The 118442-nt window shown below is 34.2% G+C and overlaps 3 protein-coding genes across 4 annotated transcripts; 1 reads left to right on the forward strand and 2 right to left on the reverse strand.

Moving 5' to 3' along the window:
* Positions 1-24222: 24222 nt before the first annotated feature.
* Positions 24223-53978, reverse strand: LOC124362236 (phosphatidylinositol 4-kinase beta). 2 transcript variants are annotated; one of them, XM_046816572.1, is made up of 16 exons: positions 53519-53978; positions 47739-47914; positions 46193-46414; positions 45900-46108; positions 43555-43672; positions 43263-43397; positions 41743-41918; positions 41465-41598; positions 38442-38669; positions 38078-38284; positions 34130-34315; positions 33541-33734; positions 32495-32713; positions 30347-30600; positions 29051-29239; positions 24223-28361 (listed from the first exon to the last, which is right to left on the reverse strand). In XM_046816572.1, exons 2-15 carry the CDS (start codon positions 47873-47875, stop codon positions 29055-29057), a joined length of 2604 nt encoding a protein of 867 aa, XP_046672528.1. In that variant the 5' UTR covers positions 47876-47914; positions 53519-53978; the 3' UTR covers positions 24223-28361; positions 29051-29054. The 2 variants fall into 2 exon arrangements, with proteins under 2 accessions (XP_046672528.1, XP_046672527.1); XM_046816571.1 differs by having other exon boundaries at positions 41465-41601.
* Positions 53979-60047: 6069 nt separating this feature from the next.
* Positions 60048-75490, forward strand: LOC124362237 (RCC1-like G exchanging factor-like protein). Its single transcript, XM_046816574.1, has 8 exons — positions 60048-60548; positions 64856-65019; positions 69241-69343; positions 69471-69756; positions 71453-71625; positions 71871-72032; positions 73731-73990; positions 75330-75490. Exons 1-8 carry the CDS (start codon positions 60422-60424, stop codon positions 75405-75407), a joined length of 1353 nt encoding a protein of 450 aa, XP_046672530.1. The 5' UTR covers positions 60048-60421; the 3' UTR covers positions 75408-75490.
* A 5084-nt stretch (positions 75491-80574) lies between these two features.
* LOC124362238 (arginine kinase) lies at positions 80575-106485 on the reverse strand. The gene is made up of 7 exons (XM_046816575.1): positions 106332-106485; positions 86310-86485; positions 85432-85610; positions 84596-84835; positions 83069-83203; positions 81659-81856; positions 80575-81279 (listed from the first exon to the last, which is right to left on the reverse strand). Exons 2-7 carry the CDS (start codon positions 86476-86478, stop codon positions 81130-81132), a joined length of 1071 nt encoding a protein of 356 aa, XP_046672531.1. The 5' UTR covers positions 86479-86485; positions 106332-106485; the 3' UTR covers positions 80575-81129.
* Positions 106486-118442: the final 11957 nt, after the last annotated feature.

Here is a 118442-nt window from a genome sequence, read left to right on the forward strand (position 1 = left end):
AGTTAAACGTTCCCCCAGTCCCTCCTTCCAGAGCCAAGTGAATTTCTAGGAACACTGTATTTCCAGCTGACCAAAGACTTCATTCAGATGTCAGAAGTTCACTACCAGGTGGTTCAGAGCCGGTTAGCTTTAAAACTCAAAATACTATGTACTACAACGGAAATGTATCAATCCTGAGGCCGGTGAGCCAAAATCTCGTATATACTGCTTTGTATTTCATAATGCAGATCCTATAATATGGTAATAGTAGAATAACATCGTTTGATTCTTTGTTAATCCTTTGAAAAACTATGAAAACACGCTGGTAAAAATAAATGTTTCTATTTTAGTAGTTTTAAACTATCCATTCAAGTCACTATTAAAAAGATTAAAATGTGTATATTTATAGCCATTGTAAAACAAAAAATTACAATAATCTTTTTATAGGTTAGTATCACGAACGTTAATATTAAACGGCAAATTTGCTCTCGTCAATTCAAAAGGAAATCGTAAATTATTTTATATTTCCCATATCGACAACGAAACAGTAAAAAAAAACACGTGTTCTGTTGAACCCATTTTAATGAGGCCAAGATGAAAGGCCGGCCATTAAAACGGAAACGTTAAAATGCGTGCACTGTCTTCTGTCTTTGACAGGTCTTCAAACAAACAACCCGTAATTAATCATTCGGCGGAAACAGTTGACACTGGTGAGCACGGTTATTGCAGTAGTTGCGAGGAAAGCGCCATAAAATAAAGTGAGAGGCAAGGCAGAGGCGGCCATGTTGTCCAAGATGGCGGCTCCGTACAAAGCAGCTGATTTATAGCTCGGGATCAAAGCCTGTCACTCGTTAATCACGACTATTGTAAACTGACTGATTTATAATTTGCTCGTCAGCCATGCAATGACTCCATCTCTGTCTGGTCGAGGCCCCCGCTACCACCTCTGCGCAGCGTCTTCCCTGTCTACTCTCGACTCTTAACCAAGTGATTATTTAATAAGTCGACTTTTTAAAATCCTTTTGTGTTAATTGAACAACAAGTAGTACTGTTGTTAAATCAATTTCAAGCATAAGGTTTTAAAGTACTTAATCATTATCACTCTTATTTTAGTCTAGCGATGTTTACAAAGGATTTGAAGTTTGCTTACATTAAAGTGCCTAAAATTTCTTAACACACACTTTGAACCAGTGGCGTAATTAATGGGGGCGATGAGGGGACAATTCCCCCCCCCCCTAAAATCCTAAAAGGATATATGTACTTATAACAGCAATCCAACTTTAAATACATCAGTTAAATGTTTTACTTTGAATTAGGTCTATCTAATTTATTTTATTTTGATTTATTCCAAACTATCCTTTGGGGTGTGCTCTTCAATAAAATTCATGCTCCTCAATGCCACGTCCTAGTTACTCTTCTGCTTGGAACAAAAAACTATTGTTCGGTTCTGTAAGTAGAGACTAAGGACGGTTAATACAATGTTAATATACTTTTACTGGTCTTAGTGATACAAGGTAAGAGTACGCCACACCACGTGTCACGTGACAGGTTTCCCTAAGGTCGTATGCAATATTACTTGTCTATTTTTCAATTAATTCTCGGCATGTCTTGCTAGCAGATAAGACAATCGTACTGAAAAAAGAAATTGGCTTAAAAATTACGCTTAGCCAAATGTAAGGGTTGGACATGCGCAATCATAGAACTTAGTATGGCTTATATAGAAATGAAGCTTCGTGCAAAATTTCAAGTCTGTATGACATTCCGTTTCCAATATATCCTGCGACAGACAGACAGACAGTACAGAAATAGTTTTTTCAACCTATCGAGTGATAGGCTTCGCTAAAGCTCAGCCAATAAATACAATTTTAAAAAAGAGTTAGAAGGGTGTCGTAAAGTTCCCCGTCAGAAGTGCAAACAGCGAGTTGTGTTCTATTCGGACTGGTGAAAAACACAAGTAAAAACAGCGGAAGGTCTTAACAATCTGTAAATTTACGATCTGGTAGTGCGGTGTCGTGCAAGCGAGGACAGGCAAATCGCAGCCATTCGTCTTCCGACCGTATCACCCCTCCACCCTCCAGCAGATGAAAATCACAGATAAATCACCGGCCCACCCCCGGCTGCCTTCACTAAAGATAGATTGCACTTACATTTTCTAATTCTTTATTCAGGGCCGGGTGATGTATTAGTCCGGATTTAATATCGGAGTGCCACGGTCGACCAGGTGCCGCATTCATCACTCATTGACGTTCATTATTGGATCAATTGTCTTCCTGGCTGCCGGAAGCGATTCTTTAAACTCGCCGGATTATCAATAACCTGCGCTGCGGGCGGACATCCGTCAAGCGGATCGCCTTCTCCCTGTCTCAGATGTGGGCAGAAACCTTGATACTCGCTTTAAACGTACGTGCTAAAATCTATGTGGCTTTGTATCTACAAGGATTATCAAGAAATATCGATAGCTCTTACATATTCAATTTAATACTGGTGTTTCCTAACATATAATCTAGCTGTAATTTCACTCCATACTCCACGAGAAATTTATGTATAAATAAAAGTACGGTCTGGTGTGTGCGTTATGTTTATGCAGATATGTTGCAAGATACTGTATTTTACGTATTCATGTAGTTATTAAGAAAATTGTAAAGGACGTTAAGCCGCATGATGAATATTATCAGTAGATCAGTATTAGGTATATTAATGAACTCTGCCGAGCAGTTAATTAACTTTTGAAACAAGCCTGTTCAGCATTGAATGTACTGTATAACTGTTATTATTCTTATCGAATATTGGATAATGCTATTAAAGGTTGTTTACGAACAAACAATAGCAGACAGTACATATTGCACAATGCACAAACTATTGTATTACTGTTAATACTACAAATTTAAATTGTGCCTTATCCTCACAGATCTCTTTTATAACCACTTTACGACTTCAAGTATATCGCTTTCTAGAAAGTATAAATATTTATGACAGGCTTTGTTACGATGTCAGCCAGTACAGCGTATAATACACTGATAACAATTAAGACAATAGAGCCAGCCGCATAGAGACTGCGGAGTGGGGGGTTGTCACAGTATATCAGCAGAGAGATGACACAAACGACCGCCGCCGACCTAAACGAGTGCAGATCAAGCCATTTGAAGTCGGCACAAGTAGAACAGCAATTAACTCTAATTAAGATAGTATAAGTTGGCAGTGCGCGCTCGTTTGCTGACAAATATATGCAATGGGAGCGGCCGTATACACATTTTATAGCTTTATATAGTGTGTGATGAAGTGTTGTTCTTGTACCTCCGTGTCCTGACAGCCCAGCAGGACTTTATGCGAGTCACAATGCAGTAAACATTTGAACTGTGTGGCATGTCCGGATAATAGTTATGGCCGTGTAATATCTTTATGTGTCAATTGCTTGTAAATTAGAGTGATACCATCATCGTCTACTGTGGCTCGCAGTCAATGTTAATGTTATTCTGTATAGAAGCTCTGAGAGAGGTCGTTACACTCTTACATTACAACTGTGAAGGTGTTTCTGTGTTATATAATACGTTTCGCAACTCCAAAGCGTTAACGTGATCCGGACGAAATCCCAAAGACACAAGTCGATAAGTCATATTTGACTAAAATATACTCATATGACTCGATAACCTAGACTGGGCTCCAAACATTCTCGCACAAGTCGATAAACCATACTGAGCTCCAAATATACTCGTACAAGTTGATAAGCTGATGCTAGGGTCCAAACTGACTCGTACACGTCGATAAGCTATACTGGGCTCCAAACATACTCGCACAAATCGATAAACCATACTGAGCTCCAAATATACTCGTACAAGTTGATAAACCATAAGTTGATGAGCCCCAAACATACTCGCACAAGTCGATAAACCATACTAGGGTCCAAATATACTCGTACAAGTCGATAAACCATACTGGGCTCCAAATATACTCGCACAAGTCGATAAACCATACTGAGCTCCAAATATACTCGTACAAATTGATAAACCATGCTGAGGCTCCAAACTGACTCGTACAAGTGGATAAACCATACTGGGTTCCAAACATACTCGCACAAGTCGATAAACCATACTGAGATCCAAACATACTCGTACAAGTCGATAAACCATACTGAGCTCCAAATATACTCGTACAAGTCGATAAACCATACTGGGCTCCAAACATTCTCGCACAAGTCGATAAACCATACTGAGGTCCAAATATACTCGTACAAGTCGATAAACTGTACTGGACTCCAAACTGACTCGTACACGTCGATAAGCTATACTGGGCTCCAAACATTCTCGCACAAGTCGATAAACCATACTGAGATCCAAACATACTCCTACAAGTTGATAAACTGTACTGGACTCCACACTGACTCGTACACGTCGATAAGCTATACTAGGTTCCAAACATTCTCGTACAACTTGATAAACTGTATTGGACTCCACACTGACTCGTACACGTCGATAAGCTATACTAGGTTCCAAACATTCTCGTACAACTTGATAAACTGTATTGGACTCCACACTGACTCGTACACGTCGATAAGCTATACTAGGTTCCAAACATTCTCGTACAACTTGATAAACTGTATTGGACTCCACACTGACTCGTACACGTCGATAAGCTATACTAGGTTCCAAACATTCTCGTACAACTTGATAAACTGTATTGGACTCCACACTGACTCGTACACGTCGATAAGCTATACTAGGTTCCAAACATTCTCGCACAAGTCGATAAACCATACTGAGATCCAAACATACTCCTACAAGTTGATAAACTGTACTGGACTCCACACTGACTCGTACACGTCGATAAGCTATACTAGGTTCCAAACATTCTCGTACAACTTGATAAACTGTATTGGACTCCACACTGACTCGTACACGTCGATAAGCTATACTAGGTTCCAAACATTCTCGTACAACTTGATAAACTGTATTGGACTCCACACTGACTCGTACACGTCGATAAGCTATACTAGGTTCCAAACATTCTCGTACAACTTGATAAACTGTATTGGACTCCACACTGACTCGTACACGTCGATAAGCTATACTAGGTTCCAAACATTCTCGTACAACTTGATAAACTGTATTGGACTCCACACTGACTCGTACACGTCGATAAGCTATACTAGGTTCCAAACAATCTCGCACAAGTCGATAAACCATACTGAGATCCAAATATACTCGTACAAGTCGATAAACTGTACTGGACTCCAAACTGACTCGTACACGTCGATAACCTATACTGAGATCCAAACATTACTCGTACAACTTGATAAACTGTATTGGACTCCACACTGACTCGTACACGTCGATAAGCTATACTAGGTTCCAAACATTCTCGTACAACTTGATAAACTGTATTGGACTCCACACTGACTCGTACACGTCGATAAGCTATACTAGGTTCCAAACAATCTCGTACAACTTGATAAACTGTATTGGACTCCACACTGACTCGTACACGTCGATAAGCTATACTAGGTTCCAAACATTCTCGTACAACTTGATAAACTGTATTGGACTCCACACTGACTCGTACACGTCGATAAGCTATACTAGGTTCCAAACATTCTCGTACAACTTGATAAACTGTATTGGACTCCACACTGACTCGTACACGTCGATAAGCTACGACTACAACTAGGTTCCAAACAATCTCGCACAAGTCGATAAACCATACTGAGATCCAAATATACTCGTACAAGTTGATAAACTGTACTGGACTCCACACTGACTCGTACACGTCGATAAGCTATACTAGGTTCCAAACATTCTCGTACAACTTGATAAACTGTATTGGACTCCACACTGACTCGTACACGTCGATAGGCTATACTAGGTTCCAAACATTCTCGTACAACTTGATAAACTGTATTGGACTCCACACTGACTCGTACACGTCGATAAGCTATACTAGGTTCCAAACAATCTCGTACAACTTGATAAACTGTATTGGACTCCACACTGACTCGTACACGTCGATAAGCTACACTAGGTTCCAAACATTCTCGTACAACTTGATAAACTGTATTGGACTCCACACTGACTCGTACACGTCGATAAGCTATACTAGGTTCCAAACAATCTCGCACAAGTCGATAAACCATACTGAGCTCCAAATATACTCGTACAAGTTGATAAACTGTACTGGACTCCACAGTGACTCGTACACGTCGATAAGCTATACTAGGTTCCAAACATACTCGCACAAGACGATAAACCATACTGAGCTCCAAATATATACTCGTACAAGTCGATAAACCATACTAGGCTCCAAACTGATTCACACACGTCGATAAACAATACTGAGATCCAAACATTCTCGCACAAGTCGTTAAACAATACTGAGATCCAAACATACTCGTACAAATTGATAAACTGTACTGGACTCCACACTGATTCGTACACGTTAATAAGGCTACATTGGGTTCCAAACACACTAGCACAAGCCGTAAACATGGAACTCACAGCAAATTTTTTGCCATATATGATTCAGCTATTATTTACTTCAGGCATAATTTGTGGTTACATGATTTTCAGAAATTTTTAATTTTTTCTTTTTCACGATATGAATCGATCTTAAGTGCTGAAGCAACACTATAATTTCCATTACCGAAGGTTTCCATTTTTCCATTTTCTAACTTAATTTCACCGGTAAGGTGATGCCATCGGTTTTCTGTTTGATCAATTTTTGTTTACTTTTTATTTAAATTTTATAACCACTTCTACAGAAAACGTAACTTTTGGCAATTCCACAAGGAATTAACTGAACCCTTCAGCTAGGCTCACAGATAAACGGCCGAATCTTAAGGATATGAGTGTTTACAGTAGGCTCCAATTATGAAGTATGCCTGTTGATGTATAAAATATGCGACTTTCTTAAAATATATGTCATTAATAATGTAATTTTTAATGTTCTATTCCGCTTTAAAAATTTTATTTATTACATCACATTTCATTGAAAAAAGATAGCATTCCTCAAAGTAAGGTTTAATTATATTGAAAATAGTAATATCCTTATACTCGGCTGTTTTCATTTTGTTTCATCAAGAGAAAATGTTTAAAAAAATGACTACTTTATGATTAATATTCAAATAAGTGTCAAAAAGGTTTGGGCCAAAAATCAAGATCACCCCCAGTACATCTGGCTGACAATAGATCGCAATTATGCATTTCCTTCTGGGAATTTTCTGAAAATGTTCCAAACTAATGCTGAACACGTTTAATTTTCATCGTGAAGCGACCTGAAACGTAAAGTAATGATTGTTTCTTTGAAGACGTTCAGTTGATCTCTCTGAGACTGTTTGAACTGGTAAACAGGGCGCTGAGGGCAGAGTAGAGCAATGAGAACAGTTTCGACATAAAGAGATGCAATAAAGCAGTCAATACAAGGCTTAGTCAGCAAAGCAATAACAAACTTGGCAGAGAACTTGTCACTGCCACAATCAGTCCTCTTTTCAACTATTTGTATTGCAAATGCTACACTTCAATTTCGTTTGCTGAGAAGTAAACCACAAAGCTCTGTCTGCAAATACCTCCCAGCCAATAATACGTTCCCGCTCCCGGAGGGACTGACTCCACCGTTAAAGGTTTATCGCGCATTAACATGACTGAATTAAATATTTGCTATCGCCAATAACAATCTGTTCTCAATTGATTTGCAACTGTTTCAATTCCTTTATCCTAATGATTTCTCTCTGTGAGGGATATTGATGTAGCCCTTGTGGAACACTTCATTGAGTTCAGTTAAGTTTTATGTCAGGAAGCGTGTCAGTGACATATAATACATTTAAATCAAGAATATTTCGCATTTTAAGAACGAAGAACGCAACAATTTTTTTGTTATTTATTTTATCCCATTCCAAACCTTGAAAAGTTATATGCACGAAACCGTCACAGCGTAATCGGTTTTATATTTTGAGAAAGTATAATTTATCTTGTTTTACAAAAAATGTGGTTGGATAACGTTTTTATCTTATCTACTAATGCCTTCAGCCATCAGTGCGGAGTACAGCAGCACCTTCAGTGTTTTCCCGCACTGATGCCAACGAAATTAAAAGAAAACATCCTATTAAATAGTGTCTATCGTGTAACATACCAAAATTCTAGAGGGTCTGATCCCAAATGCCTGAAAGAGTAAGAAAATATCAGAATGTATTCCGGCCTATAGAAAAGTTTGAGTCGTTTGATGTGACCTAGCAAAAATACCCTTACTTTTCCACACGTTACTGTTTTAAGCAACCTCCAATATATTTCTTAAATTTTCGATACCCTCAAAATAAATTATAAGTGAAGGTGGGGTGGAAGGTTTTGTGTGTCAAACTTACCTCGTGGGGTGACAAAGGATACTGTCCTCCTGTTCATAGACAATAGCTATTTGTGTATCAAAGGAGGAAAGCTTACTTTGTTTCTCAGAGTTGCGTTACTCCCTAGTAGCAAAGTAATTAGATACTTGTAGGGAATAAATAGTTAATTTACATAGCAGTAGGGGGAGAATGCTGTTGAGTGAAGAGATTGCTAATGTTGTTCAGTAAAGGTTTTGTTAATTTTGTTTCTCGCTTGTGGGAGAACAAGTTTGTTTGTAGATCTGGCATTGATCTTCGGCGGTATTCAAGATAAAAAAAGCACAAATACACATACGCTACTGTAGTTGAAAATATTGTAGCCTATATTTCGTTCACTTCTATGTATGAATGTTAGGCCAAGTGCAGTCATTCACCATAGGGTTTTCGTAACTATAAAAATTACAACTCAAGACTTCTATCTCCGTAATATTGTTGAAATCGTAGTTTGCGGTTAAGGCTACTATTCTCTAACCGAAGGAAACGATTTAGATTACCATTGAAGTCAAAAAAAATAGTGGGTTAGGACCATTTTCCAAAAAAACTTACTTAAAAAATATTGTAGTATTTTTTAATTTAAAATTCCATCGGTATAGAAAGATCTCCCGATAAAAAAAACTTGTAACTTTTAACCAGTTTTTAGAATCATGAAAACTTGAAAATTATAGTGATAAATATTTACATTGTTACACTAAGACATTTTTTAAAAAAACCTACGTGTAATATGAGCTTACCGAATTGCTTACCTTTACTCTGAGTGTGCTTTTACTCTAGTTTACACCATAAACAAAGTCATACTGGATTCGTAGGAAACAAGTCAATGTTATAGCTTAAGTATAAATTCAATTACATTAACAGAACCAAAGGCGTAGAAATAAATTACTCTGATAATCGTCTTAACTGTCAATAATGATCTACGGTGTTAACCCAAAGTTTGTTGTTTATTTTTAATTTGGCTAGTTACTGAAATTCTTATAGGTCTTACACAGTCAAACAAAATAAAGAGCGTAAGGTTTTAGTAAAATTACTGTTTAACATCGTGAAAAATAAATTACACTAAGTTTGGATAGTAAATATAAGTAGCAATTGCAACAAGCTTAATAGCCTATTAGTGAATTCGAACAATAAAAATCACAAAATGCTAAGAAACTCGTTTAAGTAGATCAAACTCTATGTACATATAATATAGTTAATCTGGCTGTAACTTACAGAACAATACTAAAAGTTCCAAAAATAATCACAGAGGAACATTTTAAAAGTAAGAGATAGTGACAATTGTTTACTGTCATCATTTTTAATCACCCCAATGTTTTAAACATCCCTATAAACAAGACACAGCTACACGCTTCCTACTGTACTCTGCCTGTACCTTATCTTTCCTGCATGTATAAAGTTAACATTATTTTACTTTCAAAACCTCAGCTATCTGTTTGTTATATAATAAATAAGTGGTAACTATAGATGAACCGTCTTGTAAAATTCGTACCGAAATCTGAATTCAACAAACTATCGTAGTGTTTGTGGGATGCTAATGCACCACTCTAGGGGAGCACATATCATGTCCTTAATGATCTGCCAGATGGTGTCCATGATTCAGTTAGCACAGATGATAATTAGAGCCAATCAGCCATGATATAGCACACGTGATAAATTACAGTGGTGGGGGAGGGGGAGGGGAAGGGCTGGAGTTGCCTGGCAATACCACCTGTTCCGTCCTTACACGGCTTTGTAGACGCCTCACTTGCTGCACAATGATGATCAAGTAAATAAGCAATCTTGACCAACAGTTGTGTTGCCCCTAGTCTCAACAAATCCCACATTCCTTATTTAAAATTCGCTTTTGAGAATGGTTAAATTGTGACGGTGACAGGATTTTTCGGACATTTTCCATCATTTGGTGATACAAGAATTTAGCAATTTACCAACGCAATGCCATTATATACGACAAGTAAATCTAAATATAATAGACAGAGAAGACTTAACTAAAATAACAATAACATTATAACAATGGGATAAATAATAAAACGTCCAGTAACCTAACTTTAAACTGCGTTTGTGTTATCAAGTAATAACACGTTTCTAGATCTGCAATAAGATGTCTTCCTCAGGTGGATAACTAACCTGAAACTTGTACAATCTATGTTAAAATAAATAAATTAACACAAAAGCGCTGTGACACGCATACGTCAGGAAACACGACAAACACGTTGAGTGCCAACTATCTCTAAGATACAAAATAAACACTACTGTAATGATTAAAAATTTAGCTAGAGAATAAAGCTTACGACAGGTCTACACGCAATGACCAACCACCGAGAACTGTCTGATAGCGAATAGTAAACGGCGATCGATACGGCAGAAGATCAATAAACGGCGCTAGGCCTTTTTATTGATTTATTCCCAAGTTCATAATACACACGTCACAGAGAAATATTCCCTCAAAAAACAAATATCAGCCCCCAGGTCACCTTAACTTCCACGTTCTGGGACGGCAAATACCGCATCGAACGATTTTTGTGATACGAAATAACATTATTTTCTTTGGAATTGTACCCCTGAGGCAGAATCAATCTCTTGACTTGATCACTTTCGTAGCATGTAAAACCAGTCACTGCAGTATTTTCTTTGCCATTGCACCTTTGTGACGGAATCAATCTAATAATATGATCACTTTCGTTGTGTTCAAACCAACCATCGCAGTATTTTCCTTGTCACTGTATCCCGGAGATAGAACCAATCTTGAGGTTTGATCACTTTCGTTGCGTTCAAACCAATCATCACAGAATTTTGCTTGCCACTGTATCCCGAGATAGAATCAATCTTGTGATTTGATCACTTTCGTTGCGTTCAAACTTATCATCTCAGTATTTTCCTTGGCATTGTACATCTGTGACAGAATCGGTCTCACGATTTCGTCACTTTCACAGCGTGAAAACTAATCATCACAGGGCCTACACAGGGCCTCTTGGCGCGTAATTGTCAAAAGTATATCAAGACCATAAATATAATTAAAATATTTTACTAATATCGTGGTGGATTCATCATCGTTTTCTTTTATTTAACTGATGTTTTGACCTTTTAAGTCGTATAAATTCACGAGTGCCATTAAAAAGAGGCATACACAGGATTGGTTCAACACTGCTTTGTGTCGCTCTGTGTAGGAACAGGAGCAGAGCAGGTAGGGAGAAGTTGTCTGCTCGACGGGAACATATTGGCAAACTGTCGTCTGCAGTTCCACAAGTTGACACCTTAAAGTGGCAATGAGCTTGTGTTAAGTACACCATTAACACGGAGCAGCCGACGCCACATTAGAGGTCGCCGAGTAACATGCAGATAAGGATTACATTAACCTCTACTAATTTCCTCTCAACTCCTCGTCTTACTTTACCAGTTATGCCTCCCAAGTTGTGGCTAAAATATACTCTAGACTACACAGTTAGGCTCTCCTTCCTTAGCAACTTTGTATCTTTCCTACTATCCTACGTGTAAATTGCACTGTAAACTACATTTTGTTGTTTAACCACAGTGTATATACAACTAGTATGTAATGTGTGAGGGAGAGGATTAAACAACAGGTATAATTTATAATTGATACTTCCTAACAACTTAAACTTCCATCAAATTTTAAATTTTTATAATGAGTTGATTAGATTTTGAAACAAACTAGAAATCATAAAATTCAATAGAATATACAGAGTGTTACAAAACTCTATACACAAACTTATTGTTCCTTGGGTGAAACGTAGCAGAATCCAATTACAACCCATTATCATCGGTTACTGTTTACCGTGTCTGTTTTCGAATTTTTTTAATCACATTTTAAAAATTAGTCGGCTAACTTTAGTAAATTCTTTCTTTATGTTGACAAAATTTATCAGTAAAAATATTTTCTCAAATTTGCAAATCAAATGGAGGACAGTAATTTAAAGTTTCCTTAGTAAATAAATTAACAAATACGAAATAATTTGTTGTTTCTTATTTATTCTGTTGTCTTAGTGTGAAGAAACATGCATGTGATTATTAAACTTTGAAGTTATTTTTAATCCGATTCCAACATTTAAAATGTAATTGGATTTTTTTTTATTTTTTACAAAAAGGTCATATGTAAAAATTCCTTGTAAAATTAGTACTTTTGAGATATTCCATTTTAAACAATTGGGGCCTTTAATATGAAGAAATAAAAACATCTAAAATGTGTAGTCTATTATATTATTAATGTAGACATTCTACAATATTTATAGAATTATTTTTTTTTATTTAAAAATGTATATAAAACAGTACGAGAACAACCAACTGATTAGTGGTGACACTGCGAATTAAGCTTAAATCTAAATATCCAAACAGGACCTTTAGGGCCTTACACTAAATCTCTACATCACCCAGAGCTGAAGTTCCATATATCTTAAACCCAGAACGATAAAACATTGAAAAATAAAAGTAAGAACGATGGAAGGCAGAGAGTGTCACAATTATGTAGTTCCATAAATACAAATCTTGACCTTTTTTCCTTTCGATCAAGGAACGACTGATATAACTGAATATATGTCAAAGAGCCATATCAAAACTGTGTTCTAGCCAGCTAAAATATTGAACAATTGTTTGAGGCTAGTGAGACTAGTGAAGGACTCAATTACACTGTGAACACATGAGGTCTACAACATTCATATAGTTAGGAGTCCGTCTATATTTGGGAAACAAACACTTGATATCCAAACGAGTTAGTGAAGATGTTACCCTACCCGATCAAAAAATTAGAAATATACAGGTCTCGGAAATCTAATTAACTCAAAATGTGTTTTATTTCCAGTTTCATATTTGAGTTTGCCTTGTTGGCCGGTGAAGAAAATATACACACATATTCAACCTTTTTTTTTAAAAAAAATTTTCAAACAATATTTATTGCACTAATCTAAAAAATAATCAAAAGATTACAAAATCTATTAATCCGAGATACATAGTAATAATTATTTTTATACATCGTATCAAGAACAAGAACACAAAATCTGTTGCAGGTTCTTAAGGAAGATCATGCACACATCGACGTGTGCTTTCAAACGTAGCAACTGAACACTGACTGAAGCCAATGAAAGACTAACTATCACATGACTTATCTAACTAACTAACACCTTATCACTTAGAATGTCATGTACAAGAGATCATTTTGTTAAGCTCCATAAGTGTTAGCCCTTTTCATCACAATTTCAAGAGGACTGGTTTTTAAGTTTTTCTCTTTTCCACGATTGAATAAAATTCATTCTTTCAATTCAGGAGCTGGCTGTAACATGTCCTCTGAAAGAGGTTGTCTGCTAAAAGGGTCAGTAGAAGAGTTGAGCAGATGTCTTATATACACATATACACTCGTATAGGACTGATAAGCCTTCCTGGCCTAGGAGAAAATCCTACCTACTTCTGGTCTAAGGGGAAAATCTTTATAAAGATTATGCAACGTTCCAAAATAATTGTTTAGGTTTTGAGTTATAGAACTCAATTGTTATGAATGGAGCTGAGGCATGTTAGTCTTGATTGTTCTGTTTCTACATGAACTACTAAAATGTCATATCACAATGGCAAGGAAGCCCACGAGTATGGAGTACCTTGTGTGAAAAAATTCACAGCTGTGATCATTAACGTTGGTTTTATAAGTGTTAAAATATTATTTACAATGCATTGAATTATTTAAATTCATCACTGGCAGAATCTGGAGTAAAATTTACAAAGTAACTTTTTATTTGCTATCTGCATTACACTACTGACCCTATACACACACTGATCACTGTATACTTAATCCTAATACTACTATAAATGCAAAAGTGATTTGTTTATTTCTATTCAAACTATTCAACCAATTGTACTAAAATTTCACAGAGACATTCTTATGGTCCCTGGTATATAAGGACATTATTACGAAAATTTCCTGCTATGCCCCACTGGTCTCTCGAGTTGCAAAATATTAATTGAAAGAGCCTGTTAAATGTAATTAACTATTCTGTGTAAACATTATCTTATGAAATCAAACCCATTTTTAATTAATTTAATAACAATTTTCAATTTTTTGTTTGAAGGTTATTTTTGAGAAGGAAACAGGATTTTTCCGGACATTTGCCATCGTTCAGTGAAACAAGAAATCAGTAACACTACGTTTCGAGATCTGCGATCTGATCTCTTCTTCAGGTAAAGAACTAACCTAATACATAATTACAAACTAGGTTAAAATAAACAAATCTTACCAAAGCGTTGTGGCACGCCTAGGTCAGGAATCACAACCACCATGTTGTTTGTCAACTTCACTAACTCTATAACCATGCACTTAATAAAAAACTATACAAAACACTAATCATTATAACTGAATTACGGAATACAGGTCACAATACGTCTTCATTCGTCTACTGACCACTTACGACTCAACAAATTTTCAATTTGTTTACATTTACAATTTGAAAGCATAGAGTAAGCTTGATAGCAACATTTCTTATTTCAATCTTTTCTGTTACCGCTGTACTCGAATAAGAAAATATTCAGATAATATTTTTATCAAATATTAAGTATTAGATATGAAATACAAAGTTACTATCCATCACTATAAATTTAAAGACCGTTATAAAAGCCATCTTAGTTGTCTTTTGACAGAAGTAAGCTTTTCAGTCCTGTGTATTTATGTAGGCTATATTTTCTTGATCGTGGCGACAAGGCAAATTCAACATTAAATTTGTGTAAGATATATAATTCATTCGAACCAGAAGTGCGCATACACATACAGCCTACAAAATTGCATGTGAAGCTGCAGGTAACTGCTAGTATTTTAAACTTAAAAGTAAACAGTGAATGAGTTTTACAAAAAGAATTAACTGAATTGGTCCAACCGTTTCCAAGATTAACGCTTAGAAACACATTTTGCGACTCATTTTTATTTATAAGATTAACAAGAAGCTGTTTTGTTTATGGAATCAATCCCTTTTAATCATTTCTCAAAGTTTTTGTTTTCATTTTCAAACATCATTAATACAAAAAAAGATGAGGTCTGTCTATCCCCCTTTCCTCCCAATAAAACATTAATTGACAGGTTTGTACTCCCCATAAACATCCTGTAAACACCACTGACTGAAGAATCGTGCACTCATGACGTATTGTGTATTCCACCAACTTCTGTCTCCTTATAATTAGGAGATTTCAGGTGCATCTCTCTCCACTTTCAATATAAATTAGACAAGTCTTAATGTCTTGGTTTTCTAGGATTCGTTTCGATCTCAGACATCATAATGATCGTAGCATGACATGATCAAGTTGTCAATGCAAACAAACCACTTTTTTAAGGTTAGGCCCACTTCAAAAATTAGTTCAGTTTCCTCGATCACTGAGTTATTAATTTTTAGACAATTGACAATGAACCAGTGAGAATCACTGAAATGTTGCATATTATAAGACACAATTATTAGTGATATCTCTACACTATTACTGGCTCCCTCAGAGCAGATGGGAAGGTAGAAAGTTATCAACACAAGGACATTACTACCATTGATAATTTTTGATGCCACACAAGAGGTTGATGTCAACTGTTGCATAATAAACACTTATAAATGTACAATGGTACATATGAATATGTTTACTGACTTGGAGTTTGTTAGCTAGTAAGATAGCAGGTGGAGTGTCAAATTAATATCAAGTATGGAAAAGCCAAGAATTGGTATTACAGTGACAGGCAATTTTCATTCAATCACAGTCAAAAACTGTTATCTTGAGGGAGAGGGGGATCAAACTAATTTGTTGTGGAACAATAATCGAAAGAAGTTTCAGCCTTATACGCATTTATACTCCGGGCCGGCAGGCTTTGTGACGTCACAAACGGTGGCTGAGAAACAGAACTAAAAAAGCATTGCGAGGACACGCACTCGCGCTCTATTTCTGGTATAGTTCAATACCTATTACTCAAAATATATTTACCAACTATATAATTTTGATCTGCATTAATGAGGGAAAAAAGATATCAATTATAATTATGATGAAGTAACTCATTAATAATGAGAAATTTGTGTGGCAACAAAGTTTATGTATGAAATTTCTTTCACATATTATCTTGCAAAAACGTTTATAGCTTTTCTCTTGTATATTTTCTAATCATGTAGTATACCTTTAATATTCTTTGATAATTGTGAAGCAGTATGTTGCAAAATACAGACACACACATTTTAACTAAAATCAAATGAGATATTTTGCATTAAACAAGTGTAGTAAAATATAAAGTCTAACATTCTTGAAACTATTCTAATTAAACTACTGTATGTACAATAATTTTCTTTGAGTTTTCTTTTTGACGAAAAATTCTTAGTATACTTCTTTCTATAAATACACTTAAATACTTTTAAATTTCCATGAACATCACACAATTTCAGGTTTAGGTTTTTCAGTCTACCTAAAAAATATTGGTTTGCATCCTTAATTAGTGTTTCTTCCTTAATAGTTGATTCTTCATAATAATAATAATGTATCTATAAGCTGACCACTTACTTGATTTTACTGTCTTTTTCTGTGAAACTGGCTATATAGATAGATATATGTATATATATCACTCATTTTCAAATTTTCAGATGTGTTAATTCTTGACTTCATCTAGCACAATATGTACATTGGCAAATATAAAGTCATCAGTTTAAATCTCAAATCTTTAATAGAAAAATTCCGACTTTTGAAGACTTTTATTTGAGCAAAGAAGCGACTATCAAGTTTTTTTCCAATTCTAATAGCTCTGTTATGCCAATGAGATCGTTTCTGTCACTCATTTAGAGCCAAACCTTGATTCAATGTCATTATTTTGAAACTTTGTGTTTTAGTTCTAAGAGCGTTTTTGTTATTTACCGTGCTCTGAAAGGTTTTCATTATCGATTGCCACATTTCCAAATAAGATTTATATTGAAACTAAACGCTTTCTGAGCTGCAAATCTACAATCTAGAGAGATATTTTTAATATTTCACGTAATACTGACCATGACTTAGACGTAAAATCACTTTTATTGCTTTACCAAGCTAAACCCATTGTTTGTAATGTCAACATCCTTCAAATAAATATTAACTTGCAAAAGTGTATTAACGTAAACTGACAAACTTATTTTAGGAGGCCTCTTTATAAAAGTGTTGATTTTTCAAAAGGCTATACAATATTCATTATTAGAATATAATCAAGCTTCTAACTATAAAAATTATCAAGAGTCTTAAAATTAAAAACCTATTTTTTTATCCTGTTTGATCTCTTCACATCCTTTTATATGTAGAGTCAATTTCTGAATGCCTTTCTTCATACATTTTCTATTTTTTTATAAAGTTAGTGAAATGAAAATGGGTTAATTTTTACACAATGTAAGAAAAGAACCATTTCTCATTTTTTTTATCTGCGATTTTATAGTTAGTAACGGTTCCATCTGTTCTTTTTACACAATCTTCTTTGACTACACCACATGAAGAAAATGATCTTCACAAACTACATAACTGTTATTAGGTTCAACATTGTCCTGATAGATAAATCTAATCCATATTTGCCTTAAATTATTATTCAATGGAAATCTAAATACCGACCTTAGTTCTGTTCGGTCATAATGAGAATTACATCCTGGAACACAACAATTTCATAGCATATTTAATGGAAACTCGTATTGCATCCACATGGTATTGCGTATTTTACAGGTACGTCACTGTAAAATAACTAATTGCTTCTATGTTAGAAAACTAATAACCATTGGTTTACTCATTCAGTAACTAATTAAACAACATATTACTAAAGCTAATGCACTGTTATGTTGTGATTTGTGAATACACAAGCAAACATGGTGATTATGGTTGTTGCAGTAAGTCAGCCACCGTTTGTGACAGCATTGGTGGTGGGGAACAGCCTGCTTGCCCGGAGTTTACGCTGGTTCCGGTTTCAGAGGCCAGGCTTATGTACTGGGCAGGCAGTGTTTACACTATTGTCTCTCTGACTCTGAGCTCTTCTCAAACCTATTGAGCTATTAATTAATTAATTTTACGCCTGGATTCTCATGTTCTTCTGAAGATATCAATGAAAATTTGGGGACAAAGAAGCTCAAAATGAACTCTTTACATCGTTTCGACATTAGAGACACGTATTCTACGAAATATAGTGTGATTACAAATGATGATTACTTCTCATTGTCCCATCAGGTGCACAATTCAGCGCACTACTATGTCACAACGCAATTTCTAAGCATGGCAGAACAACTGAGTTTCCTACACATAATGTGGCTCTTCTTCGTTGCTGACATTTTTTAGATCTTTTCTGACAAATATGACTCCAGATTCCAGGAGTCAAGTCTGTGACAGCATCAGATTCCAGACGCTGCACCAAGAGCAAGGTGAACTGGAGCTAAACTCACCATTCACATTGAATCAACCCTTCCCAACGTAGTAATATTTTGTCAATAACTGGGACTGTTACGATTTAGCCTCTCTTAAGATTAAGATTACTAACTACCAACAACACTATACAAGGTGAAAGTATTGGCAGAACAAGATTTATGTGTTTTATTGTAAAGAGTACATACCTTTTTATTACAATATTAAGTTCTGATAGAATCAAAATTAGAAAAAAATTTAGGGAGACAATGAATTACATCACGCATATTCAAAAAGTAGCAATTCATGCAAGTATTATACAGTGTGTTATCATACAAGATGGCCCGTTTTCAGTCTTACAAATGCACAATTTTATAGAAAAATCTCTATTCTAAACTTGAGACGGAATATTTATATCTATTCTAAGTTGGACAGTATACATTAACTTAAACCAGCTAGCCATTATTAGGTAAGTTTTCTTCAGCTGACCCATGTAGTCTAACTGATTGTACTAACTTTATATAAATTGCTTTACTAATGTCTTCTTTAAATTTTTATTTTTAACATAAAATCATTGAAACAAAGCTTCACAATGGTGAGAATCAAACAAGTTTCTATGTTATCTATGTTTAACAAATTCGTTATTGCATCAACCTGTCACAATAACATTGATGCTTCAAAGTGCTTTGAAAATAAATATACTTTTAATTTATTACAGTCTAATTTTGTAACATTTGCTCAATTAAACTTGATAAACCGTTTCCAGACAGCTTTTTTCCAACCTTAAAATGAACATAAGTTAAATACATTACACATTGAATAATAAAGGATAACTAAATAGTTTATGGTATCATATGGATGTATACCAAGTTTACTATTGCAAATTTTACAAAACACTTATGAAACAGAAGTTTCAATTCATATTAATTGTTAAATCAACAAATAAGAATTTAAAAAATGATGGATTAAATATTTTTGGTACAACTAACAATATCTAGGAATAGTGTCTTACTTTTTTGAAATAACGTATACTTTACTACAAATACAGATATGGACCCCTAATATACAAAATTTATACATTATACTTTATATAGCATGTTGTAACGTGTAATATTTTAAAGGAGATTTTTTTAATGTATAAAAATAACATCCTGATATAATTCTTTAACAAAACAATCAAGATAAAATGCTAGATAGCCCTTAAATTTCAGAAACTTAATTTATCTTTATTACAACACATTTTGGATTATATTAACCTTCCCCACCTCCAGTTTATATATAGTTACTTCTCCATCCAAACCGGCATGTATTAATGATTTAGTCAATAGATATTTAGTTTTATTCATATACTTAAATGATTTAAAGTATTTTTCCAATTTATAACCAGCCTTGCTAGCAATGTTTTTATGTATAATGTTACACATTATTGATAATATTGTTTCATTAACCCCATAAAATATTAATGAGTTGAATTACAATTCAATCCAGAACTCACAAGTATTCCCTCTATCAATTCCGAATGAAAATCCATATCAATTTATAAAAATTTAAAAAGCTTATTACTATATTAAACTAAGAACTTTTGGTGTAATTTAAAATGTGCTTTAATGAACTAATATGCCTGCTAACAACTTCATATCCCCAACAATTTTCAGTTAAACCACCTCACCTTTCCCTGCTTTCATGCTCTCCCCTCATCATTTCTGCCAACAAAATTTAATTATGACCAAAATATTTGCAATTTTTAAAATTCAAATGAATAGCTCCAACAAGCAATATGTTTTGTGAAATTGAGTTTTTAAGAAAACAATGTAGCAAATCACATTCTACTTTGTGTGGACTGTTTCGTCTTCAAAAAAATTGAGGTTGTCAGTTCTGACAGCTTAGTTAATGAGTGACAAGCTAGTCAGCACGGCCAGTTACAAGATTCGGATGACAAAAAAGTTGAATGGTATAGGAAACAAAATGTTGTCTGAATGGAAAGAAAAAGACATGCATCTTAAAATCCTCATGTATCAAAAAGAAAATTCTAACTTCCACCTGAATCAGCAAGAACAATGTTGCAACAGATGGAAAAAAACATCTTACTTTAGTAGGCCAACACTAGCAAAATGAGGGAACTGTTCCATAGTACTTACATACACAGAGAACACTATTATAAAACTTTATATTTACCCTGATTTTTTCAATAGTGGCCTAACATTAGTTTTAGTCTACCTTTGTCAGACACATGAGATCATAGTGACATTCAGCTCATTGTTGAGGAGCAAAGAAAGAAAATAAGAGCAAAATAGATCATGTGTGGACTACTTCCTGCCGAATCACCAGCACAATAACATATTTTATCAAAGGCAGATGACCAGGAAACTCTGTATAACATTTTTTGAGGAGTGAGACAACTAACAGGTAAATGAGGTGCTGCAGATGTACCATGTATCCTAAAAAACTTTGAAAAGTTTAAACTTTATCACAAAGGAATTCTCAAACACTGATCCGACAAATTCAAAAGCTGTGCTGCACCTAATACTAAACAAGTTTGGAGAAAAGATCTATGACGACTGAACGCAGCAGTTTCCCTCCGTGTGATAAGAATTTATTGAACAGGTTAAAGAATGAGTAGAGGTCATCATCGCTAATACCATTTGTGTCAAGTGCACAGGCACTGCTTTACTCATATGAAACAATATCACTAACTGTATCACCTGTGGTATTGGATATCCGCAAAGCTCACACGAAGACAATCACACATAGTTGTAAAGACTTGGTAAACAAAAGTCGCTATCTATACATTTATCTAACATGGGACACCCTCCCCCCCCCCCCATTGTTTAAGTTCATGATTTCCATTGGACAGATGATGCACTGCTGGTCAAAATGGCAAGGATGGCTACAACCCAATACACCCCTCAAGAGCATTGCATTCTATGAAAACATTGTAAAATATTTAACCCTTCGCGCGCTGTTGACAAATATAACTGCCAATATTTACTTTGCTCAAAACGCTGTTGACAAATATATTCGCTTTTAAACATTGAGGTTATTATTGGGAGTAAGTAGTTCCCAGTTTTGCCGGTGGAGTGCAGCAACTGCTGGAGCATATATCCCTCAATAGAAAAACACAGTAATAGTGTTGTCCCCGCCTCCCGGTTTTTCTCCAAGCTGCAAAATGGCGGCGCACTACCCATGCCACTGCCTGTTTTGCCAGACACAAGCGCTACTGACGAACTAACTCGCCGGTTTACTTCGTTCGCGGACTGCGAGTGAAACTGTTGTGTTTACGTTGTCAAATTGGTTTTTGACATATTGGGAAGATGTGTTGTGTGTACACGCAACGGTTTACGCAAGGAGACCATTTACGTGTGCGAGACATGCACCGCCTGGCCGAACCTGCACCCGGATACGTGTTTCAAGACGTACCACACGTTGACGTTATCTTGAACACCGTAATGGCTAATTTTAGATCTTTTTATACCCATTGATGTTTTATTTTAATTGTATAATATACATACTATACATATAATATACTATAATATAATATTATACACGATAGTAAAATTTCGTTCAACATTTCATTAAATTTGGCGTATTTATATTGTTTTATAATTTAAATAAACGTATTAAATAAAATTATACTTTTTTCGTTCCCAAAAGTCTTTTTATATGGTAACAAACTCAAATACAACATTAGCGTTGACTTTGGAAAAAAATTTTTTGAGGTATATGTAGCGTTTAGGTATGGTGCGTCCCAAATTGCCGTAGCGCGGGAAAGGTTAAGATTTGTTCCTGTTAACCTTTTTTTTAACTGCACATTAATGAAAAATTAATTAACGGCCTGCAATTTTTACAATATTTTGTTATTTGTTAATAAATTGTTGTATTTTAAAACTGAAGTACATTATTGCACCTACCCTTTGTAGTCAGTTTTCTACTCCAAAAAGTACTTGCAATATTTTTTAAATACCTGCATGTGATTGTTTAACCTCTTAACGGCTTTTGTTGCATTAATTCGTCACCGACTTATGACTAAAAATCTGATGAGTTAATCCCATTCTGATTGGCTTACATTGAGATCTGTAATGTGCTCGAAGCATAACCTATGCCGAGAAACCATGTTGTTACCAATGCAGTGATTGCGATGTAGGTTTGTGAGTGCCTTCTGCTTCAAGGTTTCCCGTACCATAACAAAACTACTAAAACCAGCATCCACAAATGAGTGTGTGTTTTTGTAAACAATATGTATAGTATGGGAGTGTGTTTTAACTCAATTTTATTAATTTTAAAGACTTATGTCAAATTCAACATAAATCACTCTAAAGGTGATTTTTGCACATCTTTAGCTTAAAAAATAATCATTTTGCTTTTTTTGTATTTCACATTGACTTAAAATCTGTAATTTAAAAAACTTTTAAGTTTTTTGTCATTTTTTAATAAGCCGTTAAGGGGTCAATTCAATATCCCAGTTTATAATTTAATAAAATTTTTACTTATTCCACATCTTAATTTTTTAAATAAAAACCACGAATTAAAAAAAGTCTATCATCTGCTGAATTTGTTGTTATGTATCACTTACAACATTGTTTGGTGGAGCAATTCAATTATAATTTTATTAGTTGTATAACTTTACAAAATTTAGAAAAATCGTTTTAATACATTGATTTTTTAACGTACTAAATAAGGTGAAATGGCACTCTTATTTAAGCATACTATATTTTATGTACAAGCATAAATTATAAAATACAATATAACAACATTAATCAAACTGATAAGCCATAATACAAATTTTACAGATGCAACAACAACAGTAATACAAGAATAAAGCGCACTATTTAACTTTGAACTTTTCATAAATGTTTTTACTTTCAAAATTGAAAATCCCTAAATAACAGTTAATAAACAACACGCTTACTGAAGTGTTAAATATAACACAACAAGTACAAAAAAATCTTCCCATGTAACTATTTGTCATGTTTTTTATAACCTCTTCATAGGACTACATACAATCAGAAGTGAAATAAATTTCTCAGAATGTGTAACTAATGAGTACAATAACTGATATTGTTACAATCAGAAGCCAAATATTTTATATCTTTGAGAAGTTAGAATGGATGTCATTCTGTATTTAAAATATTCGTCTTATCGAATTTATTTCATTTCTTCCAAACTTGTAGAATTTTTTAGACATTGAAATTGTAATATTAAAAGTGTGATTTAATTCTACAACAACAAAAGTTAAATAAATGTTCAACAACACTAAGCAAAAACATTAATAATACTTTAAAAACTGATGTAAGAATGGGCAGGTAAAGGCAGGTCTCTGCCTGCACAGGAACCATAATTCAATCCCAAGAAACAAGCCTGACAGCTTATTAAGGGAAAAAATACACAGTTCAGGTACATTACCAGTTTTAGGTACAAATGCTTCTGTGTATCCAAGTTGATACTCCAGTAATACGTGTCGTAGCAAAAACTTGTACTCATCACTTCTTAACCAAACACTTCTACAGTCAAATGGGAATAGTATTAAAACTTTTAAACGATAAACCAGATTTTAGTACATTATAAACATACAAATATTTATTATAAAATAGAAGCATTTATTTTACATTATAATTACATAAGACTTATTTTGATACAGCACAGTAAAATTACGTAGAACTCTGCTTAAAGTAAATCTCTTATTTACATTTTAACTAAACAATATATTAAATAAGGTCTTCCAAAATGCAAAGTAGAATCTCATATTAAAATTAAACATTAATAATATGATGCATTAATATTAAATTTATTAATAAGAGGCTTAAATAGTATTAAGTCAAACCATCTCTAAGACTACTTAACTTCAAAGATCCTTTTTTAAGAAAGACGAAAATCATACTATATCGATTTAACATAAGGCTTGTATGCCATACACAAGTATTAACACGCAATAAAATAAACTAATGAGTTATCAATCGACAAATAAATAAATTTTTAGGACTTTTATTAAAATAGAACAAACGAATATTTCACTTTTTTTATCACTTCAGTTAGTTAAAAACCACACATTTTATTTAGGAACATAAAGAGAATTAGTTATTGTTATTGATTTTCTTTGGTACAATGCAACATGGAGTAACACTAACAAATTATCACATTCAAATTTAATAGACATTTTAGGAGGTTTTAATAACTGTAATAATAATTGAGCTACTTAACAAAACAAAAGTTAACTTTCAACGAATACTGTTAAGTATTACTCATCAAATGCAATACACTTACAAAAACATTCTCAAACTACGCATCTGACAGACTTTTTGCGGATAAGCTTATGCAAGAGTTTAAGATGAGATTTTTAATGAGAATAAAAATACCATAAATATTGTTCAAATATATTTTTACCCACATTATATATTTTTTTGTTTTTTTTTCTACGTAAATTCTTCAGATTAATGGGCTGAAATCAAAATTTTACTGACTCATGAAATTTCTCATTGAGCACGAATATACACAAATTTTTAATCCATAACTTTTCAAAAAACAGTATGCCACAAAAATCATAAACACAAAATTTTATATTTATTAATAATGTTACATTAACTGATTACATTTCAGAATTAAAATATAGAGGTTTTGAAAAGAAGTAACAATTTTTTAGAATGAGCGCATCTACAAGTTTTATAATGCAAATTGGAATGATAGAAACATTTTAAAAATTTAAAATTATTAAACGTATTAAATGCAACCTCAAATGCAGAATATAAACAAATATAAAAAAACTTAAAGTAAATATTTTTTATTTATGTTAAAAATTAATTTTGGGTTTCGTAGATGGAGATCTTGTAAAAAAAAACACAATCATTCAATAATTTAAATCTTAATCCACAAGGACTTTCAACATCAGGTGTGAATTGTTCAAGTTGATTAATCTTGGCTGTTGAAAGGCCTTGTGGATTAAATTTAAAATTATTGATTAATTGTGTATTTTTTTTTTTTTTTTTTTTTTTTGCTACAATAACTTTGGTTGTAACATATTTTACAAATAACTATATTGTAAATTTAAATATGTCAATAAATAGTTCTTTAATTAATCTTATATAATTTCTTAGAGCATAAAAAACCATTTTTGTTAGCAAAAATATTTAACTTAAATATGTTATGACATGTATTTTTGTTTTCAGACAGCAAATTTAATATGAATATGAAAACTGGTCAATTCTTTACCTTTTTTTGCATTTACTAATTTATTTATTTTGATATGAAATGAGAATAAACCTATCGCTAGGCAAGTAAGATTTGGATGGGGTGGTTACAAGAGTTCTGGATGTACTAAACTTAAGCCTGCAAAGAGGATATGATAGTTTACGACATTTTGATTCAGATGTAGGTAAAGTTCCACCTTCCTTAGTTATAATGAAATAAGTAAATCAAGAGAAAAGTAAAAGAATTAGAATGAACTAAAATAATGCGATAAATGTTTGAAACCAGTAGTCAGTATGAAAAGTGCATTGGATCATTAAATGGCAACAGTAACAACCCATTTTAGTTTGTCCCCATTTGCTAGATGCCAAAATGGTAGAATCTGAGGAGTGATAAGCAAAGCAAGTTGCTAAGAGCATATTCGTCGTATTGCCGTTAGAGCCAAGAAGATGTACACATTTCAGTAGATGGTCATGTACAATTTATAGCAAAGATTGTGTAAAGAGGCCATGGTAACAGTTGAGTGTATCTCGGTGGAAAGGGTCGTGTTAGTCATAGCCACGAGAACGTGCTTAGAGGTTATTGTGTCACATGCAGAGCACCTATCTGGTGAGAGGTCACATTAAAATCATAGCTTAAGACTGTATATGAAGGATATAGAACAAATTTCAGGGGGAAATGGTTCTATTAAATCTTAACCTAAGGAGCTTAAAGAAAATCATGGAGTTAATTGTGAAGTAAAATTCGGAAAAGATGGTCGTATTAAAATCGAAGACAAGGGAACGGTAAAAAGGTCATCTTTAAGAAATTGTTCCATTAAGTCTTAGCCAAAAGAAACTGTAAGGAAATCATGAAGTCCGTTGTGGACTGCATCTGAGGTGAGACGATCATATTAAAATTGCAGGCAAGAGAAAATGTGCAGAAGTCATGTAACCAGATGAAGGAAATCGTGAAGTCAGATGAAGTAAATCTTAGGGGAGATGGTCATATTAAAATTGCAGCCAAAAGAACATGAGAAGAAGTTGTCTTAGACAGCTGTGAACCATATCTCAGGAGAGACAGTCATGTTGGATGCAATTCATAACAGATTTTGTAGTTCTTGATTTTAAATAACAAATTTACATTTTTGTTTGCGTTGATCACCTTATTAATGTAACTGAATTTGTAGTATCTAATGGTTTCATAATGAAGTACACGTTTTTGACAAGACTATTAAAAATAACATGTGATAATTTTTTATGGTTACTCCTAAAAGTAAAATATGTTGTATGTATTAAAATTTAAGAAATATCAATCTAACACTAACATTTTAAAGTATAAATTAGATTCTATTACAATTGGAATATAGAATGTCACAAACATTGCTCACTATATTCTAGACTTGTAATGTTATAAGCTGCAGCATTGGTGGAATTCTACAGAAGTGTATCTCTTTGTAAATAAAAGATTGTTTATTACACAGCATCAATGATGTACAAATATTTAACATTTAAATAGATACATATTTTTTAATTTTAAATATTAAAAACATATTTTTTTATAAATCGCTATACAAAAAATATCTACCTGTATAGATTCAATAATTAACGTTGGGAAAACAGTCTTTACACTTCCAATATCAGTATCTTTGCAGTTTTGACACAAGCTCAAAAATCTAAATCAACATTTTAACTATTGTACAATGCTTTAATATCATACACAAAATTACAATAAATAGAATACAGAAATTATTAACTCTATTATTACAGTAATATCAAACAACATGAACATAGTATCAGTAAATAACAGATAATAAATGACTTATAAATTAAAATTAAAAACAACTATTTTTACATCTTGTAAAAATTGATAAAAAAACAGTGGAAATAACAAAAAAAAACCTAAAGTGGAAATTAACACCAAAACCAGACATAGTTTAAGTACTATTGACAACATAACCTATTACATATACAATGAAATAATATTATACTCTCTATGTAAGTTGTAGAAATAATTTCTAAGTTCACTATCAAGAAAAATATCACCCTGAGCAGGCACTTAGCTCCTCAACTTATGGGCAGTTTAAGGAATGAAAAACAAATACTTAGTTACAAAGAGTATCCTTTAAAGGATTAAAAACAATGTTTATACTGCATAACAACTAAATAAAAACACTATAAAATGTATTCTATACAGATGCCACTCATTATCTAACAGTATTTTGGTGTTTTAAATAATAATAATAAGCACTTACGTTGAGCTTTGCAAACTAAGCACTGGGAGAACCTAAGCACAGTTTGAGCACTCACAGGAATGACTTATTGCTTACCCTAAAATCTACTTCAAGGCAGTTGAGATTTCTTGTTAGAACGGAAATTGGATTGCTGGGATCAAGAAAAGTAACAGTTAATATTGCTTCTGTGGAGGTGAAATAAACTAAACTTAAGACTAGGGATGTCCTGTACGTGAGCTGGTGTGACAAGGCACTTCCTAGCAACACTAAAGAGCTGAACTGCTTGGCCTGCTGCACCTGTAACACCCACAGTTATCATGCAGGAGCTGAACTACACCTGTGATGTGCACAGTAGAGACTGGCAGTCACCATACACTTCCATACTACTACAATTTGTTCCAATTAGGCAGTTCAAGTTATGTAACTACTATCAATCTGTCAATTATAAACTGTCAAATGTAACAAAAACTCAACTAATTTTGTATTAGAATTGGTTTTTTTAATTTATCGGGAGGAAGCCTAAGCTCACGGGAACAATGACTGCACTCTATCAAACAATGGTTCAACCAGAGTGGTTTGTCGATCAATAAGAGCAAGACAAAACATATGGCTATCTCACCGCATGCTGCAGGTGACACAGTACACCTAACATTAAGAATGCATACATGGCAACTGGTGACGGAATGTCATTGTGGTGCTATCGAAAGGTGGTGCACTTTAAGTATTTAGGGGTCATGTTAGACTGCAGACTTGCTTAGAAGGCCCATGTCCAATTTTTAAAATTGTATGTTTTCTGTTCATTCATAAGTGTGTTCATTGCGTTAGTTACACATTATATATTTCGCCTACGTTCAATAAGTTATTCAATTCAGTATTATCGCATGGGGTGGAGTGTTTAAGTCAATAATGTATCTATTACTTGTAACCACTCAAAAATCAGTTTCAAGAGCAGCCCTGAAAAAGTTGTATGGAAGTGAAATACTGACCTGACTAGAGTATACCATTGGTGAAGTACTGGAACCCGTCATAGAGCTTGGTGCTGAGTGAGTGGATGCTGGACTCGACGAGCCCGTCCACCAACAGCTGTAGTTGCTCCTCAGTCAGGTTCAGGTGGAACCGGTTCTTCAGCCCCTGGACTGTGGCCGCCCCCGACTTGAAACATGGCAGCTGCGATCCTGACACAATCATTGCAAGGAAAATTAGTCACCCTACTCTAGGAGGACATCTAGCTCCGAGATCCTAGATCTTTTCTGTCATATGTGAATTTAAAATACTCCTTGAAAAGATTTCTAAGTTATACTTGTAATATTTAGTTTGAATTTAATCAGACAGGTCTATGGTATTAAAGGTTTGAGGTCAATAAAATTTGATCCAGTAGAAAGCTTAATTCCTTAATTATCAGTAATAACAGTTATTATTAAAAATTTGCATAATTTATTACTATTACAATACAAGGTTAAACACATGCCAGACTTCAGATCAGTGTGGGAGGCTCCGTTTCACAACGGACATAATATCGTGGCCCGCAGAGTGACTCCCAACAGGCTGATGTTCATCATATTGAATTCCGATACAGAGGTAGAAGAGATGAATTTTTACAATAATTTCAACACTGTAAAAGAAACTATTTGCAAGTCATTGTTTATACAACACAATAACTATATTGTGTATTGAGACACGCACAGACAAAATTCTGTTGTCATAAACTGATGGGAAATATTTTGCTAAACCCTTAATTCATTTAGGTGAGAAAGTCTAGTAACTTAGTTTAGCTCATCTAACACTTGCATCATCTGCAAATATATATTATCATGAGAAAACCCATTCAGCAACCTACAAAATTCCTTTACACAGCATAAGAACGAAATGTGCCCCAGAATAGATCCCTGTGGAACACCAATCTGAATCTCCACCAAAGGAGAGAAACATTTTGTTAATCCATTGTTTACTACATATACTATTTCAACAAACTGCTTACTTTTGGTAAGGTAGGAACTATGACTTAAAATATTTTTATTTGTACCGAAAGAACGTAATTTTTCCAAAAACAATTTATGTGAATACACTATCAAAGGCTCTACTTAGATCCAAAAACACATCTAAAGTTTTTTTTCATTAATTTTTTAAGATTAACATTAATGTATAGAATGAATGAATTCTGCTTTAATTACTGATTATCCTGGTATGGATCCATGCTGATCAGAATCAAGTAAATTATTTACTTCTAAATTAGGTACAAATTACTTTTTCAAAAATTAAAAACCTTGAAATACACAGTTTACCTAATCTCATTATTTCCACAAGGGTGAGTATTTTGTCCATGTGTTTTCGAGCTGCTACCATGCCTTGCAGAATCAAGATCTTGAAGTACTCAAACATGTCTGAACCTATACCTCCCATCACTTCCACAAATTCTGGAGTCAACTTGAACGGTGATGTTTCAAACCCGAGGTTGCGAGGCGATGTCGAAAGAATGAAACCAAAATCTATGTGAATTAGATGTCCTTCACTGTCCAAGAGAATGTTTCCATTGTGCCTGGTTAAGAAAACAATAAATTCTCATTAAAATTGGAAACACAAAGGATACTCTTGACATGTGCACTTTCAGTAAGAAACTAATATACAAGGGGTAGCTAGAAAAAACCTGACTGAAGCTAAACATATTTTACATACAAACGTTTAGAATTTCATAATGTACTCTCCTCCTTGGTCTACACTGTTCTGTGTGAATTTTCCACTGTGCTTAACAATACTACAGGTAATTTTCTGCAATCCCGTTCATGACTTCCGCCACTTTTTCTTTTACTGCTTCAACACTCAAATCTCATTCCTTTTAAAGCAGACTTCATGTAGAAACTTTCATGAAGAATCTGCCTAACACTTTCCTTGTCAATTCCTGTTAACTCAGACATTGCTCTGATAACTAGTTACATGGTGACCTTCTCAAACAAGATTACCAATTTTTTTCAATGTTAGTATCACTGTTCACTGACAATGGTCTGTCAGTACGTGTGTCTTTGCGGCCATATTTAATTCGTTTAAATCTCTCAGACACTTGTGTTTGTGATAAACAATCATCACCACATCACCATACACTTGTAACATTTGAAATGTTAAGGACACTCAACATTTTTCTGACAGAGCCAAAAAACATGAATATAATTGGCACTATGGGCAGAATGAGTGCGGCTGCAACAATACTAATCCGGTTTCTTTCTAGTCACACCTCATATATTTTATTTTTACTATAACAAAATAAAGCATCTGTATTTATTCGAATTTGATCAGCTGTGGCTCAGCCAAACACAAAACTACAACATAACAGTGCAACATCACACAACCAACAAAGTCACAGTTCTGGTTATCATAAAGAAAGGACGAGCTACTACAAGATGTATTTGGAAAATACTAATATAAGGACCCAATAAAATATTTTAAATTGTATTTATCATGAAAACAATAATAAGAAATTGTATTTAAACTCTTCACCTACTTAAGGTCAATATATTTTTTGTGTACTTGGGAATAACCATCTTACATTTAAGTAATCTCTCACTATCCCATGCAACCAAGTGTTTAAATACAGTACAGTCTCTATAATCTGGCCGTTCAGTACTCCGGCACGTCCAGTAATCAGGCACTGTGATGGTGCCAATGAATCACTGGTAAGTTTTCAAGTCTCTCAAGCCTGTCTGTATAACGTTATGCACATAGCAACAGTGATGCGTTGTCGTCTGTTATCGGTAGTTGCACACAGTGAGTCTGCCAAGGGTGAGCTTAGTGAGTACGGTCAAGTGAAGTGCCGTGTCGCAAAAACGCAAGCATGTCACACTTACATTAGATAAAAAGTATGCCATTTTAAAATGTTTGGAAAAAGGTGAGAAGTTGGTTCATTTGTCTAAGGAATACAGTGTTGACCATGCAACAATACATGAGATAAAGAAGAAAAAGGAGCAAATTGAATCATTCTTCAAGAGTGGTAATGAACCTTCTTCCAGCATATGTTCATAAGTGGAAGCTAGTCACTAGCCCCGGGTAAAAAATTGGCAAAAGATAGAATAACATTTATGCCATGCTCTAATATTAATGCCACTCATAAGTTGGAAATGTGAATAATCCCACGACATTCAAGAATGTGAATTTACCGCACATTACGTGATGGATGACAAAAACTCATTTTTGGAATGATTTCATAAAACATTTGTCAGGTTTTTGAATGCTCAAATAGCCCTTTTGTTGCTTGACAATTGTTGCTTCTACATATCGCAGCAACAATGTGGGGCTATTAAATAGATGAAATATTCTGAACTACAACAAACTACCGTCAGATAATATGTCATAATTTATTGCTGTTTATGAAAATAATTGTTATGTGATGCCAATGTTATGAAGTGCAATGACTGTCACTTAGTGCTAGGAATGATGCTTACCTGTCTTTGACTTGGACCAAGTAACAAACAAGGCAATAAGCTGCACAAGACTGAACAAAGTTGCGTTGGGCAGTCAGGAACGACTCGGAGTTGCTCTCCCCAAATTCTTGAGCAAAGTATTCTCCCAGGCTTAACTGACAATGTTTCTTGATTTGATGCAGAGACACGGTGTTCAGAATGGGTTCTATCAGTCCTGAATCGTCAGACAATACAAGTATCCTGTGAAAAAAACCCAGTTAAGACATGCCTAGATGACAACTCATCAAATATATTTTAATAATGTTTTTTGATTCTATATCAGTCAGTAGAATTTGTTGTATGGCCCATTATATTTCAGTGTTAAATTCAATATTTATAGATTTTTGATAGATGCAAAGGAAGTGTTATTGTAAAAATTGTTTTAAAATCTCATAAAGATCATACATTATTCAAAACATGTATTTGATTTCCAAATCAAATTAAGTGGAAGTAATAACAAGAAATTTCTGCATTTCAGAGAATCCCAAGTTCCAGTGTTTACGAGTCATTTCTTATAGTAAAAAGCAACAGCCTGTGTGAGCTTTTAACAGGATTTAATAAAAAAATATCAGCCAGTTCTAATGACAGGGTTCACATTAATCAAGAATGTGATGAATCATTGGTCACAACAGGGAACACTTTAGAAATTCACTTAAACATTACATAAAACACTATGTTTTATCTTACTGCAAGAAATTAATCTTTTGTAGTAAAACAATATAATTAATTACTAAAACTAGCAAACACTAAAATTACAATTACAATATTAGAATAAAAAAGTACAAAATGTTTCTCAAAATTTCTCTTAAATGTAATACTACTTTTAAAGTATTGATTACAACACTAACTGAGGAATAGCCAGCGAGTAAAGCAGTGAGTAAAGGGACAATGATGTTAATTACAAGATAGCATGACCCAACAGCTGTGTAGTTTTAGCTTACAGAAAGGAGTAAGACTAAAAAGGACTCCAGCGCTCTTTTATTGTAATAAGAGATTTTTTTCTCCAAACGTTTGATTGAAGAATGTACCTGTAAGGATGGACCCACAGTGGTACCCTCTCTGCCTCCCAGATCCTCTGCAGCATGATGAGTAGTTGTGAGGCCAGCAACTCTTGCCTCAAGTCATCGCCACACTTGACTATCACAGAGAGCAGTTGCCATGACGACAGGTAGCCATAAGGTGATGACTCCTTGATTCGCCTCTGCTTCTCCTCCCATGGTTCCTGTTATAGTTGAATTATTACTTGAATGGAATTGACTAAACACATTACTTTCAAACTGTGTAATGAATTGTGTATAAAATTAATATTCACAAAAATTCAAGAACTATCAGCACAAAACATCTTATATGTCCTCCTGTTTCATTACTGAATAGTATATATAGTATACTGAATAGTAAAAAAGTATGATTTTTTGCAAATCAAAGATAAGTCATAGAGTAAGGCTAGGTGGCTCTTAACATATTCTAAAAGTAGGTTAAGCTAGGCCCTCAAGCTACATGAGCCCAAACAAACCACAGAAGTTGACCAATTACGTTTTTTTATGGACAACAAAGACACTTGTTCATGTTGGTGAAGACCACTTCAAAGTTTATTATCGTACTATGTCACTAACTGACCTTTAGGGCTGCAGCAGATGGGTCCTCAGGATCGTAAGTAAATGGTCTAATGTCATGAAACGATTCTGATAATCTCCTCCTTATATCTCCGGCAGCAAACATCGGTGGTTCTCTCGAGTCTGAGGATTCCTGGGAGAGCTGTGAAATCGTATCTCGGTCCACCACAGGCTTCCTCAGCTGCAAGTACTACACAAAAAAAACAAATTGATGTATTAAAAAAGATCTTTTATACTATCTTCAGATTGGAAACTCTTTTCACTGATTCTTTTTCAATGCGAGTATTACTAAACAGTGTTTATAATAGTGATGTGTTGAAGCTAAATCCCGAATCTCGAATGCATCAAATCTTCAACAAAGATTTGGATTCAAGAATTAATTTGCTAGGATTCGACACTCGAATCTGCAGAGTTCCGCCAAGTCATTAAATACTGGCTGATAGGCAGTACACAAATGACCAATCGCTAAAACTTTTTTCTTTACTTTATGTTTTAAAAACTGTAATTATGGATACCATAACCTAATTGAGAAATGATCGTACCTTTGTGAATAGCATTTTGCCTGCTGTTAGTATTTTCTATATATACGTTCATGCAGCAAGGCAAACCTGCGCCATATACACGTTCAAGCACCACAGAAAACCTGCTGCGTTTATTTGCAGATGACAGTATGCGATAATATGCAAATTACCGATAGCTAAAAAGTATTTTCGTCATACTTTGTGTTTGAAAAACTGTATATTAACCTTATTAACAAATTATTTTACTTTAGTTAGTATTTTCTGTATTATGTTTGTGCATAGGCGCAAACTTGTTACGTCTATTCATGGACAACTGCTGATCAGCAGTACGCAAATTACCGATCGCTAATAAGTGATTTTGTTATACTTTGTGTTTGAAAAACCATTTTTTATTTTTTTTTTTTTATTTAATATCTTTATTTATATTTTGCACATGAGTACAATAAATAGCGTCACTAAAAATAAGTTACTATAATAGTTATGAGTAAAATCATAATATTGTATAAAATTCTGCAAATGAATAAAATGCCTTTTGAATTAAATACTTTTTTAACATTGATTTGAACTTCTTTATGTCTCGAACACTTGATATTATTTTTGGAATTGATTTTAAAAATTTTATTCCAGCATAAGAAGTTTTTTTTTTATAATACTCCAAATTATGCTTAGGTAATACTAATCCTTCTTATTTCTAGTGTTATATGTATGATTTTCACAGTGACTCTTGAAACTGGACTGATGAGTCTTAACATACATCACACATTCTAAAATGTAAAGGCTATGCACTGTTAAAATATTTAGTTCAGTGAAATGATTTTTAACTGATTCTTCCTTATCAATTTTTAACATTATTCGCAGCGCTTTTTTTTTTGCAAGATAAGAATTTTATTAAAATTTTGATTTGTGGTTCCTCCATACACACCTATTCCATATGCAATATGGGATTGAATGTGGGCATGAAAGACCATCTTTAAAGCTTGATAAGCTGCATAAGTAAGACAGTCTTTTAATTAGCATATATATTCCAGAATTGATACGATTTATCACCTGTTCAATATGCAAATCCCAGCTAAGGTTGTTGTCTATGATTAGTCCTAGAAATTTTGTATTGCGAACTTGACCCAAACAGGAATCATTTAATAAGATATTGGGACTTGAGTGTTTTCTGCTTTGTTTGGTTACTGAAAGAAATAAAGTTAGTTTTTCTCCGTATTTAGAACTAATTTGTTTGTCAATGAAAAAATGTTTGTAATTTTGAAAGTTCCAAATACACAGTTATTTCTAATTCAGCTTCTGTTTTTGGCAGAAATGATTAAGTTTGAGTCATCTGCAAATAAACAGAGCTGGTTTTTGTTATTTTCAAGAATACTAAGGCACTTTGGCATTTCCTTATATAAACAAATAAATAATAAAGGACCCAAAATAGATCCTTGAGGTACTCCATTTCTTACTATTTGGATGTTAGATTGAAATTTTTGTAATTTGTTATTTTCTATGTGAGATATCTCAACATACTGTTTTCTATTGGAAAGATATGTTTCAAACCATCTTAGATGGATGTTATTGATTCCTAAATTTTTCAATTTCTCGAGTAAAATGTCATGAGATATGCTATCAAAAGCTTTTGACAGATCCATGAATATTCCTGTTACATTTTCGTTTTTGTCAACTGATTCTATTATAGATTCAGTGAACTCTACCAATGCTGTTATAGTAGATTTATTTTTTCGAAATCCATGTTGTGCCTTGCCTTGTCATAAAGATCATTTACCTCTAGATGTTTGACTAACCTATGATTACATGGTTCTTTCAAAAAATTTTTGAGATTGATGGTAAAATTGAAATTGGACGATAATTTTGAATATCTGTTGCTGAGCCTTTTTTGAAGACTGGGGATAACTTTGAAACTTTTAATTTGTCAGGAAAATATGCCTGTAATGAGAGAAGAATTTATTAAATGCAATAATGGTTTACTTAAAGGAATGTTTGACAAATTTTATCAATTTCACTGGAACTCCATCATATCCACTAGACGATTTATTTTTTGGAGAGAGTCAAAAATTTGTATCAATTCTCTGTTTCAGTCAAGGGCGGGCATTGAAATTTTAATAAAGTGTTACCAGGTTTTTGTGATTGTCACATTTGTCATATTTTGACTGTACTGAAGATAGATCCTTTAACAGTGCATCTGTCACATTTATAAAATAATCATTAAAGGAGATTGCAATAAGAGATGGATCACTAATAGATGATTCTTTAGTTTTTAGTACAAGGATTGCCTTCACATTTACTTTTATTCTTTTTTGTTTCTTTATTTATAATTTGCCATGTTGTTTTACTAATATTTTCTGTGTTTTTGATTTTGGTATCAAAATAATTTTTCTTACATTTAGTTAGTTTTGAATTGTATTGTTTAACTTTATTCTTAAACTTCATTTTTTAAATTATCAGATTTTGTAAGCCTTGACAATTTACTAAGACAAATTATTTCATTTTTTTCATCTTTAAATCTTGTGTAAATCCAAGTGTGCTTTTTATTTTCTTTTTTAATTTGTGTAAGTGGAAAACAAAGATTAAAATAGTATCTGAAGATACTGTCAAAACAATCATATTTTTCATTGACTGTTGAGTAAAAGACTGGGAGCCAATCTTCTTTTTCCAATAAAGATTTAAAAAGTACCATATTATTTAATGAAAATTGTCTTCCAACAAAAGTTAATGTTTTCCCAGTTTTTTATTTGGGTTTGCAGAAGTTCGAGCATTTGTGCATCATGGTCAGATAAGGCTGTTATAATTCCTGAGACTTTAACTTCATTTCTATTAATATTTGTCAAAAAATTATCTATACAGGATTTACATGTTGGTGTCACTCTAGTAGGAAAATCAATTAAGAAAACTCATTCCATGGCGATTTAAAAATGTTCTTAAGTTCCTTTGTCTCTTTAGATTCATTTAACATGTTAATGTTAAAATCTCCTGTAATGATTAAATATTTGTCTTTTGCTACAAGAAATTCTATAAGAGAGTCTAATCTATCTAAAAATTCGCTATTGTTAAATTGATACCATATTAATAGATCATCATAATTTTGTAAATAATATTTTACATTCAATTAGTATTTTCTATATTTACATTCATGCAGCACCGCAAACCGGCTATGTTTATTCATGGACAACAGCTGATCCATGATACCCTTTCATACCTTAAATCCATTATACATTTTTTATGGTTTTTGAAAAGCTTAGAAATGTTGCTAAATCAAAGTCACACCTCAAGGAAAGTACGATAGGTGATTATCATTGATACAGCTGGATGTGTTCTTAAATATAAAACTGGAATGCTTCCCTCAGCTACTTCTGCTGGAACACAATAAAACAATTTCTGGAGGGCCGTTTGTTTACTTAATACGATACAACAGCTTAACTATTTACCTGCTGTGAAATGTCATCATCTTCCTGTGACCAGTTGTCTGTGGCCTCATCCCCCTCAACATGGTTACCGTTACTGTAGTTGTTTATTGAGGATATCAAGTTTTCTTCACTTCTTGTATGCCTCAATGAGTTCATCGCTCTAGCCACCACTGGGGAACTTTGAATGTCTTCTACTTCTACTACTTCAACATAAATGATGTATGGTGCCTGAAAACAGTACAAACTCAATATACTGTATAATGCACCAGTATTCTAATTAGGTACAATGACAGTATAAATTAAATTTTCAAATATTTAGAAAATATTTATTTAACTATATACAGTACATCAATGCCAACATTATGTAGTGAAACTTATAGCATACCTTGTCTTTGGAGTTGAGGACGGCTGCTGCTTGAGGTGGGATACGCACGATGTGGTGAGGTTTGTTGTGTAGAGGCAGCCACACTCGGGCAGGTAGGTTAAGGTTTAGAGAGCCTAGTTCTACTAGTAGTCTTGTCGTCTTTGCTTCTTTAGTGCTGAGAGAACTCAACACCTTGCCGATTGAATTCAGACTTTTAATCAGCTCTAATTCTGGTGCAAGTCTTGGAGCCTGCAAATTAACAAGATAATTAATACAAAAATTACACTCTAACCTTCCATTGTATAATATAGTTATATACTAGTATATTACACCACTTCTAAAATCAAAAAAGCATTTTGAAGATACATTTTGAGAGTTGGCACACCCCACTTTTATGTAAATGACAAATTTCTCACCCTTTAAGGACCTCTTTAATTCTTCATCATTTTTTCAGTAGTGTACTATCGACGTAAAAAATAAATATTAATTTGCTAAAACTCATATGTACATTAACCCTCCGGCTGGCAACGTCGTAAATTACGACTCATTTTTTCCCGCCGTGAACTGGCAGAGTAATAATATACGACTCATTAAACATCGTCTACTAATTACGTCATAGTTCCGATAATTACCGCTCGAATCGCATAAAAGTTATATCACTTTAATCACAAGATCCCAAGCCTTCTAATAATGTATTCACTTTTATATATATATGAATATTTGTTATTTTACTGGCCGCTAAAAGCTCCCGACTACTTCCGCGTGACGCAACTCGGCAACTGTTAGTGCTTGTATATAGTCTTGTTTTTTTCAATTGTAATTTCATTTGTAAATAAAAGTGTTTATAACTATGTATTTTCTTTTTGTGCATAAGTAAGTGAACATTATGCATACTTTAGATTTTTAAATAAAATTAATTTTGAGTTTTTTTTAATGGCTTAATATAAAAAAGTGTTTTTTGAAAAAAAAAAGTTTTGAGTTCTGACCATCAAACATCCACCATTATTTAGGCAAGTCAAATTATAATTATGTTTATATTGTACAACATATTCTGCAGAGTAATTTGATGTATAAAGAATTTTTGTTTTCTCCAATAATTAATTGTACAGGATAAAAAATTTAAAACTCTGCACGAAGCTTCAAAACAGGGTGCCAGTCAAGGCTCAAATGCGCGCCAGCCGGAGGGTTAAGATGCCTGAAATGATTATAGAAAAATTAGCTGGTTTTTTAAATACGAGTTGAGTATACATATTGTCACAAAAATTATCAATACTTTAACAACAATTTAGTGTTAAAAATTAAATTAAATTAAAAATGTACAATATTTACTAATCAAACATAATATATTATCACTGCTGAAGATATGAAGATTTTTTTAGTGTAAACACCCGAAACACTATGAAATGACATTAAATTACAGACAACTATCAGAATTTTACTATGGGGAATCAGGTGGAAACAATTAAGTCAATAAAAACTAATTATATGATCAATTGGTGGATAAAATTATTTACTTATAATGTCAGTAAGTAAGTATTAAATGATAATTGGATAATTGGAACTATTTTGAGTCATTTTTGTTTTGGGTCAGGAATTCCAAGGAATGAATCTTGATCAAAGATACACCACAACTAAAAATATTTATTGAGCTTTGATAAGATAGTATAAAAACACAATGTGATGAGAAGTCCAGTTAATACTATGAATCATTCAAACATTGGCCTATCAGTATTTGTGTTTGGAATTGGATATTTGTTCAACTTAAATCAACTTACATTTGGCAAGATGAATGTTTTTGCTATCTCTCACAATACCAAACTATGAGGAACATTTTATACAAGATAAGACATTGTGTACTGATTCAGTCAATCATGATTAACTTGGGACCAGTATAATTTGTCTCAAGATAAGATAAGAAAGGGTCAAATCTGAGTCCTTGTGTAATTTGCTGAATCATGTCTTATATCGCCAATAAGATTTAGACTTTGCATATTCTTCCCAATGTTTTTATTTGCAAACTAATTAAAAACTCAAATAACAGAATTTCTATAAATGTATTTTTATTTATTAAGTTTAAGTCAAAAATAAGTCTTAATCTTTTCAATGTGGCTAGTGAAGAGTATCACAAACATCCAATCCCAGAAATTGATTGATACTCACTTTTGAAACATTATTTGCTCTTTCCACTCCAATAATCAGTGGTTCCTGCTTGGTCAATTTAATTTTGAGGTAAAACCATATATTTTACTTCTTTACTTCAACAGTTCTAACAAATAATTTCTATACTTTTTGGAACACTAACAAATATTATTCTTCTTATACAGCTAAAAAAGGCAATTACTATTATACAAAAGTTTTTTTTTTTTATTTTAGTCATTCCTTTTATAATTTTTTTACTGAAAAAATTAACTTTTTGACAAAAACTTACATAATAAGCCTTCTGATATTTTTTAAATAGAAAATAGAATACAATTTGTTTTCTGTTACGGATAAATTTATATACCAAATAAAGTAATTGAAAATGCTTTAGGACAAAATTTCATACTTTCGTAATTTGAGTAAAAATAAAGTACGAGTTTTGATACTAAGGTAAAAAAAAATTAACTTCCAAATTTCTTTTGATTGCTTAAGTAGTAAGAGCATAATATACATCAAAACTTTTGAAAAAAAAAAACATTGAAATGGTGTATACAGTGCTAACCTGACATTGGAGGTTTAGTACATATCAAGACTCCTCTACCACCTGTGTGGAATTGGTAGTATGTTTTTTATCTATTTTATTTTCAATGCCCCGCTGAGTGTATATTATATACCACAAGAATTGTTAACTTTGCAATGCTTCAATTGAACCAATTACTCATAAACAGTTATGTGCAGTAAAGACAAATTTTGACTGCTCAAATCAATTACTGAGGACAGAGAATTATGAGTTTATGGTTGACTCCTGAAATTGTACTAGATTGCCACTTGTGGATCATGTAAATATACCAAACTATTATAATAATAAAAACAAACAGCAATCACATTATACAATTGACACTTACATTACACGTGCACTCTGTCCGTTTCCCACGCAGATCGTTCACAACACCTTGACAAGAGTCGAAACAGGTACAGCCATTGTCGAATGCTCTTCCAGAACTGATGTCTCCCAGACTAAGTTTTGCTGTGGTACTAACTGCTGTAAAACAAAATCAATATATTAATCTGATGGCACAAGTTCTATTGTGCCAAATAAATTACTTGACTTAACCATTCTTCGACTAACAACACAAAATTACCACTAACTAATTTACTTCTAACAGCAAATATCAAAACTTACAGTTTGTGGTCGGGGTGACAGGTTTCTGACCTCCCTGAAGAAATGAGGCATCTGACCGTGAACGCTGGTGTGTCTTTTTCACAGGTGAAGTACAAGTCAACTGTGGTGTCAAACTTGTAGCTACAGATACTGGTCCCTCCTTCGATTTCTTCCGAGTTCCTTCACTTTCTCTTGGTCTGAAATACGAGAAAGAACGCAAGTTAGCTATGGGATGTACCTCTGAGGACCCACTTTTAACATTGCGCTAAAGTTTAAAACCGTATTATGAGAAGAACTCATCTCAAAGGCATTAATTGTTTCACAATACAACATGGATTTTAGTGTCTCAATGGTAATGAATAGTTAAAAATATGATTATCTGCTAACACTAAGGGCTTTTAATTGATATTCAGTATACATTTTCCCATAAGAAACAAAGTTTTTGGCAGTGAGGGAAAGAATGCCTGATGGTCTTGAATTTTCTCTTGCAGAGCTGCAAACGCGAGAAGAGAAATTTCTTCTTCAGAGAATTCATGTTTGAATATTTAAAGAAATTTTAAACTTTTATATTTTTATACCTGTACTTCACCCATTTGAAACATTGTTATAAGTATTGCATTTTTATTTAACATCAATGTTTGTTAGTGTGAAGGTATAAACTATTATAATGTCTAATAAGCTGTGTCAGGCCCCGTTTAGAAGACTTCAGAAATAAAGTCTGTGAAGAAACGGGGCTGAACTCAACATTCACATTGAATCAAACCTTCCCACCATACCTACGTTAATTCTGTAATGTGACATTGTTAAAGGATTTCACTTATATCATTTAAAACCATGATAAGTTTTGTCACTCTGCAATATGGCTGCACTTCTAAGTGAAATATATTAAATTAGTCTTTAATCTAACTTATACTTATCTGCAATTATACAGACGGAAAATTTATATAGTTTGAATATTTCACAATTAATATATTAGTTTCACGTTTAGTTTCATATCATGTAATTTTTATTTATAGAGGTAAAAAAAATTAAAAAATGTAAAAATGTTATTAGTGGGGAGAAATTGAGCTATGTTAAAATTAAGTGTTTACATTTTTTTTAACAACTAGAGGTTCAGTGTTAATGGGTATGTATTTAAATATTTCAATATTCTTTAAAAATAATCTACTAAATGATCAATGTAATATTGCTCATAATTATAATATGAGATACAAGAATTAATATTATTGTTCCACTGATACCTTGGAAGTAATTAAAAAAAAAACAACATCACAAAAAAAGACAGCACTAAATGAAGGTAGAATGGAGGAAGCCTTTTGCAGCAATTAATGAGGAGAAGAATGCCTTTTTAATATTTTGCATACTAGCTTTATAAGATAAAACAATCCCTTCAATTCAAAATATCTAATAAAAAAATCTTAAATACCAACTTGGCCTAAACTTTCAGTGACCTGTCCTACATAACTTCTTTAGATAGTTCTCCTTTATAATTCTGTTATAATAAACCTTGACCCATGTGACAACTTCACTACCGTACTTACCTCAGTTCATCAGAAAGAATCAGGTTCCTCAGTTTGGTTCCATGAGATTTCTTTTTCGAAGGAAGTGCTGCGTCCGAACTGTACGCGTCCAGCAGCCAGGAACACTTCAGAGAAAAGTCAGGAGACTGTCGACATCTACACATCATTGCCAACTTACATTTCAAGCCAGAGAAAGTCAAGTATTGTCCAAGCTATCATTAATCATATTGTAACATAGCATTTGATCAAACATTTTAGGTTGTTAAAATAAAATGCCTTTATAGATTAAAAAAATAAATTTCTACAAACGTACCTATGGACTAAATAGGGGTGAATAACTTCAGCTACATCATGCATTTGTATGTACATATTAACAAGTTGCGGCAGGTAGAAGTCGACTTCGTTGTCAGGGAAACTGAAGACTTTGTTTCCTGAAAACAAACGTAAGTATTTAAACGTTGTACATATAAACCTGTAATAGAATGTTTAGTAAAATTTAGTTTTTGAATTATGTTAAGTGATAATGAGGAGACACAGTAAGTCTGACTCTAGAGAATAAATAACCTCAACATTAAAAAGATAGTATGTTACATGTATAAGCTAAATTATATAAAATCAATATCCTAGTTTTCTTTTCCCAATCCTCAAAAGTCATTGTGGAAAGGGAGGAGAAAAACAATTGAAGAATGTTACGTCATAGAAATGAATTTGATTGAAAAGTTGAATAATTTGTTACACTTTTTTTAGGAAATTTAGTAATGTGTTATGTGTTGTTAATACTATAATTTCTTGATGATATTTATCCCTACATTATCTGAATTATTGAGCTTTAATCTTCAATTTTTACAGTTACAGGCAGTTTAAATTATAAAATATTTAAATTCATGTAATTGTGTGTCCAACGACGACAGCTATGCTGCCAAAAGGTCTCTCAAAATAAAAAGTGTTAAGTTTCGGTTTCTTGTGTTTTTAATTTAGCGATTAAAATATAAGAAACAAATAGAAGTTCCATTTTCAACATATCAGCCATTGTACAAGGATCTACAAAATAAGAAATAGCTAACAGATAATTTTTCTGGTGCACAACACATCGTAACAATGCTCACACAATTGCCCTTAGAAATATGTTGGCGTCACTGTGAAAAGACATCTTTAATTAACAAATTTTAAACAGAAACTGCCAAAAATACACATCCATCTGATAATTTGTGAATTAATGTTTTTTATAATAATAATTCACTTTTAACTGATCATATTCCGTAGGAGATATACAGCAGCCAAACTTCACCTGCACTTCCAGTAGTGTTATGAAAACTGTAGTTTAACAGATGTGTAAGTTTTACAGTATGTCAGTTTAAACAGACAAATACAATTTGGCCTAGTTCTGTCCCAAAGTGGCTGGCTACTACATACAATAGTGATGATGAAAGTACATATTGTTATCACCCTGAAAAATAAAATTGTAAGTGTTTCCCTGCCAACAGAGTCCTGTATGGCACATAACTTTTACCTCTCTCAGGCTTCAATCAGTGGCAAAATGTGTATAACAGCAGCATTGATAAAACTACTTCCAATTATAAGTGCCTTGACAACTACAGTGGTTTTGAAGAAAAGTAGACTAGGTTCAGATCTGTTATAAATAAAACTATGTTTTTATAAAATTAATATTTAGAAACTATTGTTAACAATGTTCACTTATTGGATCACTCCATTTTCAAATTAATTTCACCATTTAAACTGAAGTATAAGTCTTAGTAGTATTCAAATGTATATAATTTTAAAGTCCTATATTAAAATTATTTGTTGAAAGTGGCTGTTTTTAAGTATTACAACTCAAGGTCATTTCATTACAGCTGGCTCCTAAAATACATAATTTTTATTTAATTCCAAATAAAAAATTCAACCCAAATATGCTTCAATATATTTTATAACACACATTATGTCTTTTAATTATTATAATTTTACTATTTTGGATTTTTTACTATTAATTTATTTTGATACTATTTATTTATAAAAATATTTTCAAATAAATATATTAAGTTTCTTTTCTCACATTAAAGATACTTCTATATGAAGTTTTCTTACTACTGCCAACTGATTCTAGACGCCACATCAAAACTCAAAGTACATCTAGATTGTAAAACTCAATCTATATTTAAATTGTAATCTTATAGATTACAATATAATATAAATGAAACTGGTACTAAATGATAAGACATACATTTTTCTAAAAAGTTTTTGAAAAGATAGACAGAGCCATTAAAACACAGAGTAACTTCAGACAATAATAAAGTTAATTGACATTATATTTGGAAAGAAATATTATAATATTGCTTCTACTAATACATGTGACTCAGGCAACTTTAAAAGAGTAGTTACCAGCCCCAAAAAATCTGAAATTGAAAAGAAACATATATTATAGTAAATAAAACTCAGCTCATTTTTTATAAGCAATCTGAAAAAAAAGTCTAATGCATTTTAAATTTAAATAAGGAACACAAAGCAAAGCCATGTCAAAGTTTTGCCACTGAAATGTATTTTAATTAAATAGAAAAGCATTACTATAACAACACATATAAACATAACTTAACATTTAGAAAACAAGATAAAGATACAGCAAAATAAAAACATCATAAAACTACAATTAATGCATCTAACCTATGTAGCTTTGAACACCGGGTTCCTTGGAGTTAAAAAGGTATGTGATGGCCATTGACATATCAAATAGCTTCGACTCAAACAGTCGTAGCAGAAAACCCTTAGCTGTGTTACTCTGGGGTGACTGGGCGGGAGTGGATGGTTGCGTCGGTTGATTCTCCGAGTCCAGGCTCTCATCGCTCTGATGAGTGGACCCCGTGCGCTCAGACCTATAACCCAACCCCGTCATGTAAACAACGCACGGCAAGTACAATACAATACCCCATCACAGACACAAACTAGCCCCCACTCACCCGCAGATGATCCCCGAGTCGTCAGAGCCGAGGCTGGTGGGAGGCCTGGGGTGAGACTGAGAGACGCTGAGCTCACAGCGAGGCTCACACTCCGGGCTCGGGGTGATGTCCACCTCAGGTATCCGCTGGAGGGCGGAGTCCAAGCTGCGGTTTCTGTGGTGAAGTGTGACAGGAGGTACAGGCGCTACTTGACACACAGGAGGTAACACTATTCCCATTGATCTGTGAACAGTACATACATCGCAAAACTATAACATATAAGCACACAATAATTCCAATCTGTAAACAGTAGACCTTTTATAACTGTTGTTATTCTGAACAAAATCTACATTGACACCAACTATAACATTATCTAGGCAAAATTGGTGAGAAAAAGAATCAAAATACCAAACTGAACATACAACACTTGTATCTTGTCACTACTTATCGTATTATACTTATGCAATGTCTAAAGAACAGGGTGGGAAGAAAAATCTTGCCAATATTTTCAGCTTCATAGACTACGTACTAAACTTCCAGCAGACACTTATATTTGTTGCAATCTATTTTTTTATGGCATAAAAGAAACTTTTTTGGTATAAATGGTATAGTAACCACAACTACAAAATGCATGAGTGAGTGATTTAAGTACTTAAAATGTTAAGGTTTGAATATATTCTCCCTAAGACTGCCAGTTAATATATGACCCAATATGATCATGAGTTTATCACTTCTCAGATCAATAACAGTTTGAATAGTTATTCCATTCAGGCCACCCTGCCTAAATTCAAGAAAGATTTAAATGTTGTTTTTTTAACTATTATTTTAATATATTGTTTGTTAAGTTACTAAAAAATGTTTTTATTACAAAATATAATATTTATTCTTATTTTATAAATAAAAGACTTCACTTAGTCATATATAAATTATACTACAAAATAATCAAGCACAAGGGGTTTTACTTAAAACTTATCCTATGAAGACTGTTCATCGGACACTGTTCGTCAGCCAAAAATATCACTATTCACCCCATTGTTATATTTCATCCATCACACAGACAGTCCATAATTTAGGTGATTTTTTTTAGACTGGGACTTTGTGGAATATATATTTTTTTTTACCATTAGTCGATCTTTTACAGCTGTTTGCAATTAAAACTATGACCAACAGAGTCAGAGATATTGTTTACAAAATCTTGGCTTAGCCTGTTTGCCATTTGTCCCCCAACCTATCCCCCCCCTCTGTTACTATTGCTATGAAATGTTTTGCTACAGTTTTATTGTTGTTTATTTGTTTTTATGTTTATTAGTAAAAAACCCAAATTCGAAACTTTAGTGTCCGGTTTATTTGTGTTACAACCTAGTTGTTGTTTCTTAACAATATAGTACAAATATTATGTTGATGGAGTGTCTAGAACTAAATAAAACTAAAAGGTTTGTCAAAGTCATTGTATTTTTCTATGAAATTACAAATAATGAATCCAGATTGATTTGATTTTCAAAATATTAGTAAACGTGCACATGTTTATAAGAGTACATTATATTAGATGGTTAATTCAGGTACTCACCTGAAGTCAAGGCTGAGGTTGCGCTGGTGGTTGCTAAGTCGGGTGCGAACACATAGTGGAGGAGCAGGACGGCCGTGCACGGGAGGAACAGTGGAGGAGGCCAGCTTCTGGCGCTGCGATGGGGGCACTTGGCTCATTGTCACTTTCCCAACATTATAGTTTACTTTTCAAGATAACTGTAACAAATCACACCATTGAATTATACACAAACAGTTAAAGAATCAGATTTGTACAGTATAACCTAAAAAAATATGCATTGTGTTTATATATATATATATATATATATATATATATATATATATATATAAGTATACACATTTATAATCATATTTACAAGTTACGTATGATTTATTGAAAATACCAATCAATTTATCCTGTAAATGTCTGGATTTATAGGTGTACATCTTGAAAAGTCTGTACTGAAACAAAATTTTTGTTTTTTTAAGCCTAACACATTTCCTACCGGCATACTATATTTCATTTGTTGTTTGTATTTTTGTTTTTACTTTTAAATAAGTAGTATTTCCTTTTTTAGAAATATGTTCTAAAATATTAATTTTATATAAACAAACCATAAATTTGTTTTTAAATGTAACTTTTTTTACCAAGTTATATTTTTAAACTGTATTTTTTTTATTTACAGTCATTTGCATATTTGTTTACATAATTATATATTACTATTTAGGCCTACTGTACCTATATATGGTTATACTACATGTATGTTTTTTATAACACCTTTAAATATTGTAGTCTAATTATCAACTATTACTATATCAGCTTCAATATTTTACTATTGAAATACTGTATATTACAAATTGAACATGTCATTGTTAATTATATTACAAGTGATTTTTAGTGTTCCTAATATGAAATGTACAAAATAATACATAAAATAATCTACCTCCATCTACTATTACAACTCTGTGATTTTAAACTAGTCCATGTTTATGTTGTAATAACTTGAATGTGTTGTTTTATACAAAAGTAATGAAAAAGAGAGAGAAGGAATATTATAAACTGAGATGCAGGAAGCAATAAATTGGTCCATTGCTCATGCACCTCACTGCTCCTCATCTCATTTAATGTGAAGAGGGTTTCAGCCACTCTTGATTTTTAGATATACTATCTCAAGGTATGTTTTTAATATCCTGTCAGGAGTGAAAACTAGCACAATTATTATACCACCGAATCTCACACTATGGCAAGGAGCATTTGTGATTGGTACTTTTTCCAGTCTCATTTCAGATCATTGAATGGTTTGACCACGAAATTACTGATAAAAAATGCACCTAACCATGAGTAGGATATGAACTTCTGGTGGATTCACTTTTGACAGAACCAGGAAAACAACCCTCAATTTTCGCTCTGACCTCAATGAGTATTGTGCAGTGATCGATCTTAAAACAAGGCATTTTAATTTTATTTATTTATATACCAACCTTGTTGCAAATTTAAGCATTCAACACCTTGAGCGCTGTCTCACACTACTTGACATTATTATTATGTTCTCAGCTGTCTACACAATACCATCTGTATCTACAAATGTTACTTGTTGCAATTGAACTTTCTGCTTAAATTTTATAACATCTATTCTCTTTATGTATTGCCATTTCGTGCACTCTTACTGTAAAATGGTGTTTACTATGAATAAATACATAAATAATCTGGCACTGCAAGGGTTAACAACACAATTTAATATCGCTGTAGGCCTATAATATTGCTTTATATCAATAATAACTTAGATGGGGATGGAAGATAACTTTGTTTGGTTCATGTTTTTGTTTTTATACTACAGTAGTTTTAGTTTATTTTGTTTTTTTTTTTTTTTTTTTTTTTTAAATCTGCAACCATCTCAAATTTTAAGCCTATTAAAAAAGTTCTTTGTAAAATATTTCAATAGTACAAATATTGAAATTGAAACATTAATTCTAGAGAATTATTTTACCAATTAAGCATGGAAAATTTGGACAAGAAAGAAATAAAAGGTAAAGAATGAATACCCTAGTGTTTAGCCTGTTTTGATTTATTTCATTATATTTGAGTAATTTATAAGTACAAACATTGAAAGAGCCACCATTCTTTTAATACTGTATTTGGACAGTGATTCTTTCAGTATTTATATAATAATATTTCCCAAACCAATGTAAAAATTATGTTTTCCCTTAAAACAAAACAAAATAGTTATGTACCTCTTAAAACTGTACATGGAATCCATTAAAAATGTATTACGCCTAATGTTTTAAATTAGACTAGCCTTTGTCATGCTCTAAAAACCAACTTGGTTATTACATCTTCTATTTTGAATAGTCTAGCTTATTGGTCACTATATTGGGGTGCCTCAGGGGTCTGTGCTGGGGCCTCTCCTTTTTATAGTTGTTATTAATGACTTGGAGACTAATATCATTGCCTCATCAACCATCATGTTTGCAGACGACACTACTTTTTTTAAGTGTGCATTCAGATGAAAGCCTCTTAAAATTAAATTTTGACGACACTCTTGAAAGAGCCTGCTCCTGGTTTAGTGCAAACAGCCTTCTTTTAAATAATGATAAAACCCAGAACCTACTTTGTAGCCTTAAAAACACTAACCATAGTTTAATAGAAAATAGTAACGTAAAAATCCTCGGTGTGATATTTGATCATTCATTGTCTTGGATATCACATGTAGAATTTGTTTGTATTAGATTGTCCAGAGTTATATTTTTGTTAAGATCCCTTATGAGCATTGTTCCAGAGAATTATGTAAGAACAGCTTACTTTGGATTCTTTCAGTCTGTGATAAACTATGGCCTAATTCTATGGGGAAATAGCTGTCATGTTAATAGGATATTAGTGTTACAGAAAAAAGCTTTAAGAATAATGAATAGGGCAACTTTCAAAGAACATTGTAAACCATTATTTATTAAATGTAAGATTTTGACTGTGATAAACTTGTATGTTTATTGTATATGAAGAGGAATTTTAATTTAGGTTTAGTTGTACATAGATCTGATGTACATAATCACAATACCAGAAATCAACTCCAGTTAGATGTGCCATACAGTAGGTTAAGTAAATGTAAAAATAGCTTTTATATTGTAAGTCTGAAAATATTTTAACAAGTTGCACAATGAAAGTAAACTCTTAGATTTTAAACTATTTAAGTTCAAATGTTACAATTGGTTAAGCTTAAATCCTTTTTATGATTTAAATGAATTTTTTAGCCTTAGATCTGTAAATTTGTAAATTTTATCTTTGTTAACTTTGTGACTTTTGAAATCTTTATAACTTTTTGTAAATGCTTTAAATTTTAATCAAAATACTGTACTGTTTTGTATTTCATCAATCTATATGTTGATGGCCATTGACGTTGTCTATTGCATGTACTTTATGTGTTTTGCTTACAGACAATAAAGGTTTATGACTTATGACTTATAAATCTTTTCTGATATTTCAATAATATTTGTATTACATGTTTAACACATCAATAGAAGATAACTAGTTTCTTGATTGGCATTGGTTTTATTTTATAACAAAGATATATGTTATTACGATTTTAAAATTTTAAATATTATTTTTGAACCTATCATTTTGAAGTGATAAGCCTAGTATAAACTTAGGCTTTATTGTAAAAGGGCCTAATCTTTTACATTCTCTAGCCTAGCTTGCTTAGGTGTAAAGAACTAGGGAAAATGTAATGTATAAAATTAAAATTTGATGGCTGTAGTATAATAAGCGTCCAACACTAGAGTGATAGATTATAATAGAATAATCAATATAAATACTGTAAAATATGTTTACCTTGTTAAGTAATTGTAACTACCAAAACTTAGAAGACAGAAAGTTACATTACTTTCTATAATCTAAAATGCATATATTTCTTTGACATAAATACCAGTGTACATAAATACAATTTTAAAAGTCTAATGGCCACTAGAAATGAGAAATACTGTTGTTTGTCAATACCTATTACAAAATAACGTGTTGTTGTTACGTTCCTGTAACCTGTTGTATCATAGTAGCATGTTAGTATACAAAAGTTTGGGTACCGATAAGCAAACCTGGTTTTTTATATCGAAGTTGGCAAACGATATTACTTAATCATAACCATCAATACTGATTAATTGTTTTAACTTTATTTACTTAATTAACTTAAATAATCTTTATCAACAGCTGTAAACACTCTAAAAATAATACAAGTAGGATAATATTTCATTTTTACATAAGTAATTCTGATAATTAAAAATGGCAGTTAATTTTAGAAAACTACACGACGTTGCTTTTTCGTGACTTCAACATGTTGGACTCGTACCGAAAAACCCATTATGTGAAGTTTGTGGGAAAGAAACAACTGTAACTGTGAGAGGAGTAAATATGGTCGTCTTCGGTTAAAATCCTAATTTTGGTTATAAAAAGTTTTTTGGTCACTGTAAATATTAAATTCATAGGGTAGGGTACGATAAGCGGACTCGGTTTTTTTATATCGAATTTTTCTAACGATATTACTTAATCATAACCATCGATATAATCAATCGATACTGATTAATTATTTTTAACGATTAATTAAATAATCTATAGCAATAGCTGTACACACTTTCAAATAAAACTTTTAATGTAATATTTCAATTGTTTATAAGTAGCATTTGATTATTAAAAATGACAGTCAATTTTAGAAAACTACAAAAAATTGCTTTGAAAGATGATAAGACATGTTTTTCATGACTTCAACCTGTTGGACTCCTGCGAAAAAAACCCATTATGTGAAATTTGTGGGAAAGAAACAACTATAACTGTGAGAGGAACAAATATTTCTCTTCAGTCTTCAGTTTTCCTATTTTTGGTTATAATAATTTGTTTGATCACTGTAAATATTAGATTCATATTTTAATTTAAAACATATGATTGTTATTGAGGACTATAGATACTTTACATCGATTGATAGTCTAGGATTTAATATGCGAATATTAGGTATCGATTATTACATTCTTCGATATAAAAAAACCGGGTCCGCTTATCGTACCCTACCCAATTCATATTTTAATTTAAAACATACGATTGTTATTGAGGACTGTAGGTACTTTTAAATCGATTGATAGTCTAGGATTTGAGATGCGAATATTAGGTATCAAAGACTATATTCTTCGATATATAAAAAACCGGGTCCGCTTATCGTACCCTACCCAAAAAGTTTAATAACTACAAATTTAAATACAACATAATTCGGTTTATGTAGTTGTAGTGAGGATTCTTAACTCATGAATATGGATGATTCAATATTATGAATCACTCGAGTATTGGACGCTTATTATACTGCAGCCAATTTGATTCTAGCTAATATAGTCCTTTAAGAGTCACTAGCCTATGCCTTCAAACAATATCTTCAATCGTTCTGAATAGTTCTGACTGTCCTAAACAATAATGTGCAAACCTAGACATATGCTTATAAGATTTAAATCACCCTGTCCAAAAAACAAGATCTGGTTAACTTTGTATAACTTAAGAAATAAATTTTGCAAACTGCTAAGAATTTACTTTTATGTCTGCAGTTATTAAAAAAACCTACATCTACCAGAAGACATATCTATAACATTGATGCACATCAACTTATAGAAAAATAGGTACCTAATAGAAACTAGGATGGTTGGCGAGTCTTGCACTTGAATGATTAAATTAATGTTGGTACTATTCAAGTTACAAATGTCCATTGCAATAGAATAACTAATGAGGAGTAAATTTAGACAACCATCAATGATAATATTATTACAACTAAACTTAATTATTAGCACTGAATAGGAACTTACCCAAACGAGAAAAATGACAAGACCTTGATAACCTGTATCAAGCCCGAGTTAGATCAAGCTTTCATTCAGCAGACTACAGCACAGATTTTTAATCCACTCACTGAAAGATTATAATTTTGCGTTAAATTCTAATATTAATTATACTCTCTGTAAATTTAAAAACTGTTTTAAAATCCAATAAAATTAGGGCTGGGTTTCGTTCATCTGAATTGACCTAAAAACATGTTACTTGATCTGGGCGGGTGAACGTATTTTCTGATCTAACACTTCTCAAACCACTGCATACACTAAAAGAATACCACTGATCTACTGAAATCACTGCCACATAATCAAACACCACTTCAATGATTAATTACATCCCACAATTTCCTGCGAATTTCAGGGCAGCCATCATTATTTCCGAACCATTACAAATTTTGACAGCAGACCTAGAGTAGTATTGGTACACTACCAGTTTGATGTTGTAGTTGACAACCAATGCTGCACTGATATCATTTTTGAAAAATGTTCTTAAAGAAAATATTGTATACAAATGGTTGTTTACATAATATACACAAAATATTACTTTATGTATTATCACTACAATTACTAATAACCGGTATAAAATCTAGATATCGAACATAGTTTCTCTGCATATTATTATATAGAAAAAACTTATGCCCTCTGATACCTACGAAGAATACAATTAAATTACTCGTTCACCAATTTAATTATTACAAAACTGTACGTCAAACTTCTGTCTTTATAATTTCTTGTAAGACTTGTCTTAACTTTAAGCTATTCAGAATTCAAAGTACCGTTTTTATTACATTTATGATTTGTGAACTCCCGGAAAGGAACCAACTAGTGAACTGTGTATTAGAATTCCTTTACTTTATTCACAAGGCTGCATAATAAATATGGCAATACGTTAATTATTCAATAAAAATCAATCGATTGAAACAGGCCTCATCACTTCCGCAATACAACGAATTTAGATACATGCTTACTCACAGCATAGTATTTTTTAATTTGTAAGGTAAATGAACGTCCGAATTCGGATCAACTTTAAAGGCTTCCCGTTTATACACGAGATTACTATGTACTTATGTATCTCTCCCAATTAAGAACACCACAACTAATCTTAACATACTTCAGTTCGATCTCATTTAAACGACAAAATTAATCAGGGTTTACCCAAACTGGTCTAGGTATTTTGTTTTTATTTTAAGGATATTTAAGATTTAGATGTATATTATATGGCTTACGGTTTATATATAATATGTATTAAACTTACTGGGAGCCAAGGCCATGGAGAACATTTCTTAATACTGTTTTGGCTTTGTTTATAAAGGGGTCTCTGAAACCCACAGACAAATTCCTTTATGGTTTTAGCTAAGGTCACAGGAAATATTTCAATGAAGCATGCCGAGACGTTACAAAATTCTTGATTGAAGCAGTGATTTTATACGCAAGGAAAGAAGTCAAGGGAATCTGTACTAAGGCACTATACTTAAAACAATAAGATCTTGCTGCAATTACTTTATTCACAACTACATATATCGCAAACCTCCTAGGATGCTTTTATTCGTGGTGTACCTTTTCGATTTAGCAATGCTTGAACGGATGTAATAGACAAGAATACATCCAAAACATCTACTGTATACTGAATATCCTATAAAGAAATCTCTAATTTCTCCAAAGCCCTTCTTTCAACCCAACTAGAACACTATGTTAACGAAATGAATTTGCATATTTGTTATCCTTGTAACGCAAAAAAATAAAAGGAAATGAATATAATGTTTTTGTAAAATTACTATCTATTATGAATCAAACAATACAAAACATTAACCGTACAAAATTTGCAACTCTATTATGAGATTTAATATGGGTTCTCCTTTAAAATAGCTTGGAGTAGACCGTTGAAATAATAAAAGAATACATCGGGGTTCCGTGAAGAAAATAGAGTAAAATAAAAAATAATAGATAGAAAAGTTTATGTGAAAAGTTGAAGTAAAAATTTGATTTCATCGCACTCTCGCATTGTGGTACCTACCCATTGTTGCTCACCGGAAACTGGAGGTCTTACTTTTCGCCTACTCGTGGCGCCAATTTCAATTTTATTAATACCTCTTCATACAAATTCTAAGCCGAAAATACTTCTACTTATATTTTTTCCCGACGTAAACAATCAGAAATAGTTATAGATATTAAAACGAAAATAAAGCACGATTTTCCCCGTGGAAGTAAAAGGTAGGTCTCATACAGTAAATCTTCAAAGTATACATGACTAGAAATCTAAACGCTTTTTATGATGACTCGAATGTTAAATATCACACTTTACAAACAATAAAAGAAAACAAATTTGATGTAGTGTTAAGGAACGTCCCTCCCTCTTTGATGAAGAAATCCAATCAAAACTAGCATTATGCATTCCCAGCAAAAACTAAAAATAATTCGTCTATTAAATAGAGATAATATGCCCATCCCACTGTTTTACTCGAAATCACTCATTTTTAACATCTTAAATTATAGCTTTCAACTGACGAGAGATCTTAACTTAAATTAGTTCTATCAATTGGATTTTTATAATTTTGCCAAACACTTATGGGCGTCGATTCTCGGCGTTTGTTTTCTTAATTTTTATGGGATAACTAATGTGATTATTTACTTTACTTATCTTTTTTTATTTTTTATAATTCCAACGGCAGAAAGCAATTATTTACAGAGATAATACAATCAATAAAGTGTATATTAATTACAGCTTATTCTACTTAGTACCAATAACTAAAAATATATAACAAAAACAACAGTTATATCAGCATTTTAGAGACTTATAAAGTGTTAAAAGTAACAAAGGACTGACATGCCATAATATTGATACAAAAATCTTTGAATAAGAGTAATAAGCAAAAAAACGAGAACTGCATACATGAACAAAATATATTATAGCTTAAGAGTTAGTAGAACATAAATCTATTAAATAAATATTGAATATCAACGGGTTTTTCCCGTTGAAATAAATAAATATCAACAATAACAACAATCTTAAATAAACAATTTTTGAATAAATAATATCTGGAAATTAACAAGTAACGAATAGAATAAACTAGAATCAAATTAAATAACAGAGATAAATCAATAAATTAATAATAACATGTGAAATCAAATAGAAAATAACATTTTCATAAGGTAAGAAGATCTGACGTTCTTAAGCAGCTAGAATATCAAGAGCACGTCTTCGGACTAGCGGGACACTGTCACAGAAGAGGTAACACTAGAATACTACGCGATTTCGTAATCGAACAAGGCTTGCAAAATGACTGTTGGATTCAAAGGTGGTGGAATGATGTCTGCGACTCAGAAACTCACAGGACCTGTGATGGCCGCGACTCCGACAAACAAAACGACGCTGCAGAGCCTCCAATCTGTCCTTGGCGCAATTGGTGTAAAGATCGAAACAGAACTAGCGTATTCCAAAAGCGTTTTAACGAGGAAGCAGTACAGGCATGCCAGAGCCACGAGATTTTTTATTTCTTTTGAAAATCTAGGTATAAAAAGTAGCATCTTATTGGTCTGATGGCAGATAACGTCAATATGCCCTGAAAACCCCAAACTACAATTAAAACTGACACCCAAGACTTAATGCTCTGAGATCTCGGAATTTGGATGTCAGAGATGAAGTATGTAGTCAACAAGGAAGATTTTATCCCGTGAATGTGACAGTAGAACATTTGGTTGGATTTGCAGACATTTTGTTATTTGTAAACCATTCCTTTATTTCATCCAGTCTTTCCTGTACGACTCTGCAGTCCTCAACCGTGTATATCTCAGAGAAGATATTTAGATCATCAGCGAACTGCAACGCCTTGGCCTAAACTACACTAAGGAGATCATTGGTGAAGGCATTAAATAGGTATGGGCCTACTATCGGGTTTTGTGAAACCTAGAATATTCAAAGAACTGAGTGGATGTCACGGCGCCGATATTGGCAACAATCGATCACTGAGGTAATTAGCTAGCCAAGAGAGTAAGGGATCGGCAATACGGCAATCCTTCAACTTTGACAAATGAATGGTGCGGTCGACTTTTTCAAAGGCCTTTGCCATATCAATATAGATCGTATCGACCTGATATTTCTTTTGGAAGGCAGAGAGGATGGATTAATGAAAGAGCAAGAGAATGGAAATGACATATTTTCCTTGAGAAAAGCCATGTTAGGAAGGATGGATTAAATTAGAACAATGAAAATTAAGTCTGTCCTCTACGATGCTCTCAAACACCTTACCAATTGCTGGGATAATGGTTATCGTGCGATAATTCCTTACGTTGCAGAGGTTTCCAGATTTATATGGAGTAATAATATAAATCCATTCTTCAATGTTCCAGGAAAGACACCTTTACTAAGTGATTTATTAAATAGTGCGTGAAGAGGTTCAACTATGAAATGAAATGAAAAATTTCTTTATTAAATACAACGTAAAACATATTCAATTGGAGAGGTTATGACTATTAAGTCTTCTCTTACACCTAACCATAAAAGTCCGGCAATGGTGGAGGTAGGACATTGTCAAGACCTGCTCCCTTGCTGACACCCAAGAACTCAATTTTGAGTAAAGTTTCGTTTTTAGTGACTCTGATGTAGCTGAGACAGTCAAGAGTACCACCGAGAATAAAGAAGGAGAACATGTCAGAACATTGTTTTACCCAGACCCCAAAAATCATGGGGGCTTGAGAAGATGTTTTCTTCCACTTGTGACAAGTATTGCCTGTAGCATTCCCAAGACGTTATCTTACATGCTTATCTGAGATGAGAGAATCTGTGACAATCAGCAAGATTAAGACTTTCGTTGAAACATTTGTGGGCTGTCTTCTTCAGAGTAATAAGATATATCAAGTCTCTTGACAACCATATTGGAAAACAGGATAATCCAAACAGTTTCAGTAGGCTGGCTAGGAGGATTAGATCTTCCAGAATGCCTACAAGAGAATCGAACTTGTCATCAATTGGGATTGCCTGATAGTTAAAATTCATACCAGTGTAATGTATAACTATTAGAGAAAAATATTATTCCGAGAAACACTCATCTATAAGTACGAATGTGATTTATTTTATAGAGGATATGAAGAGATGCCAAGTCTTGAAGATAATCAGTTGCTTGACGAGAATCATCATATGTAGCATTATCTAAATTGAAATAAGGCAAACTGAAGTCGCTACAATTGAAGATTTTCCTATGGTAGTTGAGCCGCATTATCAAGGTGATTTGTGGAATAAACAGTATAATCTGAAACTTTTGAGATCTGTACAATGAGTTTCAGGCACAAGCATAATATCTATTTTTTATGGGTTTAATTAAAAATTGCGTGTTTGTTACGTTGAGCCAAGCCATTGGTGTTCCAAAGACAAATTATAAATAAATAAATAATGAGGTAGTTAGGGTACTTTTTAACTGGGCTTGCTGTTCCAACAGTTTATTTAATTTACAATAAACCATTAATTATTTCTGTCACAGTGATATTTTTATTACAATGAAGCCTTTCTTTCGCTGCAACATCAGTATTTAGGAGCCATATCCGATTGAAGCAGGAGATCTCTCAATAATTTTAGTAATTTGCACGACTTCTTCTGGTTTGGTGCAATTTTTGGTAGATGAAACTACAGTTGAACGTGGTTTAAGTTGTGGAAAATATTTATTTTTTATTCCTTATACACAGAGCAATCTTTATTATTAGAACCTTTATCCATGATATCGGCTGCTGTAAGCACCTAAACACTGTTGTGAAGTTTGATATCACTAGCTGATCACTTTCAGTGCAAGTTTTTTTTTTTTTTTAATTTTTTTTTTTTTATCTGATATGTATGGATAAACCTTAGCGTCAGCTATGCCGGCTTCGAAGTTCACTGGTTTTATTTTACAAAGTACATGATTGGACCTCCCCGGGATATGAACCCGTGATCTCTCGGTTAGAGAGCCGAGACTATAACCATTAGTCTACGGAGGAGGACTAGTGCAAGTTTTCTAATGTGAAAATGCTTGTATTTCCATTTAACATCTTATTTCCTTATTTCCACTGTTTTCCATGGAACAGTGGGATTTATATTCTCCTCATTAACACATTGTGATGTCACAATCTGGCTAAAAGATGCATTGTTTACACTATTTAAATTTTTATAAGTTGTTTTGAATTTAAATTGTAATAATTGTGATCACCTCCAAACAACATGTTTTTAGGTATAGCTATCACAGGCCCAGTCCCTGTTGGAGGGTGTATCGTTTTAAAACAGTAGTACTTGCATGAATATTCTAGCACCGAAAGTGTTACAAAACTTACATAACTTATACAGGGTTTTCTGCGCTTTATAAAGAAAACTCCATTAAAATTATGTAAAATGTATAGAAAAATAAATGCAATTTTCCTGTTTCACTACAGATTATGAAATAAATCCATAACATGACTCCGGTCATTACATTATATAAGTTAGTTAACCGGTCACCCAGGACTGATGAGTTGTTAGAGTATAAAAGAAAAAAATAAATGAACAATTCAAAGGTAAAGAGGAAAGATAGCACAAGATTACCGAGGACTGTACGCATTGCGCATTACTCGTTTCTGATTTCGTTTGTTTTCTTGGGGGTTATGTTAGGTCAGGTATACAAAAGATAGAAGTTAGGTTATATAGTAACAGTGTTATCACTAGAAAGTACTGAATATTTGACATTATCTGCCTGAGTAAATAGTAGTTGGCTAGGTGGTTTGAATAGAATTGATCATGATTAAACTAATATTCACTGGTATTATTAGGTTATGGACAGTTTTATTTTAAATAAACCAACAAGCTCATAAGTGATTAATAATAGAAAATCGATCACTAAAATTTTCATCATACTTTCACTTAGTTTCGATTTGGCTAACATTACAATGACAGCAACTCTAATGAATAAATTAAAGTGTATGTGTTGCTTTATTACATCCCCACGAATAGTAAGCAAAAGATACATCAAGAGAAAATTTCCAATAGATCGAGATCATGAATTTAATATGCCAGGTAAGGTAAAAATCATACTCATAAAAATAAAACCATAAAAGACACTTCACACTGGATGTGACTTGTAAACGTCTAAATGTAAGTTATGCTTTCCACATTAGCACATTATCAATTTACGCAGCCGTGATTGTTGCGACAATATTCTGGGTATCAATTTACAATAACGTGACCATGGAAAGGTATGTTCATTTTTTTCCCCTGAAAACTACAATTTTTCCTGAAAACAATAGTGAAGAAAAAATTTGTCGGCAACGAAAATCAAAGGAGTTACGATTTTTTGAAAACTCTGTTTTTGACAGTATCTCTGGCAATTTTACTGAAATGATGCTGACAAGTACGTTAATTCTGGCAACGATGCCTGCCCGCTGCGCAGTGCTGTGCACTGCTTGCTCTTTTAGAAAAAAAAAAATTAACTCGAGCTTGCAAAAGTCGAATCCCAGATCACATGATGCCCCTGATCCTTAACCCTCCAAGTATTGTTCGACAAAATTTTGTCGGTTATTTTCCATTTTTAACGCAATAATGCCCGAAAGGCATCAATATAATACAATAATATACTTTCCCCCCAGTTTATATGCACCTGTGATAATAATACTTGGCTATAAATGCCCAACCCATGAAAAAAAGTCCATTTTTCATGGTCACGGTATTGTAAATAAATACCATATTCTGGATAGATCTTACAGTAACTATCACATTAACAGCCGGAGCGGCAAAATACGAGTTTCGCGTTATTAACTTATTGGAATCGTCCTACAGAACAAAACAATATAAGGTGTGACGGGGTGGAAATGAGAAATAACGAAGTTTTAGAACATAAAAAATGGAACAACTGTTCAAGCGCAGAGCAATATTTCCATGTTCTACATCCACATCGGGCATCACGTGACCTTTTGTGACCATGATTCAACCTCGTGATGACGTCATCGGATGCGGCGCCATCTTTACAAATGTAAATGAAAAATTATACTGAAATAAGCAGAATTTTGATCCAAATGAACAATTTTTTCTTAAATTTCGAGCTACAAATTAATTAGTTGTTATCGAGTTGAGACTACCTTCGGTGCTGCCCCGCGCTGATGTCAACGAAAGAAAAACATCCCTCGAAATAGTACCTATCAGTAAAATATCAAATTCTAGAGGGGCTGATCAGAAATATAAATTGAATTGTAATGGAAAGGCAATTATGTACCGTGTAAAAAACTTAATAAATCATGAATACCCCTAATATAAATATATAAATGGACATTAATAGAGAACAGTTACCATTAGTGTGTTCCACAGAATGTACAGAAACTAAATAATCTCATTTCAGTCGAAACGTAAACTCTTAACATGCCCGACAAAACACTCCGGCACACCAATTCACTATGATTGGTCGAACTAGTGGATGGTTGATCCATGATTGTCACGCACTCACTCGATCCAACCTACAGTACATGTTATCTCTGACTTCTGCCCCAGAGCGCTCAGATAACAGATATGCTATCAGTCCCAGCCGCAGATAATATTTACAGATATCCAGACACAGCACACAAACAGAACATTAAAACATTAAGAACTTAACTATTTATGTATATACCCTCTAAAATCATGTTATTTGTCATTTGCACCCCCTAAAACCATATATATTTTTTGTTCAGGAGGATGAGCAGAATACGTTGATAACGCCAAATTTGTGATTTGCCAGGTCAACCTTTAATCTTATAATTTCCGATCTTACTTAGTATTCAAAAAGATGTCTGCTTCAACAGTCCCATGGTGTGAACCTGAATTTTTTTTTGTAGCTTACCTTGGTTTGATGATAGCAGCAGTAGTGATGATGAACTAGTTTTGGTGTCTTCTTTAACATGAAGAAAAGAAAGTATGTAGCAATTCAATCAATTTCAAAGAAAGAGTTATGGCGAATACCATCACTTGATTTGTGATTTATTTACAAGTTTATTACTTTTTAAGGTCTGCCTGATCGTTATACTAAAATATGAAAGAAATTGGAGTTGATATAGTAATTGCTAAGAATGACCAAATTTTGTATTGGATTAGTAAATTGTAAGAGATATTTCTGGTTCTGTTGGAGATGCTGTTTCTTCATCTGACAGGTTCTCTACAGCCATTGATCTATCTGTTACAGAAGAGCATGCAAAATCTTCTTCAGTAAAAACTGTTGTTGAGTATCTCTGTTTTCTTAAAGTCAGAGATAATACATTTGTTTGTGTGAACCATAAGTCATAGGTCTTACTAGCAAGTTGTCTAAGTCATCCATTGTAATGGCCTTACCCTGAGGATGACTTATAAGCCAGTCACTTCGAACTATTGGAAGCTTTCCTTTAAAAGGGTTCTTGATAGTACATCAAGCGATTGGAGTCGGTGATAACAATAAGGTATAATTGCTACGATAACAATTCCTTTTACTCGAGCAAACAATATCACATCCAATGTAACATAAGACTCATGGTTATGCATAATTAGAAGTATAGGAATTCTTTTCCATTTTGAAAAATAAACTCCCAGCCATCCAACCACCAGTAGGACAGTTTGCTAGTCCTAAACTTCCTGGTGGAGTCCCAACCATTAAACTGTAATGAGATTTACTTCCAGGAAATACGGAAACAGGTGTTATGGTAATACCAGCAGCATTAACAATGTTGCTCATGGTCATGAGATATCCTCTTTCAGCTGACACTGCTTGGCTTGCCAGTTTAATTATATTTGTATATTAGTTCTGCAGTGAAATTGTGTAGTTCATAAACTTTTGCAAGGTTTGTTTGAAATTCTTGAAGATGCATTTTATTAAAACTAGTTGATCTTGATAAACTAGTATATTTTTTTTATGCAGCGAGAGAGAAAGAGATGTGTTTTCATGTAGCCTTTTACCCAGTCTAGCCCTTCTGGCTGCCACAGTTCCCATTTGGCTGGATATTGCCCAAGAAGAACTGAATAGTCATATGCAAATTGTCTTATAAGCTTGTATGAAAACCAATTCTTTATATGTGAGCTCTCATTATAGCCCTGTAACAAGTGTTCCTGTTCTTTCCCCCCCTCCTGGGGCGGCCTACTGCCGTGCACTTAAGCCTCAAGGGCTTTTTGTACAACCCGGAAACAAACCATGAGGCCCACCAGTCTACAATTTCAGCAGTTCCACAAACCGCAGAAAACTGTTCTTTAGAAAATACCTGATTTGATGTAGGTTACTGTATTAATATATTATAATTATTTTACTAAACTTATATCATTTTAAATTAATTACCTTCTTAATAATTAATATAATAAAGAGCGTTTAGAGAAAAATACATTTTTTGCCTACTTATTCTATTGTAAGATTAAAAAATGTCAAAATAATCACAATTTTATCACATAAAATAATGTTTGGCTCTTTATATAAACACAAGTAACAACCACTATATGGTAATAAGTTATAATACATCAGTAATAGGATCCATGAGGAGAGAAGGTTGATATCATCAACATACATTATCATATGATAGAGCTCTTCAGTTATTGAGGATGTCTTACTTATATGGCATAAAGAGCACTGGAGCAAGATCAGATCATCCATTATAAAATTCAGTTTATTAGCTGACTATAAATTCAGCTTAGTGATTGCATTTATGTAAAGTAGATTATGCTTTTAATAAGCCAGAATGATTTTATACCAAAATCAAGCTTGTGTCTGCCTACGGCAAGTTAGTAGCTTGCATTACATGTCTTAACTTGTATCTACTAATAACTCTCCAAAACATTGTTTATATTATGATAAAAACTAATCATTTATTTAATAGCCCGTATTTGTTTTATAAATTCTTTGATAATATAAATTTTCTGAGGATACTCTTCAAAGAATTCGAATAACTATCCTTATTACATATCATAAACACATGATATTACAGGTAAATGTTACAGGACAAAGCAATTTTAACTAAAATATTACTAGGGCCTAGTAATTTTCGCTTATGCTTTGTTGCTTAAATTGTTACCTAATAATAAATAGGCTGTTTGAAATAATAAGTGCTCCTACAGTGATTCATAGGAGCACAGCAAGCTCTCCACAATGTAAGCTTGTATTTAAAACAAAGTTTGTTTATGGTACATACAAGTCTTTAGTTGACCGTAGAATGTACAGCTGTAATTACCCTCTACCATGAACTAAAGTTTTTAAGAGAATCATCAGACTTTCATTTATTGTTTCTAAATATTTTTTCCCTTAGTTTTAGGACCCTGTAACCAAGATTAATTTTTAAACAGAAATTAATACTTTGGCATACCGTAATTAACAAAATGGAATTTGTTAATGTAATTGACGTTTTTAGTGTTTCAGTATCCAGTTGGATCAAACAAGGACAGGAGAGTTTATGTTTGGGGACTATCAGAACATGGCGCCCTTGGAAATAAATTGCAGATAAAGAACTACAGAAAGAGACTCCCTGAATTTCACCATAAACCATTAAGGTTGACATTTGCTGAACAATATGAGGTTAGTGTAAAATAAACAGGAATGTACTTATTCTTCCTGTAACAGGCTGAATAAACACTTTCTACACGATTTAAATATTATTTTATTTTGTTATTTCAAATCTTTTCAACATAAAATAAATATACATACATATAGATTAAATTTCATACATATTTGGTACTACATGGTGGGAGAGGTAAGGCTAAAGTACAAACAGGGTTTCTTTACTTTGAAATAGTGAGCATATTCATATTTGATATCCCCAAAACCAACATGTCACATTTTTAGAAATTATTTAGAAAAAATTTAATTTATTTGTCTTTAGATGAAACTTATCGTAATAGGGGAACATTTGTATTTGATTCCCCAAACACCAAGTACAATTTGGTCAGTAGAAAATAATTTTGGAATATACTCTATTTTCAAGGTGGAGCAAATTTGGTACTCAAATTTTTTTACTTTATGATAAATTAAAGCAAATGAAAGCTTGTGTTTATTTGATCAAAACACATGCCTACTGACATTAGTTCATTGACATCTCTCAATGTAATATGTTGTTTAATATTTCATGGGGTTTCAAGATGATGGCTGTTCTTATATTTTAGTAAGGATATACATTATTATAGACACAATTAATGGATTAAGGAATTATAGTGATCACTAAAATTTTTTGTCTGAGGGAAGAGTCCCAAAGGGACCTTTGCACCTACCTTAATTGTATTTTTCATTAAAATTGGAAGCTTCTGATAAAACCAATTATATTTCTGGGCTCATGTTCCCGAATATCCTTTGTGCTTATGAAATAAGCAAGTTGGCACGTTTTCCTGGTTTTACAAACAGCAGGATACTTCGGCCATATATGTCTCACTGATTCTTCTACCTTCAACAGTCTACCATCCACCTTCATCAGTTGTTTTCAAAAAGGGCCATGTCCTGTTAACATTGCAGGTACTAGTATATCATCCATGGTCAAATCTAGAAGCTTAGCCTATCCTGTAGCATAGGGAGGGGTAAAGATTTATGATTGCTTGAGTCCTAATTTCTTTCTCGGACCTGACCCTCTTTTCCAAAGCATTTACTAGAGCTTTACTGTTACTCTATAGAACCCTGGCTCTTGCTCTACCAAAAGGCTTTCCGAGCCTATCGTGGTCAGGGCGTCCGGTCTTCATGATCTGACATCCAGCTAAGGACAACTTTGTCCAACAGTTCTATTAGAGCATACCTTCATTCTCGTACAACCTTCGAATCTAAAGGTGACCATATGTCCCGGATTTTCCAGGACAGTCCCAGATTCCTGAGCTGTGTCCCGGCGTCCTGGAATTGTCTTAGAATGTCCCGAATTTCAGGATATATTAATGAAAGCCTACTCTAACATAGGTTGAGGTATAAACTAAAAATCTATTAAAAATTATCTATTAGCTGCAACAAAACCTTGATTGTTGTGGGCTGTGTTACTCATGTTATGATCACCAAATCAGCTGATACTTTGCTATTCGATGCAGAGTTCAATATTGCGAAACTTGGATAAGTTTGAGACAGCAACCAAGTGGGAAGAACTGGAAAAAAGCTGGTCTGAAAACATTTTGTCAGCCAACACGTCACCTGATGACATGTTCAACAAAACGGTGATATTAAAATCGTATCCTACGCTCGAACATATTGCGAGGTTGGCAAAAAATAAACCATCCACTAAGCAAAGATGGCTCAGGGATTTGATAAAGCAAGAGATAACAATTTCAAAATGTGCGAGTTTGTTTTATTTCTTCCAGGTACAAATGCATCCGTTGAAAGAGCATTTTCCTTAATTAACAACCTTTTGGCTTTCAGAAAGAGCTTAAATGTCCAATGTCTGTGTCAAAGCTCTATTAATTATTCAAATGAACATTTCGAAATCGTGCATTGAAATTTTTGAGAAAATAAAGAACAATGCACTGCAACACAAGTTGTCTTCTTCCAATAAATACAAATAAAAGGTTTCTTACAAAATTGTAGATATTGTTAAGAAATATATTTCAATTGATTTTGAATTTTATTCATTGAGTACTTGAATTCCTATTATATTTTGGGTATGGTATTTAAACTATCTGGAGACCAGCGGCAATGAAATTTGTCTGTATACAGGCTCGTCATCTGAACTTACAGTTCCATCTCATTCCCAGCCGTCAGTTAATTTCGTTGTCCAATTAAACATTATGTAAAAATGTCCTAGATTTCATGTCAGAAAATATGGTCAGCGTATGTATAGCATCCAACCCCATTGAATCAGCCTGACTGTCTTATAGTATTAGGTTTTCTGCACCTTTAGGCCTATTTTGGATGAGCATTCTAATGCATTTTTCAATTGCCATGACTTCTGCTTGAAATACAGTGGCATGTTTTTTATAAGCACACATCAGTCTGTTTACTTGCCCATTTATACTACACCCAGCCCTTGTATTGTTAATTCTTTCCAGCTTTTTTAGTAATTTATGAGACTTTCATTTTTATTTCACAATATAAACTAATTTAATTATTAATAACAGTGAACTTGTATGTTAATTCAAAATTGGAATCTATTTCATGACTCCATAAAAGGGTAAATATAAAGTTTTTGAAACCACTTACACTTTAAAATATTTAAATTTTGTAAAATTTCAAGATTGGATGATTGCATTCTTAAATATAACAAAAAAATACATTAAAGTAATAGCCACTAAAGAGTTGTAGAATGAATTATTGTACAAATTAACTTTCAAGACTTCTTTATTTGATATTTTGAGATGACAGCCATGTACGAAATCTTTCATCCAGAAACAATAGTGCTGGTATATGTATTGTGTTGGAAGGAATTTTTTGTTGTGTTATAAATAACAGTTAGTAATTTCTTTATACTAAAACATGTGCTATATAACAAATCTATAGAAAATATATTTTTATCTAGTACATATTGTTTGTTTAAAGTTTGTTATTGACGATGGGAGGTTTGAAAAGATAATAATATTTCGGATATTCGTCTCTGTTATATATTACAAAAAGGGCAACACAGTATTTCATGGATTAAAATTTGCCCTCTTCTTCATGTGTACAAAAGACCTTAAAACATTAAAAAACTAAAAAATGTGGCAATGGACTGTCACTCAAAGTAAAAGAATTATAAAGTTAAAATAACTGGCTATAACTGGATGAAATCCAGACTGGAGAAAGTGAACTCAAGCAAATTCAGTGCACAGGAGCCAAGAGCACAGACATGTCACACCTGAACTAACAAAGGTGAAGCAATGACGAACTCAATGTTTGCTCCACCAGTGGTATAAGGATTTTGGATATTTGCTATCGTTTAATGTTACAAAAATAAAACGCTACTTTTTGAAGATTGAAAAAAAGGAAAAAAAAAACAAAGCAATACCTGACTGGTACACTTGTGACAATGAAGCCAAACAAAGTCACTGCACAAATCCAAAAGTATTACACAACACGTATTACATGCACCAGGGACAGTGGAAGGCTGAGGAGAAAATTAATGTCAGCACCTCCTGTGGTATTGTGGCACATCATCTGAAACAGAACAGGAAGGTAATGGTCGAGAGGGGAAAAAGGGCATCCGCCTCTGGCATTATTTTTTTCGTCCTGGTTTTCATGATGTGGGTGTACAATTTTTGTTGACTGAGGTTTTTTGAGTGTTACAAATGTTTTAGATTTTCTAGTCAATTCTTTTTTATTATTATTAGCCAAAGTGGTATAAGGAGAAGGAGAAGGGAGTTAGCAGTTGGTCTCCTAATTATATGTTTAATACCTTAATAATTTTACATTGTCTTCCACTTCATGGTATGATTTCAGACCAGCAATGTTGATTAATTTTAGACTATTTCACTAGCCTTTTATTGTATTTTTATATTTAACTGTCTTATTTAGTGGTCTTTTTGTCTTCCCTGAGTATTCCCTGTCACAAGAGCTTGTTATACTATTAACACAGTTTTATGAGTCCTGCTTGCCATTTTTTATTTGGGTTTTACAAGACTGCTGAAAAATGTTTCATGTATTTGAAGCGGTTCTAATATTTTATTTTCTACGAACTCTTATAATTCTTATAACTCAGAGTGTTTTCTATTATTTCTTTTGGATTTATTTATAACAGACTTAGGGTACCCATTTTTATTTACAATATATGAAATTGAAATTAATTTCACAGGACATAACTGTTGTAAACCACAAATTAAACACTTACAGTTGTGGTTGTATTAATACGAAAGTTTATACTTTTAGGTGACTGATGTTGCTTGTGGTTATGGATTTACGTTATTTGCTGTCAATTCCAAAGAAAAGTACAAGGTCTTTGGCTGTGGAATCAACACCGATTCACAAGTAGGCAAGTAATATATTTTTACAGTAAGTGATATATAGTGCTCATTACTGTTGTATAGCCAAGATTAATTAACGAACAGCCAAGTGGTAGTGCTGGCTTATGTATGAGACGTCTGTATAATATTTTGCAGGTTGTCATGAGCCAAGAAAGGGACACCTGCTGAGCCTTGTGGTGAGTCCGGCACCGATAGAGTTGCCTCTGTTACCGAACAGCCGAGTGGTTGGAGTGGCTGCTGGAAGGGCTCACTCATTGGTACTCACAAATCAAGGCGCGTATTCACTGGGCAACAATGCTTACGGCCAATGTGGGCGGCGTGTGTTGCCTGAGGAACAGTACTCTGGGAGTCGTGTAGTACATCACATCCCTGACCTTGACAACCAGCCTATCACTGCAATCCACTGTGGCCAGGATCACAGGTGTGTTCGATATACATTTAAACTACATTTTACTGTCTTAACAAACTGCGAAATGAAAAGTATTAATCGATATTCTAAATTAATGACTATCTAAATTATTAAAATAAACCAGTAATTATTAGTACAATATAAAAAAAACTACTGAATTGAATTCATTAAATTTCACACAAACATTAATGTATCTTTAAAGATGAACTCTAAGAAATGGTTTTGTATCTGACTTTGGGGCTCGACCCCATTTCCCTGTAAATGTAAAAGAACATTTAATGAGAGAAAAAATATGAGTTATATAAACAGTCACAAAAACACAAGTGAATAAATAAAAGTATGGCAAATATAGCAAGTTTACTGTAAAAGTGGGCCCTTACATGCATGTAATAATTATACAGGGTGTTTGAAAAGTATGGGTACGGCTTAATATTTAAAAAACCATAGGAGATAACATCTATAAACTTTGCACAGTGTCATATGGCTATGTAAACTATTTTTCCTTGCTATTACCATGACATGCCAACCATGGGGGGACGGCCCACAGAGGAAAACATGGAAATCTTAAATGGAAGTGTGGGTCGAGTGATACCTCATTTGAAAGAGCTCACTTAGTAGAGTTGAATGCCGCAAACCGCATCTCAAAAGGTTTATCCAATCAGAAATGGCGGGTTGTTTTAGGTACACATTGTGAAGTACATTATGCGCTGCCATTTCTGACTGGATCGTCGTATTCTGATGCGGTTGGTGGCATTTCACTCTACTAACCAATGTGTTTTCACTGACTTTTTTTAATTAGCAAATTATGTCATAAATTTATAACACAATAAATAAAACACAATAAATACCGATGTTTTTTAGTTTTATTTATTGTGTTATAAATTTATGACATAATTTGCTAATTAAAAAAAGTCAGTGAAAACACATTGGTTAGTAGAGTGAAACGCCGCCAACCGCATCAGAATAAGACCATCCAGTCAGAAATGGCAGTGCATAATGTACTTCACAATGTGTACCTAAAACAACCCGCCATTTCTGATTGGATAAACCTTTTGAGATGCGGTTTGCGGCATTCAACTCTACTAAGTGAGCTCTCTCAAATGAGGTATCACTCGACCCACACTTCAATTTAAGATTTCCATGTTTTCCTCTGTGGGCCGTCCCCCCATGGTTGGCATGTCATGGTAATAGCAAGGAAAAATAGTTTACATAGCCATATGACACTGTGCAAAGTTTATAGATGTTATCTCCTATGGTTTTTTAAATATTAAGCCGTACCCATACTTTTCAAACACCCTGTATAAATTCTTATTATTGGAGGTATTTGGTTTAACTTCATTAAAATATTTTAGATATTACTCAGAAATATTAAAATAATTCTTAATTAATTAGCCAGTAATTGATTATTGTTTATTTTCAATAACTAGTTTGCTTTATTTTTCAATGTGCATATTAAATGTTGCTAGAATTGGTAATGTTAGAAATAGGTGCTATGTTTGACTTTTATGAGTTCTACTGTAGTATTGCAACCATTCATATATTATTATAGATCAATAATATGTATTCCCTACAAACAAAAATACAAATGAGTTATTATAGCATCGATACTTATTTACAAGAACTTTTGTATTTACAAAACAATTGAATGAATGTTTTAGTCGTAAAACATAAACGTGATAAATCTTGTAAGGTTGCCATTCTATTTCAGTTTGTTCCTGACCGCAGATGGAGGAGTGTACAGTTGTGGATGGGGAGCAGATGGACAACTGGGACTAGGAGAGTTCATCTCTCAGTGGAGACCCAGCAGAGTAGCCGGGGACATCCTCAATGAGAAAATCACGAAAGTTGTTGGCACTGGCGATTGTGTTCTTGCTCTGAATGGTACTGTTATTTCAAAATATCTGAGCATAACCCGTATTTAGTATTTAATCTGAAAAATGTTAAGTAACCAAAATAGATAGTATAATACAACAAATTACGTTTTTTGTTGAAAAAAGTAGTTAAGAATCGTGAATAGGTATAAATACATCTGTATAAGTACGTCTGAAAGTGGCAGTGTTTAAGAGTGTAAGAATTTTCTCATAAGTATTTCCTGCTCCTATTATTTTGCAGCATGTTTGTTGCAGACAAAGGAGAAGTTTTTGGTTGGGGCAACAACGAGTACAGGCAGCTCACTGAGACCGCGGACATGCAGCAGATATGTTCCCCGATCCGGCTAGCCTGCACGCAAGGTCTGGGCAGAATAGTGGACATAGCTGCGGGAGGAAGCTTCTGTGCTGCAGTTAATGGTAATGTCATATTAAAAATGTGGAAACTAGTTCATACGGCATTTACCAAGATTCTTTATCTTCTCCACAAGAGGTGTCCAAACCATTCCAAAACTGGAATGGTTCCTAGTTTATTTTGTTCAAGAATGATTTAGTACATGCTACATTCCGGAACCCTTTGATAATTATATTGGAGATGCACTATAGGCGATTGACTGGCAGCCCCTCTGAACACTGCCAGTGCTCCCACATATGTACTATGTCAGCTGCGATCTAGTAGTGGTGGCAATTGTTTGCGATCATCGTGCCTCTACGTTGCAGTCATCTGCGATCGGCCAGCTCATGCTCGCCTTTGTGAACCAATCCATAATGTGATTCAATACATTTCACACGGACCACAAAATACCGAACTCAACTTACAAATTACCAACTGCTCGCTTCTTGGACTTACGGAGTTGCAAACAATGGGTGAGCATCGGTGCTTTCACACAGAGGTCTGAGTGCTTTTTAAAGTTTCTTCAGCCATTGTTGAAAATAAGTTTTTGAATTATATATAAATTTGAATAGGTTCCTTTATCTTTTCTTCTCCTACTTTAATAGAAGGTATCTCTGTACAATTTTTGTTGGTTGATTTTCTCTTACCATTTATCACATCCCATATTGCTTTGGTTTTGTTGTCAGACTTATTATCTGGATTTATTTCACATCTAAGTATTTTTAACTTCTGATCATATTGTTTTTTAAATGAAAAAGCATTCCACTTGTCTTCATCTTTGCCTGATAAAATATGTGTCATGAGCTTTAAGAAAAGTAATTTTTAAATCTGTAGCTTCTATGTCATAGAAAGGTTTTGTCTTGCAGTTGAAATTGTGTTGGGTCTTTTTAAATGGGCATATGTGATTCATTATCATAGTCAGGATATCAACAAAGTTATTGTATGCTTCATCTGCGTTTCCAGATTGCAGCACTGTACACAGCTCTGGATACTAGGCAACCTCCAATTCATCTCATGTTTCACAAAGGGACTCTGAAGTAGGTGACTTAGTTTCTATTGAGTTTCCCTCTGAAAACACTAACATCGCTGAGTATATTTTTTTGCTTTAGTATTTGGTTGTGGAGCAGGCGAATGGTCTTCTGAGTTTCTCCATTAGCCAGAGGCTTCAACTCCTCTATTACTAGTTTTGATGAAGACCTTGTGTATGTTATCCAGCACCAAGTTCATAAATAACAAACTCAAGTAGAACAGTTGTGCCAAAATGCTCAGAGTAAATTGGCCTTTAAATTTATGTACCATGTTTACATTTGAAAATTATCAAATAGTACCCCTACCACCCAAATTGGGCCATTTGGAGGCATTTTAAAAAGTTAAAAATAATTTAATTTTATTCAGTGAAGTTGAATTAGGGGGAAATTTGAAGTAAAAGTGTTTAAGTTAGTTAATGTGACAGCTATACATACCACTCGGGTGGTGTGCCTCATTCTGTATATGGATGTGTATAAAGCTATGAGTGTATAAGGCTTATTTGTTTTCTCTGACAGGTCTCAGAATTTTCTCTTTGAATATATTAAAAATTCAGATAGCCACCACACAATTTTAAAGTATATTGCATTAACAAAAGAAATTCTTAAGTTTTGTTTTACTGGTATTTATTATGTACTTAAGGAAAAAAAGGAGTATTGTGCAGTACAGCTTGTAAATTAAAATCACTGAACTTTCAGAGGATGGTGGAGTTTTTGTGTGGGGTTATGGCCTGTTGGGGCTTGGTCCAAATGTGGAAAAGTCAGCCAAACCTCTTGAAATTCCTCGCACACTGTTTGGAGAGAACATTTTCCAGCCCGACTCTAAAGTGACCGCACTGGGAAGTGGACTGTATTACCTTGCAGCTGTCACCAATCTGGGCCAGCTATACATGTGGGGCCACAACAAGGGTGGCTGCCTCGGCCTTGGTCATGTCAATGATCAGTTTTTCCCTCTCAAGGTACGGGACATACCTCCTTTGTTAACTTTGTCATATTTTGGATCCATGTTGATCACGCCGTAATGCAGTAAAAAAAGGTTTGACTTAAAAGTTTGATATATATATGTTGTTAGTAATATATAATAAAAATTTACCTCAACCAGACAAAGACAAAAAACTTCAAGAAGATTTCACAGAAGCGAGGAATACAAAATAAATCATCGAGTATCCTTATTTTCTTATTTACAAGTATTCAGCATATAATCACATTTCACATATTCCTCAATACTGTAGAATATTTTAAGCTTAAGCCACTGTGATACATAGTCGTTTTAAAACCTTGTTAAAGGTAAACATTTTAACTGATGAAGGCAGTTTATTAAATAATTTTAGTTGCTGGTATTTATTGCTCCAGTAATACAAGTATTTAACGGCTCATATTTGGAGTTGTAAGATTATTTGTGACTGGGTATATAATGTGTTTCAAATTGAGGTTCATTTATTACATATATTACAAAGAATATAGAATACATCTTTGCAACCGAAAGTGAACAGACAACTAGAATGTTCTCTGCTAGTTGAGGAATATTGCAGTGCAATTGATAATTTCTAATTATGTGTAAAATATGTGTTCTTTCAATCATTATACCCTAGAAAATAGTTTTCAAGGTATGTCTGCTATCAACAAGTAACAATCCCTAGCTTTCAGCCCTATTAATTCTAACCATATACATTAGATACATAGATCAGTCCTGGATACATACAGCTTTACTAGCAGAACTGATATCAGTTTGGAATCAGTGCTAACTAGTTAAATGCAGAATTGAATCATTATCAATATATCAATAGTAGCTATTAGGTAGTATTAATTGTTTGCTTTCAATACTGGTCGTCATTGATGCTTTTAATCACTTAATAAGTTACGACATTATTTGCCTAGTCACTGATACTCGATCTATAGATAAGAGTATGCTTTTTTTTACATGAAACTTCCCATATTCTGAAACGTATTTTTATGAATTTGACAGACATCTAGCTTTATTTCTTCTTCTTGCTGAAATATTATCACATAAAGCTTACAGAATACCAGTTACATATGAGATATTTTTGCAATAAGGTAGCATTAGGAAGTTACAAAATAAGACTGAATTTTAATTAGTAATTCATTCTGTATTTAAAAAATATTGTTCTTCATATTTTGAAAAGTATAAAATCTATATGTTATATTAATGTCATGAATTATGCATTGTGTTGTATCACACATAACACTTTTTTTAAATAACTTATTCAAATTTCCAAATTTGTGAAGATAATATATAAAATCCCAAAAATATATTAGATATTTTCTTCTCAATTTTAGGTGAACATAGGAGCACATGTCATCAAAGTGGCTGCTGGAGTAGATCACACTGTGGCCCTCTGCAAGCCTTTCACATGACTTCATCAACAGCTACATTAGTTATATATAATAATTTTTATTTTTAAGTATTTCCTTTTGTATAATAAATTAGTTTAAATTAATAATGAGATTTCATTTCCTACCTACATCCTTAACTTTTAATACTATTCATTTACCAAATTGTTTTTGTTTTTCTTTTCTCTCTCACTCAGCTCAAATGAAGGTCTCAGGTTGTTGTCCTCTCAGCTCTCTGGGCCACACATAGTGGCCGGCTGGATTAAGCGTAACTATTTGGTAATTGGCGTCACTAGTTGGTAATTGGGTAACCATGTACGTCACTTCGACTCGGATTTAAATGCAGTATTTGACCTTTGGCTCTTCAAATAACTGAGATTTAAATGAAATTCTCAAATAATATGTAGTTTATAACAAGACGTGGTCATAAATCATTGACTCGGAGAACATTCAGGCCACAGTAAACTACCAATAGTTCCAAATAGTTAATGTACAAGTGAGAAAGAATTGCATTAAAAACATATCACATATATTTCAATGGAGTCATGTACAATGAAGTTACATGTATACTATATCTAGGTAGTAGTACAAAGCTTGTTTGATGCCACAACAGTGTTGAATAATCATGTACTTCAATTGCAATCAAATTGGTACATGTAACATTTAAAAACTTACAAATATAATTTCATTTTTGGAATAAAATTTGCTACAACATTTTAATATTTGATAGAAGCATACTGGAATTTTAATTCTCATTTGAACTTTCTTGGAAAATATATTTCTTTCTATGTTTCTAAACATGTTTATTTTAAATCATATTTCCCCATTTTGCTTTTAATTATTTATACAAAAGTGAATTTTATTGTAGTTTTATACAAATACTTTTTACTTTTATCTTAGATATTACGAACAGTGTCATTTTTGTAAAGAAGGCAAATGGTGGCTCAAAGGAAGTAAAATATATAAAGCATTTCGAAATTCTAAATATTTTTTACAAAGGCTAATGAAAATAGATATTTTTAATTTTACAAAAGTTAAAAAAAACCAAAGGGTATGAGCCATCACAACCCATCTGAATTTATTTATAAAATATATGTCTTATTATAGCCAAATAGTACTATAAATAACCCAGATTACGATGTATAACATTATGGGATTTGGGTATGATACATGTATTTTATAAGAGAATTGTTTAATCTGTGCAAGAAGGCTACCGTTTGGAAAGATTTTGACTTGGGTTAAAGCCGCAGTACAATGATAGCACAGATTTGAGGTGCTCTAATATTAGCACCAGGTTTTTCGTTATGGAGTTTGCCATGGAAAGGACTGATTGATAATCAATGTCTCTCTGTTCTTCCACTCAATGTACACAAACTGAAATTAATACTGTAAATTCATAAAATATTTTCTCTTTAATGACTGGTATTAAGGCATAATAGAACTTTTTACATAAGTAAGGCTTTTATTTTTCACCCCATAGACAGCCACCTACCTCATTATTTGTATTACACAATTTGCTACTTCATAAATATTGGGAATTATTTTCTCGATGCTGGTCAGTATACTGAACCTCTGTTTAAACAGGGATAGAGTTCCAGAGATGGATATCAACCAAGCAATATTTATTTGGTGATCCTCCTTGTTGTTGCACTCCTGGGTGTTGTATTAGCATGGAGATGTGTCTTTGATTCTGCAGAAGTCTTTGTTTTTGTTCCCACAAGATCAAAAACTTTGGAGTTTTACGAGGTGTGGCTAGAAAATAACTGGATTAGTATTGGCGGTGCCACAGAATGAACGCAATAAGGCTGAATATCGTACAGCCGGTCACGTGACTCCCTCTTCCGCCACTCCTTGTGTTGTGAATGGCTCCCGTACTTATTAGGCCCACAACACCAGTTATTAACATTTAACCTTTTGTCTCTGTAAGAAAAATGTTGAGTATCCAGAAAGAACAGTGTGTGAATACCAAATTTCCTTTCAAACTTCAGAAATCTGTAAGTGAAATATTTGTAATGCTAAAACACATGTATGGTGATGACTGGCCATCGATCCATTGGAAATCCCCTGCTTCCCCATAGCAAAAAAAACACCAATGAAAAAATCAAAATTCAAGGCCATGATGATTGTGTTTTTTTATATTAAAGGGATTATGCACATTCATTGGGTACTGGAGGGGCAGGCAATGAATTAGAATTACTACATTATCCTTCTGACTACCCTACGTAAGCAAGTACAGAGAAAATCGAACAATCTGTGGAAAAACAAGTCATGGATCCTCTACCAGGACAATGCTCCAGCTCATAAAGCTTTGCCAGTGAAAACATTTATGACCAAACACAACATCCCTATCTTAGATCATCCACAGACTTCGCCCCCTCTGACTGTTTTTGTTCCTTAGTCAAGTCAGCTTTAAAAGGGACGAGATTTGAGACTGTTGAAGCAATTTAAAAAAGTGACAGAAGTTATGAACAAGGTTACGGAAAATGATCTGCACCATTGCAACACATTTTGGAAAATTCGCATAGAGCGGTGTAGAGACCTTGGGGAGGTTGGAGTACATCGAAGGGGATGACATAAAAATGGAAATATCTGTAAGTAAAATTAGTCTCAGCCTCAGTTCGGTTATTTTCTAGCCACACCTTGCGTATTATATCACAAAAACAGATCATTCCAGTTTTATATAGTACTTCTTGTGCATACTTCATGCTTACAGACACACTTTTCTCTACACTGTTGTGTAATATTGAATGTAACTGGTTTTGTGACTAGTTACGCTAGAAACTATACATTTTATAGTTAATTGTCAGTTATTACTATTAATTCTTAAATTCATACAGCCTTCACAGTTTTTTCTCTAGTTTATGTTAATAAATTCTTACTTTTATAAACTCGATACCTCTTTAACACACATAAGGCAAGGTGAATTAAAGTAGAATCTACTCAAAAGAATCTAAAGCCTAGACTTTAAGTAACTATTTGTCAGGTGAAAAAACAAAAGCGAATTATAAGTAAGTAGTAGTAACTTATCCAGTCCAGAACCTACTGGGTGATTACTACTTTTTCACATCAAATCTAGTTGTAATTTTATTTTAATAGTAGAGCTTTAGTAACTAGTTCTATTATACACTGCCCGATATGTCAACTTTGTAGAACTGTAATAGTAGATAAATGTTTGTTTTTCTTTCACAAAATAAGATTCCAGTTGTTTACTAAAACAAAGAGGTGAAGAAAGTAACCGCTTTGTTATTTGCACATACAAAACAAATTCTTTATTATTACTGAAAATAATTTGTCTTTCATACTGAAGGATCATTCCATTTCAAATCAACCAACGTAAAAAATGTTAGACCTTGACCTCTCAGCTTTTATAATTTTTGTGTGTAGAAGTTGTACCTACCAAGACTAGTTAAAATGCAAAACTATACATTTTTCTACCTTTGGTTTTTTAGTGACAGGCTTTTAAAACCCCACAAAAAGGCTGTTTTTGGTTATATCTCAGTATTTTCTAAACGACATAGCCAAACAAACTATTAAAGCTAAAGAGCTCACATTTAAGACATTTGTTTCCATTTGAAAAGCACTTTAATTTAACATATCACATTAATGTTTTCTATATTTTGAACTCTCCCAAAATCTGTTTTTGAAAAACCCAGTTAAGTTTATCTGAATTTAATATGTATTATTTGATATCATAGTGTTCTACTACTGTTATCTGTTGTATATTTATTCAGTATCACTAATAATAAGATAATTTTATACTGGCATTTAAATTAAATTACGTTATATTGACGAATACTACTTATATTATTAATATAGTGTACAATATCACCTGTCACTATAGCACTGCTATAATATGTAACGTTTTGTGACAAATAAAGATTTGAATTTGAATGTAGTATGTTACTTAATGTAAAAAGTAAAATTATTGCTCACACCAAACCAGTGTGTACTCCAGTAGTAAAATACTTTTTTAAAGTTAAAACCCATTTATGTCAAATTCCAAAATTTTGCATATATGTAGTCAATTATAGTATAAATAACACGTTTTCAAAAAAATTGAAGGGAATCTATTTTGAGTTTTTCAAAAACCGTTTTTGGAATAATAAAAAAAAATTGAAATATACAAATTATTTTCATGTGATATATCAAATTAAAGAGCATTTCAAAAGTGACCTCTTTAGCATTAAGTTTGTTATTAGCTATGTTGTTTAGAAAATACTGAGACATGACCAAAAACTGCTTTTTTGTGGGTTTTTAAAAGTCTGTCAATGTATCTAATAAAATAAAGCTACATAATTGTGAATATTTTTTTCAAAGAGTAAATTATGGATTTAGAAACAAAAAACTCGTACTGTTTTTTGAACTGTTGAAGAAGTCTATTTACTAAAACCTTGTACTGTTTTACTATTGTACTATAAAGCCTATTTACTATTTACATGTTATCTCTGCATCAATAATAAAAAAGTTTTTCAAAAGGTTGTTTAAAACTCTTACATTTTAACCCTTAGTGTGCCAAAAGCTGAATTAGTCAATCTCCAAGTACTTCCAAAAATTACTTAGAGCCAACTAGATAGGCTTTTTGAATATTTACTACTTTTTATTCAATGCTGACGTATGGCATTGTACTTAATATCAAATCAAAGCTAAAGAATTGGTTTTATTCGTTACAAAATAAAGAAAAAGCTATTTACCAAATAAGAAAGTCAACTTATATGCAAGGGGAGATTTTTCACTAGTATATAAAACAATCAAAATGAGTTATAATAATGTTTACTTTTTTGAAACTTGATATATATTTATTCCTATTTACATAGGGAACAGTAAAATAGGTACATATAAATAAATGAATATCATAAATTTATTTTTGTATTAAAAAAATTAAATTTTTTTGAATTTTTTTTATATAAACATTTCAACAGACGTTATCATTCAAACAAGTATTATAAATTATAACCTACTCTTCCCCCTACATAATAACACAAAAATCATATCATTATGTTTATTTTGCAAACAGTTGTTAAATGTATGGTAGAACACTTCACAAAGACAAAGAATGCTTGGCACTGAGAGATATGACGTGTCATAAATGTTGTGCCACCCCCTCAATAAGCACTTGGCACTTAAAGAGTTAAGATGTTACTCTTATTTGTTATTAAGTGAGGAAATCGGGTAGTACTTAAAAAGTCAACACTTGAAACTTAATAACCAATTTTATTTTGTCAACAGTTTGATTTACCATCTTCGGTGACATTGCTAACCATATACACAATTCAACAACTAGTAGTCATTAGTACGCTCAATGGCCTCAGTATACATTATCTAGGAAGAAGCAGGGTACAATTATCGACAAGGAACTAGGTTCTATTCGCAGGGGACTTTGTACGTTACATAATATAAAATTTACTTTTCAGCAAAGTTTATAAAATTGTACAAAGTTGTATTTATACCACATTTAAATTTGTTTTAATTTACTTCAAAGCTTATCTAAGGAAAGGGTAACCAAAGATCAGAAACTGATGGTAAAAGAAACTGAATTGATGCCCAAAAGAATTCTTAATGTAGTTTCAGTCGAGTCCAATATGCAATGTAAATTTCACTTGGCTTACATCACATTTTGCACTTAGATTTGGTGTATTTAGTTTAGCTTCTTTGGTACAAACGTTTTCTAAACAGTATTAGATTAAAGTACACAAATCTTTAGAAATAAAAAAAAAATAATGGATATGAAAAGTGAGATGCCAAGGATTTAGAGTTCACGCTCGATCTTGATGAGCTCGGCAATGCCATCATTCATCTCCTTGACAGCCTGGTACTCGGTGAGACCCATTCGCCTCTTGTTGGAGATGTCATACACTCCGCCTTCAGCCTCAGTGTGCTCACCTCGGGTACCACGCACCTGCAAACCGAGGTATTGTTTTACAAACATTGCCAATTTCTTGAAAGTAAAATTATACTTTAATCATAAAAGAAGCCAATCATGTTTCTCCTTGATTTTTCATTTACACATTTTATTCATATACTAATTGTTATACTCTTAAACTAAAATATTTAGGACATTTCTATGAGTAAGTTGTTATTTTCATCTACTGTATGTTTCCAGGTTATTTGCTCATAGAACTCGACTATTGTGTAGAAATAACTTACAACAGTAGAAAAATTATGTTATTTCACAGAATTTAACACTAAAATTTGCTACAGTAAATGGGAGCGTTGTTATTAACTGTACTGGTGTGAACTTTATAAATAGATAGCATGAAATCGGTGGTGAGTTTTACCTGCAGATTGAACTTTCCAGCAACCTCTTCCAGCTTGGCCTTGTTGGCAGCCAGCTTGGGCACCTTGATGTGCACGGAGGCACGGATGGTGGTGCCGAGGTTGGTGGGGCAGAAAGTGAGGAAGCCCAGACGATCATTGTGGGAGAAGGGGACTCGCTTCTCAATGTCGTTCACAGCTGTCACAAGGCGACGGTACACCTGCGGACACAGTCGTACTGAACAGCTGTGTGCATGTTATCTCACAAACTAAACTAGTCTTTCATGTAAAGTGATATATCCAGAAGTTTGCAGTTATAATACACTTCCCCCAGGAGACTGCTTCTTATACTATTAGGTAGTAGTGGTTGTTTGGTCAAGTATACAAGAGAAGTTTCTTAGCCTTAACCAAGTATAGTAAATCACTTTGAACTTTTCCTGTTTAATCTTTACTCTAGAAAATCAGTCTGTCGATAAAATAGTTCAATATTGACTCGTCACCCAGACTGGGGTCTATACTAATATCAACCTCCACAGATGTCATTGCTATCAACACAAGATAACAACACAAACACCTTCCCAAAGTCTATCTATATCAATTCAGGTCCAGTTCTCCTAATTCTTATGTGCTTTCTGATAATAAAACACAATGATGATGAAAATTAATCTTGATTTTAAGCAGCATGGAAATATAAATGTCTCCTAATGGCAAAATTAAAAGCAAGACATGCAGTCTGCTGGGAGACTTCCTTAGCCTCTGTAAATAAACAAATTTAATTTAATTTTAGGTTAATCACCATACCAAATTTCTGTTCTGAGCTCAATTTAGAAACTGATTTTAGATGAATTCATACAAATTCGAGACCTCTATAACTCACACTATAATTATACTTAAAATATACATATTCTATTCAACAAAAAGTGACTTCAAAGTCAATTCCAATCTGTTTTGTTGTTCACCAATACAACTATATTTTATACACCATAGAACTATGTTTAAGTCGCAAGTTAAGAAGAATAGTTTAATTTTTTCCAATGGCAACCAATACAAGAAAAATAAACATACCATAAATAAAATATTTACCAATTTGAAATGAGATTAAATGAAAACTGGCTTAATTGGAGATGAAGTTAGGGCTATGAAGTTCTCTCTTACACTTGACCTCAAATTTGGAGTTAAACATAAATAATGAGGGTCAAGTAAGAATAAAGAGACAATTTTATATAACTGGACTTTTATGGAAATTAAAATTTTATTAATAACAGAATATTTAATGTCAGACTAATGTAATTAAACTTTGAGAGCTAATTAAACCAATATAATTAAATTTGGTACGTATTAACTTCTTGTGTATGGTTTCAGGGTATAATAGTACCAGAAACTTCTCACATGAGACATTTATCTAGTAATTATAATACCATAGAAGAACTGACCTGTCCCAAGTCACCTCCCATCTGCATGGAGATCAGACGCAGGTGGTCCTCCTCGTTACACCACACCAGGAAGGTCTTGTTGTCATTGTGGTAGATACCACGTCCGGTGGGCCAGAAGCGGCAAGCGTTGGCGGCCTGCAAACAGTAAACACTCCTAGTACACTCAGTGGGGTGAAAACCATCTCTAGCCATTCGATTATGAGCATGTCGCTATCAACGAAACCTCATACTTTAATTAATTTTAAAAATCTATAGTACAAAACTTGTGTCTAATTTATTATTATCCAAACATTTACTTACATGATACTAGCGTAAGAAAAATATCTAATCACAATGATAGTTATAATATTTAACTTGAAGATATGTAACACTTCCGACTTTAAAAGGGAATGGATCTTACATCTATATGGAAATTGTGTGGGAGAAATTTTGTTCGATAAAGATAGTTTTGTTAAACTTACTCAATTGTTTAACTCTCTTTCACTCAGTTTAAATCTTAGACATTTTTCTCAATTTATTATTTATTTTAATTTTTAAAGGCTGTAATTACCTGATAAGTGCTATTAATTGGTATTCGGTTTTGCATACAGGTGTATTATCAAGGTACACTATCATACTGTATAAAATACACTAATATTCTGTTTTGAGCGATATTAAAACTGGTTTATAAATGGAGTCCATCAATTTTCATTTATTAACATCAACTCATTAAGTCTTCACTTTATTACTTCTTTAGTATGTTTAAAAAATCATTATAACTTAATATCATACTTGACAATTTATTTAAAATATTATAAAAATTATACTGTATCCAAACTATATCATTTTATTTTAATGAATATTGGTTATTTTATACCCCTTGATTTTAGCTATATTTGAAAACAAAATCTTGATTAAGTAAGCTTACACTTGGAGAATTCTTAACTAATATGTCATCAAATGAACTTTGTCATTTTATCTCTTTTGTTAAATTGTTAAGACATAATCAAGATTAAAATCTATTTGATCATATGTTTACATAAATGTATGATCTTCTAACGAACAACCCTTCCCAGATGAATCACAAAAATATATCCATAAAAAGAAACTAACACTCTAGGTTATCTTTCTTTGTTATTTTGATTGTTAGTGTTAGGTCAGTTTGTAATGAGAAATAGTTAAAATAATTAAGTGTCAGGAGAAAATCTTGAACACAATCTTTAAAATTTTCACTTTTTACAAGTAAAGAGTTTTATATTAAATTAATTTGGAACTTAAGTAATAAAAGAACTAATATTTTATGAGCACTTGGAATAATTGTCACATGATTTTCTGTTTATGAATTATTTAGATATAGCACGCGTTAAACGTTTGTAACATGTACTGGAGAAAATTCATGACTAATAGCAATGCTAAGATAGAGAATCAAAGCCAGCAAGCTATTATGTGTAAGGTAATGACATTATTTCACATGACCACAGTTGAGGATTGTGAACCAATAAAAATTGAGCAACAGGAAAAAATCAGAAAGGCAAAATAGTAACACACCTGCAGGAACCTGTCTCCCTCCTTGAAGAGGAAATGGTCATCAATGAGCTTCTGTTGAACTTCCTTGGTCATGCCAGTCAGAGGGTAGAAGGCTCCCTTCAGCTCTCCCTCCAGGCCAGACAGAGTGGATGATACCTTCTCCTCCATCTCCTTGTACTGGGCCTCGGTCAAGCAGGGGTTGAAGGGATAGCCCTCCATGGAGCGACCGCATCGCACTCTCGTAGAGATGATGAATTCACCCTTGTGACAAACACACACAGTTAATCTCTTGCAGACTGTCAACATAATGTGACAATGAGAAAGGTATAAAGAGTTGAAATCATTTTTATATATTCAGCTGTACAAAGAAATTAATACAAATTCCAATTATAATTACATTACAGTAATACAAAGGAACTAAAGGTAAAAAAATACTTATACTGGCATGCTGCTTGTTTTTCACTATAAAGAATCCAACATAATACTTAAAAAATAATTGAAACAACAGTTCCTAAGAAAATTTGAGTCGCCCAAATTAGAGACTTTCTACTTTTGCAATAAATAAATAATAAATGTTTTTAAATAGTTAAAAACAAAATAATTGATAGTTTAATTTACATGAATTGGTCGTAAGTACATTTCTGTTGTATAAATATGAATGTCAAGACTTCTTGCACTCTATTTTTCACCCGGAATTTCAAAGAACAAGTTCATGGTAAAAACAGAATATTGTATTCCCGAGGCATGTAAAATGGGCTGTTAGTTGGAAAGATTTTCAGCAAATATTTAATTTCCATACAGCGGACATAATAGCCTAATTTAAGAACTCCTACTGAACAAGAGGAGTCAACACTCACAGCAGGGTCCAGGTTCTGGAAAGTATCTACATCACCCCAGTCCTTGGCAGGGTGTTTATCAGTCTTCTTGAATCCACCGTGGTAGTCTTCAATGATGGGATCAAACAAGTCAGCGAACGTGGTGTACGCCTCAGCATCGGGAGCATAGATGCCCACTCCTGAGTCATGGTTCTCCAAACCTAAAAGACAAACCTCATTTGTAACTTTGTTGAAGATTTACTACCATCTGAACTATTGTAGCTTTTGCAACTCGGAATACAATCTGTCGCTTAAAGAGTAAATATGAGGAAGCAGTTTGAGTGGAATGTCAAGTGAGAGTATAAGGAGCAGGAAGGATGAGGGTGGCTTGATTGAAGGGCAGACAGGATGTGCTCATGTGTTGGCTATTTACCTCCTGACTCACCAATCAACGCGACGGGAGGAGGGGTGCCATTAGCCTTCACTCTAACACCCATTCTTCTTTATCATACAATGTGTTGAAGAACACACTATAGTCTTAAATATTTACAGGACATCTACCACTTTAGTTAATTTACTGATGAGTACTCTTAGAACCCCTATAAGGACCTTTTATGTAATTAGGCTTTACCAGCCTTAGGATTATAATAGTTTTAAAAAGTTTTATTTTTAGCTAGCATGGTTAACTAACATGGAATTTTTATTTTTTAAATTGTTTACCCAGTGAGTATGAACAATTTGGTTTATTTAAAAGAGTAAAGTGAATTAATGTGATCTCTAATTTTACAAATACCGTGAAGTTTGTTCAATTTAGGTATATTTTACATAGTGATTCGGATCTTACATTTTCTGAGTTGTTAAGTTTCCAACCAACAAAATAGTAAAATGAATTTTTTAAACAAAGAAATATTTAATCTCACCAGACTGGATGACATCCAAGAGTGTGCTGCCGAATGAGGGTGTCTTGAGGGTCTTGAGCTTGTCGAACACCTCCTGAGTCAAGTACTTCTTGAGCAGGGACTTGCTGTCAGATGCAGCCAACTTCTTGAAGCCAGCTTCCAGCTTCTCCAATGTTGCAGCGTCCACCATTTTTGGGCTGAAACAATAATATACAAATAAATGTTACACTTGTCAACAGAAAATACAATTTTAACTACTATTTTAGTATTATTATCAGTTTAATATAAACTTATGAGTTACAATGAATGTATAAAATAGGGCTGATATAGATTAGACACAACACTACACATTTTGGAATACATTATATACAGTTATTTTGTATACACAAAATCATTAACAACACCACAAATTGGGTTAAGAAATAATTTAAGTAGCCAATATTTTAGGCTAGCTAGTATTTATATGTAATGTAACAATTTTTAGGTTAAAATATAAAAGGTTGCTTCTGAACAGCAGGAAACAATTTATTGTATCATGTACTTGTATACCAAATGCAATAGTTAAAATACATCAATCCCTACTTTATTTTATTAGCTAATAATGAAATATGTTTAGTTTAACGATGTAGCCAATGTAGTAACAACTAACTACGAAATGATTTGGGGTATTTGACATTAGATTGCATGAGCATGGAGTACGATAATTGATATTTAATAAAATCGTTACTCTATGGCATGTGGTTCCAATGTTCTGGACTCCTTTTGTAGCTAATGTTATTAAAACAAACTGAAATGAGCTTCGAAGGTCAGTATTTATGTAAACAAGGGTGAACCAAAGTCACACAGAGTAAAGTAATAGTAAATTGCGCAACAAACCATTGAGCCGCATCACTCACAATAGTGTTATAAAACCGTAACGCCTGCACCCATAACCAGCTGACAACTTCAGTACTTGCTGGCTTGTCTGTCCACAAGTTCACAATGGATGTCAAGTACGGGAGTAGAGTACGAACTGGACGTGTGGTACGTCAAGTACGGGAGCAGAGCAGAAACTGGACGAGATCGTTCGATATGAGGACACAAAGACAAGATCAACAGTCTCTGCGTTATCGAACCTGGGCGGCATAATGAACCATTCAACTACGCAGAAACAATGGCCCGCTTTAAAACTGAGAAGCCCGCCCCGTCCCTCCTCCCCTACTTGTTGAGTGTTTGACTCTTGACTGCTTTCGTCCTCATCGTAACTACTTCAATAGTAAAAACCGAGGAAGATGGTACACGTTTGTTCATTATTTACGATGAGCTTTTTGAGGTTATGCGTTACAGAAAGGGTGGCGGCACTAAAGACAAACATATTATGAGCAAGGGGCAACATACACTTATGTGCCTTCCTGTTTTTAGAATGCGAATGCACGAGTTCGTGATTGCTTTAATCATGTCTATTATGTTAACTAGATGAATGGGAGATCAATATAAATAGTGCTCTAGTGTGTTAAGGTTTAATAATAATTAAACCTTATACTAATAATTAAGGTTTAATACATGTTGAATAAACAAACTTATACATGAATGTTTTGTTCGTTTAACAATTATGTAATTGCTATAAAAATTTAATAAGAAGGAATTAAAGTGTTTCGAAAATCGATGGTGAGGAATAATTGTTGATAATAAACCAACTGAGGGGAGACAGCGATAACTTGAAGTGTGTTGTTCAGCTGGAGTGGAGGGGAAGAATGAATAAAGAGGAACATTTCAAACATGATTGATAGTCGACATTAATGTTGGGTAATCGAGGAAATTTGATACTTAAAACATGACGAACAGCTGACTTAACAGCCAACCGACATGATAGCAGATACGAGAAGTGAGTCCATGCACAGTATTCCATACAGAGTCAATACAGTTGGAAATATTGTTCCTAATCTTTGATGTGGATTTTATTGTATTACGAATCCTACATCAGAACTACTTCAAGGATATTGGATACTGAAGTATGTGGGTGGTTGGTGACAATAAGATTAGGAAACTTGACTTGTGCCGCATTGATTCATTGATAACAAGTTTGCAGCTTCTGTTTTGTTCACAAAATGTAATTTAACTGGAGAGCATAAACGAGAAAACTCGTCTTCAATACCGTATGGAAATTTGAATTTTATTGTAGATTTACTGCAGTTAAGAACAAACGCATTGAACATATGTCATTTCAGCAACCTGTATTGTAAAATTGTAGCAATAAGGAATCTTTTATGACAGTAGATACAATTATTTCTTTTTAACCCTTCGCGTTAGCTAATAACATTGACCAGTCAAATAATTTTTACTATTCTTGACAGATTCTTTATGATAACATGTGTTATGTTTTGAATCTCTACGTTCAATTTTAGTGTAACAGCAGTGGCCTTTACTTTGTTCTTTGGTGATTAGGTAATGATTAGGACAAATTATTGTTCTGACAGACAAAAGCAAAAATATACATCTACAGTCCGCTGCTAACAATCCTACAGGCATTGCACAAAATATTTATACCGCCGCGCCGTGCAATTAGAAATGTCCAGCTTGTAACGAAAATAATAAATTTTACTGCACTGCAATCTGTATTGAAAATTTATCGTGTGGAGTAACACCGTATTTAAAGAAGTAATTAGTAGCTTTAATTGGATCAAAGCTAGTAGTAAGTAATCTCGAAAATTATTATTTATTATTAGTTATAACATCTGCTCGAGTGTTTTAATCGCGTTGAATATAAAATTTACATGTCAAATGAAAAAAGGTCAGGTTGTAACGAAAGCACCAAATTTTATTTCTATTAAATCTGAATTGCAAATCTAAATGTGAAGTTTTTACCTAATTAAGCGCTTAGGAAGAAATAACTGTGACAATTTTTTGCATTCCCATTACACAGATCAACCAGAAAAAAATGAGACGACCCGGATACTAATTTCACCTTTTTATGATTTGTGAAATTCATTAGTGAAATTTCGTCGACAGTATTTCTGTAAAGTTTATTATTACTTAACGTTTTACGTATTGTACAATGAGAGAGTATCGCAAAATTTTATTTTTAATTCAGAGTGATATTTTACTAGGGTTTAATACACTGCACAATCGATAAAAATAATACATTATTACTTTTAGTGTTCCCTTTTTCTAGGTAGATATGCCGATTTGAATCAGTTAATCAACAAGTTATTACAGTGACATAATAAACTCTACAATCGATTGTCAATACTCTGATTTTGATGTACTGATAATGTATCGAGGACATTGCCACCGAATGGATTACCAGTTTAAAATAGCATCGAGTAGACAAATCCGAGTCATCGTGTCACTTGGCGTGGGACTTTTGGCGAAGTGCGCGTAAGGTGTAGAAGTTCGGGGATCAAGGACAGACCGCCGTTTGCTTACGAGTCCTTGGAATTATTGTTCACTATAGGCGTGTCCTTACCCAGTCATAATTTGGCTAACAGCAATAAATACGGAATTGAACGTTTACGAATTCATTTAAACTCGTACATATTTTCTGTAAAATTTAGAGGTTATCTTTTAACTTTAAAAAGGTGGACACGCTGTACTCAAACTAAATTATCTTTTGTGGGATTACCAGTTTTCAACATTCCTGGAGAGATAATAAGTGCATGCTATTCCGTTAAATGTTCTCCAAGGACATTGCTTCATTACCCACGATAACGGAGCCGTACTTTCCTCTGTATTAATCTCCAAGTCATAAGGAACACTTATACCTATTCGTCACCGGCCAGTGCAGCGTGATGAGATCTTTGGTGGTTGGGTTTTACGGTTGGGACACGAGGAAATCCGCGGCGATTGATTACGTAAATAAGGCATAATGGTACGCTGAAAATGATATTTGATTTGTACCTATTCCGGTGGCCATGAATGTGTACTTAACAAGTGGTATGTGACGAAACCTCTTAGAATCAAGCCGGGTTTTTTTTTCTTAGTAGTATTTGCAGTTTTGTTTCCTCCTAAGGTGACCATTTAAAAAGCAACCGCTCTCCATTTATAGGCAAAATGTAACATTCTAAACTGTTATACAGTAGTAAACTTATTCTATAATTCTTAACAAGGCGATAAAGCTCAGGCGCACACTCCGACGCTACACAATCCCGGGATTTAGTTAGCAAACCGGACCTTGCATTTTAATTAATGGAAACAGTGTATATTATTGAATTTAAGGACTTAATGTATAATGGAAATTGGTCATTTCTACTCAACGGTGCAATATATATTGCTTAAAGAAGTCAAACTGCAAAATATTAAAATTGTAAAACGTATCTTTAAAACATATTTATAGTTAATCCTCTAAATAGGGGACCATCTTTCGTTTCTCATAGGCTACTAACAAATTTTTCTTCTAATAAAATAATCAATTCTTACATGTGTACATGCGCAGTAGGACAATATTGTTTGTTGACACGCGTTACACGTAATTAATTAGGCCTAATAATTTTGCGGGCCTAGTTTACTTTTAACAAATGTTTTGTTAATTACCTGGTGGAAATTTTTCAATTTCTGAGAATTCAATTGATTTTTCAATGCTTAATGTAATTCCATTAACCTATTGCCGGTGTATGTTTTTCGTTAATAAATTAATTATAAGTAGCATAAAATGTTTTAAATTTAAACTATTATTCTAAGAAATTTCAACAGTTATATAATTCGCGAATATGCTGTTTTTGTGTTTGTACTCGGAGTGGCCGTACCCCTGGATAGGCCAGGGACACAAAGAAACTATGGGGAAACGTGAAGTTCGTCCATCCAGGACTACACCAGAAGATGTGGGTGTAGGTGGAGGATAAACACTACAGTCTACACAGTGAAGAGGAACACTACATTGACGGTACGACAACAGTGAGGACTGTAGACATTGCCGGACGACGCTGGCGGGAGGCCGTCTACAGTACACTCTACTGTGCTGTATGTACGAGTACGTATATACTACGCCAACTTGGCGGCAAACAGCAAACACTGGACACACACAAACAGCCAGCCTTACCTCTGGTCTTCCTCGACTGTTTGAGTCGTTTGTGACGTGCAGCCCCCCATTTTATAAATTTACAAATAAAGAGCAACATACACGATGACGGCACGCCGGGTCGCCACCACGCCCGACTCCTACCCCCGACCTCCCAGCTCTATCCCGGCCCGGCCCACGGGGAGGGGAGTCGACACGAATCGATAATCTTACCGATGCGATGCGTTCAACTCAATTATCGCACGCAGACTCTCCATTCGGCAGGACTAATCAGATATCGAGAATTTCGATAAATTAGACAATTCCGAATCCGGACGAATGTTACTATCGACTGGACGACAAAACGACACGAGGATATCAACTTAATGATAATGAGAAAGAAGTTTTAATCTTTTTGAGATTATAAAACTTTTAACGCTCCCAATAAAACACTTACTTAAGTCGTTTACAGCCTGTTTTGTCTAAGGCCCAGACTAGCCTACTGCATCCCTCTAACCGGGATTTATAAATACGTTTATTGCCCTTTTTTATAACACCATCCACTTGCGTAAAACACTAAGAACTTTATGAGCAATGCAAGGATTATTCTACCATCAAAGAGACACTTAGGGTGTAGTTATCGCTCTAGATTTTTACACTAAAAAATAGAATTATACTTTTGCTATGGCGAAACATCTATTGAATACTTCGCTATATTGAATGTTATAGTACTTGTTACAGTCTATCTTTATTTTCAGACTGAGCTAATGGGATATACCTTGCAACAATTAGTTTTGTAGAAAAGCGCAAAATACTAGAATTGTTGGCATTGTACTCTGTTAAAATTAAAATAGGCAAAGGCAAGTTAATTGTCAATTATGTTCAACTTACATTCTAACCATTTGCTTTCCACATCGAGCACATGACTTTCCTGTCATTTTATAGGAAAATAATTCTCTATTATAATATTCGAGGTATTGTGTGACGGAAGAAATGTTAACCCAACAAAAAGTCGTAATACACTATTACTGGAACTGACAATTGTGATGTAATAACAATGAATCATAAACAATTTGTCATATGTTTGTCAATGCCTGGTTTATATTATTTTGTTCCCTACATTGCAATGAGGTTTTCGATATACAATTACATATTGAATTATTTTCTTTTGCATAACGCGTTAAAACTACAGGAAACTCAAAATTACTCTGGTAAACAGGCGAGTGGATGAATCAATAATAGCGGTTTATTGTAATACAGACGTAGAAGACAGTCATGTTGGAAATTACTGAGCAAAGGTAACCAAAGAATAAATTTAATATCAAACTTTTTTAATTTTCAACCACAAATTTAAACCAAAACTAATAAGAATGTTTGTGAATATACAGGTCACTACGATATATTATAATAATAACTTTGCCATACAACTGTTATTATTAGTGTATGGAGGGTCGGCAAGGCAAGGAAAAAGTAAAGTTGTTACTATCAACTCGATGTAGTTATTGTTACTATCAAATACAAATTCACTTATACATCATTCACCGGAAGCAAAATATGGTAGACATATCTGTATACATTTTTATCAGATTGATAACAAATGTAGGATCGAACTTGAATGCCTTGTGAACGCAGAGTTGTGCACCTATTTGTTGACGAATATACGAGTACTGTGCAGTTCCATTGAATAGGTGAAGGCCTATTGTCCAACACCTCTCGCGGGACCGGTACTCGCCTGCAGATCGTTTTCCCACCAACACAAAAGTTTGCAGACACGCAAAACCCGCTCTTTTCTTGTTAATTGAATGCCCTTCAACAGAACTGAACGCCGGAAGCAGTCTAACTGGTTAAGGGCGGCTCCAGTTTTGCACCTAATTCCAAAATCTACGTTCAATGAAAGATTCAATAGAAGCGCTTCCGCAATTACCCGCTTCAATTGGTCAATGAGTCTTTCCGTCTGGCGTACGCGGCGTGATGCGGTCCAGTTGTTAAACGCCCTTGGTACGCTTGCAGCATCGGCCCACTCGGCTAGGACGGTGCATCCTTGTACCTTCAACAGCTAGCCTCCGAGTTTTCAGTGAAAAACACGATCGATTCATATCAGATTTGGAGGAATTTTTAATTTGGCATTTGAAACTCCTCTGTTTTAGGAATATGGTGAGACAGCCTCCAAATATTACCGTTGAAACTCCTAGCAACCTTAATAACATAAGATTTTGGATATTTGCCTAAGCCCAAAATATATTTTCCTAAGGTGATGTTCTATAATGGACCGCAAACGCACAAGTTTTTAATTTGAACAAAAACTAAAGTTGAATTTGGTTGACGTAGATCAATCTTGGGATTTGCTTATTGTATTTGGGTTGAAAAAATGTAAATGTTTTTAAGTTAAAAAAAAAAAAAAATTACTACTCAACCTCAATTTTGTACGGATGTATCTAACGATTCGCCTTTCCTACAATTAAAGTGCACGAAATTCCTAGCCAAAATTGAACAATTTATTCCGAACAAAACGCCAAAACTCGATGTGTACATAGTGGTAAAACACTGAATATTAGCCAGGAAATACGTTCTGTCATTCCCAAGATCCTTGGAGGTTTCTCCGAACGGTCGTTTTCCTCAGTGGTTAGATGCGACATTCAGCGCGAATACTACTTACTGTGGAATAAACCAAAGTGGTATACAGCTGCAGTATAATTACCATGCTGTATCACTCCTCTTATCCTCGTCTCGCCCTACGTCAATCTTGCACACAAATGCATCGTCAAGTGTTTCGACAAGCAGTCGTGAGTCACTGATAATGACAAGTTATGGGCTCTACGTGACTTATCTCATCTATATCGAGTTGGCCGTCAGACACTTACACGTTCGCTCGACATTTGTTCCGTATCTAAGTGATCTATCCATATCCACAAATCCAAATGATGAGATAAACAGAGGAAGTAAATTTAAAATTACAGTTGCTATCTCGGCGAGTGTTGTTTATCAGTTCACCGACGGGATTATAAGTTAAATAACGGTTCCCAAATTAAAAATTCGAATTGTTTTCAAATTCAACATGCACATCTGAAGAATCAGAATTTCTGTGCTTGACTGTCACGGTCAAACAAAGGCAGGTTAGTTGGAACGCCCAACTTTGCGTGCTGTAGGGGAATAAACAGGCTTTCAATAAGTGAAGGGCCTGCTACCACATACAAGCTCTGCGGGAGGTCTTTGTGTCAAAATGTTTACTGTTCCATTACAAGCGACTTTGCCTCTCATCTAAACCCTCTTAAACTTAGGCTATTAACGTTTGTATCGTGACTTTTGCTTGTACGTCTGCAGGCCCTATTATGTACAACAGCGACATTGCGGCACGATTATTAAACACTGAAGTAATAAATTCATTACCTTACAACTGTGTATATTTAGTTATGCCGATAGATTATTATTGTTTCCAGTCTATATTGGGCTCTTAAGAGAATCTTAATCACGGCTTTATAATGCTATGAATACTTAATATTTGCAACATGAAAATAAGATATAGCCTATATATACTTTATAATAGGACCGTTCAATACAATCATTATATACTCTTAGACCATCCTTTGTATTCGTCAATATAACCTTTGATAACAAGTATCATGAAATCCATTTTTATATTATTTTGGAAACAGTACAACTTGTAGTAGACTATTGTAAGTGACTCTTTAATGTAAACATATACATTAAAAACAACAAAATATTATAAATTGCAGTAATTGTTAAAGTAGTATTGTAAAAAAAAGAGAAAACATATTTTTCACCCATATTTGACGTGGAAAAATATTCCGTTTTTTAATGTAGTCTAATAGTAATGTTTTGTAAATAGCATTAAGAGTATCAAATTTTTCTCGGTATATAATATTATTAAAGGTTCTGTGACAACATGGCATTTTAAATACAGCCGTGTCTGACGTGTTAAACAATTAAGTTTTATTTGTAAAATAAAGTATAATACTTATAAGTATAATAATTTATAGTACGCTTTGGATTTCGACTAACCAATTGAGCCGCGTTGAATTGAAAATTGCTCAATTTAAAGCACTAAAATTACGTTATTTGATATGTACTATTGTTTGGTATTGTTATATTTTACAACTTCCGTCAACTAAATTGATTTATATTTAACCTGAATTTGCAAAGTAATATTTAGATAGAATGGAAGGTGCTTTGATTAGTTTATTCATCTCCTCAGTTCCAATAAGTGTACACTCCAACAACACGCAAGCACGTAAGTGAAGCCTGGCGCTGAGGTAGTCAGAAGTCCTCAGTCGATAAGACGAGAAGATAACTGTGAAGTCATCAGTTCCTTGTACAACTGTGACAGTGCCTCCTATATTGTTCTTCTCGGAACACAGCAATCAGCTATGCATCGGTTCGTCTTGTCGCTTCACACTTCGCTGTACGAAGTTACTCAACACCAACACCGACACCTGATTCTCACTCAAGTTGAACGATCAAGTACTCAAGTCCAGTTCCTAACCTAAAATTGGCACCAACTTCGTAGTTGATTCTCATCAATTGCAATACAGTCGTAATAAACTTCAAATCATAGTAACTTTAAAACTTATTTCGTGATTTTGTAGCAAATTGAAATTCTTACTTTAATGGTTCTGGATTATAATAATCTTGAACAAATCATTTATTTATGTAACATAATTGTACCGTGCGAGCAGTGGTTGTCGTTTTTATTTTATACTTGTAGACTTGTGTTTAATGTACCTATACAAAGCAACTATTTGTATGTACTGTGACAAAAATAAACCGTACATACCTTCTAGTGGTGGTTAAATTCTTAATAAAAACCGAGCTTATCTTACTCATCAGAGCTGCACCTATTTGTCTTTGCTGATACAGTGAATCAATATTTTATATGACTTCCAGGTCACGGATGGGTGATTGTGGTGCATTCTCTCAAGCTCGAAATTCCGACCTATGGATCCGATATTTCAAGCGTTACACCACGACAGGCAGTTGTCACGGGTGTGTTGTTGTTGTTGTTGTTGTTGTTGTTGTTGTACTCGAGACCAATATCTCACATTCGTTCAAGAATTCACTAAGGAAACAAGGTCACATTTTGATGCTGTATTTGTTAGCTGATTAACAGTGAATTCAATATCAAGTTTAGGAATACTACTTTTTCTAATTATAAAAACCTATTGAGTTTGATAGTTTGGAGAAAAAGTTAAAGTTAAAGAGAATTCAGAAACGACGGACTTATTGAGCTATGTCATTCACAAATTCGGACTAAATAACATAACATTTACAATTCTAAATATAAATTTATTTCCATTCAATGCAATTTCTAAAGACTTTCGATTATAAAATTAGGAGTTCATCAAATGCACGTGAACAAATGTAACCTCCGTGTCAATGTTCGGATTGTCTTTATCTGTCTTTGATACGCAGGTTACCAAAATAAAACAATGCAGCGAGACATAAAATAGTTGGAACGAAGTGGTGACCAGCGACAGCTCCACATCTAACTCACATACTCGAGCCAGCCACAGCGCGTCTGTATTTGTCTTGCGATGTCGCACGTAAATGGATCCTCCGCCTGCTTCTATTTCTGCCCACATCCCGCACGAATGCCCGCTTATCTAATAAGTTTGTTCGATGTTTCTAAACGTCCGATTCACTAAACGTATATCTCTCCGAATATTTAACGTTGCCGATATCATGAAACGGAAACACGACAGAGTACTTTGACAGAATCGACATCTGTATAAATATTTCACTAACCTGTTTGCGTGCAGGGGGAAGAGCAACTAACTCACTGACCTATCTGACAGCCTAACCTATTCTCTCACAATATTGCCTTACAAAACGGAATATGCGCGCGCACCAGTCGGAGATCTTTAATTGTGTGTGTGCCCCGGTAACGGACGTCGTTTTATCGATAAATCTATCACAGATAAGCGCGGACTCTGATCCTATCAAACTACAATGAGCGTTTCGATATTTTGGACATTTTGCTCAAAAAGGCAACATACAAGTAATGCTGGACAAAACAAGGGGCTGGAACTACATGCGACATAACCTTTCGCAACCAAAAACAAACCGTCTACTCTAGTATGAACAGTACGATCTACTGTAATGTATCAACTATTGTTGTCGGTGCTGAAATGCAATACGCACCTTTTTGTAGCCAGAGACGCTTTTATGATTAGGAACAGCTTTGATCGCATAATTTAGAGGCTCGGAAAATACACCTGCACAAATAATACTGAACACTTCACTCCCGACTAAAACACTCGAGATATTTAAGCGGTTTATTTCACATGCTATATTAAAATATAATATAACCAATAGAAGTGTATTTCGAACAAACTACGAATGTTTCTTCTATTCCCAACGTTGGCTAAACATAGTGTTTAACAATCCATCCTGGTAGTAGTTTACAAACATTAAACACCCAGGTTTACTTGTTTATACAATGTGTAATGTAATAAGACAAATAAATCTTTTGAAATACTAACAACCAGCTGTTTTCATTGCATCCAGGATTCTCTAAGCAAGACCGATGTGCACGATATACAGCTGTAGGGTGGTCTGAAGCTGTAGCTAGGAAACGTCTATCACATTACATCAGGATAGGCTCAGATAAGTTACGTTAGCGTACACACACATTGCACAGTCCCCAAGGCGAACGAATTCAGTTAATCTCTGGACATACTTACAAAGTTCTAGGTCGTCGACGGATTGTGTGGAGTCTGATGATGGAGGAAGACGCCCTCCAACATGCCCGACCCTCTGCCTCCGACTTACGTGTTATATATAATCAGTCCCAGTCAAGTTTAAAAGAAAAACCTCACAAATGAATTTTAGAAAACCCAAACCTTTACCGACCAACGCAATATGTAAATGTCCTTGATTGGAGTTTTTATAGTAGAATATAGCACCAATAACTTGAACCAAGCATTTTTGTATTACCATAAATTGTTTACAACTAACTGAAAACTATAACAAAAGTAGTTATTTTTGATTATGTGATATGAAAATAATTTTACTAATATTATGGTCGCAAAACATAAAGTATCTCCTTAGTTAGTGCAGTTAATAAAACCTGTCAATAAGAACTGTCAGTTTGAGTTGATCACACAATTACAAAACAACAAACTAATGTATTTTTGTTTTGCACTTTTCCATCAGCCAATCTTAATATGGGGTACATCAAATTATTCAACTCTATGTAATGTGTGTTTCATCATAATACAATTTGAATTAATCTTGCAAATGTGTTAATTAAAATTCGTAATTAGCCCACCATGTAAGAAGCACTATAGTATATGAGAATAATAAAAGTTAATCACCAAGTGCATAATTGTGCCACTTGGCATGCAAATGTCAGCATAGTATTCTGCTGCAGTCAACTGCAGAGGGGGAGGGGAGGGAGGTCTGTAACGTCTTTAGAGCCAATAGCATGCAATTATGATAACAAAATATGTGACGTGCTTGTATCGGTGGTTGCCTAAGAGAGCGTTCATTTAGAAAAATCCGCAGTAGAAAGAAAACCAGGCGCGCCCTGCTTCCGCTCACATCCTACGCCCTTCTTTATGTGACTCTGTGCCCATATGTTACAGGCCATATATAGGACATTTAGACTGAGAGGTAAAGACTACTTAAACGATTATACCTATAGCAGGGCAAACGTGTGAACGTAAACATGAAGAGGGTGCATCAATTTTCTGCAGGAATATTTTTGGAAATTCTAAAGAAAATTTGGTCACACCACAAATAACATATTTGAAGTAAATATGGAAAATACCTTTTTTATTGTACTACAAGGTAGGAATTTGAAGCAGAATTTGGGTCATCTTATCATAAGGCCTATAAAAAATTGTTAAAGACAAGGAATTGCGAGTGATTAAATAATAAGTTTATCACGCAATTAAATAATTCAAGGATTCTTGATTAAAAACCCCTTGTCCACGGCAAGCAATACCAAGCAGCATTAATTAGAAAACTCTGAAATATATCTACGGATATAAAACCTACCAGAATGCCTGGTCACCAACTGTTTTCAATCTGGAAGGTTTAATATTAAGGATTTGTAATCATCGCTCACTGGTGATTGATTATCAACGCTATCGCGTACAGTTTTTGTTTTTACTCTAGTTATCTATAAAGTAAGAGAGCTTCTGGAAACTGCATGTACATTTTTCGCAATTATCTGAAATGGATAAGATAACAGTGTAGCTAAAATGAATGACGCTGTGCACGAAGTTTCAGTTGTTCAGTTAAGACAGTTAACATGCCGTTCTAAAGCGAGACTAATGACTAATGAGTTGGGTCTAATGAATGGGCGTGTTGACTGGTGGCAACCACTGGTGTTTGTTTACCGAGTCTAAGCCCAGCTGATGAGAGTTGTCTGGGGTGAAACCTCAGAACTGCCCGGGTCAGACACCTTAGTGAGCCTCTCTCTGACACAGGTGGTGTGATTACATTTATCAGATGTTCAAATTGCACCATTGTTTAATTTGTAACTAAAGAAGTAGTCCTATACGTACTCTCCTACACCTTTCAGGAAGGTCAAAAACTCATTTGAGCAAACATGATCAACTTATTCATTTGCGGTGAACCAGAAGATATATGTAACTCATATTTTTATATATTTCATGTACTCGTATATTTGCGATAATGTCCAAATTAAGTACTCAGTATTCAACAGTACTTTCAAACAGTTAGTTTTCTGGTGTCTTTTGAATTAATTGAAAATCTTATTTATTTGGTGCCCGGCACAAGTACGGTGTGCGATATAATTATATATACAGAATAGCCTATACGGATGACCAATATTTTAAAAAGATTCTCCATATTAAAATATGAAAAATATTAATGGAACACTGTGTCTTAAAATGCTTAGTTTTCTGTCTGTCTTTTTGTGTTTTGTAGGAGTTTACACATTCACAAAGTAGTTAACTAAAACCTACAATTTTCTCAACCTGCTAACGCTCATTTATTTCCCGCCTAACACTTACGAATGAAGATGAAAATGATCGCTGGGGCAGCCGAATTATACCCGCATATAATCAACACAAGGCGTAGCCAGCGAGGGGATCCAAGGGGTCCAAGGGGTCCGGACCCCCTCCCCAAATTTTCATTGTTAAATAAATTGCTTATTTAGTGAACGATTATTATTTAAATAATTCAGTATTAACGATATGAACTGCTGAAATATCTCAACAAACAAACGAGTCAAGCACTTTTTAAGGAACAAAATGGGACCTTACTCTCAGTCCACTAACGGAAAATATCAGTTGTCTGCAACCCCCCCCCCCCAATTATTTCCTAGCTACGTTATTGATCAACAACAAAACTTTCAACTCAAAAGTGAGATCTAAAGGAATCTAGAAGTCGTACATAATGTAAATTATACTCAAAAATGAATCAAACAGAAGAGTGGTTAAAAATATGCAAAATTACTCAAACTTTGTTCACATTGCTTTGCGACAAAAATGAAAAACTATAGAAATAAACATGAAAACTATGTATCCGACTTCCCTGTCCCGAACGTGTACTTAATTTACCCCACTGAAATTGACTTCTTTAGTACATAAGTTTGTAAGCTCGCTTGACATTATACTCAAATTAGCTATGTATCTTTGTTACCATAGTAAAGAAACAACCAAACTCAAAACTTTATTTGGTGGTGAACTAAATAACAATAATTATGTTTTATTTCTTGTCGGTTAACCACTGTCTTGGTAATACTGAAAACACAGATATATAAACGTAACAGGATAATTTATAGGCGAGGCTCTGCTTGGCGTGCACGCCCTTCTCTGCTCGCGGAACATGCGGTTAATAGGACTTGTCTGTCACGCTACCTAAAAGACAAATTCCATTATTCCATCTTCCTATTGTCTTCTAAACTGCCATATTTCAAACGCGTATAACGTTACCTACCTATTAGTTTTACTGAACTACAAAAAAGTAAAACATCAATTCTTTAACAACGTAAAGATACATATTTATTACCTCTTATATAATTCAAATTCTTGAAGCTAACAAAAATATGTCAAACACTGTCAGACCGTTTGGTAACACGAAAACAGATCTGGTGAGCAAGGCTAGACAAAGCTTTTTGAAAACAAAAATTATACATTTTTATAAATTAAAGAACACACAAATACTATATTTTTATTAATGAAAATAAAATTGTATTGTTTACCGAGAGAAAATATTGTTAAAAAACAACAATAAGATGAATAAATATGTCTTCTCAACTTGTGCCTCTTATTTAAGTCCTGTTTCCTCTGTTATGTATGCCCTATGTTCCCTCTGTTATGCCCTAATTTAAATGTATGAGTGAGATACGGGTTTTCATTTCACAACATATTTACATACCAAAATTAGGTCGTATATTGTATTTTTACAGAAAAGCTTTTGTTGTATTTTACACAAAATATTTCAAGCCCCTAGTATTTTTCACAATAATAAGCATTCTTGTTGCTCACTTGTCAATTATCTACGAGAATAATAGTCTATTTTTCTCTTAATTTTCATCGGCAACTTATTTTGTTTTGTTTCTTTTTATTTGTATGGGTCACCAAGTGTAGGACGCTTAATGTAATATTAAAAACCTACACCGATACCTATATGCAAATCAGAACTAATAAGATTAACATTGGAATATTATACTTGTGGGAATAACACATTTTAGTTCCGCAATTTATTTTAGTGTGCACTAATAAAGTATTGTCCAAAAGATGTTGTTACAATTTAGTAAAAATAAAAATTGTTATATAGCGAAGAAATGAAAGTACGCTGATATAGGTACTTCACATCGCTTAAGAAAGGAACACCACACTATTTATTATTTAAGAAATGTATAAGTGTGGGTTTTTATTAGGTATATCCCCCATACTTTTTCAATTTATTTTTTATTTTTAAATTCCAAACACTCAGTAAGATTTCGATCTTTCCTATTGCGTACAATCCAACATTAGACCTTTCACTGAGGATAGTACTCAGATCAGTAAACATAATTAGTTTGTTGCGATAGGGCTGGCCACAGAATCGCGCTGTGAGCTGTGTTGCAGTTGAACTTCCGTGTTTTATGTGTTTCTAAGGTCAACGTTATCTGGACTAGTAGACCTGGACGTCTTGAAGAATTTCCTTAATAACCTAGACACACGTCCCTCTGCAGTCAGTAAGAGCACTTGAAGAAAATGGATCTTAAAACAAATAGATCGCGAGTAAAGTTGAATTGTATTTTTCACTCCTCGAATTTGAACATTTTAAATTTTGTTTGAAGCATAACACAATTAATGCTGTAAGATAGTTGTTTATTGAACAAAGACTACTTTTGGAATTACTTGTTTTCAAAATCTGAAACAAAGTGTAGTTTTCAAGTTGGGCTTGATCAACTCCACTCGATGAATATTATTTATTACTGGTACGTGGGGATATTCAAAACAGCATATAGTCACGTATACACAGTCTAGAGTGCAGCTGCTAGAACTCATTGAGTGTGCCAGTTGATTGTTCGTGATTACTGATTAGTTCACTGGTGGTAAACAACAAACACGGCGGTGCCGAGTCAGCATGCCAGGACATGCCAGGGTGTGGACATGTCGCGTGATGCTTTGTCAGCAACCCTGCCTCTAGTCCTCTATTCCTTTTGTCATGGAACATTCACCGTCACCGCACCCCAGACTTCATTACAAACTATTGCTTTGCTCAATTTGATTTATATGATTCAAGTGGATGGAAAAATCTTCAACATGCCGATAAGCTAACCAATAAAAATTATCACTAGAGCCTGGAACTCTTTCTAGGAGAACCCAAAAGAAGTATCCATTACACATCTATACTTATTCTTTCTTCTTTCAATGCTAAAAGGCTAAAAGCTTTTGATGTTTGTGACTTTTGAAATACAATTTTTTTACCCTGTCACATAATTAACAAAGGAGATAACAAGAGAACTCATTAAGTACAATACGATATTTATTGAGTAGATTTCGATGTGGGTTGAGGAATTTATACAGTACGTGTAGACCTTTTCTTTTCACTACCCTATTGTAGTCGTCTAGTTTCAAAACTAGATATGTAACTTTTTTCGATTTTAAGGTTATATTTTTTACTTCTTCGTATAGATCTAAATTAATTATTAAACACTAAAACATTTAAAACCTTCATATAAATATATTTCCTTCATTTAAATAGTGGAATTAGTAGAGGTTGGATGCAAAGCAAGGTAGATAGATTTCAGTTTTAAAAGCATCGTAGTATTTAGCATTTCTGCCGCAAGATTGCTGATACTCGAAATATATATGGAACCATAATTCCCTTATCAGGAAAGAATTATTATAAATTTTGAATAAAGTGTCACTTTTATAAAAAAAACTTGTATAACCATTTAAGTACATATATTACTTCGTAATTTGAATCAATGGGTAATGTGTTTGAGTTTCTGTTACAATAATTACTAAAATTTGATTAGTTTACCTTGTTCATTTTTAGTTCCTCGTAAAATCTAAGTAGCTAGTAGTATTTCGCTCGCAGATAAGATATGTAAAACACTTCTTTTGTACTTATAAAAAACAAAATAAATTTGAAAGTGAGATGTATTTGGCTTTCATGAAAATACAGTTAGATCACAAGGTACTGTTGCCAAACCAGGTAGATCGAGAATATATATATAGCGTTTTCTTTAAAAGTGTTGCCCAAAATGTATAAACTTGCCTAATTCTTTATCTATACTATATGAGCTTTTAGATAGAATTAAACATATTTTAATTCTACAACAAAAATAATGACTTATTTGTTTTTTGTGTTTGGAGAAATTTACAAAACTCATCTATCCGATTTTGAAACTAGATGATCAGTTTTTAACTGCTATTGGTGCAAATTACTGGCTTATGGTTATAATGATTTAGTATATGATGGTATCAATTAATTCTAATCCACCCAAGAATTCCGCCCTAATGCAGCACAGTAGACAGACTTTATTGATACTTGAGATAAAATAAACCAAAATATGAGTTATTTGCTTTGTAAATAAGGCGATGGATCTGAATATGGAGGCAGATTAATCGAGCAGGAACATTTAGTCTATGTAATCTTTCGGCTTACGCGGTCCTTGTGAAATCTGAATTTTCCTGTTCACCCTTCCAAAAGAGAAAAAACTAATGGGTACAATTATTTAAACCCAATAAAATTAAATAACCATTTAAATTATTATTTAATTATTCCCCTGCCATTGAAATTTTAAAATGACATTATTCAGCAATTCAGTGCGATTAGGACAAGTACATAAACATTCTGATAAGGTATGATTCAACACTTATGAAATTTCCTCGCCAAATTAAACCATCTTAAGAGGCACTATGTAACAAAGTCATATTATTAAATGCATTAGCTCTCTAAAAGTCAATATTATACAAGTTCAGTAGTGTTGCATCTTCAAATTGTCATGGAATTATTTCATTATTGACGCAACCTTGAAAAAAGTGGACGCCAGTTGTTCACAGACAGGACTCCATATTTCCACCCACTGCTTTTCACCCCACTCCCCCTTCCTACCGATACTCATTATGTAGCAGCCACATAAAAAGGAACCTCACAAAAACTATGGGGAGGGGGTGCTAGCATTGCATTGTTCAGCCGCCCTTCCATCTTGACGAAGAATACAATTAAATCCTTCTGCATCCTTCATCCTGTAATTGTACTGTTCATCCTTACAGAAATGTATTTCATAAAAAAACTGACCGCTTAATGTGTTTTAAATAATAATTAATAGATTTCTTTACTCTACTATTTATTATGATATTTTAATTTTTGTAAAACTCCATTTCTGTTATGAAGAAACAAAAAATTAACCATTCAAGCTTTTCGTGTTCCTTGGATAAAATACAAAAGATTGGTGTTCTTTGATTGAAGTGCAAGTCTGCACTAACGTTCTCGTATTATTATCGATCCTGCCTTATTTTCTTGCCAGTGTATTTTCTTGTCACTTTTATATATTATGTACTTACATGCTAAGCATATTTACCACTTACTTCTACTAAAGCATAATACTATAAATAAATACAATAAACAAAAACGTGTATTAGACACACATAACAGGAATATTATTGCTGTTAGGAAGTTACAATAGCGGTTCTGTTTGAGTGCACTCTGTAATCGGTATCGGGTACAGGACTTGTAAAAATATTGAACAGACGTTATCTAAAGAGAGAATGGCCTGGGAAAACATAAGTTGCCTTTATAACTTCACCTAAATCCTAAAGTACTTACTTTCAAAAATAGTGTAATCCGATTTTATTTAATTTAAAATATACGAAATAGACTGAAAATACTTGTTTTACTATACATCAAAATCTAAATATTTTAAAGAACGTTACTACTGCATACTTTATAAGTAGACTCAATTAAATTGTTAATTGTAGTTTACAGATTAACCTGTTAATGAAAATGTTTTATTTTTGATCATATTAATCAAACTCACTTGTTAGGTATTCAGTACTAAACCGCATTGATGAGATTCATACGAGTTTCTAGTTTCATAGAATTCTTTTACGTTCCGTGTTCCATATAATTTATATTCTGATAGTATGAACTAATATTTAATGGTCGGACTATTGTGGATATTTTTCTCCGTTATTTAAGATTAAATATTAAGATTTAATATTGTTAAATAATTGATGGATCTTTAAATGACTACCGTACTTGTGTAATCCGTACCAAGTAAAACAAATATGGAACAGAATTGTTGGTTTGAAGTTGACATTGTTGTACTCCAAACCACCATCGATTTTCTCCAGCCGGCGGCTTATATCGGGGTCGGGGGGAGAGGAGGACGGGGTGAAGTGAAGGGCCTTCTAATGTTAATGGGGCACCGAGAGCATGTCTGTACAGATCGATTTTAGGGGTTGGACTGTCTAATGTCCCTGACCCATATAACGCGTTGACAACATCGAGCTCGCTGTGAAACTTTAGCACGTCACTTGAGACACTCTGACTCGAGGGGTTAGTTAGTCTTACTTGTCAGTTAGCAGTAGCACCCTGTAGTGTTAGTAGAATACCGGCTAGAGCTAGGCACCTACCTGACTTGTTCTGAACACCACACACAACGGAATGAGCCTTGGGTTGCGAGGTTGCGTCAGGTCGGCAGGCCGGCTAGTCGCGCATGCGCACTGACACTACCCCAACCACCACTTCGCTCCCTTCCTTCCAAGAAATTTTTAATTATTTTCAGAGTTAAGTTTTATTACAGATAGTACTGCCAAACATTTCTGCCTTTGTTCAACGATTTTAGCAGTTGTGCCAATAAATTTAATATACTGACCACTGGTTTCATTTCGTACGAACGAAAACCCGTTACATTAGTGAACGATAGTAAAGTGAAATAGCTCTAAGCTAAGCCTACTTACTTGTATGTATCATTTGAAACAAATATCAATACTAGCACATAATTAGAAATTCGATTCTGTATTAAATGATAAAAATATTTCACAGTTTTAAATGTTGAAATCGATCAGAAAACAGCTCTCTGAGAAATTAACAATTAATTAACGTGTATAGTAATCGTCCTCGTGTTGTTTCAAACTCACTGGCTTTAGTCTTATCTAAACCTTCCAATCTAATGAACTAACTATGTGATTGGTTATCACACATTTAGTTATGCAAGTCGATTTATTGAAGATTACATAAATAGTTAGAGGGGCATCGTAAATAGCGGAATCCAGTGTATTTATAGTTGCCATTTCTTAGTAACTAATTAATTCGTTAGCCAGTTCAGTTATTGTTCTATACTGAAACATTTAGTCCAGTCTGTAATAAATAATATATTTTATATGCACCACAATATCGGGTAATAAAATTGGCCAACATTTATTGCGATGCTTACTATGTAGTAATTTTTGAATTTTCTAAAGAAACCAAATTATTTTTTTAATAAAACATTTTAAAGCCTCGGTAAGTGTTTAGTTTATAAAAAATAATTAAATTTTCTAAAGCATGATTGAGATTACTTATAATGTACATATTTGTTGATCTTCATTATGAGCTGAGTATTAAACCGCAATACAGAGTCATTCTGCAGATTCAATTGTTGTTGTATCTTCGAAACTTTGAACCAGTGTCATCTCATTGGTTGTTTTGTATTTTACGGGGTTAAGAATAACTCGGCTACTCGGTTAGTTAGAAATAATCGGTTCCTAAAAGGAACAAGGATTGTGAATTTAATACAAAAGGAACACAAACAATGCATTGCAATTACTAATCATATACGTACTACAATATTGTCTACACAATATTGCTTCCAGATATTGTCAGGACACTTTCTTTATACCCATGTTGAAGTCAACATCATTGTCAAACAGCATTTATACTTTTTGAAAATGCTGACATACGGTCATTCTATGGTTTGCAGGCACAGAATGGTTTAATCATTTCGTCAGTTTTATCTGAAACTTTGTTATTTACATAGTTGACGAATTATGTTTCCTTCTTAGGTCTGAAAACATGGAAAGGTTGTTAAGTATGAAGTATCAAACTACAAGCTGTATAAACACGTCAGGCTTGGGTATCCGTGGGTTTATGGTAAGAGTATGGCGGGCATAAACCGGGTTTAATAGTTTACTTCACGGTTGGGTGATGTATTGTCGTCTACACCGAGAAATGTCCTCGATCAAAGTCACAACATTCATTCAAGCTACTACACGAGTACATTTCTAAGCTAAATGATAACTACAATCTGTAATACCAATACAAGTTTTCATTTCGTAGTCGATCCGTGCTTTTGTTTAACAGATCTCGTCCATTACGTCGTGATTTACTTTGTATAAATGAATCTGAAGATGCCAAAACAGACTCCTTATCGGACACTAAACAGCTGGGATGGCAAAAGAAATGCCTGACCAGAGATATAAACTTGCGACGGAGATACAAATCTCTTTGTTTCATTCCATAAACATTTTAGAACGTAAAAAAGATAACAAAGTTGTGTTTGCTATTACATTGCTACACTGTCAACGGAGTAGTGTAGAAAGTGAAAATTGATAACATTTTATAAATACCTACATAAGTTATTGTAAATAACTTAAAATGTTGCTGGCTTAACAAGACACATTAAACAATTGGGACGAATTTGGGTATTACTTGTTCAATAGTAGACAACGTTTTATATTAAAGTTATGTAATGCAGTCTTTCGTTAAGTAGATTAAACATTTTTTTCAACAAAACATACAAATTTAATAGTGTTTCTACCTACTGGAAATAAGGCGTGTTGAAATATTCCAGGTAGGAGTACACCACACCAAGTTAGTGTCACGTAATAAGGTTCGCTGAGTTTCAATGCAAATTCCAAGTACTGTATATTGCTCATTTCATTATTGACAGATGGCGCGACAGACAATCATAATTTCATCATGGAAAAGAAATGTTTATATCGCCAGCAAAGTAAGGAGAAATTTCGTCAGCCTACTGAGTCACAGGCTTCAACAACGCCCAGCCAAAATCCATGGTTGGACATGCACAATCATAGAATTTATTCTTTTAAAATTTTGGTTATTCAATGAAGTCTACAATGGAAATCTTCTCAAGTATCTTGCCACATAATATATTCACATTTTTGTTCATTAAATTGGGTTTCATACCAATATTTAAAAATAATACAAGTCTACGCATCAAGTCACCATAGCATTATGTTATATGTGTTGGGACAGTTAAGCTACATGTGTTAATGTCACACGTTAAAATCTCTTACGCATGTACTGAGTTTTTTACAAATATATTTATTCTGCTATTTTCTCGTTGCCATCAAGCTCACTCATTAGACCAATGTAGAAATATTCGCTAACGCTCAATCAAATCCCATGGAGTGACATGCACCATCATCGAACTCAGAGTTCCTCATGTTGAAATGAACCTTCCTGCATAATTTCAAATACATAGGTCAGTTCGTATTCGAGATATCGTGCGGACAGATAGACAGAAATTACATTTTTCCACCCCCTAAAATATCTTGGCGGAACAGTTAAAATTAAAATTGCGGTATATTTGTGTAAACTTACGGTTTAGACACAAGTGCAAACGAAGTTGATTTATTTTCTTATCACACGAGTTGTAAAGTTATCGAATGGAATATACAGGACACCGCATACATCATTCATTAATAAGGCCTTTTAATATAAATAAATAAATAATCTTTTTTTTGCCAAAAAAAAACAAGTACAAAACAGTACATTTTCACATACAAGTACACAACACAGTTTTTACAATACCATGAGTTCAAAATATAACAATAAAAAGGTAGAATAAATTAACACAATAACAATATAAATAAATATAAGGCAAAATAAATAGGAATCCCCTAGGCAAAGCCTGAGCTGGGATCTCCATCACTTGTTTTAAACAAAAAGAATGAAACGGCTAGCAGCGAAACGTAACACATAGTTTAAAAATTATGTATGAAAAAGAGATTGATTAAAAAACATACTGTGCCACTGAATGGAAAATTATTTCTTTGTAACTTCAATGGTAAAAATCTCCTTCACCAACATACCAAGTAATTATATTTACAATTCAAAGCAATAAAAAGACACTAAAGAGATAGTGACAAATACCAGTAAGCAAACAAATAGATGTACCAAAAACACATAGGAAATTCAGGCAAGAAGTAAATGCAAGCGATTCAAAATGTCAGTCAATTTGAATCAGTATTTAATCAGTCAATTAGAAGTTTCGTGCTTAGGGTAGTTTCAATGAAAAAGAAGTGCAATACTTATAACCTCAGTTCTTATGCTTACATAAGTGGTATCACGACTAAGGTTTCTTGTTCACACCGCGTCTAAACATTGTCAACATTTTTAAGATTTTGAAATATTTCGGAATCGCTGTAGGCAGCAGATGTTAACCGAAGCTGCTTATAAAACCGTCTGCTTATTTATACATGGGTTGAAAGGAGCGGAGCTATAACATGGATGGTTATACCAGCTAATCGACCAATAATATAATCACCATGTGTGTTGTTAATTGGTTAAGCTGCAGGCAACTACGATACAGTTTCCTCCTTCCGTAAAAGTAGACATGGTTTATTGACAGTTCCTTTGACGTGCATTGATTGAATGAAGGTGGTTTTCCACAGAGAGACAGAAATATTTCAATAATGTAATTCTTGTAACAATGTACGATCCTCCGCACTAATATATGATAGCAATATTTTGTAATGGTGAGAATTATTTCTTAAACTGATAAAAATATTTATAAATACTCATGCCTCTTGTGGAGCATAAACAATATCAAGTACTCGTGAAGGAGATCTAGTTTAGACTAAACGCACCAGCCCTGTTAGTGTAAACACATTCCCACTACTCTAAACAGTCGAGACAAAATAAGCTATCGCGTCTGGTTTTGACAAGATACATTTTACAACACAAGGTTTTGAGTGAAACTCTCAACTAGATTCTTCAAATTAAATTCCAAATTAGCTCTTATACATTCTGGTTTTAGATAAAACCTTCCATTACCTTGCGTTGTTCGGTGATACATAATAAAACATTGCAATGTTTCTTTTAATCGTGTAGCAATTTTGAAACATCCATGAGGCAACAAAGTAGTAAGTTGTTTTGTACATTTCAGTTTTGATACTTTCGTAGGTGCAACTTTGTTTCAGTAACGCTTACATCGTGGTTGTCGAATAAACTGTTACCATGCCATTAGAAAAGTCCGTGAAACGTTTTAAAATGGTGCTAAATCACCTGAAACAGTGTTAGAGTTAACAACGCCGTTAACTCGTGTTGCACAGGTTGACTAAGGGTTGAAAGGCAAGGCGCGGTGCGGCGCTTGCTGTTTTATAATGTATGGAACATTAACTCCGAGCAAGAAAGGGAAAGTTGTCTGAGGGGGAGCTCATTAGTGTAGAAGCTGCGTCACTAAGTTACTCCTGGCCCACGTTTCCTCAGCCATGGTTGGTACCATTGTCGAGTGAAACAGAATAATAACTAACTACAAATAGTAGAGCTACAATAGTGAAAGCAATATAACAATTTAGCTTGTTTATTTACAACAATAGCTTACCGTGTTTATGTCGGTTACAACGAAAGAGCACTACCTACTGTAGTTGTAGAGGTGACTCCGCCCTGACAAACCTAGCGGTTTGCACTTTCAAAGGAGCATACACCAGCCGCTAAATATTTCAAATAGTGGTTTACAAAATTAATATTGATAATGATTAGCCACCCTGAATCAAGCTTTTGCTGCTTTTTTATGCCAATGTCCAAATGACGCTGTCTTTGTAACATAAAACACAAGTTTCCCTTGTGACACTCGTTAAATTAAAACTACGTCACTAATCTACCACATTGAAATATTATTTTCGTAATATTATCATACATGTATAATGTAATTTTATCATCACATTACTATACAAAACCAATTTTATTTTTACAAACTTTAAACAGATCAAATTATTTAGGTTTTTATCAAATTTGTCCTTTTATAGTGTTGCTCATCTTATTTTTTTATGTACTTCATAAAATTTAGGAAATTATGATTCGGGTAAAAAGGTTAGTTTATTTAGTGAGGTGAGTCATGAGGATACCGCTGCGGAAGGATGGACGAGGTACCAGGCGTCTCCAGGTTACATCATACAGACCATAGAGACATGTTATTTGTGGAGTGCGAGAACGCGTGTGTGGTGACTCATGAGGAAACCACTGCGGAAGGATGAGAGTGCCAGGATAGCCGACGTACCAGGTGTCTCCAGGTTACATCATACAGACCGTAAAGACCGACATGTTACTTGTGGGGTGCGAGAACACGTGTGTGGAGACTCATGAGGAAACCACTGCGGAAGGATGAGAGTGCCGGGATAGCCGAGGCACCAAGTGTCTCCAGGTTACATCATACAGACCGTAGAGACCGACATGTAACTTGTGGGGTGCGAGAACACGTGTGTGGAGACTCATGAGGAAACCACTGCGGAAGGATGAGAGTGCCGGGATAGCCGAGGCACCAAGTGTCTCCAGGTTACATCATACAGACCGTAGAGACCGACATGTAACTTGTGGGGTGCGAGAACACGTGTGTGGAGACTCATGAGGAAACCACTGCGGAAGGATGAGAGTGCCGGGATAGCCGAGGCACCAAGTGTCTCCAGGTTACATCATACAGACCGTAGAGACCGACATGTAACTTGTGGGGTGCGAGAACACGTGTGTGGAGACTCATGAGGAAACCACTGCGGAAGGATGAGAGTGCCGGATAGCCGAGGCACCAAGTGTCTCCAGGTTACATCATACAGACCGTAGAGACCGACATGTAACTTGTGGGGTGCGAGAACACGTGTGTGGGGACTCATGAAGAAACCACTGCGGAAGGATGAGAGTGCCGGGATAGCCGAGGCACCAAGTGTCTCCAGGTTACATCATACAGACCGTAGAGACCGACATGTAACTTGTGGGGTGCGAGAACACGTGTGTGGAGACTCATGAGGAAACCACTGCGGAAGGATGAGAGTGCCGGGATAGCCGAGGCACCAAGTGTCTCCAGGTTACATCATACAGACCGTAGAGACCGACATGTAACTTGTGGGGTGCGAGAACACGTGTGTGGAGACTCATGAGGAAACCACTGCGAAGGATGAGAGTGCCGGGATAGCCGAGGCACCAAGTGTCTCCAGGTTACATCATACAGACCGTAGAGACCGACATGTAACTTGTGGGGTGCGAGAACACGTGTGTGGAGACTCATGAGGAAACCACTGCGGAAGGATGAGAGTGCCGGGATAGCCGAGGCACCAAGTGTCTCCAGGTTACATCATACAGACCGTAGAGACCGACATGTAACTTGTGGAGTGCGAGAACACGTGTGTGGAGACTCATGAGGAAACCACTGCGGAAGGATTGAGAGTGCCGGGATAGCCGAGGCACCAAGTGTCTCCAGGTTACATCATACAGACCGTAGAGACCGACATGTAACTTGTGGGGTGCGAGAACACGTGTGTGGAGAACTCATGAGGAAACCACTGCGGAAGGATGAGAGTGCCGGGATAGCCGAGGCACCAAGTGTCTCCAGGTTACATCATACAGACCGTAGAGAACCGACATGTAACTTGTGGGGTGCGAGAACACGTGTGTGGAGACTCATGAGGAAACCACTGCGGAAGGATGAGAGTGCCGGGATAGCCGAGGCACCAAGTGTCTCCAGGTTACATCATACAGACCGTAGAGACCGACATGTAACTTGTGGAGTGCGAGAACACGTGTGTGGGGACTCATGAAGAAACCACTGCGGAAGGATGAGGTGCCGGGATAGCCGAGGCAACCAAGTGTCCTCCAGGTTACATCATACAGACCGTAGAGACCGACATGTAAACTTGTGGAGTGCGAGAACACGTGTGTGGGGGGACTCATGAAGAAACCACTGCGGAAGGATGAGGTGCCGGGATAGCCGAGGCACCAAGTGTCTCCAGGTTACATCATACAGACCGTAGAGACCGACATGTAACTTGTGGGGTGCGAGAACACGTGTGTGGAGACTCATGAGGAAACCACTGCGGAAGGATGAGAGTGCCGGGATAGCCGAGGCACCAAGTGTCTCCAGGTTACATCATACAGACCGTAGAGACCGACATGTAACTTGTGGAGTGCGAGAACACGTGTGTGGGGACTCATGAAGAAAACCACTGCGGAAGGATGAGGTGCCGGGATAGCCGAGGCACCAAGTGTCTCCAGGTTACATCATACAGACCGTAGAGACCGACATGTAACTTGTGGGGTGCGAGAACACGTGTGTGGAGACTCATGAGGAAACCACTGCGGAAGGATGAGAGTGCCGGGATAGCCGAGGCACCAAGTGTCCTCCAGGTTACATCATACAGACCATAGAGACCGACATGTAACTTGTGGGGTGCGAGAACACGTGTGTGGAGACTCATGAGGAAACCACTGCGGAAGGATGAGAGTGCCGGGATAGCCGAGGCACCAAGTGTCTCCAGGTTACATCATACAGACCGTAGAGACCGACATGTAACTTTGTGGGGTGCGAGAACACGTGTGTGGAGACTCATGAGGAAACCACTGCGGAAGGATGAGAAGTGCCGGGATAGCCGAGGCACCAAGTGTCTCAGGTTACTTCATACAGACCGTAGAGACCGACATGTAACTTGTGGGGTGCGAGAACACGTGTGTGGAGACTCATGAGGAAAAACCACTGCGGAAGGATGAGAGTGCCGGGGATAGCCGAGGCACCAAGTGTCTCCAGGTTACATCATACAGACCGTAGAGGACCGACATGTAACTTGTGGAGTGCGAGAACACGTGTGTGGGGGACTCATGAAGAAACCACTGCGGAAGGATGAGGTGCCGGGATAGCCGAGGCACCAAGTGTCTCCAGGTTACATCATACAGACCGTAGAGACCGACATGTAACTTGTGGAGTGCGAGAACACGTGTGTGGGGACTCATGAAGAAACCACCTGCGGAAGGATGAGGTGCCGGGATAGCCGAGGCACCAAGTGTCTCCAGGTTACATCATACAGACCGTAGAGACCGACATGTAAACTTGTGGGGTGCGAGAACACGTGTGTGGAGACTCATGAGGGAAACCACTGCGGAATGATGAGAGTGCCGGGATAGCCGAGGGCAACCAAGTGTCTCCAGGTTACATCATACAGACCGTAGAGACCGACATGTAACTTGTGGAGTGCGAGAACACGTGTGTGGGGACTCATGATGAAGAAACCACTGCGGAAGGATGAGGTGCCGGGATAGCCGAGGCACCAAGTGTCTCCAGGTTACATCATACAGACCGTAGAGACCGACATGTAACTTGTGGGGTGCGAGAACACGTGTGTGGAGACTCATGAGGAAAACCACTGCGGAAGGATGAGGTGCCGGGATAGCCGAGGCACCAAGTGTCTCCAGGTTACATCATACAGACCGTAGAGACCGACATGTAACTTGTGGGGTGCGAGAACACGTGTGTGGAGACTCATGAAGAAACCACTGCGGAAGGATGAGGTGCCGGGGATAGCCGAGGCACCAAGTGTCTCCAGGTTTACATCATACAGACCGTAGAGACCGACATGTAACTTGTGGGGTGCGAGAACACGTGTGTGGAGACTCATGAGGAAAACCACTGCGGAAGGATGAGGTGCCGGGATAGCCGAGGCACCAAGTGTCTCCAGTTACATCATACAGACCGTAGAGACCGACATGTAACTTGTGGGGTGCGAGAACACGTGTGTGGAGACTCATGAGGAAACCACTGCGGAAGGATGAGAGTGCCGGGATAGCCGAGGCACCAAGTGTCTCCAGGTTACATCATACAGACCGTAGAGACCGACATGTAACTTGTATGGTGCGAGAACACGTGTGTGGAAACTCATGAGGAAAACCACTGCGGAAGGATGAGAGTGCCGGGATAGCCGAGGCACCAAGTGTCTCCAGGTTACATCATACAGACCGTAGAGACCGACATGTAACTTGTAGGGTGCGAGAACACGTGTGTGGAAACTCATGAGGAAACCCACTGCGGAAGGATGAGGTGCCGGGATAGCCGAGGCACCAAGTGTCTCCAGGTTACATCATACAGACTGTAGAGACCGATATGTAACTTGTGGGGTGCGAGAACACGTGTGTGGAGACTCATGAGGAAACCACTGCGGAAGGATGAGGTGCCGGGATAGCCGAGGCACCAAGTGTCTCCAGGTTACATCATAACAGACCGTAGAGACCGATGTAACTTGTGGGGTGCGAGAACACGTGGTGCGGAGCTCCAAGTGGTTTACAAATTGTCGCCTCGAGTAAAGACTAAAGAGTCCCCTCGTTAGGCGCCTTGTCTCAAGTGCGGCCAAATTCGTTACGCGGTTTTTAACAAAATGCCACACATACTCTTTGTGAACAACACGTCATGAATTTTAACCGAGAACTTCTATTACAAAAGCACTATATACTTCTAAATCTCCTATCAAAATTAGTAAAATAAACTGATTTTTTCTTTATTATAACGGATGTTTAAATACAAATTTTACAATCTTATGTTAGTTCGCATTTTAGTTCTTAGTTAACCATTGCATTAAAAACACAAATATAAATATCCGTTTGTATTTATGTAGGCTATATTTTTGGCCTTTTACGATACAAACAGTTTTAGAAAAAAAATGAATTGGTTATATAATTGTTAAACGTTACTTTTGGCGGTGTACAATTAAGACGAGTAAAATATATTATTGTTAGGAATGCTATTGTAGTTAAGTATTAAACAAACAACGATTTACTCTACAAATTAAACACCGATAGCTACGGTCAACTTGTTTTGTTTTACTTATATATTATTTTTCATTTATATAAATGAACTATAGTATGTGGCACGAATGCCTGTCTTCTAAAAAAAATATAATTATACGCTTTTTGGTATGGAAACTCTGATAATGAAACGTATTATTTGAGAAAATTTCATTTGTGACACATCTTTTTTATATTCTACCAATATCCTAAATCCAATTTGGGTTCACGTCTTAATAAACTTCGTGAATAACATTGCATGGACCAGTTAGTTTGAAATGTTCAAAAACTTAGCTTCTGTTCTGCTCTAGGTTGTCCAGCACTAACTTTTATTATAACATTTCATCTCACTAAGACTCTTAAAATGATATTCATCTTCTTTTTCTATGCTTACACAAAGATAGTACAAGAAAGTGCACATGAACTTTCAAACTTTTTAAATTTAATTGATTTCCCCTAAGGCAAAAGAAATATAAATAGAGTTTTCTGATCACTCCAATAAAATGTTTACAATTTGTACTATGATTTAAAAACGACGTTTTTTAATTATTTATGTCAGAAATTACATTTTTAATAAAAAGTAACTTTAGAAAACTACATTTTTTCATTAAAACATTAATTCATGAAATTATTATTTTAGCTAAAAAGCTTGCCAATCCCTTCCATTATATTTTTAATGCGTCCTGTAGAATTGTCATAGCCTATTATCTTCAGGCACTTTTCTACAGATCTGATGACACCTGGGGAACCCAAAAAAGCCACAAGAAATGCGTATCATTTCTGGTGAAAGTAAAAAAAAAAAAAAAATGTTTTTTGTCTTCAAGAAAGAGCTGTAACTAAAAATTTTAATTCAAAAATAACACAACCTAACCTTAATGTTCCTCAATAGTAAACCACCTATGGGAAATGGTACTTGATGGTATTAAAAAGTAATTTATGTCCCATTTAAAAAAATAACATCTTTTACTACATCAAACCTTTAAAACCTATCAAATCCACTTTCGACTAATAGGACAATCCTTTATTAATAGTACAAGGTAGCTGCTCTAAAGTAGAAAACTTCAATCAAGTAAAAAGTTAATTCGATGTTTAACTCTAAAAGATCCGCACTGGCACCAGATCGTTCCTGATATCCATCTCAGTCAAATATGAAAGTCGAACTCGGCGGATTTTAACTTTGTATTTCAGTGGACGCGTATTAAATTTTGTATTAGATTACTACGTGCTAAACTTATGCTGATTAGTTCAGCGTTTTATGAGCGGAGGAAGAAATCAGCTTACAGGTCTACTACTGAAGAATTTCCGTAATCGTAGAGTGCGCACGTCATCACATTCATGTTTCCAGTTAATTGTTTCATAGATGAACATTTATTTAAAAATAAATATGTTCATATGTACTTTATCATAATTTAATTTAGTTAAATATAGTTAGTGGTTTTTTTAAATCTATAGTTTGTTTATTTCATTTATTACATTTTTCAACCATACTCTGCTAATTTGCACTATTCCGGGAAAGAAACCAATTTACAGATTAGATGATATTCTCCACATACGAACTTGCCGAATAAGCAACTCTATTAATCTCACTCAAGTTTATTTCCACGCGCCACTCCTCATGTCCTATCTTATATTTGTTGGAAAAATGTAATCAGCAAAACAAAATAACAAGGCATTGTTTATTGTGCACGATGAGATTAGATACCAGAGGACTGTAATCTCAAGTGCACACGCCTGCAAGTGCACGTAGAAGTAACGGAAACGACCCTGCAGTCTCTTTGAAGCATTATCTAATCATTTGAGATAGGTTTATCGCGTGATGCTGCACCTCCATTGCTTATCGGCACGAGAATGCTCTATATCCAAGACCTACTTCTGGGCGAGCTCAGCTCAATATTCTGTGGAATATTCGGTATTTTATGCTAAAT

Source organism: Homalodisca vitripennis, chromosome 5 (genome assembly GCF_021130785.1).
Source record: "Homalodisca vitripennis isolate AUS2020 chromosome 5, UT_GWSS_2.1, whole genome shotgun sequence".
NCBI classification, from domain to species: Eukaryota; Metazoa; Arthropoda; class Insecta; order Hemiptera; family Cicadellidae; genus Homalodisca; species Homalodisca vitripennis.

Excerpts from the sequence above, each read along its gene's own strand:
- LOC124362236 (XM_046816571.1), bottom strand. The coding sequence starts at position 47,875 with ATGAGCCAAGTGCCCCCATCGCAGCGCCAGAAGCTGGCCTCCTCCACT. Across the intron at positions 46,109-46,192 it reads GACTCGGGGATCATCTGCGG|GTCTGAGCGCACGGGGTCCA; the intron begins GTGAGTGGGGGC and ends GTTGGGTTATAG. Across the intron at positions 43,398-43,554 it reads CACCCCTATTTAGTCCATAG|ATGTCGACAGTCTCCTGACT; the intron begins GTACGTTTGTAG and ends AATGATGTGTAG.
- LOC124362237 (XM_046816574.1), top strand. The coding sequence starts at position 60,422 with ATGACAGCAACTCTAATGAATAAATTAAAGTGTATGTGTTGCTTTATT. Across the intron at positions 60,549-64,855 it reads TCATGAATTTAATATGCCAG|TGTTTCAGTATCCAGTTGGA; the intron begins GTAAGGTAAAAA and ends TGACGTTTTTAG. Across the intron at positions 65,020-69,240 it reads CATTTGCTGAACAATATGAG|GTGACTGATGTTGCTTGTGG; the intron begins GTTAGTGTAAAA and ends TTATACTTTTAG.
- LOC124362238 (XM_046816575.1), bottom strand. The coding sequence starts at position 86,478 with ATGGTGGACGCTGCAACATTGGAGAAGCTGGAAGCTGGCTTCAAGAAG. Across the intron at positions 85,611-86,309 it reads CTTGGATGTCATCCAGTCTG|GTTTGGAGAACCATGACTCA; the intron begins GTGAGATTAAAT and ends TTTGTCTTTTAG. Across the intron at positions 81,280-81,658 it reads CTGGAAAGTTCAATCTGCAG|GTGCGTGGTACCCGAGGTGA; the intron begins GTAAAACTCACC and ends CTCGGTTTGCAG.